The following is a 144,179-nucleotide window of genomic DNA, read 5'->3' as shown; positions in this document are numbered from 1 at the left end:
TTTGTTTGGAGGGAGGGTTGGACGCAGAGACCTGGATAAGAGTGTTGATTAAATATAATGTACTGCTTCTTTCTCTATAATTGGATTTCAAAACTGGATTACATAGCAGGAGTGGGCCCTCTCACCGTCCATTTCAGTGATCACAACATGGGAATCAACAAATTAACACAAGTGTGGTAACAGTGGTATAAGCGGGTTTAAGTTCAAAGTTAAAATGTATATCAACTCCTGCTACCCAAATGCCATGTTGTATTCGGTATCCCGTCCTTAGAAAACCTTTCTCCCCAAATATTAACTTGGGGTGTCACAAAACAATTAAAATGACATATCACTTACACTGAAAAAATGGGGGCGGGTAACAAAACCACGTGTTTCAATTATTTGTACCCCTGCATTTAATACCCATTGTACCCCCTCCCTCTAACAAACACACAATTCCGGCTATTAACATTATATTTGCAAAATGGGCTATACATGGAAATTCTTTCTGATTGTCTTTGTTTTTGTGGCATTTCATGTGAAACAGACAAAGTCTGTTGAAAGTGACATGGCGTAAGGCATGAGGAATTCTGCGTGAGTGAAGTTAAGTCAGTTCCATTCTCTGACTTATGAAAGTCAGCACACCTTTATCTTGTTAGTGTGATCTCTTGTCTTTCTCATGTTTTTCTTTTTTTTTCCCAGATACACAGGGGAGGTATTCAATTCCTTGTGCTAAATAAAGGTAGGGGATTTTGTCACAGTGGCAAATCAACAACCAAGCCTATTTAACATTACATTACATAACACAGGATACAACAATGCACCTGGGATCCGTAACGGCCCTCCAACATGGTACAACATGCACTGTCAGCAGCCTGAATGCTCAACCAAAGAACCAAAGCAACAAAAAAAACATCACCAACAGAGCAGCCAAAGATATTATACCTCAGTGAAACAGAAAGCTATGAATTAGTGCTTTAAGGGTTCCAGACACTCAACGTGATCAATGTGAAAACATAAAATATAAATGGAAAATTCCATTTCAGTAGCATTTTGTTTATCAGAATTTCTAGAGATGCCAATAATTGTGGCAAATTAGATTTTGGTGAGAAATAATTATTATTCATATATTAAACAGTTAAATGTAGTATAACATACTTCAGGAGTTTCTGCATATATCTGATACTGACTTTAGGTAATTATAACTTGGTCTGGGAAAGCAAAGTAGGCTATTGTAAAAGTTATTGGGAAAAATAGTATTTGTATTCCCCTGTGAAAATATTAATATAAATGCCTTTAGAAGATACCTAGACTAGTGAATAATATGCCACATGGGCTCTGAAAATGTTAGGAAAATGTACTAATTTCAAAATGACCAATTGTTTCTGAGCTCTCACCTTCTTCTTTGTCTTGACATCTGTCTCAGACTCGGACTCCTGCTCCGAGTCTGATTCTGATTCGCTGCTTTCTGATTCACTCTCCTCGTCAGACTTTGATCTATTCCCCATTTTAGGCTTCTGCTGCATCTTCACTTCATTGCCACTTTCCTCACTGCAGAAAAAAATGCCTTAGATAACAATGTTTACCAATATATTATATCAAGTAAAACACTGATATTGAACACTAAACAAATACCTGGCAGCGCTCTCTGAAGCAGAGGTCTTCATTTTTCTTTGTACAATCTTCTTTCTCCCTTTTTTCTCCTCTTCCTCTTCTTCATCAGAATCAGAATCATCCTCGCTGTCCTCAGTCTCAGATCCTGAGCCACTGTCCTCACTGCTGCTGCTGCTTTCTGAACCACTGACAGAATCTGATCCTATAGCCAGCAGAAGACAGAGGGGGGTAAATAAAGAGCAACAGTCTGGACAATGGGTTACTAATCATATTACATTATTTATCACTTAGCAGATGCTCTTATCCAGAGTGACATACAGTGAGCAAATGTGAAGTTCTCTTTCAGTCGAGTTATCTTTCAGTCGAGTTATTTCGACGTCAACCAATGGGAAATCACTCTCGGATAATGTTATTGACCTCAATCAATCTCCAAACCCATCTTAGGGATTTTCCCCCGGGTCTTTACCTATATGTAGTTGCACTGCGAGAGGCTGGTTTTCTTTCATTCTTCAGCAACTAGCGGAGATGCACGGCCTACGCTCAAAAAGCCTCAAACCCACAGAGGTTGTCAGCCTAAATTACTTCTGTGCTTTAAAAGCCTGTGTTGCAGTCTTGAAATCATAAGCCTGCCATTCTTGGCCGTAGATGTAAACATTTCCATGGTTCTGCAGTATTCCATAATATTCCTCTGGCATGAGAATGGTGTCCCTCTTGTGAATCTGTTGCTCTATCCTACCAAATACTATCAACTGTAAGAAAACTGTGCCTGTGTGTACGAAACACATATTCAACATTGACATTATCAAATGTATCCTTTATTAAGGCAAATAGCATGGGCAGAACATTTATGTTCTAGCGGTTGCCGGAAACAGTGGTCGAGAGCTGAGGCAGTCACTATCCTTTCTATTTTCATGTTCCATCCATCTGTAAAGACAGACATCAGCCTGGGTTTGCTTACAGCTCTTACCCTGGAGGACAACAACACTAAATATATACATACCAGGCTTGAGCAAAATTCAGAATTGAATTGAGAATGACTCCTAAATTTCAATTCAATTCTTAAATTCAAGCAAAAGTTTGAAGTCTCTTTGGAGTGAGCGCTGGAAATTACTGGTACTTTTCCTGTGCCTAAATGTCGCCTTTGCTTAACATTAACGGCTTGCGTTTCTTCCCCACAGTAGAAATCAAGCACAGGCTTGTCTATTAATTTCTTTCGCTAATATTATTCGCTAATATTATTTAAAACACCAGAACTGTCAAACATGTTGGCTAGTCACTGAGCACTACTGTTTACGTTTTGTTTGGAATGTTCGGGCTGTCAACGTGATTGGTCGAGCGGATGTATCGCGTTCTGCTGAAAATTAAGACAGGCGTTTGTCACGGTTTGGAAAGAAAGGGAATATATTGAACAGAGAAACAAGGCGGATATCACGTTTTGCCCAAAACTGATTATGGAACTTTGAATAGTGATCAAATGCAAAACAAATTATGGTGGTAACTCGTTTTAAAATGGCGCTTAAAGTGTTTTGGAACCAAACGCTTCATATATTTTGCATTTTCATGTACTGGTAATTCCTATAATTTCATATACTGGTAATATCTCTTTTTCTGTATTTAATTCAGCTTGAACAATATAATCCAGAAAGTCCATTCAAACTTTGTTGCGTAGGTCCCCAAAAGGAGTGAGCAATGTATTTTGTATTTTTGTAAACTTTATACTTTTTGAGATATTAACAAAAAACAAGCTTATATTATTCCCATAGACTTGCATGGGCAATTATGACATCACAATAGGCTGTTAACTGAGTTGCACCGGTTCCAATTGCCATCTGCTCAACTTGCCAGCATAGCAACCTGTCAACCAGCATAGCAACCATGTATTTAGCATAGTAACCACCATATCTATCCTAGCAACCATCTCAATTACCCTAGCAACAATCTAGCAACCACCACCATAACGTCAACCTAGCAACCATCATAGCAACCAACATGATTATCCTAGCAACCAGCATAGCAACCCGGTTTACTTTGCATAGCAACCACCATATGTACCCTAGCAGCATCCTAGCAACCACCTTAATTACACTAGCAAACAATTTAGCAACCACCACTATAATGTCAACCTAGTAACCAACATGATTACCTTAGCAACCATCATAGTAATCATCAACAGCTTTATTTAGCATAGCAACCCCGATGTCTACCTTAGCAACACCTTTGTAACTGTCTCTGCATCATCTGTTTTAACTTTCTATGATATTTTACATCATATATTTTCATGCACTGGTAATTCCTTGGAATTGCATTTCTAGTTTGATTTATTGTCCCTACTCATTTAATCTCACACATGTTCGCAGTCCTCCTGTTCACACAGCTGGTAAGGATCTTGATGTAATTCTGCTATATAACTGTACTACAGAAAATCTCAAGGTTAATCTGTTACATTTATGTGATTGTTACTCCTGGATAGTCCCGCTGTTCCTCCTCCTACAGTTATGTTCAAGCGTAATCTCAGAAGCCTCTCAAGCAACCATTTTGCCACCTTCGTAGCATCCATTTTTCCTACTCTGTAGCATCATTAACCTCTAGTGACTGCTAAACTCAGAGGGCCCTATTTTGGTGATCTAAAACACATGGTCACTGGCAAATAGCTTAAATACATTTAGGGGTTTGTCAAGTCCACATTCGGGGTGGTTTTGTTATCAAACATTGGGCGCTTGGTGCAAAAAGGCGGTTCTTATGTTTCTTAATCAGTCATGGGTGTGTTTTGGGCATAACATCCTTTAAACCAATGAAAATGACATCTGTCAACAGCAAGTAGTGGGACTTCAAACAGCGTATCGGTTTTTTGATAGTCAGCGGCGCATTTGAAGGAATCTACTTGCACGCGAGACCATATGGAACAGGTATTCCACTAAACCATGCTTTACTAAAACCTAGCAGAATATAGCCTACACGCATCTGCACTCTGCATTATTTGAACTCATTGGCAAAGTGAAACTATCTTCACCGTGGTGTCATAGTCAACAACAAAACAGTTATACACAGTTAATTACTTTCACTATTGTCTGACAAGGGGTTACCATCGAAAAACATACAGTAGCCTGAAAAAAGCAACACTTACCCCAATAATGTTCAAATGACTGAATAAACCTAAGGACATTTATCCTGCAGATACACTTTTAGATAATGCGCCAGACCACACCTTAGGTCAAAAATTTGAGTGTAAGATAGGAATAGACTTTGTGTTGTGATAAGAATATGCTACTGTATGCGCTGCGTTTCTGATGGTCAAAATAGGGCCCAGAGACTGTTTGCTCTTCACTGGCATCTTGTCTGAATACAGCATGTCCTCTTTCCACAAGACTAAAAGACTGCTCTATTGGTAAAAACAGGGCATATGTCTGCCCTTTGCACACTCAAACTCAGAGCACTGCTGACCACTGTCTGCTGATTCTGTTGGGCCAGATTCTCCCTCAGAGTCCGAGTAGAAGGGCTTCTCCACTTTCTTGTCTTTCCTCTTGTCGCGGCTGCTACACTTGGTCCATTCAGGAACCTACAAGAGATTAGATAAAAAAGGGTCTGTTTTGCTAAAGATCATTCCAAATTCATTGAACTCCACAATCTGACCATAACTGGCATTCTTAAATCAACTTTCACCCATGAGTCTGAGAAGTAATTCCACTAATTAAAAAAGGATACAGTGACCTCCTCATAACTTCAATATAGGTAACACAGATAATATTGCAGATTGATATAGTAGTAAACACAATATACTCAAACTTCAAAACAAAAAAAGAGACAGAATTTAAGGACATGCACTGCTTTAGGGGAAAACAGGAATCAAGTGGGAAACTAAGCCAAGAGTGGTTTTATCAGATGGGCATGGTATAATACTGACATAAGATCTAAGGGAGCTAAGAGTGGATACACAACACTGGGGCTTAAAGGCATGGGCTGTTTGTCACTAACTGACTCACACTGGTTAAGGTTGTGACTCTTTCAAGCAGCTTAATAACCTGGCAGACAAGACAGAAAAGAAACGCAGTGAAGAAAGGTGAGATGAATAGTGGAATCAAGGAAAAAAGACAGAAATAGACAAGAATTCTAGTCGGCCTATAAACACTCTACAATACATCTCTCTGATTAGCATTACAGAGCAATTACCTACAAATGGTTTTGACCATTAATATTCTTATTGAATTATCTATTCCAAACACATGCATTCATTTTATAAAACATATTTTAAGCCCAAAGGGTCAATGTCATTGTTTATGATATTATCATAATGTAAAGGGATCCTGCAGACACATGGGAGAAAGTTGTAAATGACAAATCTGTTTCAACACGTCAACACAGCTGACTCTGGAGACATCCTGGTCCTAAGCTAGCACAAATGTGACAAGGGTTTGACCTGTCTTCAGAATTAGCTAAAAGAGATAGCAGAGCACCCGATGTATAACCTATGGCTGTCAAAGTCTCATGAGAAAAAGCTATCGATATGCCAAGTAAGCACAAATTAGTAGCCTGACCCTTGATAGCCATGAGCTGTTTTAAAGCTCCATGTCTTTCCTCCAGCCACAGCTCCACCTTCTGTTTGTTTAGCTCTTAGCATTAGCTCTTCATCTCTGATGAACAATGTCTTATTTTGGTGGTAATATAGGGATGTTATATTAACTATAACTGCATTAAAGGTTGTGTTGTATATGTTACATGTAAATAGTGTAAAGTGTCAATTTACTGTCTAATGTATTACTATATCATACATATTGTCCGACAAATATGTAAATAATAGTTTGTGCTCAGTTTGTGCTTAATAGCCCTGCTTTTTAATTGCTGTTTTTTGCTGAAAAAAGCGTGACCGCGTTTAACATGAACATGCGGCAGCTCAGACAGACACAGACATTTTTTCTTTAAGCCCAAGGGTTTGGGGGTGTCACTCCCGGGAAAAATTATAAAATATTGTTATGTAAACGTTATGTAAAGTTCTGCGCACTTTCAGTCAGAGAAAAAGGGCCTGTACTATGCCTAAACACGAGTCATTTGTTTGTCTCCAAAACATTGCTCACCCGTTATCCAGACATGCATTAAAACATTTAACTCAGCCATTTTGAGAATGATGACTTTCTCTTCAACATTGTCGTAGCATAGCCTAACCGTTAAAACAAGGCAGATATGAAGAGGCATTGCAACAATGTTTACGGATACATTGTAACGTTGGTTGCAAGATTATGCAGACTGCTACGATTGACTGACTCACACACGCACAAACACATTATTGAAATCATACGCCAGACGCTTTAGGCTACAGTCTTTCTACATGGGTTTACACACTTTAATAGTGGTTGGTGTAAACCGGGACATTTTAGCGTCCCGACAGGCTTTTGTCGGGACTCGGGACACGCATCTCAAAATCGGGACTGTCCCAGTTAAACCGGGATGTCTGGTCACCCTATATTAGCAGCAAGCAGAGAGCACATTAAAGAGCATTGCTTCTGATTGCTATCAAAGTATGTATTGGATGAATGAACACCTGAAATTAAAATGATAGTGATTTAACAGTATCTTAAATGATCTGCAATATCTTAAATTAGGAACACTGTGTAATAAACACATTTGTGTACTGTCATATTTTAAGAGTGCCAGTAAAAATGGAGCTCAGTCTCTGCGATTTAGAGTTTGGCTAAAAGGGTAGCTGGATAGAGCAGAGCAAAGAGAACACACTGCACTCCCAGTGGCACCTCTCTCCAGTCTCCTAGCAAGCCGACCCGCCCCTCACTGGTGGTTATGACTTCCTCTAGCTGTGGACCCAGGCACAGAGAGAAAGGCGGTCAGAGAGAAGCTGGACACAGGAGGACAATGTGGAGGACTGTAAATACACCTGTCACCTCAAAAGTAAACGGCTATGAATAATACACACAACATCAACCACAGACAAACATGAAACATTAACAAAAAATGAGCCAGTGATCAAATCAAATTGTTAGTGCAATTTGATTTGATTCAGATGTTTGACAGGATCAAACAAAGCAATGACACATGAATGATGGGCATAAACCTGTCCTTTTTTGTTCTTTTAACCTAGATTTTCTAAAATGTTGTTATTTGGTAACATTGATCAAGAGGGGCTTCTAGTTCACAAGTCACATCATAGGTGTGTGGATTTGTGAGTGCTGCTCTGCAGAGGATAGACTGCACAGGGTTATGAAATTGTATGTTATGAAATCAAGTTCAAAACCAAATCAAACTCAGTGTATCATCATTTGTTAGCCCTGGGCTAATTTGAGTCAATATTGTGGGCATGTTTTGCAGGTTGCCTAAACAGTATTGCTGTGACAAAGTCAAACTAAGGACATTAGGCCTCTAGCTGATCTGAAACAGGTGTTATACGCAGGCTCCCTCTGAGGTCTGTCCAGCTACAGAAGCAGCACCCTCAGGCCTTCACCAAGAGGCCTTTTGTGTCTGTTACTCTTCCCACTTCACGCACAGAATCCTTCACCTCCACGTTGCGCACAGATGGGTCTGGTGCCACTTCAGGCCAGTCCGGTAACTCCTGGTATCCACCTGCTTTGGCGTTCAGCAGATGGGACAGAGAGCCTAGCTGGAAGTGGTCCCGGTCTACCGACAAAAAGGTTTCAAACAATGAACAACGTATGAACTCCTATACATCCTCACTGATGTCAACTGAAGCGACATCAACAGTCAGCCTTTACAATACTGTCAATAAATTCATGGTATGTTCTTGATCATCAATGGACCTTTCTCACAGCAGCCATTTTTGACATGAAATATACGGGAGCCCAAGGTGTTACTAATTAAATGAATTAAGGTTCTGATTCTGCTGCACTTAAACTGAACAGAGACTTTATTAACATATTTAGTAACACCTCTCATAGCCCTACTATAGACTCCTGCAGTTTGCATACAAAAAGGACCCAAAGCTGCTATCTTTGCCCATATAATGATATCAGGGTGTTAATTGAACTACCTATGGCAAGTTGCATTGCATGTTAGCTCTGGGGTAGTAAAAATCAAAGTGTGCCATCTTATTCAGGGATGTAGTGGAGGATAAACGCAAGTAAACACAGTTTATCCACCTAGTTTATTCACCTATCCACCAAAAAATCCGATACCGCATGGCGCTGTCGTTCTTGAATTTCCCCTTGGGGATCAACAAACTATCTATCTATCTATCTGTCTGTCTACCTCACCGAGATCACAGAATTCATAGTTTACCCACCTCTTATTTTACCACTACATCACTGGTCTTATTGTACTGAAGATCACAATATCCACTTGAAGGCAGAGGACAAAAGTGTGTGGACCAAAACCTCTGCATTTCTGATTTCTTTGTCCCCGTGAGAGTTAATTAAAAATCCCCATGTTATTTTCACATGAGAAAAATCTCAAGATACCTGATATATGGGTAAAGATGTTAGTGTGTTTGTAGGCGAACTTCAGAGGTCTATTAAATGTAAAAATGGCTGCTGTGGTGTGTTCTTATCAACAATGTCTTGTCATCCTCTTTACCTTTAAATGGAGACTCCAAGACAGGAGCAGGTTTCAAGGCAAGGAACAGCTTCTTAGCATACTTGTTAAGGGCACCACCCTTATCCATGGGCACAATGAGTTGGCGGATGAATCGAGCCCGGTCACGAATGTCATAATTTTGGTCATACTTTGCCAGGTTGAGCACATATTGCGTAAGCAATTTTGTCTACAGGTAGCGGGAAACAAAAACATTGGTCAACTTTAGATGCAACATTTGATAATAATGATGATGCTATTTACAAAACATTTTAACAATAAAAATTAGGGCTGTCAATCGATTAAAAAAAGTCATCGAATTAATTACATACTCTGTGATTAATTAATCTAAATGAATCGCATATATAATTTTTGCTGTGAAAGTATTTGAAATATTTAAATTTAAATGAATCATTGAATAATCAGCATTAGTGACATCTAATGTTCAAAAACTCTTTTATTATTATTTTCACTGTTCAAATAATGGCCATAATAATCTATGATATGACCTAATATGCTGAGGAAATAAATTCAAAAGTGCTTCGGGAAGAAGTTTTTTTTTCACATACAAGGCATTTCAGGCCACAAATATAACCTAGGGGACACAATGAAAATAAATGTCAACACTATTTCTTTGCATTGATGTGCGACTTTAGAGTTGACGAACTCCGGCGATATGCAAATTCCTTGCTGCAGTCATTGTAGAGGACTTTATTTTAATCAACACTTTATTTTTGTCAACACCATCAGGCCATTTTTTAAAAGTAAATGTTCCAATCAATGATCTAGGCAGCACATTTTCTTCTCTCTCCTTCATTTTACAGTCTAATGGTTACTGACTAGAACGGCTCGGGGTCAGTTTTTTTTTTCAAATTAATTAATCGAAATGAATCAGTTATTTTGACAGCCCAAATAAAAATGAATTGATCTTAAGATTGTATGTTTATTATATTATCACACATTATTATTATTATTACAGTGCATGAAAATGCACTGTACTTTTCTTCCTAGGCTTCTTATTTTTATCTATTATTATTACAGTGCATGAAAATGCACTGTTCTGTTATCCAAAATCATCTTCTTATTATTATTATTCTCCTAACCAAAATTTCTGTGTCTAATAAACCGTTTAACATAGAAACTTCGTTCAAACTTTGTAACGTAGGTCTTGAATAGGACACTTGAGCAATGTATTTTTCACTTTTGTAAACGTTTTTGAGATATTAACAAAAAACAAGCTTAGTTTTCCCCATAGACTTTGCATTGCCACTATGACATCACAATGGGCTAATTTAATTGATTTGCACCTGTATCAACGGCCAGCTGCTCAACTAGGCCCCATCAAAGCGCCAGTTAAACAGATTGCACCTGTATCAACTGCTTTCTGCTTAACTAGACCAACTCTCTCTGTGTCTCTCCATTCTACAAGGATATAAGACACATTCCATCCAACTTTATATCCATTCATCCTCTTCAAACCATTCACTCATCCACCCATTAAACTATCTATCAACATCCATTAAACAATCTGCCTATCAACATCCAACTTTTAAACTATACTATATGTATACGCTGTCTCAGGCTTTAAGCATACAAGCTGGCTCTCTTAAGACTACAGATCGTGTTCAACTGTTTCCTCTGCCCACAACTGTTTCAAAATAAAAGTCCTTACTACAATAATTCACTGTTAAACAATTTAACAATTTAAACTACTCAACTATTTAACTGTTCAGCCATTTCAACTGTCAGTTATCATCAACTATGCCTCCAGTCAACTTAAACCACTTCTTACCTAGCAACCAACATAGCAACCATTGAAATAAAGCATCTATGTCAGTTTCCATAGCAACCAACATGATTATACTAGCAAACCACTATAGTAACTCCTTTATTTCTGACATTAGCCACCATGGATACCCTAGCAACAACCTAGCAATGACCTCAAGTACCGTAGCAACAGCCTAGCAACCACCTCAAATATGCTAGCAACAGCCTAGCAACCATGTCAAATACCCTAGCAACAGCCTAGCCCACAGTTACAACCTAGCAACCAACATAGTAACCAACATGATTAACTTAGCAACCAGCATAGCAATCACCATAACTACCCTAGCAACAGCACAACAACCACTTTCAGTTAAAACCTAGCAACCAACATAGCAACCAACTTGATTAACCTAGCAACCAGCATAGCAACCACCTCAAGTACCAACAGCAACAGTCTAACAACCAACATAGCAACCAACATGATTAATCTAGCAACCAGCATAGCAACCACCTCAAGTACCAAAAGCAACAGCCTAGCAACCATGTCAAATACCCTAGCAACAGCCTAGCAACCACTTCCACAGTTACAACCTGGCAACAAATATAGCAACCAACGAGATAACCTAGCAACCAGCATAGCAACCACCACAACTAACCTAGCAACAGCCTAGCAACCACATCAAGTACCCTAGCAACAACCTATCAACCACTTCCACAATGACAACCTAGCAACCAACATAGCAACCAACATGATTAACCTAGCAAACAGCATAGCAACCACCATAACTACCCTAGCAACAGCCAATCAACCACCTCAAGTACCCTAGCAACAGCCTAGCAACGTAACCATAGTTAAACATTGGTAAATATAGTTAGCATTGTTAGCATAACTGCTAATAAAGATTAGCTAAGTAACATGGTTAGCACAGTTAGCATGGTTAACATAGTTAACATTGTTAGCATAACTGCTAGAAAAGACTAAGTTAGCTAAGTATTATGGTTAGCATAGTTAATATTGCTAACATGACTGCTAGCAAACATTAGCTAATTTATGTTTTACACTATATTTTACACTATATGTTTTGCATTTTCATGCACTGGTAATTCCTTGGAATTGCATTTCTAGTTATTACAGTGCATGAAAATGCACTGTTCTGTTATCTGAAGTCTTCTTCTTCTTCTTCTTCTTCTTCTTCTTCTTCCCACCAAATTTCTGCGTCTAATTCAGCTTTAACCGTTTAACGTAGAAACTTTGTTCAAACTTTGTAAAATAGGTCCTGAAAAGGACACTTGAGGAATGTATTTTTCACTTTTGTAAACTTTATACTTTTTGAGATATTAATAAAAAAACATAATAACGACACAACTGTTTCAAAATAAATTCAAAATAATTCACTATTAAATAATTTAATTACTTAAACTACTCAACTATTTAACTGTTCAGCCATTTCAACTGTCAGTTGTTATCAACTATGACTCCTTCCAACTGTTTCCAAATAAAAGTTTGTTTTGCATTTTATGTTAATATACAGTATGTTTATATTTTCATGCACTGGTAATTTCCTTGAAATAACATTTTCTAGTTATTATTATTATTATTATTATTATTATAATAATTATTATTATTATCATTAACATCTGTATGAATATATTTCATAAAATAACAGGAATGTGAATATCTCACTTGTTTTGAGTTCGTAAGGTAGAGTTTGGCTGCCAGATTGATTATCTGTAGCTTGACAATGTCTTCCTCATTAGTGAATGTCTTAGCCATCTTCCTTAGGACATCAGGAGCAATCTTGGGCACATGCTCACAGTACTCTCCAATTAGCCACAGAATGCTAGCGCGTGCCATTGGGACCTAGAGAGAGGAAAACATCTGCTGCAGCAGTCTGATGGGAAGCACAGGTCTATGACAAAACAGGTTGGACAACCTTACCTGAATGTTGTCTGTGAGTTTAGCCATATGCTTAATAATCTCACTATGCTGCTCCGGTTGCATCTGTAAGAGTTTCTTTATCACCACCACTGATTCAGCCACTACCAGCTCTGAAATGTCACACATCAGATGTTAGGGCTTTTTTTGTGATTTCAACATGTGGTGGCATCATAGATTTAATACCCATTTACTACAACAGGTGCACTAACCATCGCGGTTGGAGAGTAACTGGACTAATCCATTCAAACATGTATCCCGGACCTCGCCGATATTTGTGGCACAGCGACCAATGGCTTGGATTGTGGCAGCAACAAAATCTTTGTCCATACTTTTAATGTACGTCTATATCCCAAACAGAAAAACATATTTAAAGCGAGTAGATTTTTTTGTGTGCATGAATTTAATATCTTCAATTAGTGTGAAGTCATGTATTTACCTGAAATTCTCTAAGGATTGTTGAAATATTGGTCTCATTTGCCAAATTAGTTAAAACCTCAAGCTGTGAAGACAATGAAATATCTTTTAGTGGGTGAATATGCTACACTATGGTGCAGGACTAATACTACAATGAAAAGGACTGTAGACTACTATTGGTGTACCTTAAGGACTTTGATCTGTGTTGGGTCTGTGGAGCGTATATAGAAGCTCTTCAGGTATGGTTCAAACATCCCCTACAGGAACAATCAGACCAATAAAAAAACATCAGAGATCATCAAATCCTGCTAGGTCAAGTGGTTGTGGATTCAATTCATTAACCACATATCCTGGAGGTTAAATTCGAAGACAATGGGATGTCACAACTTCACCTTCAGATATCTCAATGCATCTTAATTACAGCTCTGTCACATTTTCATAGGAGAGCATGGTTAGAGAGGTTTGAAATGTATACTGTGGCTAATTTCAAAACAACATTTTGAGAGACTCTGACTGCTGCCCAATAAAGCCTGGACAAATTTGAACCTGCTCTTTTAAAATGTGCTGTACATGATTGATGAAATTTGGCTACACTTATACAGAGGACATTTTTTGGCAATTTTGATGAGGCTGCAACTCTGTAAGTTCTCAGTCAAAATAGTACAATCTGTATAAAATTAACAATATTCTTGAATGTCTCTGTGGATCTTACAGAAAGGGGCACTTAATGTCTATGCTACGGTACGCTTATAGTTGGTCCTGAAAGTGTATCTGTCCTTTTAGCTGTCATCAGACTATGTGGAACTAGTGAATTCTTACCCTTCTTTTGATGGTCATGGTGGCCACATTTTGCAAGACAACATACTGGACTTCACTGTAAAGAAATAGATAGTACCAGATACAATTAAACATATATAACCCATTTTAAGATTGGCCACCATATTGTTTCCGCATACATGTCTGTGTACCTCAAAATAGGCTATTATGTTGGATAACTGTTTTATATGTTGCTACTAATAACTAAAATTAGGCATACCTTAACAATTGGAAAAAGAAACTACACCACTTCAACACATTAAATAAAAAACAAATAACGATGGACAGAAAACTGAGCAGGCTACTAGGCTACTAGGAGGAGCATGAAGGTCCCATCAAAACCGTGATAAGAGCAATTTACTAGGGAGAGTTACACTCCAAAGAGGATCAGCTCCCTTGAGACAGAGCAACATTGTGGTGAACCCTGTCTGCTACAATAATGATATTTCAAGAAAGTTTAATTTTAGGCCTTGAGAAAGAAAGAGCTTACCCTGATTGTTAAACAACCCACATACTGTGTACCCTGAAGTGAACAGGTGGTAATTTCTCATAATTACTAGCAATAGCTATGTTGACAGTTCAGTTACATGTGCAAGAACAGAGTGATTGACACACCAGTTTACAAATTACAAATATTATGTGCACATCACTTCAAGTCCATGTGCAGAGGTACACCTGTTTCCCTAGGAAGTATCTATTTCACAATACCATTTTATGCATAGAAAACTGCTTAGCATAACTTAAGTGTGTTGATACATCTGGTTCCTGGACCTTCAGCAGTTTGCCTACAAAGCCAAAAGTTCTTTATATGCGGCTGTATAACTAACCTGTGGCTTCTCATAAGCCGAACAAGAGCTTTTGCGATAACACCAACCTCTGCTTTTGGGGCAAGGTGGAAGTAGAGCTGGGCAACTGCCATTACAACCTGAGCAAAATAAAAGAGAAGGGGAAAAGGAACACATTATTGTGTCGTGACATATTATGTATTTGTATATTCATTATGTTTCTTACAGTGGTAGCAATTGTTACAAACAACCTACAGCTGCATTCCGACTTTGTAGGAGAGGTTTAGTGTTTCTCAGTAAAAGTCTGTGGTCAGGATCCATGACATAGGGTTTTCTTTTGGCCACTGTGGACGCTTCAGTATTCTCCTCCTTTGCTTCTTCATCCTCCTCAGAACCATAGAAAGCCTTCTCCCCCCCTTCCTCCAGAAGAGACTCCTATGGCAATATTATAAAACAATAACACATACAAACACACACACACACACACACACACACACACACACACACACACACACACACACACACACACACACACACAGGCACACCCATACACACACACTTAACACAATAGAAAAGTCCACAACAGAAAAGCACTTTCTCAAGACTTTGCCCGATGACTTTCAGCAATTAAAGGAATGTCCAGAGCAAAAGCAATCTAGGGTCTATTTCTAGAAGCTAACAGGTTCAAACAGTTGCTTGAGACCATACAGTAATTACATTAATTGGTGCAGTTTTGAGCAAGACAGTCGTCTTACAATGCAAGTGCAAGGGGCACAGTCACACATCAAAAACGAACTCTATTTTTCAACACTGACAATGTTCAAAATAGAATGACACTTCTGTGGTAGTGTGGTGAGGTTGTCTATAGACAAATCAAAGTATTGTAAATGTTCTAAGTGTTTCAACGTTCTAAGTGTTTTATTTTTAAAGGCCAGTTATTTCACGGATCCAGGATACTATGCATCCTGATAAAGTTCCTATGGCCTTTGGAATTAAAATAGCCCCACATCTTCACATACCCTTTACTATACCTAGAGATTGGCATGGGGTACTTTCCATAAGATCATCTCTCAATGCAAATCAAACAGCTAACAGGCTAACTGAAATAAAACCATGCCAATCTCTAGGTATGGTGAAGGGTATGTGATGATGTGGGGTTATTTTAATTCCAAAGGCCAAGGGAACTTTGTCAGGATGTACCGTATAGTACCCTGGATCCATGAAATAACTAGCCTTTAAAAATAAAAATCTGCCTGCCTCTATCGGAATTTAACATAGGGGTGTGAATACTTATGCCCCCTGTATTTTAAGGGAGAACATTTATTTATTTACGATACATTATTCATTCACAAAGAAAATTGGTGTCCTTAAAGGTTGGATATTTCCTAATTTTTTTACTTAAGGCATTAAGGTCAATTTCCAAAAGATGATGTTTTATTCCTCTTTTTAGTCAACTTTAGCATGGGTTCATAAACTTATGAACTCAATTGTATATATATATATTTATATATATATATTGTTAAATGTTGGGACTGATGGCCACTGAAATCTGTGGGTTATTTGATGGTTCACTATTAAGTTTCATGTAGTTAAAAGAGTGTCAAGATTTCCATCCGCTTATTGCGAGACAACGCATCCACTTTCATTCATTCATTCATGGAACGTGTGCTGTGCTGTAATGGAAACCTTATTGCGTATAGCCAAATAGGTCTACGATAGCCTAAATTTTACTTTTTTTTATTATTATTATGCATGATTTACTTTTTTATAAAATTTGTAGGCTGGAATGCCTCACAGCAGCAATTGTGTTTAAAGGCTACTGCTTCAGCCTCTAGCAAGCTCAGAAGGGGGCGGCAAGCAACTGGTAGCTTGAGAGCGACGTGTTGGAGACCCATGGTGTAGGACGACTTTTCATTGGCAACAATATTAAACCAACCGACAATATAAAATATTAAGAAGAGCTCTTTTATGAGTTAAATCGAAACAGTGTAGGCAATTATTACGGCCTTTATTTGTCTGAATTTGAGGCCCCGCTATAATCCCAGCCATAATTTGAGGATTTAGGCATGCATATGTGTTTCAGGCATAGTGCAAGCACTAATCTCAGACTGAAGTGCGCAGAACTTGTGCATTTGAGAACACTCTCTCGGGGCTGTAGACGGTAATGTTTCATGTAGGGTTCATGTTAGTTAATATGAATTAACATTTAAAAAACATGTACAATTATATATTTTTTTTATATAAGTTGCACCTGACTATAAGTCGCAGGACCAGCCAAACTATTAAAAAAAAGTGTGACTTATAGTCCGGAAAATACGGTATATAGGTTTTATAGAATAAAATGATGCTTGTTATGAATAATTTCAAATGATTTGAAACCAAAGTAATGGACTCGGACACAGAAATCTGCATGTCACGTCATTGACCCATGTCTGTCCCACTTTAGTACTAGTAGTACAGGCACAAATCGCTCAGCTGCATATCATTTGAATATATTTGGCTTTTTCTGGTGATGACAGCATGTCAGGATCGGTCATAATGACAAAAACAAGATTTTCTCTACCAGTATCAACATACTTACATTAATGTTGGGGTTAAGGAATTGAGTCCTAGCGTATCGGGTAAGCATGTTGATGATGACCACCTGACCCCATTCCTCCACATCAATCAGTAGGTTGCACAATTTACGGTAGTTTTTATGGATTAAGTCAATGCGCTCCGGACAAACCTCCTCAAAGGCCATGACAACACTTCCAGCAACAAGCTGTAAAGACAGATGTTAAACACATTTTAAGTCTTACATTTAAAAAGCTATATTCGTTATTTGTTTTTTGACCACTATATAACCATAATGCAGTGTTGATTAAATGTTGTCTGAAATGTTTCCATAAAACAAGCTCAGTTTCTGAGCAATGCATTCTTTCCATACATCTACCACCTATTTTATTATGCCCTAAATTGTTGAAATGTGGCTTACCGTAGTTTTATCAGCAAGAAGCTTCTCTATAACCTCTATCAATTGGTCCTTCTGTTCAGGGTCCAAACTAATAAGATACCCAGAAAGCATTAAACACATTACATAAAACAAAACAAACAATGCTCCATCCATGACACCCTGAGGAAATGCTATTAGTACCTGTACAGTTTTGGGATGGCATGAGCAGCAGTTTTACGGACATAAGGAGACATATCCGATGCAGCTTCTTTGATGGCAAGCATCATGATTGGCACTATAATAGTGACTCTGATACTGGAGAGTACCCGTAGCGCACTTGCTCGAATCAGCTGGTTAGGGTCCTAAGAAAACAAAGATACAAACTCAAATTACTACAAAAACCTTCAGACATACTTTTTAAACTCTCTTCCCTTATTTGTGACAGCAGCTCAAAGATAATAAGAGGATGGCAAATCAATGAGTTAGTACCACCACTGTCTATAAAACCTTTCAATCTGTTCTTAAAGGGTTTCCGGTTGACACATTTCAAAACCAACACAGACACTTTGAAATGGAAATGAATCAGACCTCAGGGTAATGCTCTACAAAATGTTGACTTTAAAACTTGTTTTTTTATCCTCCAAGTTAGCATTAGCTCAGTGTTGTTTTCTGTGCTTTTTCATTTGTTTATGCAGTTAAAAGGGTCTATATATAAAGTGCAATCGAATACAAAATGGAATATGTGTAGTGAATGCTTAAAAACATAAGAGAATACTTAACACAACATTATGTTCACTCATTTTTTTACATTACTTTTACTTAATATGTATAACTCATTCTTCAATACATGTGTCATGTCCACAGGTCAAAGCTTTAAACTACCTGGTGTATGAGTTATCAGTTGTTTAAAGACTTGTGTACATTGCACAAAATGATTCTCAAAAATGGTAAATTACTTGATAACAAGGCAAGTATGTAAAAAAAAGAACCTGTAGGTGGACTGGTTGTTTTAAAGAATGGAATCAGTGATTCAAATATGATTTGACCAATGACCAATGTAGTATTATCATTCAGTCAGAGACTAACACTAACACTAACAATGCAAAACTAAGAGTGCATCATAATTCAGCAAAATGCTGCTCCATATTCTTTTTTTCATATCTGTCCATAGGTAATCCATAGGTAACCTTTAACCCGCGCTGGAACGTGGAGATGGAGAGCAGAGCTAGATCCTGCTGTTCCTCAGCGTAACGCACAAGGTAAACATACACAAGCTTCTTCACCTGTAAACACAGAAGAAAGTATTGCATTTGAACATTAAGGCTGATTATTGATTGTTGAGTATTTAACAACCTCAAGTCAAAACTTACTTCAATGTTTTTACAAGCCACATTCTTCACCACGGCTGGAAACAATTCTGAGGCATTCTTTCCCCTGGCGATCATCTGTTTTGGGAGCAAAGATAGCACAGGACTTGACCACCTACAATATCTTCTAATATCTGTAATATTCAAGTGATGTGGCACTTGTCAGTTGTTATAACAGTCTCATGGATTTTTTGGAGGTCACATGACTTAACATTATTTCATATCATTATGACTTTCAGTCTGGAGACTGTTCACTCTCACCTCTATCAGAAAAATGGCTATGTACAGATGCTGTTCATCACCTACAACACCTCTGTTTTTAACACCATAGTGCCATCCACGCTCATCATGAAGCTCCGACACCTGAATTGACAGACTACAGGTGGTGCAGTTGGGTAATATCACCTCCTCCACTCTAACATTCAGTGCTGGTGCCCCCCAGGAATGTGTGCTAAGCCTCCGCTGTGCACACTGTTCACTCAAGACCGCAAGGCCCCACATATCTCCATCAAGTTTGCTGATGACACCACCATAACCAGCTGCATCATGGTTGGAGAAGAGTCTGCCTACAGAGCAGAGGTGTCAACCCTGACATCAAGGTGCCAGGACTACAACCTGCTGCTCAGCGTTAGTACAACCCCAAATCAGAAAAAGTTGGAACATTGTGTAAAATGCAAATGAAAAGGAATATGATAAAATACAAGTCTTGTAAACCCATATTTAGCAGCAAAAGGACATAGATAACATATCAGATATTGAAAATGAAAATTTCATTCCATGATTTCCAAAAATAATTGCAAATCGGTCTAACCACAGGACCGTTTTCCATGTTACCTCAGTCCATTTTAAACCAGCTCAGGCCCAGACAAGAAGGTGTTTTTTTCTGTATCACGTCTAAATACAATTTTGGTTGTTGCATGGTAAAGTTTACACTAGCATTTCTGAATTGAGTATCAAACTGTGCGCATAGACAGTGGTTATCAGAGGATTTCCTGAGCCCATACAATGATTTTCTTTACAGAATCAGGTCTGGTTTTAATGCAGTGCCATCTGAGGTCCAAAAGACCACAGCCATCCAATATTGTTTTTCAGCTCTATCCCTAGTTTGCAAAGATTTCTTTGGATTCTCTGAATATTTGATATTATGTACTGTAGATGATGAACTCCCCAAATACTTCACAATGTCATGTTAAGAACCAGGGGCGGTGATAGTGTAGTGGTTAAGGAGCTGGGCTAGTGTGCAGTAGCCTGAAAGTTGTCGGTTCAATTCCCGGCTTCCACCGTTGTGCCCTTGAGCAAGGCACTTAACCCCAAGTTGCTCGGGGGACAATGTGATCCCTTGTAATATAGCTGACATATGTAAGTCACTTTGGTCAAGAAGTGTCTGCTAAATGTAATGTAATGTAATGTAAAAAAAAGCATTACAATGACATTTTGGTAACACTTTACTTGACGGGTGAGTTCATAACACATTTATAGCAGCTGTCATAAACTGCACATAAAGAATTCATGACTGTTTCATGAGACATGACTCAACATTCATACCAAACCTTTCATGAAATGTGCCAGAAATGACAGAACGACGACAACTTCAAAATAAAAGTCCAACATCGTATTTGTTAACCTGGATACCATTAATTTAATCTCTGCAGCCTTTGTAAATATTTCATGAATATCTTATGAAGTCTACATTGAATGTCAAGTATTTGTAATCACTGAGTTTAACACTGGGAGGTGAACTAAGCCTACATTCAGCTGATGCATATTTGTGTAACCTGGAACTGTTGGACATGATTTGCTTGACCATGTTCTGTCGTTTGTTCACTGGAGTAGCCCATTGACTCAGATGTGACGTGATCAGGTAAGAGGTTTGGAACGAAAACGGCAATGCTGTTTTGCGATTGTTAGACTTTTATTTTGACAAGTTGCCGTTGTTCTGTCTTCCACATTCTTGAAAGGTTTGGTATGAATGTTGAGTCATGTCTCATGAAACAGTAATGAATGCTTTATGTGCAGTTTATGACAGCTGCTATGAATGTGTTATGAACTCACCCGTCAAGTAAAGTGTTACCGACATTTTTTTATAATTTGTCCACACAGGTTTACACAGAGTGATGAATACCCCTACATCTTTATTTCTAAGAGACTCTGCCTCTCTGGGATTCTCTTTTTCATACCCAATCATGTTGCCAGTTACCCTAATTAGTTGTGAAACATTCCTTTTTTTGTTTTCTTTATCATTACACAACTTTTCCAGCATTTTGTTACCCCCATCCCAACTTTTTTTGAAACATGTTACTGGTATCAAATTCAAAATTAACGTATATTTTCCATGAAATAGAATATTATTTGTAATTTTCAACATTTGATATGTTGCAACCTGATGTATACAGCAGGGATTGATGTGACAATGAACTTGAAGTTTACTTTAAAACAGTTAATTTTAATGTTAATGTAATGCTTATTGGTGTAATTGTAAGTCGCTTTAGACAAAACAGGATCTGGCAGGGCTTAATTTGGGCCAGAGCAATCTGGAGCACGCTCCGGGACCTCCCAGATTTGGATCGGCACTGCTTTGATACTCCACCACCACTGTAAACACACATGCTACATTTTCTGACATTATCTAGTCAATCACTCTATTGAGTGGTTTGGGACTGAGTTTCAGTTTCGGAATTTGCCACTATATAAGGCTGTGCACTTCAGTCCAGAAAACAAAACACCAAAAAATATCAAAATTCCGGTCTTAGTTCAGTCCAAAACCCATTAAAACCCAGGGATTAAAGTGAAAAAAAATCGTTTGACTGAACTTTTTTCAGGCCATAAGTCATACGTTGTTCATATCTACCTATAGAGATAGCACCCCTTTTGCGGTCGCGACCTATTGGTTTTTAATGTACAAAAAGATGCAAACAGCAAAGTAAAGGGAGTATTCGCCTTATTCACACGGCGGCCATTGTTTAAACCAAAACAAGGCTACAGGGTACACTTCCTATATAATTAATGCCACCTACAGGTGAATGCATAGAACATAACAATCCTATGGTTTGTGTACCCTGTAGCCTCGTTTTAGCCTCCAATGGCCGCCATGTGAATAAGGCAAATTGAGAGTGTTCTTGATTGACATATGAGTTTTCCTGATGAACAAAAATATATTTTAGTACCATCCCTGACCATTGCTGATTAGCCATTGCTGTTCTTTTCTACTGCAGCAATATTGTAGAAAGGCTTTAAATTACACTCTTATTTAATTACTTCAGGCCAAAAGTGTTTAAAGAGGAGATTTTTTTCTTGTTAATATGCAATTCAACACCAAGTAAAATCTATAAAATCAAGTTTGCAAGACTTCCCATTTCCTCATCAAAGTAACGAATCAGAACATTCTAGATATTGTTCATATTTCCATTTGTTGCCTCATCTACATTTAATGAAAACATGGTAATTTTGAGTTTTACAGACAACTCAGTTTTCCAATGAGCAGCAATACTGTGTGTGCTCATGCAGGAGGTCTGCACATTTGATAACGACAATCTGGAGAGGGCGCTTTTGTCTTCAGCAACAGATTGTATAAGGTTGACAAGAGGTTGCGATATGGTAAGGGACAAGTCGTCTTGCGCTATGAAAGAACATGCGTAGCCTACTTTCTAAACGTAAAAACAGTCAGCCATATAAACGTAGCCTACCTCTGTCGTGGTGGCTAGTTGCACCAGGTAGGGAAGATGTCCTGAAGTGCACAAACGTTAACCTTATGGCGGTCTTCTGATTGGTGGCGTGCTAAAACGTTTTCCTATTGCATCCATAAACAATTTTCTTGCAGCGAACCGCGCAAAAGCAAACCCCTGGCACTTTAATTTCTTTACACCATGGCTTGTTAGTTCTCCCCCGTTTCCAATAGCCGCCCTTTTGACACCTGCCTTCCTTTAGCAACAACGCATCCATGACAGCTAGTGGCCTTGCCAAATAGACGCACACAAATCATGACGCTAATATGCGAGGTTCTGGTAGGCCTACACTGTATTCCCCAACAGTGTTCTAAACTCAATAAAATTGCAGAGCTGTACTCAAAGCTGCCATATTGTTCAGGCACCACAAAAGTTGTAAGGTCACTCAACTAGTTTTCCAGTTATTGATTATTTTGACAAGATTAGCTCTTAGTATATGAGTAGAACTGACCCCCAAACTCATTTCTTTCAAGAGTGGATTGAAATGACGTCTGACGTAATAAAGACGTGCAACTTCACTGGTTAGGTTCATATCAACATGGCAAATAACCTCATAACCTACACAAACCAACATAAACCAATAAAAAAAATCGGAAATCCCAATGAATGGTGAATGAACTAGTCTACGATCGATTGTGGCAGTTGTAAATTGATACACTTTGACATCGTAGGCCTAAGACTAATTGTTTGCAAGGATTGCTGCGCACCCGGATGTAGACAGGGAAGCTGCAAGCAATAGAGCTGCACAGTCCCGCCCACAGCCGATGCCGGATGTCATTACATAATACAGCTAACATTAGCCTACATGCTGCAACACAGGTATTAAATATATTATGTTTTAGTGAGTGTCCAAAGGGGTGAAAGCCACTTTAAATCGGGTCACATTATTGACTGTTGTGTGTCCGAGAGTCAGTTTGTGGGTTTTGTAAGGGCCAGCATGAGGGACAAGACCTACAAAGTTGTGGTGAGTTAAGCAGGGAGGTTGGTAACGTTAATAAATGCTGCTAGCAGTGCTAGTTAACATTAGCTAGGCTACTGTAGCCTTCATACTGTATGATTCATATCAATCATTAACCTAGGAATACTTCTTCGTAATTTAATGAACATTTTGTGTAATAATTCACGGCAAATTAATAAACTGAATATGGTGGTCCAAGAGCAGACCATGCACCAGTCCATGCATCAGCCCGACTGAGCAGTGATGACAGCATAGGATGAGTCAGGTAATGTTACGAAGCACTGCCGTTAACGTTAACCGCTTTCACACACACACAATATAAAATACACGATTTTCCACCACTGGAGAGGATTTTCTCTGAGGGCAATGAGGGGTTCGCCCAAAAAACGCACTTATCTCCGCGTCGGCACCTGATGTGACTGGCTCGGTATTGCTGCAGTAGAGATCATCCCAGCCGCTCCATATTCCTGAACAGTGTCGTTTAGTGCGAGGTGTCGGGCCATGTTCCTCAGGCTGTTCAGTTGCTGTAGGCCTAGCAGATGCGTCTTGATCTGATTCACGCAAACGGGATACAGCCTCCTGCACAAGCAATTTTGAATGGCACTGTTCTGTGTCACTCACCCAAAATTTCGCCTTGTATCTGGGATCCAGACTTGTTGCCACAACTAAGTGGCTATTCTGCTCGCTTCCCTCAAACCTATCCTGCAGAGATTTCAGTAAGCGGGTTCTCATCTGCTTGATTCCATGACCGTCTGTTTCGTTGTGGATATAGCGCTTCAACATCATCACAGCTGGCAGGACAGTGGATATACACGCATTTTCTGCGCTTATTTCTCGAGTCAACTCCTCGAATGGTCTGAGCACCTTGAGAACATCCTCCATCAGAGTCCACCTCTGTGCATGAATATGTTGCATCCCATCTGTCTCGGACACGTAGATGTTTATGGCACGTTTTTGTTCTATTAAACAATCGAACATAAGATATGTCGAATTCCATCGAGTTGTCACGTCCTGAATTAAATGGTGATTTGGCAGCCCCAACTCCTGCTGTAGAGCAGAAAGCCTTGATTTAGCACTTGAGGAGTGCCTAAAGTGACCAACAGTTTTCCTGGCCAGTGCGATCATGTCAGAGACACTTTGTTGTGACAAAAGACTGTCGTGGATGCACAATTGGAGCGTGTGTGCAAAACAGCCAGCACTTGGAATCCCTGCCTCAGACATGGCTTTCCGCATTCTTTAATGCGGTGTGCCTACCATTGAATGCTTCACATCGAAGAATAGCATGTGTGCGTTGAAAATCATCATCAATCCAATGTGAGGTCATACTGATGTAGGACTGTGTAGTGTACTCACAAGTCCATATGTCACATGTAAATGCAAAAGCCTGTGCTTCGGTAACGTGTGCTTGTATGCGGGAAGTGATGGACTCGTGCATTTCAGGGATGATTTTTTCAGCAAAAAAGGGTCTGGAGGGGATTTTGTGATGGTCGTGAAAGCTGGTGATGGTCGTCTGGTTAACACACGTTTTTAGCTGTGACTGTCCTTCCTTTGCCGTACCTGAAGTTGCTGCATTTTGGCTGCTGTCTGTAGATTCCTTCATGCATAACTCGTATTCTTTCGAATGTTTCATACGCAAATGTTCTAACAGCGGCGATGTTGTGTACTGTTTAGGGTCCTTACCACCACAAGACAAATCGGCATTGCAAATTGAACATGTAGCTCGACTAGAATCACCTTCTTTGGACTGAAAGTACTGCCAAACAACACTTTTTCTGCTCACGAGTTCCATTTTCACTTTCTCACTCACACAGCCTGTACTGCATTCGAACGGGCCACCTACGTAAACACCTTCCTATAATCAACGGCGGCGTCATGACGTCGACCAGCGTAGCGCGCATAGTGTAAGCGTAGGGTTCGGTTCGGTGGGGAAAAATTATAAGGTTCGGCAGAAACCGAACCCCATCAAAAAATCCATTATATTCGGCCGAATCCGAAACCGAATCCTGGATTCGGTGCATCCCTAATGCAGAGACCAAATTTCCCTCATGGGATCAAAAGAGTATATATACTTATATACTTATACTGGAAATGACAGTATAAATACTGGAAATGACAGACTTTTGGAATAAAATGTCAAAAATATATATTATTATTGAAATCTTTACAGCCACTATTAGGGCAAGTTTATAGAAAGAGTAGACAATTAAACCATGCAAAAAGATTTTTACTGAAAGATGTTACATTTTCTGAAAAATACCAGGTCAAAGAGTACCATAGTTGAAGAATAACCCTGCAGCAATAGCATATGTCTTATATTAACGTCAATTCCAGTTTTGCTGACTCTGATAGACCTGCCTATACAGAGAGAGATGAAGAGACTGCCTGACTGACTTTTGTGCAAAAAAGTGAAATAATACTGTTTATAATATTTTTCTTTCTAGGAAGACGTCAATGTCAACAGCAGAAGGAAAATTACTCTGCAGGCCCTTCCCATCTTCCTGTGGGAAGATGGATTTCTTTAAGACCTGGAATGTAAGTTTTTGATTAAATTGTGTGTCCTCTTTCACTCTTTCTTCTTTTTTTACTTTGTCTTCTCTATATATCTCTATTTCTATTCAGCACTCTCTGATACTACCTTTCAGCCAAAAGACAACAACCACAACCATCTTCCTAGCCACCAGAATAGCAATTAAATCATACTACAGTAATTCACCAAGAATGACATATTTGGGAATTTTACCTGAACTTTTCATTCACTGGTATTTCATATTATATTAAATACACATGTAGTGTTTTTCATTGACTACTCTACTCATTAACTAATTACTGTCATGTTCTTCAGGCAGAAGAAATTGACCTGCCAGACTTCTCGGATGCAGCTGTAGCTATTCTCACTGTCTCGGGTGATACAGACTCCCTTGTGAAGTTTGGTCCTGCTATCCATTTTATAGTTCTTGACGGAGATATTGTTGTGTGATATAGCAGAGTTGACAGAGACGTTAATTTTGCTATTTGGCTTAATTTGTGCACTTCATCTCGATTATCCAAAGCAATTGTCCTACACATTTAAGTTCATTCAAAAAATTATAATGGGTTTGGAAGACCTGAAGTGGTTACCTCCTAGACTGCTGCTTAGCCTTAAAAATAAATTGCTGATGATGGATGAGTAAGCAGTCTGTTTTCCAAATCTCATGGTTGGTACTGCCAGCATGTTAATACTCAAGCAAGCAATGGAGCTTTTCGCTTTTATTTATGTTGGCCTATTATTTTGTTATTTGAGTATTATTACCTTTATTTGATTTTCTGTATTAACCACATTGCTGGGGATGTTGTTGTTAGAATTCTAATGGAATTCTTAAATAAATGGAATCTGCATTGAAATTGTCTTTTGAGTAGTTTTTTATTTGAATCATACAAATAAAATATTTTTGATTTTGAGGTAAATAGTAAACCTAAACAGTCAAAAAATGTGTTTCAATAGAGTGAAGTCAACTTAAAAATATAAGAGACTGAAGTGACAGTGTTAAGGTTTGAGAAACTGAATGAGTATTGGTGATAACATGAATATATTATTAGGAGTGATAACTTAAAAACATCAACTCCATTTCCAGTGTCAATTTTGTTAAAATGTTTGTTTGTTCATTTTCTCAAAGATTTGGAGTCTTAAGAGCTTGTCTGACTAATGTAACGATAACTTAAAACATCTATTTCTCACATTATTCTTTTTAATTTTATCCTTGTCCTTAAAGATTTTGAGCATTAAAAAAAGTCTCATTTTAAGTAGAAATTACTTAAAATATTTTTTAACATAGCTACATATTTTGAGGTAATCAGTTTCATCAAATATTTTGAGTTCATTGAACCTGTTGGGGTTTACAGTGTACTGGTTATGGTTTTGTGCTATAAATTAATAATATTTTATAGCAAAGTTTTAAGTTGACTATTTTAATTGCATGGTTATTTTTTGTCAACATACACTCACAACCTACTGTCGTTAAAAGTGAGGCCTAAGAAAAATAGGCTACAAGCCTGTCTGTGCGTCACAAACACGACTGACCCCCTTACTCAACAGTTTGCGATGATGACAATATTATTATTATTTTATGTTAACACGCTCAGTCAAAACATTCCGTCACAAACACGACTGACCCCCTTACTCAACAGTTTGCGATGATGACAATATTATTATTATTTTATGTTAACACGCTCAGTCAAAACATTCCGTCGCAAATGTGAAATGTGAAAAACATTGTTGTACATGTCATAACAGATGGGATAATAAATTGCATAGGTTAGGCTACAGTTTATATTGCGTCGCTTTACACATAATGTTAGTTGTATTGATTAAAAACTGTAACAATAATAGTAGCCTACATCGGGTGGCATAGCAGGCTATCTGTTCAAGTCATAGGTGACACCCAAAATGAATGACCTCCCCTGACAAGAGTTCGCGATAGTAAGAAATACATTGATGCACAGAAAGAACAGCCTACGCTTCTCCGAATTCGCACATAGAGCTCACAATATCATATCCAAAAAAGTTAAACGGATTGGCCAACCTCATCAACTGTCTCGATTGTGTCACTATAATCCAACTTTTAGACCGTTATAGTCCTCCATACGTGTTCTTTTTTTTTTAAGCAAACGCCCGAGACAAGCGTGTAGACAACAAAGCGAAACTCATGGCTGACGTAGGCTATCTTCTTGAGCGGTCACTGATTGAGACACAGAAAGTTCTCAAGAACACTAGGTTTTTAAACATTTACCATCACACACATTAATTCATCGGACCTAATATTTGTAGTTGCCTTAAAAAAGGAAAAGCAAAGGTGATAGTCCCCCCCCCCTCCTATTTTTTTTCTCATCGTATCTGCATCGATCTCAAATATGACATTTCTAAAATCAAATTGACGGAAATCCGTCATACGACGGACACCTTTAATCCTTGAAAACCGCAATCAACAATCCATAGCAAATGTAAATCGGTCTCTTCAAAAAACTCCTGCAAGGCAAAAAACTAGATGTACCGCAGAGCGGTACAAAATATGACCGCCGCCCAGTCCAGCACATTTTTTCCACAAAAATAAATCACGCTGAAAGGCCTATATGATTGTCTCACTAAATTGCATTATCCACACTCAATTCTCACTGGTATCTGCTAGACAACAAGTACCAAAACATGATTAGTTCATAGATTTCACATGTAAAATTCATTTTATACAACCCCACCCCCATCTTGCCTGTTCATAATTCTGAGAAATTCTTGAATGCATGCGTACATATGTCTACTGTGTGAGTATGTGTCATATGTATGATTACTGTGAATGTATGTGTGTGCGTGTGTATCTGTTTATGCACATGTGTGCACATGGAATGGGTTAACATGACCCCTGGAGGCAAACATACGCAAAAAATTGGTCATCCTAGGCCCTACGGTTCTCAAGATATTCACAGAAAACTGTGTCTGCCCTACCCTCCTTTCTGGGGGTCCAGCCCAGCGGGGGGGCTACAGATCAAAACGAAAAACGATGGTTCCATGCTATCCATGTGGGGTTGCATGCCCACCAAGTTTCGTGTACCCCGGTCTTACAGTGTCCCGGGAATCCTTGACGGAAATTTGGACATGCGAAAAAAAAACTAAACCTATATGAAAAAAAGACTAAACCTATATGACCGCCGCTTCGCTGTGCAGCGGTCATAAATAGCCACACACAAACAAAAAGAGTCATAAACAGACCGACATATGAGTTAAAATAATATCTGATCCAGCAGACTGAGACAGGAAATGCTAGAAAAAATAATTTGTCAACCTGAAACACTTAATAACAGTGAACACAGCTACTATTACAGTACTACTACTAATGATAATGATGATAATAAGAATAATGATAATTTAGTCAGAGTAAACATGTCATTCTTATTTTCTTGCCATTTAAGAGATTACATTACCAAAATTGAGACGGCCTTCCAGAATTTGCCATATTAGTCTGAATAACTTTAATTTACTCTTCAGTTTGAACATTCTTTTCCTGTTACTTCAGGACCGATACATCGGTAGAGCGGTAGGTATGTTATTTGTATATTACATATTTATTTTATTTATTTGTACTGTTTTACTTTTCACTTAAATCATATTTCAAGTTCAAGGCAATTTACAATTAAAAAGACCCTTTTATCTTTAGTGTTAAGTATGGTCGATCAAAAGTCAATGAGTTCTCGTGTCAACCACATTGACCAAATATAATATTTGCCATAACTGAGCAGTCCCTAATTAGCAGAAAAATAAAGTGTGAATATTCACAGTAAAAATATTGATTAGGAAAATATGTTTAAGTATCTTTGCTACTGTGTTCTAATTATGAAAATGTTGAGGACGTTCAGGGGATGAATACCTTTGCAAGATATACTGAAGAAATAGAAAAAGGAGGAAGGACCAACAACTTGATGAAGATGAAAAATCTAGTACAGAGATTGGAGTGGCACTGGGCTTCTGGAACATCTCATACTGTTTATGTTAACTAGACTACAGGAATGGTACCTGTGTGTTACTGAAATAACACTGTATGTCATGCTGCTATAATAAGCCACATTGCAACATTTATCTCTGAAAAAATATTACAAGAATTGTAAGGAGGCACCATTCAGTACAACCATTCACATACCACGCCTTCCTGCTTTAGTGTTTTAAGCTATGCCATTGTGTCATGTATTACAAAACAGTCATGGGGACTGGAGAGAAAGCAGTTACCAAGATTATGGCTGAATGTTACATTCTTCACCCTTATACCGAATGCAGAATAATGACGCCCATTCAGTTTCTTGCCAAATTTACCCACTTCTGCAACATTCCACATTCATTAGACTTATACAGCCAACCATTTTTATTCTCAAACTAGTCCTACTGGGTCAGTATCCCTCAGGCAGTAGCCTATATTTCAGAATTGTTTTAAATATATTTTGGGAGGCTTTTAGTAGACAGGTAGACAGGACCGTTGAGAGTGACAAGAAATGAATGGAAGAAAGAGACAGGCTTGGAATCAGGAGATGATTGCCGATCGTAGTTCAACCAAGGTCACTTAGTCAACCATGGGCACTTAGACCTGTATGTGATCCCCCAACATACTGTACATTTTTTAATTATTTCCTTGACACTTAGCATCATCTAATACTAGATCATTAATTTCCAATGATAACACAGGACAATATGTTAGATTCATTGTGTTAGGGACCTACAGTATGTAACTAAGTATCAATGTACTGTTAATACATAATACAGTACATAAGGGCACATTACAACCTCCACAAGCAGCATCCACTTTCGTGAGCACTTCACAGGGACTGTCAAGTGGGTACCGTAACTAGTTCATTTTGTGATCCACCCTCCGCTTTAACCGCAATGCTCTCAATTCTGATTTGAACACAACTTGTGCAGTTCTCTAAACATATGCCATTGTTCAGGCCCCAGCTGTGGCGCAATTGGCTGGGGCACCTGCACCGTACGCCGGCGACCCAGGTTCAATTCCCGCCCCGTGGTCCTTTCCGGATCCCACCCCTGCTCTCTCTCCCATTCGCTTCCTGTCTCTCGACACCATCCTATCATTAAAGGCATAAAAAGCCCAAAAAATATACTTTAAAAAAAAACATATGCCCTTGTTCACACTTTAGTTGAGGCCACAAACATGACAAACTCATGAGTAATTAACCTGACATACATTTAATCATGATGATCATGCTTAAGAAATCATAAATCATAATGATGGACCCACCGTACCTAATGCTTTAGTTGATGTGTTGTTCATGCATGAGGTCATTAATGAGAGACTATGAACTCATGTAAATTCCTGATGATTCATTAGATATAAAGGAATGAAGTAATGCATAAATCATTAATTAATTCATGCATGAATTCATGATAATTCATATACCCTTAACGTAAAGTGTTACCGATCTTTGCTTAGTTGATTACCTTGGCTTCACTTTGCAACACTATGCTGTGCTGCGCGTACAACAGGGCTACCAGAACTCTGTTTGTTACATCCAGAACAAAGAACTATTCTTTCGCAAGCCAGCCTCAAGTTTTTACCTGCTCTTAACTACACTGGAATCTACTCTGTCAGAGGTGTCTCCATTTGGAATTAAGGAGACAATTTTAATAGCATTCTTCAATGCCGACCGATTTGAGTGCCGCTTGGGACAAATATGCCAGGGCCGATTTTTGGTCCTAGTCCGCCCCTGGTCTTGCTGGAAAGTCAATCCTCTCCCAAGTCATAGTTCTCTTGCAGACTGAATCAGATTGTCTTCCACGATTTGCATATATTTTGCTGAATTCATTTTACTTTTACCAAGTCTTCCAGGGCCTGTTGTTGAGAAGTATCCCTACAGCATGATGCTACCACCACCATGCTTTATATTAGGGATGGTGGACCCTATTTTCCGACCTGGCACCTGGCGGAAAGTAGTTTATTATCATATTTTTTTCTTATCTTGCAAGTTTCTTTTTTTTTAGCAACGCACCAAGGGGTGTGGCAATTAACGACTTAAGGAGGGGTCTGGCGCATTGTCTAAAAATCGCTATCGTACACTACCTAAAATGCATTACGCCACTGACCAAGAGAAACCTGGTCAGAAGTCCATGGTGAGTTGTTTATATGTGAATTTAAGAGTGCATTATCAACAGTGATATGGGCGGGTGCACAACATGCAAAACATTACAAATTACACGATTACAATGGGAAACATAATTAGAATAAAGATATTACGAAATACATCTCACAATGAGTAGTTATTCACTATCATTTGCAAATTGGTAATGATTCAGAGTCAAATATGAAGCACAGCTAAAGACGCACTGTCACAAGATATACTGTAAGCAACTCCTCTGCAGGATAAACGTTTTTTATTCAGTCATTCAAACAGTATTGGGGTAAGTGTTGCTTTTTCCAGACTATGTTTTCGATGGTAACCAATTGTCAGTCAATAGTGAAAGTAATTAACTCTGTATAACTGTTTTGTCGTTGACTGACACCACCATGAAGTTAGTTTCACTTTGCCAATAAGTTCAAATAATAGACGAGTGCAAATGCATGTAGTAGGCTATACTCTGACATTTAATAAGAGCTTTGCCACTCACCTATGGAGCTTTGACTGGTGAAGAACTCGGCCAAAAGTTGTTGTATGCATAGTTTCTACCATCTCAGCTGTTGAAGCTTTTAACTTCTTCAGAGTGGTCATACTGTAGGTGCATTGATGGCCTCCCCCACCATTATTCTTCTTGAACGGTCACTCAGTTTGTAGTGACAGCCTGCTCTAGGCAGATTTGCCATATTCCTTACATTCCTTAATGATGGATTTCACTGAACTCCAGGGGATGTTCAGTGACTTGAAACACCTTTGTATCCATCCTTCACTTATGCGTTTCCATAACCTTTTGGAGTGTTCTTTTGTCTTAGAATTATAGGCAGGAATACTGATTGACCAGTGACTGGACCTTCCAGACACAGGTGTCTTTAAATTTTATAATATATATATATGAATTTCATGCATAGCGCAGACCTGCCAACCTTGACATTTTATGAGTACAACTTTGATGATAGAGAGGGCCGTAAATATTTTCTTGTAGCTGTCAGACGGCCAGATGTGACCACGCACGTCCACCACTGGAATAAGAAGGACATCAGGAATCAGGAGAATTAAATATATGTATACAGTAGAGGCGATTGCTCTAAGACTACAGGGGAAGCTCAGCAATCGCATCAATAATACTGTATTACATTAGCCTACTATTCCAACTAGAACATGCTAAAAATGTGTTCAACTTCATGGCTAGTTCGTTCAGGTTTTGCCAGTCATTTATCGGGATTTCGCACCCGTAATACATTGCTGTGACGACACGATCCATCAAAAAACCATAGACGCTCAGCTTCACTGGACTTTCAAATGGCACTTACAGAGTGGGCTGATCTCAGTGCAGAAAAGCTAGATGTTTATTAGACAAGTGCCACAAAATCAACATTTCCAAGGAAGCCCGGCGTCTCTGAGAGTGAATGGAACAGTGGGATGGCCCGGCCGCCGAGCTTCTGTATGATGATTGGAGGAACCGTCATAGAGGTTGGACTCTTTTTGATTGACAGCATATGTCGCGATCTGAGAGGAAGTTTCAAGTAAGTTCAGGGGATGCGTTAACTTTAGTCTTGGAAGGAGATAAAACCGTAATGTGAAGTTACAGAGTTTGTGACTGTGGCTTTTGTTTCAGTATTGTATTTAGGCTAAGTTAGATAGCTCGCTATATAACGGTGTAGCCTGGCTAAAAGCCCACCAGGGGAGATTAAAAATAAAACAGCAAGGCAGATGAATGTACAGAATAGTCACAGAAAAATAACTCTAGTAGGCTAGCCTATTTAAACTCCCCCCAAGCTGCCATGTCTCAGAACTCTATACTGTTTGGTCTATTCTGGGTTTTGGAATCATTTTTGCCCTCAGAGAACATTATAGCACCTTAAAAATATTAATTTAATAATTGACCATTTTTATCAGAGCTTCCCCTATTCCAAAGAGCAGCAACCACCACTGGTATACAGTATGTCTGTAATGTGTATTAATTCTAAGTGAGGAGGCGCGCACATCCGAAAACTGGCAGGTGCCGAATTCCAAATGTTTAGAACGTAAAAACAAAATTGAATCCACACACTGAGCTCCACGTTGACTATTTAATCACCAAGAAGTAACGTTTCAGGCTACTGCCCTTCTTCAGACTGTCTGTACAATCCAACACTATCATGTGTTTCTCTATGGCAAAGCATGTTCATAATCCGGTTTTGAGATCCTAGCAAATACCTGCATGGCATCCAATTCAAGGCTCACATTGCATCCCAATTTGTTCGACAAAGAAACACCTTTTTTGCCTTACTTAGTTCATGGCAATGCAGTAAAAAGTTGTTGTAGAGAATCATCATGAGTGCACATACAGGCTAACACGCAAACTCAGGTCAAGTCAGGTCAGATCAGTTCATGTCACAGATATGGAGAGCAGAAAGGTAATTTTTCATCACTAAATAAAAAAAATGTTATTTATTTCTGTAAGGCGCACACCACATATGTCTGTAAATTGCTCAGCCCCAAAGTCCCCCTATACCATGGTTCTTATATTGCCAGATTCAGGACAGTCTGGCCTACACATACATGAAAGTCATGTCCAGCTGGCAGCTTGCTGTGGTGAGATACATTTCAAAATGTAAGAATTGTATAATATGATTTGTCTTTGTATTATTTAAAAATCAAAATCAAATCAATGTAAGTACTAATATATGAAATGGTGGCAGATCTGGGTAGCCTAGACTGTGCTGAAAAAATATAGCATGACCAGGATAAATGCTTATACTTACAATGACCAGGATAAATGCTTATAACTAAAGGTAGTGAGAATGGCCAAATATAGAGTAGGGCTCATAGGGCTAAAAAAAATGGCATTTATTTCCGTAAGGCACACACCACATATTTTTCACATTTGCTCAGCCCCAAAGAATCCCTCCACCATGGCAATGATGTGGCCAGATTCAGAAGAGTCTGCCTTAAACACAAGGCAAGTCGAGCTGCCAGCTTGCAGCGGTGAGAGACATGTCAAAATATAATACCGTACTTTCCGGACTATAAGTCGCACCGGAGTATAAGTCGCACCAGTCAAAAAATGTGTCATAAAGAGGAAAAAAACATATATATAAATATATATATGTTGCACCTGAGTCGCAGGACCAGCCAAACTATGAAAAAAAAGTGTGACTTATAGTCCGGAAAATACGGTAATTTATATACATATATATATAATTTAATACGCTTTTTGTATTTTTATTATTTAAAAATCTAAATTAAATCAATGCAAGTATTAATACATGAAATTGTGGCAGATTTGGGTAGCCTAGACTCTGCAATATAAAAAAAAACAATATATAGCATGTGTGTATGGCATTTACAATGACCAGGATAAATGCTTCTAACTAAAGATAGTGAAAATGTCCTTAAAACAGTCTAGGGTTCTAAGGGTTAATGCAATATTTACATTGTCCCTTTATTAGCAACCATTCATCCAATGTTCCAAAGGCATATTCTGTTAACTAATCGGATATCATTTTAAAAGGCTAACTGAGAAAACATTGGAGAACCCTTTTGCAATTATGTAAGCACATAATGTAATCTGAAAACTGCTGCCCTGATTAAAAAAAACCCCAATGGAACTGATCTCAGCTGATATTCTGTCTATAATGGAGTGGAATGGACATTTCTGAGTGACACCAAACTTTTGAACGGTAGTGTACATTTTAAACTCCTACAACAAAATTCCCTGATATTCCATGACTTAATGATACAATTGATACAATTCCCTAATGTTCCGTGTATGGAATAGACTTTATAAAAATGCTATGATATTCCTAAAAAAAATCCATGACCTGAGAACCCTGCTTTACTTTAAGGTCGGCTATGACAGCAGCTCTAGTCTACTTTTAGTTATCTTTGTGTAGTCTAGTGTAGTCTACTTTTAGTTATCTTTGTGCATGGCGTTGTAGTGACGACTTAAGTTGAAATCTTTCAAGGCTGATCTAGTTTCTAAGCATAGCCTACTAAACACATAAGTTGACTTTGAATTATGTGATAAGATCAGCTGTTTCCCATTTTGTCTGAAAGGACTGTTTTCTTCATAAATTCGAGGAAATGTGACGGTTCTCCTACTATTTGCAACACACGACACTGAATACATGAACGAGTGAGATGACGAGTGAGTGAGTTGAACGAGATTGACGAGTGGTTAACACCGTCGGGTATTATTTCAATGCTGTTTGCACTGGCTGAGAACTATAGGGATGCAGGCGAATAGCAGTGATGACAGCAAGCGGCCAAAGAGGGATCGGTTATCCAGCCAGCCTGGCTTGCTTGAGGCACTGAATTGAATTGAACGCGCAAAGCATTTGGCTAGGAGGGGCAGGTGGGCGGAGGGTTCAAATGCAGCGCTATGAAAGCTTTTTACTCCACTTACATGCAGATTGTTGAAACAGACAAGTTTTGATGTCCTCTGGAGGCTGGTTCCAGAGTCGGACTGCACCAAGATTTCTGACATCTTTTGCTCTAAGTCCCTTTGTTCAAAGAATAGTTGCAATCCTACATCTTTCCTTCTTTTTTATCAAAAACGATTACCTCAGTTTTGTCTTTGTTCGATTGCAGGAAATTCTAAGACAGCCAACTGTTAACTTCATAAATACAACTACAAAGAGCTTCAAGGGGGGCATACTCATTGGGTGTGAGAGCTAGATATAGCTGTGTGTCATCGGCGTAACTATGATAGGCATGGGCGGATTATGAACTTTCGGGCCCCTGGGCTCAGATGTATTAAGGGCCCCCCACTAATTGTCGTATATGTGGGAGGGGGGGTTTGGGGGTCCTCCCCCAGAAATGTTTTAATTTGTTTGATGTGATTTCCTGTATGCTGGTGCATTTTGGGGATGGCCAATACTAAATTCAATCAGATTCATAGCCTACATCCTGATTTGTTGATATTGAGGCAATGATTCCATGCAAAGGCTTGGGCTTCAGGGCCCCCTGACCCCTTGGGCCCCTCGGCCTGGGCCCGGTAGGCCCGTGCAGTAATCCATCCCTGATGATAGGATGTGTAGTGACTATAGAAAGAAAGGTCTACAAACCACTTCAAGTCCCACAACTGTGTTGTCATTGGTAGTTTTACTCCACTAACTTCCACTCAATCAGAACACCTGTCCTGGTGAAGAACCAACATTCTTGGTCCCTCTGCTGGGTCATTGGTAGTTTTACTCCACAACTGTAACTTCCACTCAATCAGAACACCTGTCCTGGGGAAGAACCAACATTCGGGCCCTCTGGTGAGTGACCGCTTTTTTACCCATTTTGTGTGCTTCTTTGTTTATTAGAAAAGGTAAAACACTGAAATGTGGTGTTTACTGTATAATGGTCAACTAACTGCCACTAGAAGTCACTAGAATATGCTTACCAATGTAAGGATGACACAATCTCATGCAATCAGTGTTTGTCCATGATGGCAAGAACAATTTGACATCTCAAATGAATTACCTACTTCTCTCCATTTAGGTTTATATAAATCCTAGTCATAAATTACAACTAAAGCCTCTTTTCTCTTCCAATCTGATTGATCATGGTACCAAGGAAGCTGCACTGTCAGACATTGAGCTCAATCCTAAAAGTCAGTAGTTGTTGTCATGTCTTTAGTGCTGCTAAGGGATTATGCGAGTCAAGGTTGTTAGACACACTTCTGTTTACAGATGTCTTAGTGATACATTCAACCCTTCATGTGCCACATTTTAGGAGGTCATAACTGCCTCCTATGTGAAAACAGCTCTACGTGACATAAACATATAAGTCTGACTATTAAGTAACATTAAACGTAAAATCCAGGAATTAACTACTAACACACTTTTGTCACATTCAGCAAATTTGTCACCACGGTCCAAAAGTTATCTGTTCAGGGTGTTCAGCATTCAAAAAGTCAAGGTCATACACAGTCCTGGTCCTATCTATTCAGTGTGTGGGGTGGTGGTTAAGGAGCTGGACTACTGTGCAGTAGCCAGAAAAGTTGTGGGTTCAATTCCACCATTGTGCTACCCTGGAAATCCAGAGTTCTCGCGTGAGCACAATGGAATTGTCTCTGCGAGACACTCTGGCAAAGAGCAATGATGCACGTTACTTTTACCCCAACATTCCGGGAAACCAGCTAAACTGATGAAGACAGCGCTGCAACGTTGGAGGACAGACAGTACACATTGGTCGTAGTGTTATCCGATCGCGTCGAAGTCCGAAATAATTCAGAGTAAACATGGTCTAGTGTTATCCAAATGCATGCAGTGAGATTTTTAAATGCATGCTTGTTGCCGCCCCTCGAGTTGGGCCATTACATTGTTCTTTGCCAGACCCTTAATCTTTCTAGATTATCAGGGTCTGGATTTTCCAAGCAACCATTGTGCCCTTGAGAAAGGCACTTAACCCCAAGTTGCTCCAGGGACAACGTAATCCTTTGTAATATAGTTGACATAATGTAAGTCACTTTGGACAACAGTGTCTGCTAAATATACGTAAATGTTCAAGACTCAAGAGGTCGGACACAGTCTTGGTGGTGCAAATGGGAAACTTGGATTGAGCCATAAACAATTTCTGCCAAACACATTGCTTCAAAAGTACCAAGTGCAGGATGAGGGGTTTAGTTTGATTTGCTGCTGAGCTCAAGTGACAACACCTTTTAGCCAGAATCACAAATTTTGCCTCTCACAGCATTCAACATTTTCGAGAATTGACTTTTGAGTTAGCAAGATAAAATGGCAAAATTACTCACAGCAACAATCCTCTTCATAGCTTCCAGTTTTAAGGAGTCTTTGTTGCTGTCCAACATTTCTTTTAAGTCATCATGTCTGTAGGAAAAAAGTGGTAAAGTAGTTACAAACCGGACAAGTAATGTTTTCATACATGTCATGCTGCTTAAAAGTAAAAAAAGAAAACATAGATATGTAGTAAGGGTTTCCCCTGTCTCCCACACAGAATGTATAACCTTATTAACAAAACAAAAAAAGAGAGATGAGAGATTTTGAAGATTTCAGTCTAGTCCATCTTTGCATGGTGCCATACAACACTCCAGCTCCACAATCTGTTTCAGTTTGGATTGTGTCACACAGAGCCAAATAATCTCTTAACATTTTTGTCAAAATGCATGCAATTCAGTCGATGCTCTAGTCTAGATGATATAATGAGATCAAGATGTATCCACCTTCAACAGGTACAAACAGTATGTTTATCCCTCTCAGTGGTCTCCAAGATGTATGGGGATGAACAAGACTTGCTACTTAATATGGCACCAAGCCATGGGGTGCTTTGTCAAAAATGGGATGTAAAAAATGCACTGCACAGTGCACAATCAGCTCCCTTAAAATTTTTTGATGCAAAGACGATAATAGCACACACTGTTACAAGACCAAACTCAGTTTTTCCTGTCTACATGTCAACACTAAAAACTGTTTCTAAAAATCTTCATCCTGGAAGAGATTTAGCAAATAGTCAAAACAGATAAAAATGTCATTAATTATTTTATTTATTCATTTATTTTTGTGGTTTAAGTTCATTCAGGCAGTGAGTCTACAATTCATAATGGTAAGCCAACACCAACACAAGGTATAAGGTTATATGTATACGTATCCTCTTTTTCCAAGGTCTTTTAGTGAGTTGAGATCTTGTGTAACAGATAATTAAAGAAATTAATAATTCAACATCACATCACACAGAACTGGTTGAATGTCTGTGTGTTAGTAGTCAGGTTACTGGCATACATTTTTAAAACATGTAACAGAAGCAACTTTGCTTTTGTACCCGAAAATAAAGATCTGAATAAATTGTAAGAACATGTTCAAATTTGCCCTAAGTTATTTTAGATTTCATTACCTCATCACCTTATTCGGTACTTATGTGAATAAATTTAGCACAATTTAAGCATCAAGTTCATATGACTAGAATCTACTATACCTCTTCGGAGTTTCGCAGAAGTATTCCCACATATTTCTTTCTAGGATTTATGTTGTTCATTCACAATCATGAATCCAAAGACAAACACCAACTCTTACATTACATACAACATGCATGTAAAGTGATTTCTTGTTTGGATGCTTGTTTAAGTTCTACATTTGATTGCCTAATTTAGTCATACCGCAGAGGCTGCGCTTGGACACCAACAACACCCTCCTCCAAATGGGCTTTCTCCTCTGTCTCCCCTCCAGCACGCAGGTGCCTGAGTTCGTCTGGTTGGACGGCGTTGTACCATGTTTGCCCACCATCTGGTGCGAGCACTGGGCTCTTTGCTTCTTCTGGGGCTTGGCCCTGCGTCTGGCTGTGTACAGTTTTCACCATGTTAACTGCACTCACAGGCAGCTGTAACAACCTCTGCATGGAATTCATCCTAAACTAAAAAAATTATCTCTTGCACTCCAGGTCAACACTGAGTAACGCTGTGATATCCAGAACTGTAATACAGTGTATCCAAAACTGTTGAGCTGAGTGAGATTCTGTGGTGGTGGAACCTGCTGAGAATGACGCTTGGGGAAGTCCGCTGCAGGCTTCTCTGGTGTTTGTGACTGCCGCTTTGTCTGCTTGCTGTCTTGAATGACACGAGATGGCTTAGCTCCCTCCCTTCGCCACGTTAGCACTACCCCTCCCCTTCCCTCCTTCTCTACGGGCCACCTTCCTGGGTTTGGCTCCAATGTCTATCGCCTAGTGCTTTCAGTGCCTTTCCATTTGTGATTTCTGGTGCTCACACACATTCTATTCAATACGAATAGAACCAGACACAACTGCTGTGTGTTGTATATGTGGCAGGTAAAATAAGAAGTGTCTGTATCAAATAGGCAGGGTTTTTGGTAACTTAATCACTTTAATGTTACCTCTTTCCAAGGTAGGTACCACTCACTTTCATCTGATTTGTTTTCTCTGATATTATGTGCTACGCTGCAAACAGCATCACTGTACAAAACAACATCACTTCTTTATTTATTAAAATAATTTAAGTAGATTGTGTGAAAAGGCTCATGCTCTACCAGCTGTTTTGTTGAGCTTAGAATCCTTCTGCTGTGCAGAGCACTGGTGTGCCCCTCCCCCTAATCTTCTCACCATCATGCCTAAAGTGGTGAAATCACACACTAGCGCAACATACATTCATACTGTAGGTAGCCAGTCCTATTTCTCATTCACACAATATTGACAAAGATGTCTGTTCTCTTGTTTTTCTGTTTTGAAAAATCATTTTGTATGGAATATTGTTTAAATGTATACTGCAACTCAATATTCTCAATGGACAAGGAAAACAAAACAAAGAGCAAATAAATAGTATCTCTATAATCTCACAGAGACCTGCCATCGGTATGGGTGTTTCTGCAACTACTACAGTAATTTCCTGTGTATTAGCCGCATTGTGTATAAGCCGCAGGACATTGCTTTATGCAAGTTAAAAGAAACAAAACCATATTAATATCATATTAACTGCCCCTGTGTATAAACCTCGTAGCTCAATGTAGGCTATAAGCCGTGGCTAATAGTTGGGAAATAACAGTACATTTTGAGGTCCCAGAAATATTGTATTTTGTTTTAAAATATATCATATTCTTGATAAATACACTGTACATTTTACATCACCAGAAAATATTATGTAAGAAACTTTTTTTTAAATTTATTTAAACATTTAATGGCTCCAAAAACCACTTTTGTTCATGTCCCTCAACTGAGGTCTCAGTATTGACAGTCTTAGGGTACGTGCAGACTAGGCCTATTTTTCGCAGCTGCCAGCGTCCGTTTTACATTATAATCCTATGGAGTAGACAGTGTTTTGAAAAAAAGTCTGCGGGTGTCTTTTTCTGCAGCTCAGAGCTGTTTTTAAAGTTGAGAAATGTTCAACTTCTAGCGGAAAAATGCCCTACGTCACACTATTTTTTGACAGCTGACCAATCACAAGAGGATACTTTGCATATCACAAAAATACGCTTCCAGCTGCTTTTAGGGGAAAAAAACGATTTTTTAAAAATTTAAAAACGGTCTGCACAACTTCTCTTGTCAGAAAAAGAAGCCTCGTCTGAACATACCTTAACAAGCTAGTTCAATTGCAAAATCACATAATTTTAAATTAAATTGTTTTATAGAAATACTACTCTAGACTCTAGATGTTAGAGGCTTTGTAACAAAATCAGCTTTTGTTAGATCTTGGTTAATGTGGACGGATACTGAAAGGAGTTAAAACAGTTATTCAAGGCTGCTGAAAAGGCAAGCCAATGGCTATGGCTGAGGTGCTCACATACTACTTGGGGTCATGAAGTAACCCGAATTAACTTGTGAAATCTTGTTGTTGTGTTTTAATAGTTGGGCGTGTCTGTATCAAGTGTTTATGTGTTGGTTGGGTATATTGCTGATTGGGTCATAAACGGCCACAGCAGAAGAGGAATAACAGAAGAGGAATAGCAGAAGAATTTGTTGGTATTTGCTGGTATTTGTTGGTGCCCACCTCAAAGGCTTGCATTTTGCCTGGGTATGTTGCTGATTGTATCATAAACAGTGGTTGCTTACCATTGTTGGTAGAAAATCTATTATCATTGCAAACACCACTGTTGAGCCTTCTGGAGGTGTCACTGGCCTAATTCAAAGAAACACTGATGAAGGAAAGTGCTGTCTTGATAACTCTAGTGAAATATTAATGAAGTTTGTTTTGCTAGTTATGTTTTTGCCCACAAAGGTTGCTTTGTTGGTGATTTTGTTTTTGATGGTAAATAGACTTGAGTTTTAGTTGGCAGCTGTGGAAATCCCCTACCTATATCACAAGGAATTTAAAATCTGTTACAGTATGTGTATATCTGAAAAATGGACCATATTGAAATATTTTTCTTCACTCACTCATTTTCACTTACTCATTAAAACCTAAATGCACCTGTCTCTCACTTTAAAGTCCTTACTGCTATTCTGAACAAAATTCTATAGCAAAAGTATTTTATAACGTGAAACAACTAGTTTCTAAGGCAACAGATATTAACATGTGAACACATGGGGAAAGTGACTCAGAATTCAGAAAAAACAAGATAAAGATCATGGGCCCTATTTTGACGATCTAAAACACATGGCCTGAAGTGTATGATTTAAGTTGCATGCCCAAGTCCACTTTTGCTAGTTTGATGGCGGAATAAATTATGAAACACCAGGGGCATGGCTTAGAATGGTTGAACTTACATTTCTTAATTAATCATGGGTGTGTTTTGGGTGTAACATCCATTAAACCAATGAGAGTGCCATTTCCCATTACTTTTAAGAGCAAGGAGCAATAGTATCACAGCGCATTGGTATGACAAGTGAACGCATCTTTTTTGCTGACACACCTGTGGGTGTGCAAGTTCATTTTCTATTAAGAAACAAATACTAACATACCTGCAGGTCTTACGATATTCACAGCAACAGGTATTGGTTTGTCAGTGGAAAACATCAATGGTTCTTGAACCTTGTTTGCTGACCCCCCAAAACAATATTGCCCAAGTCTCTTGACCCCTTTCTCTCCTACCGGCAAAAATCTGTTTCACTCTGGAAAATGTTGCAAGATGGTTGGTGGCGGAGGTAGAAAATGTCTTCTCTCATAGCTAGGCTATGTTAACATCAAAGCCAATTAATATCAATGGCAGCCTTTGACAATCTGACTTATTATTCCCCAATGGATAACTAGCACTCATCCAATGTATAACGGGCACTCATGTGGCAAAAGAAGGCTGCATAGTATTCTATCACCGGTAAGCTCACACACAGCATCTTCAAGGTCATCATTGCATTATATGTAGCCTACACACACACACACAACAGGGGCCTACTGGTGACTACAAAATATCTGAAAAATCTATTTTCTGTCTTACCCAGCTATAGCCTACTGCTCTCATGTAAGGTCACAGTTTGTATCCTCTCGCCATAGCCTTGATAATCTTTCATTTTTCTCTGCACCACAAAGACCAGATATTAAACCAGACATAGAGGCTAGGCTACATGTCGACATTAAGAGATAATCCAACTATCAAACACGAGGTCGTTTTAAAATTATGTCTATTTGCAGAAGGGATAGCTGAGCTCCCTCTGTTGGTGCGACCTGCAAACGAGGGGCTATGATCCATCGTGCTGCTGCATCACTCTATCCTAAATCACGGGTGTTTTCATTTGTTTGTTTTTCTGTGCCACTGGCGACATGATACATATTACACAGAATATAACGAATAAGCCATTATTTTAACTGCACTTAATAACAGTCTTAAAACAACCGTCTTTGGACAGTCCTGAGTTAAATCTGTCTTCTGCCGTTTTGAAAGGCTATCGGCTGCTCTTAAAGGCGCTGTCCACCCAGCAGTACTGAAAGATTTCTTCTGAGTCTGAGTAAGTAACTAGGCTATTAGCATCAAACTTAGCCTAGGCTATATGATCTCTTACTCGGAGTGTCTTATTGGTAGCCTAATCGAACCTGTTTTGGTAGCCTATCTTAAGCCTGTCTGTCTGAAAGCTATATCGGCTATTTCCAAGCCAAAACAGCAGGCCTATGGCTTTTAGCGCCGTGTAAGCTAAATCGACTCCGTCAACAAAATCGCGTAAGCAATCCAGTGCAATTCACATTCCATACAAGTGGCAGAATCGAGTATGTTTATAGTTTTATTTCCCATGAAACCAGAGGCTACAATTAACGAATAAGCTTAGCTTTGTTATGTTATGGCGTATAGCATCCTTGTGGCTTCTACTACTACTCCTCATAAAATAATAGCCTGACAGTATGTTTGCGTTTACCTCTTGTAATCAGATGAGAAAATCCCACCGCTTGCAGGATCATGTCCATACTCCGGCTCTCCGACATTAGAGGAGCCACCTTTGTCATCACTAAATGCAGAACTGGCGGACATCACAGCACCTCTCTTTGACAACGACCGAGATTTAGAGCCGAGACCGGAGCTGAGACTGTGTTCCGCTTGGAGTGTAATTTCTGTGACTATCGCCTGACGATTTCCGTTGTTCTCGGTGACGTTGTAGGCCTACCGTTTTAATTTAGTTGTGTTTTGCGCTTCGGCACAAAAACTGCCACCCAGCTGTTAGTCTATCAGCCCAAGAGAATGTTTAGAATAAACGTAGCCTATCGTAGGCCTACCACTCCCCTTGCGTAAAGCCCATACATCGGAGTGGAAAGCCTATCCCATGAATAGACTAGACCAAATTCAGATTATCTCCGTTATCCTGCAGATTCTGCAAGGCATTATAAATCAAACCTAGATTTCATGCTGGTGGATCAGCTGGTGTCATTGTAAAACTATTCTATTGTAAAACTCTTAATTTGACAAAGGCTTAATTTTGTTGACTTAAGTGCTTATGGTGGGTGATTAGCGTCCGTTGGGACATTCTAGAGATGCGGCGCCATTTGTGATGGAAAAGGATAAAAAAAATGTAAATGAATTAAAATGTTAAGCTTTTTTTATTTGATGCGACAAAGAAATCTATGTAGCCTACTTGATAGAAAATACTTCCCCCCATCTTAACATGAACAGTGTTCAGCATTCAACCCAGTCCACATAAAAAAATTAAATTAGCCTATTCAATAGAAGGTGAAAGAGAAACTGACCACTTGTCATCCCATGCTGTTCTGAAAACGTTGATGCCAGCTCCCTCATAAATGGTTATGGTATTTAGCCAGCACTTTTGTCCAAAGCGACATACAAATAACAACAATACAAAGTTAAATTTAACAGTAAACAATTTAAAAAGTTGGTCAATAAATAATGTCAAAAGGATCAAACTACCATTTTGTTGGGAGGGGGAAATTGTTGTATTACGGGTTTGATTGAAACACAGGGACAGGGTTAAAAACCTACATTTCACTTCCCAAGAAATGTATTATGTATGACAAGGGGGGTCATCTTCATTGAATTTAGAAAAGAAAAGAAAAACACATTTATTTAACACTAGGTAGGCCTACTCAAAATGAGTCATGCTATTTATATAATGGTCAATGGGGACAGGCGAAGTTCTTAATAATGTTAGGAACAACAAACATATGTTGAAATAAATCTCTGTTTAAATTCTCTTCTCAATTGCATATAAAAAAAAAACATGTCAAATTTGAAATGTTACAATTTAAGTGTAGTTGGATCAATGTTCTGAAAAGTTATAACAGTAGAACAACTTGCGACACTGACACTACTTAAATGGCACAAAATCTGTAGAATGACCCCGTTATGTCGAAAGGGGTAAGTGAACATCCAGAAATGTTAATTTCTAAAGAAACACAACAATGTATGAAAGGCTCCATTACCTTGTATCTCACATTATGGCCCTGTAGCAGCAGTTTTTGTAAAAATAGACAATCAATGATGTCATGACCATGCATTGAGAAATTATTGTATAGTCAGGAGAAACTCGCAGTAAATCGGGAGAAGTATGTGGGGGACGTGGAGGCATACAGCCAAGGGAGAAGCCCATAGAGAGTCCATGACAATATTTCAGCAATGTTTTGATGGATTGGCAGTAGCCTACTTCGGAATGTGGCAAGTGAATTCATATGAAGTGGCTTAATTTCACAGGTTATTGAATACCATGGTAGTGATGATATTCACATGCCCATAATGCATATTTGGCATAGCGCCGCCACCTGGCAACAGAAAGAATGGCAAATACACTGATGTCTCATGATCAATTTTAACATACTCCTCCTGACAGTACTCCTGAAGTTTTGTCAGATTCATGTGAAATTAGGCAAACATGATGCCAATATGTTGCTGATGTTAAATTGTGAAGGGATTTTGGATATGTTTTGTATATATTGGATATGTTGAAATAGCTAAATAATGCATTTTTGTGATTTTAATATCTCGCCACATAAACAGGAAATAATTCAGAAAGTCACAGTGCATTGAATAAATGGTCTGAAACTTCTCGGGTTAATAGATATTATGATTATGATGATATCCAGACACCCAATGGACCTGCTTGGCATAGTGTCACCACCTGGCCAAGCAAGAAACTTAACTGATTGATCTGAAACTTTACAAAATATTGGATATCATGATTGTGATGATATTCACATGTGTAATTCACATGCCTAGCATAGCGCCACCATCTGGCCAAGCAGGAAATGTGCCAGAAATTTTCTATGCTCTGATGGATTGATCTGAAGCTTTACAAAATATTGAATATCATGATTTTCATGATAATGTGTAATTCACATGCCTAGCATAGTGCTACCATCTGGCCAAGCAGGAAATGTGCCAGAAATGTTCTATGCTTTGACTGATTGATCTGAAATTTTACCCAATATTGGCTATCATTATGATGATATTCATTAGTCCTATTAACATGCCTGGCATAGCACCACCAATAGGCAAGAGAAGGAGTGTTTTTTTCCACTTCTGTTGGATATCACAATCAGATTCATCAGATTAATCAGATTAGGTGTATATGACATTCATACACCCAATATGCCTGTCTGGCATAGCGCCACTAGCTGGCAAAAGTCAGAATAGTTTTTGGAATTTATTAACAAAATATTAGTTAAAATCTGATGATATCCACATGCCCAAACTGCCAACCTGGTCTAGTGCCTGCAGCTGACCAAACAGGAAATGTGCCAGGCATTGACAACACCTTGGTTAATTGGTTGGAAACTTATATTATTATGATGGTGTTATTCACATGCCTAATAAATGTGTGTGGTATAGCGCCACCAACTGGCAATAGAAGGATATTTTTTTTATTTTTTTGAATATATTGATATCAGATTCATTAGATTAATTCAGTTTAGGTGCATGTCAACTTAGTAGTGTCCTGACTTCCCACATCTACACTGGAACACACACACACACACATACACACACACACACACACACATACACACAAATACACACACACAGATATACACACACACTTACAGAATTTGATACACAAAAAGGCATTGTTATTAACATGACCAGTCAAAAAACACATTAGTCTCACTACACACCACAACCACGCTCTCTCTCTCTCTCTCCTGCTCTCTCTCCCTGTCTCACATACACACACACACACACAATAACACTGACCTGCCTGTACATTGCAAACATAGGAAAGATCTGCGCACACACATGCATGCACATGCACGCATTTACACGCACACACGTACACAGGCTGAATTTACACAGAATTTACATACCTCGCCATATAAACAGGAAATGTGTGATAAATTTGTCATGCATTAACTGACATGGGTCAAACCTCACAGATTGCTCATTATTATGGTAATGATGATTTCACATGGCCACAATGCTTATCTGGCATAGTGTCACCATCTGGCAACAGATACAATGGCTATTACACTGATAGATAGATAGATAGATAGATAGATAGATAGATAGATAGATAGATGGATAGATAGATAGATACTTTATTGATCCCCAAGGGGAAATTCAAGACTGGTGGCACATGATTTTGTGCTTGTGTCAAAATTAGAGAACACGAAAACACGTCAAGATGTTGTTGATGTTGAATAGTTAAGTTAAGATTGTTGCCCATTCCATGACTTTGCCCCCAAAATGATCAAATTCCCTGACTTGTCTGGAATAGACTTTCTAAAAAGTGTTTAACCCAACAAATGGGTTGAAATTTAACCAATGTGTTGGGTTATTTTGACACAACTGTTCAGTTAAATTTACGTCATCTTTGGGTTATATTTGTAACCAAATCCAAAAAAGAATCCACTGGTTCATTTTTCTCTGCTTGTACAAACTTCAATAACTCAAAGTTTTTATTTACTTACTTAAAAGTCCAACCTTCTGTCAACAGCTTAAGGCTTGATATATTGACAATCTATATTAAAAATGGGCAACAATAGCCATGCAATGAAATAAAACAGTTCAACATAATTATTTATTTGACAGTTTATTTTTGAACAGATAGCCTAGTCTAAAAATCATGTGGTGTACTTCCATGAAGGCAGGCAGATTCCACAGTCCGTTTTGGGGGTCAGCCCTGTCAATCAAAGAAAAAGAAGAGTGTATTAAGTTAGGGTCAGATCAGATTCCAAAAATAATTCAGTGGAAATGCATAGATTCAGTTGCTTCCAGTAGCAGCAACTGGAATCCATGCATTTCCACGGAATTATTTTTGGAATCTGATCCCTTATCATACTTGTTCATTCGTACTTGTCGCTCGACTTATCGTGACTAAATTCAAGATGACGTCGAACGGTAAAATTCCTTAAGGTACTGTCTGTATAAATCGTCTTGTATATAAACTACCAGTGCTTTTTCAAAGTTCTCAATGTCTCGTTATAAATGTCGGTTAGGAACCGGTTCCAAACGTTCCGATCCATCGGAATCGTACACATCCACACGTTAACGATTCCACTAACGATTCCAATACAAAGCTTTGTTTTAGAAATGTTTACTTTTTTAGAAATTTTAAAACATTCAACTTCTGTACTGATATTGCACACTTGATATTCATTCTCTAAAATCACATTAAATTAGACATTCAAAGCCAACAACTCTCAAAGCCATACTATAAGTGTTCAGCAAATGGTACAGGAATCGATATGGGAATCGATAAGGAATCGCACCGATAAGCACACTCGACAATGGCATCGATATCGATAATTTCTTAACGATGCCCATCCCCGGGACTCTACCAATGAAGTATGGAGCTACTTTGAGCCTCGTAAATTGTGTAAAACAGTGATTTATTTGCATGGCTAGGCCGATGCCCGAGGCACCCCCAACGAAAAACTGTTGGTAGCATTGGCTAACTAGCGCCAGATTTCTGAGTGCAGGGGACAAGCCGAGGTGAGCTATGAGACATTCTGTATGTTCACACTCATGTTTCAACACACTTTGGGTCAATATCACACCGGAATTCTCCTTTAATTCACGTTCTAAAGAACACAGGACAATGGGCAATTCAACTAAGCAGTGGAATAAGTAAGGGTTATCACCCGGAGAGAAGAAATACTCTTTTCTGATTGGCTGGTGGGGTGGCTATTAATTCTGAATAACAGGACACCGTTCCATATCAATGCTTATGAATGGTAATTATAACAACCATAGTAGGACGACGGTTGCAGCCCTCTAGAATCTTTGGTTGCAGGCTTCGCAACAATGGAATCAACTGTAAACAAGCTAACTGTCCATGCTAAAGTTGTACAACAAGCTGAACTAGTGAGGTCCTTTTTAAACGGAACCGCGTGTTTCCTTTGCTTTACAGTGGCAACCGGGTGATAAGCGGGATAACGGCCTTCGAGGTGTGTCCAGTTATACGGAATTAATGGACTCAGGCGGAGGCAACTCCCCTCTGTTGCGCATCGGGGAGTTTTTTGCCCCTCGCCCTCGTCCATTAATTCCGTATAACAGGACACCTCGGCGGCCGTTATCCCTTACAGTACATAATGCCCGACGAGGTGTCCATTATCAGAAATAAATGGACGACACGGTGGCGTGGTTGCTTCTGCGAAGTCCATTTATTTCTGATAATGGACGCATCGAAGGGCATTATCCCGTTTATACAATGGTCACTTACGAAATAAATAAATATGAAATCAATTATTAATACTAAATGAGTTTAGAGCTAAAATCGTTCGTTTTTTCAGCTGTTTACAGTTGATTCCATTGTTGCGAAGCCTGCCTCCAGGCTCAACCGTCATCCTACTATCGTTGTTATAGTTACAATTCATAAGCATTGATATGGAACGGCGATTAAACTTTTTTTTACCAGATCTACTTCATAGGTGTAGTATATCACTTTTTAAACGACACCCTTTTCAACCTAGACCATGGTATAATAACTGTTATTTAACTTTAAAGAACTTCCCTGAGGAAAAGTTTGCTTATCATTTGTATCCCTTCTGTTGCTAAGGAGGCAAAATGGTGATTCTCTTTTAAGGATCATTTAAGTATTACTTTTGTCACAATTATTTCTCCTAATTTTGCCTTAGGAGAAATAAAACAAGCAAAAGATGAGACACATACCAATAAGACAAGTAGGAGTCACATAAGAGATATTAGTTTGAGAAGCAGGAGAAGTACAGGAGATCTCTTATATGTTTGAGTGTAGTCTCACTTACAACTTGTTTCTCCTTAGGAGAAATAATAGAGCAGATGGAGTCACATAAAAGATATTAGTTTGAGAAGCAGGAGAAATACGGGAGATCTCTTATATGTTTGAGTGTAGTCTCATTTACAACTTGTTTCTCCTTAGGAGAAATAATAGAGCAAATGAGGAGACATTGCAATGAGAAACTGTTGAGAAGTAGGAGTTACAATTGAGATATCAGTTTGAGGGTCAAAAAATAGGGCACTCCATAGCATTTCAAACTTTTATTTTATAAAACAAAGCAAAACAGATGTACTTTAAAAATGGACTTTAAGCAATGGGAGCTTGCACAGTTGCACTTTAAAATGGACTTCAAGCAATGGAAGCATGTTAATGCCTTGATATGTTCTTTTTAAAAATTGTGTATTCTTATTTTTTATTTTTTTGTGTGTGTGAGTGTGTATGTGAGTATTATTTTTAAAAGCTGCACAAGCAAATTGCATTGTACGGACCAACTGCACAATGACAATTTAAGTCTATCTATAAATCATACAACATGGAGAAATGAACTAATAAACAATAACATAAACAAACTGAACTTGTGCCAAAGCGTGCCATACTGTGTACAATGGTGGATGAAAGCGTGGGCTGGTCAATCTGCGTCTTTTATCCTGGTGGTGGAACCAACCAAAGGGAGGAGGGAGAGAAGAGCAGAAAATAGAACATTGTTAGTTTGTGAGCCACTCAAAAATACAAAGTCATTTGTTTGACCGTCTGCTTTCATAACTGTGGGAATTTTGATACAGCACAAAGATCAGACACACCTTATTAATCACTTAAACACAGAATGGGGGATGAGATAGCTACCGCTCACATTTGCTATATGTTGCCCAATTGAAAAACTGATTGTATTGATATGTTGTCAAGCTTAAACAAGTTTGTTGAATTCCCTCACCTCATCTAGTGAGTAAACTGTATTGTCAGGCTAGGATTAACCCCTATCCAGCTTACCACTAGGCAAAACCTTGTTTTGGTTGGACTAAGCCTATTCAGTGTAAAAAAAAAAGGGCATCTGAAAATAGTTTAGTTCAGAGTCCTGATGTCAAAAATGATGTCATTCTACTGTCTGCTATTCCAATGGATGCATGCCCATTATTAATCCTTGGCGATTTTAATATTCATTTGGATAGCATTTTTAGCAAAACTGCTAAAAACAATTAGCTAAGTTAGCTAAGTAACATGGTTAGCATAGTTAGCATGCTAGTTAGCATAGTTAGCATAACTGTTAAAAATGATAAGCTAAGTAACATGGTTAGCATGTTAACATGCTAGTTAGCATTTTTAGCAAAACTGCTAAAAATGATTAGCTAAGTTAGCTAAGTAACATGGTTAGCATGCTAGCATGTTAGCATGCTAGTTAGCATAACTACTAAATATGAAAACATTAGCTAAGTTAACTAAGTTAAGTAACTTGGTTAACATTAGTATCTTTGATAACATAGTTAGCATAACTGCTAGCAAACATTAGAGCCGTTCCAACTGTCAGTTATCGTCAATTATCTACCTAAATAATTTAACCATTTAAATTATTCATCTATTTAACCGTTCAATCATTCCAACTATATTAAACCTTATCTACCAAGCAAATCATTTAACTATATAAACTATCCACCTATTTAACTGTTCAGTCATTCCAACTATATTAAACCTCATCTACCTAGCAATCAATATAGTTTGTTTTTACTCTGTATGATATTTTACATCATATTTTTTGCATTTTCATGCACTGTATTTCCTTCAGGAAATGCTTTTCTAGTTATTCTTCTTCTTCTAACGCTTTTTGTGCGTTTAAAACAGCTTCAACTGTTTAACGTAGAAACTTCATTCAAACTGCGTTGCGTAGGTCTTACTTATGTAACTTCAGCTATGTATTTTTCAACTTTGTAACTTTTATACTTTTTAAACTATTAATTAAAAACTACTAAAATTTCCCCATTGACTTAACATTAGATTATTACATCACAATAGCAATTAGAATCCTATGCCAGGTGTTCAGGCCACCTGGATCACCATATATGGCTCTGGCCAGGCCACCTGGATCAACTGTGAGTTTCTCAGGCTTTATGACATCATAGCAATTAGAATATTGTGCCAGGTGGCCAGGCCACCTGGATAAACTGTCAGTTTCTCAGGCTTTAAGCATACAGTCTCATTCTATGCTATAAGCCTGAGAAACTGTTCAGTCATTCCAACTATATTAAACCTCATCTATCTAGCAAATAGTTTAACCTTTTAAAATATCCACCTAATTAACTGTTCAGTCATTCCAACTATATTAAACCTCATCTACCTAGTTCAGTCATTCCAACTATATTAAACCTCATCTACCTAGCAAATAATTTAACCTTTTAAACCATCCACCTATTTAACTGTTCAGTCATTCCAACTATATTAAACCTCATCTACCTAGTTCAGTCATTCCAACTATATTAAACATCATCTATCTTGCAAATAATTTAACCTTTTAAACTATCCACCTATTTAACTGTTCAGTCATTCCAACTATATTAAACCTCATCTATATAGCAAATAGTTTAACCTTTTAAACTATCCACCTATTTAACTGTTCAGTCATTCCAACTATATTAAACCTCATCTACCTAGTTCAGTCATTCCAACTACATTAAACCTCACCTACCTAGCAAATAATTAAATCTTTTAAACTATCCACCTATTTAACTGTTCAGTCATTCCAACTATATTAAACCTCATCTACCTAGTTCAGTCATTCCAACTATATTAAACATCATCTACATAGCAAATAATTTAACCTTTTAAACCATCCACCTATTTAACTGTTAAGTCATTCCAACTATATTAAACCTCATCTACCTAGTTCAGTCATTCCAACTATATTAAAACTCATCTACCTAGCAAATAATTTAACCATTTAAACTATCCACCTATTTAACTGTTCAGTCATTCCAACTATATTAAACCTCATCTACCTAGCAAATAATTTAACCTTTTAAACCATCCACCTATTTAACTGTTCAGTCATTTCAACTATATATATACTATTCCTCCAGCTCCACCATCTCGCCGAGTGCCAGGCAGCCGAGTCACTACCCCTCAACCTGGAGAAAACTGTTAAGGTAAAGACTGATCTCTGAAATAATATTGAATACAGTGGCCCCATCTATATTAACACAGCAGTAGTCACTCCATTTCAGATCAACAGATTGCATCTGCATTACCATCTGAGATTTTCTGCATACTTTATCCATTACTTTCAAAATCTCAGCCAAATATTTTGTCAGTTAAAACATCTGCATTCATGCAATATTGCCTGAAAAGTTCATTCATTATTATCAGATTGTATTGAAACACATTGATTTCAATGTCAATCCATTCATGGAGTTGATATAGATAGTGCATACCAAAATATTGAAACATACAAATTCATGTCCAGCATGACCAGAGATTTGTTTTTGTTTGCCATTGTTTGGCCCTGTAGCTCTCAGCCTACCATGGTTAACAGATCACAACCATTTATCTCCCTTAGCACCTCACCATGGGGCAGGACCGCAACACTCTTCACCACCTCAACTCCCTGCACCTGCACCTGCATTTAACATACGGAGAGTTACTCAAGGTAGGGACTGATCTCTGAAATATTACACTGTAAAAAATAACAGCTTGATTCAACTTAACATTTAAGTTACTCTGCTGCCTCAAAATGATAAGTACAATTGACTTAGATTTGCAAATTATTTCAACTCATTGTTTAAGTTGAGTTAAGTTGATACAACTTAAATATATTTGTTGTCTTAAATTTATACAGTAGTACAATTGAATTAGATTTGTAAGTCATTTCAACTCATTGCTTTAAGTTGTGTTAAGTTGATCCAACTTAATTATATATGTTGTCTCAACTTGACAAATTAAGTGTAAAAAAAATATGACTCATGAAATGCATTGTGCTGACTAATATTAATAAGCAAACTTAACACATGCATGTAAGTTCAATTAAGCTTTTTACATAACTTCTCAAGTTGATATTATATAAACATATGAATTCTTTTAACTTATTACTTTAGTTATAGTCAAGAATAAATAAACCACTTATAAAGTAAAACCATTTATTCAGTTACACAATCATTACATATAACACAGGACAGCATACAACATATTTAAGTAAAACACATGTTTAAAAGTAACAACACATGTATAAAATGCATCTTTCTGAGCTTCTGAGTGTAAAATGCATGCTTCTGAGGTGAGGTGTAGTGTACATACACAGTGTTCCTAAGGAGCATATTTTTCAAACCATTAACGTGGTAATTTTTAAACAATTAACTTTCGGAGAAGCGGAGAAACACACGTTGCCCTAATGACATGTCCCAGCTGAAGCACCAACACAGGTAAGTGTGTACATGCACGTAGCAGGCCTTCACATCACACACCCTGCCTGATTCAACAGCAGGCAACGAGAGGGAGGGAGTAAGTGAGAGAGAGTGAGCGAGCGAGCGTGTGTGCATGAGTGAGAGAGAATGTGTGTGTGTGTGAGTGAGTGAGAGAATGTTTGAGTGTGTGAGCAAGTGTGAGTGAGTTAGTGTGAGTGAGTGAGCGTGCATGCATGCATGAGTGAGAGAATGTGTGAGTGTGAGATAGTGTGTGTGTGAGTGAGCGAGTGTGCGAGAGAGTTTGAGTGAGTGAGCGAGCGTGGGTGCATCAGTGAGAGAGAATGTGTGTGTGAGAGTGAGTGAGTGAGAGTGTGTGTGTGCAAGCGTGCGTGTGTGAGAGAGACAAACAGAGAGGAAAGACTGGTTCAAAGGTCAGCTGGCAGTGTAGGTCCGCTCCTCTCTGCTGACCAGAAAATGCATAAATTTCACCTTGACAGCCTCTGACCTGGACACTAGTAGTAAAAACAAGTAATGCTAACAGTTTGTAACGTGTGTGTGCAGACCAACTCAACCTACCACACTAAACCAGACTAAACGTCCTCGAATGAACGAATCCTCAGATTTAGGGTTATTATGACCGCTGATGGCAGCAAGTGTGCAAACTCTAACCTTAACAATAACCCTGTACTGGGCAAGTTTACAAAACAGATAAAAGCAACCTTTCCCTCAGCGATCCTCTATAGCAAAACCAGCGTTTCCATATAAAAGAATAAAACAAAGTGTATAGCTATGGTGTACATAGCATCATTTTAAAATGAGGTGCACATACTTTATATAGTGTTCATGAGAAGCTTGTTTCTTAAACCATTAACCTCCTCTGGATGGATGTTGAGGATGACCCTCTGTATGAATTCGAAAGAATACTTCATGGCTTTCGGGTATTCTAGTTCACACAATATGACACCCATCAGCATGGCCATGGCAGATAGCACATCATCAAAATTGTGCATGACCGGTGTTTCCTCCACGACAATATGGAATGGAATCCATTCTGATGAGCACCTTCACATCCAATAAGCAGGCCGACGTCCATCCCCTGCATGGCAGCCGCCATTGTACCGTGATGTACCTTGAAAAGTTAGAACTTATTATATATACTTATTATATATACTTATAATATTATTATCTATCACAATATTATAAGACAAAATAACTCCTTTGATGAATTTGCTAGCAAAGGCCTCTCCAAAAATGATCCAACTTGTACTTGTTGATAGTAGTATTTCCAGTAGAAAATCCACTGAACATACAGTTGCACCTGAAATTACTCCCCTTCTTGAAATTTGCACACTTTAAACCAGAAAGGATTAAAGCGGAGCGAGAGGCGCAAACATTCGACAATTTCCGCGTTCGATTATTGCAAGGGGGAGGGGGGAAAATCCCCCTTCATGCAGACCAGAGTAAACCTTCGCTGCACTAATGTCAATGGAGATTTGTGAAATTTTACCAATAAATTGGTCATTATGTCTTTCTGGATTTGTTGAGGTTTTTTTGGGAAATTTTGTCATAATCTGTAAGTGTTTGGGATCATTTCAAGCCTGAAAGTGTAATTTTTAGCGTCGATTTGTAATAAAATAACTTGATATCAGACCATGCTGCTGCCATTTACTGTCCGGTTGTTAGCATGCTAGTTAGCCTCTTAGCTAAGGTAACATTTTAAACGGAGAAGTGTAATTTCTTTGAAATGACAACTAGCTGAATAACATTACTGACATTAGTTAAAGTGGATAGTTTATACTCAAGTGAATTTGCAACAGTATATTAAGTTTAAGCTTAAGTCCTTCAACTACTAGTCACTTGTTGGCGCATAGCTGTATTGCCATAGCTACTCCCATCCACTTGTATAGCATTTTAAGCTAGCGTTAGCTAGCTAGCTAGCTCAGTTCACATGGCTAATTAAATTATTCATATCATGTCCTTAAGAATGATTCATTGGTATCATACATGATTATGGACAATAGTACTGTGAACACAATTATGTTTATCTGTTCTTATTGCTTATTAAGAGAGAAAGTTTATTTAGTGACGTAGGGTGACACTCCCACTTATGCAGACCGGAACTGTCCCGTTTTGCTCCCATAGTAACGAATTGCGTTGCTCTATCTTGCTAATAATCAAGGATCTTTGTTTAAACAGTTGTTAAAGAGGTGTAACGATTTTGACCTTGACTGTAATTGTTTTTAAAAATGATATTATCTTACATCACACATCCTGATGATATTACACGGCTCTTCAGAGATGTAGTGTGGCAGTCCCAGTAGCCTATGGCTGCAGTCCTCATCCTCATGTTCGAGTCCTGTGAGACAAGAAAAGGTGCAGTGAGACAAAAATATTACAGGACACATAAGAAATAGACACATGTTCACCATCACCTCCCCTCCCCCTTACTTCTTTTTCAAGGCTGTCCAAAAAGTCGCTGATGTCATGATGAGCAGCACCCGTTCTCATTTTCTATCTACAACTGGAATTTTGTGTCGTCCTGCACGTACCTCCAATGAGATATTTCCTCTACTTTTAAAATCAGTTTCATTTCACATGGCACATATTTTGGCTAAAAAAAAATAAAATAAATAAATAAAAAAAAAAACGCGCCAGACCCCAGCAGCATACTAGGAAAAGTCTTTAACATTAACGTTAGCAAAAACTGCTAGCAGCTAGCTTCTAACGTTAGCTTTATCGTGGGTTTGCCTTAGGGGTTTGCGAGGTCATCACAGTTGCTATCAGGATTCAAGTGTCACGATAAAAAGAAATCTCAGATAGCAAGTTTGTCATCTGACGTCCACTTTTACACTTTCTAGGACACTTTGAATTTAACTTACCTCATGAAATTACCTCAAAAGGATTTCCAATAGCAGATTTGATGATCTAAGTTAACGTTAGCATTCTAACTGTCAACGCTAAGTTATAATTCTGTTAGTCATTTTTATTTCCCACAAGGTCAAATGTAGATAAATCTATTATTTGCCAGACTCTTTTTAATGATTGGAGACATTTCGTTTGACTGCAAAATAGGTTGACAAGAAGGTAATTAACAGTCTAGGACTGGTAACGTTATCTTTAAACAATTTAAATATTCTGTTACACCGTTAAATAACAAGCGTCACTACCTGCATTCAACCGTTGTAACAGAGAGGGTTAAAGCGGAGCGAGAGGCGCAAACGTTCGACAATTTCCGTGTTCGATTATTGCAAGGGGGAGGGGGAAAAATCCCCCTTTATGCAGACCAGAGTAAACCCTCGCTGCACTAATGTCAATGGAGACATTATGTCTTTCTGTATTTGTTGAAGTTTTTTTGGAAAATTTTGTCATAATCTGTAAGTGTTTGGGATCATTTCAAGCCTAAAAGTGTAATTTTTTAGTGTTGGATTTGTAATAAAATAACTTAATAGCAGACCATGCTGCTGCCAGTTACTGTCGGTTGTTAGCATGCTAGCTAGCCTCTTAGCTAAGGTAACATTTTAAACGGAGAAGTGTAATTTCTTTGAAATGACAACTAGCTGAATAACATTACTGACATTAGTTAAAGTGGATAGTTTATACTCAAGTGAATTTGCAACAGTATATTAAGTTTAAGCGAAGTCCTTCAACTACTAGTCACTTGTTAGCGCATAGCTGTATTGCCATAGCTACTCCCATCCACTTGTATAGCATTTTAAGCTAGCGTTAGCTAGCTAGCTAGCTCGGTTCACATGACTAATTAAATTATTCATATCATGTCCTAAAGAATAATTCATTGGTATCATACATGATTATAGACAATAATACTGTGAACACAATTATGTTTATCTGTTCTTATTGCTTATTAAGAGAGAAAGTTTATTTAGTGACGTAAGGTGACACTCCCACTTATGCAGACCGGAACTGTCCCGTTTTGCTCCCATAGTAACGAATTACGTTGCTCTATCTTGCTAGTAATCAAGGATCTTTGGTTGTAACGTGGTGGATTTGAATTCAGCTTGAAGTCCATTGCTCTTCTCGCTCTCCGAGTATTCATCCGCCGTGTGTTGTATAGTTTGACGTTGTTAGACCTACCCTACCCCGTTGACCTTGTTGGAGATACATCACATTTTAAACGAGTACAGTACACTGTTACATATGGATTATATGTGAAATGCTATGCCAGACTGGACCATCATATTTCTGTTGTTAGTCATTTTTAATGTGGCGCCGGCGCATTAACACAGTAGAACCATTTGACAGTAAAATATCGGAATGTCACCCATTTAAGTGTAGCCTATGTCACTTAATTATTCATTTCTTTACAAGAACCAAACCAGATTTTGTTCAAATCTACACACCTATGGCTACTGAAAAATGTACAGTTAATTTATTAAAGTTATTTGGAAGTGGGCCTATTAAAAATTTTTTTTTTTGTTTTAGAATTTTCAAACGAAAGAGGCGGGTGATTTTAGGATAGGACGGCCTACTAGGCCTAGGCCTACTTTAACTTGTGAATTTAAGTTTAGGGCTTTAACTTGTGAATTTAGGGCTCTCTCTAAACATATGCCTTTATTTTGAATGAACTTGAAAAACAAGTTGAAAGACTGACAAGACTGACAACTCATGATACTTAGTTGAAATACCATTACTTATGAATATACTTTGAAATAGATTAAATAAATACTTTATTTTGACTTATTGATCATATAATTTTTTACAGTGTAGTGAATAGAAAGGCCCCATGTGTATTATCAGTCATGGTTAACAGATTTAATAAAATATTTTACAATTTAATACAATTTAATACTACCATTTAATAAAAAAATGTTCCCCCTCTCGCACACCGCCCACCTCACTATGGGCCAGGAACGGCAGTCCCTCCTCAACTCTCTCCACCCCCACACCAGCCCTCAACGTGCAGCGAACAGAGGAGCTTTGTAAGTCATGTTTCTTTTTAAATTTAATCTCCTTAATACCTATCTCATATATTGTATTGTGTAAGCATACTTGGCTTTGGATGCTACATACCATAAACATAAACATATCTGTCTGTTTGATTACAGGTGCTGTGAGGAAAAACATGGTGACACGGTCTGCCACGGACACTGAGGTCACCAAACACGCAATCAGGTGTTTCAATCGGCGGTGGATCGGGCAACGAGGAGATGTGTTCCGCCTCCATCCACACAAATGGAGTAATAGGAGAAATAAGCATTAAACAATCTTTTTATTGAACTTCTTGTCATTCACCAGTTATTCATTTTCTGATATTTTAGCTGTGCATAGCGCAGTATTTCATTGAAGTTGTAGCCTATTAGATAAAATATTTCATGTCTGCACTGACCTAGGCCTATAAAGCACTAAATTAAGTTTTGACCACAAAATGAATGTAAAGTAGCCTAGGCAATGTAGGCTACTTAACAAAAACAGAATAGCTTATAACCTGTAACTTTCCATAAATGTCCATTTTATATTTCCAATGAGTAGTGATCACGTTTGTACAGTAAATTGATGTCTTGACTTAAACCTTTTCTGTTAGGTTTATTGACAGTATTGTTAAGTTAAAAATACGAGGCAATGCAGATTAATCGTAGGCCTATATTGCTGTAGTAGCCTAGGCTAGGCCTAGTGATAGTTTTACTTTTATCCTATAGTCGCCTAGTTTTATCCTACAGCAACAACAGAAGGAATTTTGAAAATGAGATAAACGGGTCCAAAACGGACCCGGACCAGATGAGCCTTTGAGTCCGTTGCGGATGTATGTATCAATTTGCGGATCCCAAACGGACCCGCCGCGGAGGTAAGGTTTTAATCGCGGATGCGGAGTGGATGCAGTGCGGAGCCACGGGCTGCCCGCGATCCGATCCTTAAAGAGCGGATCCGTTCCTGAGAGCATCTGGACTCCGATACGGGTCCGTTTTGCGGGTCCGTTCCGGAAGCCGTCATACCTCCGTGGCGGATCCGCCGCAGAGTCCTTTTGCTGTGTGGCCATTCAAAACATACAGACTAAAGCTGTATAAGGCAAAGTAAGCTAGCAACGTTAAATTGTCTAACGTTAGCTTTATATACAAGCGGCACAGCCAGTGATCTAACTTACAAGTAGCTAACATTAACTAGCTAGCTAACTTTATGTGCTGCTTCGTCAGGTTGTTCAATGATATATTGAGTCTAAAAATATGCAAGAACGTTAGCAAATTACCAAAATGTTAATGTACTTTCTCTGAGTTTTCGTGGTGGCAAGTTCTGCACAATCCTTCATACCCACACACCGTTTCACTTGGTTTCACTGGGCGCCAAATCTAGACTGCATTTTCTGGTAGGAGTCTTCTGCACGCGAGTTTGTCACGTCCGACCATCATAGACCTCTGGGGTCTAACTTAATTTCTCTAACTTGCTAACAAGTCGCAAGTTAGCTCTGGGGTAGCAAAAATCAAATTGTGCCGCCTTCACGTACCATTGATTATAATATCCACTCGAAGGTTGAAGACAAAAAGTGCGTTCAGGAAAACGTCTGCGTCTCCGATTTCGTCATCTCCCTGCGCGAGAATTTAACAGGTGATCTCCTTATATGGGCATAGATGGTAGCTTTTTTGTAGGCGAACTGTCAGAGCATCGTCATGTGTGGTGGTCACATCACATGGTTAGGCCTACTGTTTGCAAATGTGAACTTGAAAATATGTGCAATTAAAACAAATAAGCCAATGAAAATCATTTGAGAATTGTTGTACAACAGCTAGAGCTCTTACAGATCAGACTAATTTATAAAACAAATAGGTCTGGATGAGCATTACATTAGTTCACTTAGATAGCTCTCTGATGGATAAGCCTGAGTAAAATATGAGATATAAATTGAGCAAGTCTGAGTATTGTATAAGCCTTTGCTGAGATCTCTTTTGTAAATCAAAAAAAGGACTAAACTGAGTTGACTAGAATGAGAACGGTTCAAGCTTGTGAAGAGATCTCTTTTACAGAACTGATGGAGCCTAATCTGAGATTTAGCCTACCAAAAAGATCTGAAATGAGAATTGCATGAGTTTACAGAGAGAGCTCTATGGTGGATCAGCCTGAGTAAAATATGAGATGTATAAATTAGACAACACTGAGCATTATTTAAAATATTGATGAGATCTCATTTGTATATAAGGGAGTCTACACTGAGATAACTTAACTCTTTTGCTCCAGAGACAAACCTGAGAAGCGGGAGACAAAAGCAATAATCTCATTTTTATGTCACTGTGATCTCATTATTGTCTAGGAGAAACAATTGAGAAAGAGAGGAGCTCTCATTTTAACATTTTCTTTCCTCTGGGTTTATATCAAGAAATCAGTGAATGATGTTGACACATTGAAAACCCACCAGGAGACAAAATAGTAGCGCAACACACTCAGAAACCATGACCACCTAATATTATGGAGTTGTTTTAAACATAATACCGGTAATACAAAACACCAGATGAGCTGGATAACACTAACATTAGCAGGCTGACAAGCAATTAGTGGCAGTGCTAATGTTAGCTAGCTAATGTTAACACATTATTCAAGCAACACTAAGGATTCTTTTGTACCTTAAAATAATGTTTCCAAAATCGTTTCAGTGGTTCATCAACTCGACACTTCTGCATTCGCTTTGTGGCCCTCTATAAAGGCTATGACCGCACTATGCAAGTTTGCCAGATCGGATAGCGGATCTGTAGTTCCAATGAGACATAAGAAACTACAAATTTGACTTGCTTTAAGGCAAGCGTTACAATAGCCAATAGGTGGAGCAAGGCTCTGGGTGGAGCGTACTCAGCAGGTACATATAAAGGACTAAATTAGTAAATTACTAAAGTAGACTAAATTATTTACGACAGCGGTAATGGACAATTCCGCTTCCAACCTGTAGGGGGCCGAAGAGGAAAAGTGCTTGGTGTTGCTTTAAGTTAGTGAATCCAAGTTGTGTGTAATGTTACCATCAAAACCCACCCAGTAAGTTGCATGGCTATAATATGAAGCTACCCTGAATGCATTAATAAGATGTTGTTTGCCATGATTATATTATGTGAAGAGACTACTTTGACTGTATTAGCTAACATTAGCTGACAAACACACCACCATGAAGCTAACATTAATTTTAGTTCATTGTAAAAGTTCGTTTTGTTACTGTTCATATGCAGTGAACACAGAACTTTGTTTTTATGAGTCTGTCTTTGTGTAAATTTAACATTAAAGGGACACCAGGCAAGCCTGATGCTTTTTCTCTACGAAACTCCCCCTCGCTCGGTCTGAAGCTCTTTTGCTTTTCTTTGCATCTTGCATCAAGGGTTTTCACTGCTTCTTCGCCGGCTCTGCCATTATACACACGTTTGCAACAATCGCTAGCGTCTCGAAGATGCAGGATGTAAACTGATCCTGCTTCGGTCAGCGGGTATGATACACTGAACTTGCAAACAGGATATTCTTCCTACAGGCTGTAGGGGCAGGCTGTAATGAGTCATTTAACCATATACCGACTTACGAAGATGAGTAATTAACACAAAAACGTTGCCTGGTGTCCCTTTAACATGAGCAGTATTGTAACTTAATGTTAGCTATATATATACAGTATATATATATATTTATAAAATATGAATAGACCATAACTGTCTAATATCTAATGGCTGGAATGGGGAGGATATGGGTGGTTTTGGTGTGAGCCTGTGAGGGAGAGCTTTTGTCTGTCAGTCTGTGTGTATGTTTGTAATGTGTTTTTCTTGAGGCCCCCTTGAAAACGAGATGTCACATCTCAAGGGAGTTTTCTCTTAATAAATTTGAAAATTTAAAAAAAAAAAAAAATTGCAAAATGATCTCAGTTTAATTCCACTTAATTTAAGCAGAAATTGTGGTGCTACATTTAGAAGTACAGTTAGGCTAACCAGTCAGTTTATCTTTATGTGTTATGTGTTTAAGTTAATACAAAAAAATTTGACAGCCTATTTTATAACCACTCAGTAGAAACCAGACTCTACCACCAACATCTTTGGAAGCACAATTTCGTTGCTTCAGCTCTGCCATGAAAAATGAGTTTGTCTTATACAAGTTTACACCGAATAGGGTAGCCTAAATGTTTCCCAGACAATGTAGTGAAATAAAGGACCAATGGCCTGTCTCTTCTCAGATTTAGTTGGGCAAATGTGTCATGTTTGTCAGATCCATTGGGTAAAACTGAACTTGCATATGGGCGACCAGAAGAAAACTGTACTGTGAGCTCCACAAATGCTCTGGAAAATGTAGCTTCTGTAAAAGCTACTGCACTACATGGTCAAAAAACAGCTAAGCTAATGAAAAGCTATCTGCTTCAGAAAATAGCTACTACCACCAAGCTACTGAAAAATGTAGTTAAGCTAGTAGTTTCGCTAAAAGTAGTATGCTACTGCCCATCACTGACTAGCAGGGCATTCCAAATAAAACTGTTTCAGCGATTGAGTTCTCTGTGTAGTTCCCTGTAAATTTTACACTCTGTGCAGTGGGTAGGGAGTTGGAAATTCAGCGTATGGACCCTTGTAATCAGAATGTGTTCTATGCTAGACTTGTACTTCCTAGTATAATATAATAAAGAAAGAGACGAGAGACGGGCACCGTACGTTCACACCACGTTCATAACTTCTTTATCTCCCTTTTGTATCCCCTCCAAATCACATTACACAGTATCAGTATCATCGTGGAATAGCAGGAACAGCACATAATATGACTGAATATACAACAGAATGCACCCAGTGAATGCTTTGTTGGATTCCAAAATGTCACAGATCGCGGACCGCAGGTGCTCGGGCCCGCCATTGCCGCTTGCTGCTATATTTTCAAAATATAATCTCAAAATAAATTTGATATCTCTTGTTATCTTGAGACACATCTTAAAATAGGAGCCAGGCCCTCGGCTTCTGTAAGTATGCATGCAGCCTAGGTTTAGTTGACATCATTTTTCTAAAAGCAAAAACAATGACAGCCAAAAAAAAACAACATAAATTAGAAAACGTAATTCTGAGGAATTACCAGTGCATGAAATTGCAAGTCATATTAATGGCAACTGACAGTTGGAATGGCTGAACAGTTAAGTAGTTGAGTAGTTTAAATGGTTAAATTATTTAATAGTGTCGATTTAATAGGGATTAGGGATTTAATAGATCGACTTTTATTTTGAAACAGTTGTGGGCAGCGGAAACAGTTGAACAGGATCTGTAGTCTTAAGAGAGCCAGATTGTATGCTTAAAGCCTGAGACAGAGTAGATAGTTTAAAAGTTGAATGTAGATAGTGTAATGGATGTTGATAGGCAGATTGTTTAATGGATGTTAATAGATAGTTTAATGGGTGGATGAGGGAATGGTTTGAAGAAGATGGAGGGGTAGAAAGTTGGATGGAATGTGCCTTATACTGTATCCTTGTAGAATGGAGAGACACAGAGAGAGTTGGCCTAGTTGAGCAGGAAGCAGTTGATACAGGTGCAATCAGTTTAACCAGAGACTTTCTAATGTGGAGACACGGCACTCAAAAAATACTCCATAGAAATGCATGGGGCTAGTTTGTCACGCCAATATGGCCGTTGTCTACACATATCCCACCCCTTCCTCGGCAAAACGTCGACATGTGAATACATTGAGCCAATCATGTGGTGTGATGTGAATACATTGAGCCAATCATATGGTGTGTTGTGAAGACATCGTGCCAATCATGTGTTGTGATCTCGCCGCTGGAGCAAGATTGGTGTTGTGAAGCCTTGCGCACGCGCAGTTCGACCCAAAGACTGTGCCCGATGAGTGCCCATAAAACGTTGGTAATGGCCGCCGAGTGGAGGGACTTGCCTAAAAGGACTTTGGTTTAACTGGGTCTTTGAGGGGGCCTAGTTGAGCAGCTGGCAGATGCAAATCAGTTTAATTAGCCCATTATGATGTCATAGTGCCAATGCAAAGTCTAAGCTTGATTTTTCTTAATATCTCAAAAAGTATAGGCCTAAAGTTTACAGAAACGAAAAGTACATTGCACAGACGTCATTTTCAAGACCTACAAAGTTTAAACGAAGTTTGTACGTTAAACGGTTGAAGCTGAATTAGACGCAGACATTTTGGTTAGAAGAATAATAGTAAGAAGAAGACTTCGGATAGCAGTACATTTTCATGCACTGTAAAAACCTGCCAGTTACCATATTGCACCAAGTCAGGTGGCCTTTGAGAAATGCAGTGTTACGATTGGAGTACACAGGGAGGTGGTCTTTTGCTCGCACAAGTGGAGTGCAGTCGTGATCTTTTCAGAAGTCATCATGGCGCTCGATTCGCCAGTTAAAGGTAAGAAGCTCATGGTAATCGAAACATATTTTAAACACAAAAAACATTCATGTCGACTTCTGTTTTGAGTCCTGGTATCACTAGCAGCTAAACGTTTATAATCAACCGGTTTGTCAGGCAGTTCCGACAAGGAGAAAAGGAGGAGAAACTAGTCCGCTGTTTACGTTAGCTGCTAGCACATAGCTAACATCAATGTTACTTTTGGTGTAACGTTATGGATGGATTGACGTTGATGTGAAATAACCAGCAATTGGTATGTTATATAGTTAACTCAGTGAGGATGTGTAAGATAATGGCGTTAACCAAAGAAGAAGGACAATGACATCGGGTTAGCTTAACGGAGACCCCCATGGAAATTAGGGAGGTGATTGCACTGTTTATCAGTCTTGAAGCTACGTTAACTTAGCTAGTGCTATCCGATGTGACTTGAGAATGGGTTTGTTTACAAAGGATGATGGGTGTAGCAGTGGCTAACGTTAACTAATGGAACGTGGGGAAAGCATTAAATACGTTAACGTAACGTTAGTATTTGCCATAGGTTGATAACGTTTAACGTTAACTAGCAGCTTTCAAACGAACCGATACCTAACTTATCAGCTAGCAAGCCAGTGACTGCAACATAACGTTAGCGTTAGTACTATCTGGCATTGACTGGACTTGTCCGAATCGTGTCGATTTGTGAAGACACTAGGCTAGGGCATAACGAGGCCCTAATGTTAACGTTAAGTTAGACACTACCTGGCTTTAGAAAATGGATATACTATGTCAGCGAGCAAAGATGATTAATAACGTTAGCAAATATGACAACAGTTTTAGCAGCGGTTGCGTTAACGTCAGAGTACAGATCCGCTGTGAACTGCAAGCACGTTCACGGCACCTGACGTGTTGGGGATCACATCATATTTTAAAGCAATAGTATGCAACAGTTTGACCCTTTTTGAAGTATTATGGTTTTAATGACCAACTATGTTTGGTTAAAATCGCCCTCAAATTAATTCATTTTAATGTAATAGGTCTATGTGGTCTTCTGAAGGACACGTAGGAATCAAGGGGTATAAGCGAGGTGAAGTTGGCTGGACGTTTGATATTCAGTTGATATTCGATTTTAACTTCCCCTTCAATCGAGATCGACAACGGGTTGAATAAAGTTGACATTATTACAGTATCAAGCGAAAACAACTAAATTATTATCGCTAGCCATTGCTAACCGACATAGTCTAAAGCTTCACAGCACTTCACTGCCTGTTCTGTCGCTATGGTCTGTGTAAGGGACCGTCGACAAATTAGCGTGTTGGTAGATCGAAGGTAGACAGTAGGCTACGGATGCAAAACGTTGGCTATTTCTTGAAAAATATTCCAAAAATCAATTAAATGAGTTTTTCTCATGTAATCCCATTCTGATTGCTGTAGTAGTTGCCAATGGTACCCAGATAACACATTCATTTTGGACCAAAACTGGCTTCGCATTTTGGCAGCGTTTTGGAGGGATGTATATGGCCCAAATTAGGCAAGTCAGAATCAAAACAAAAGGAGGCCAAAACTCACCCAAAACCAATTGTGGCATTCCAAAATATGGCCATAACCATCCCAAAAAAAACCCCAGATTTTTTCTCACAGCATCTGAAATTGACAACATAAACACAATTACTAAATCTACTCTTTAAATAGCCTTGGGAATTGTTTGTGAAATTTAATTCAGATGTGGTCATTGAGTGTAGGGTAAAAATCAGGCTCTAGGCCTACAGTGATTGAAACTTACCCATTACTATTGCCTTAAGGTGCAGCTCCACTGAATGCCTTATGCACTGAAAACAGAAGAGAAGAAAGGGAAATAAGTGGATGTGTTCATTGATATTTCTGTCTGTGTTTTAAAAAAGTTTGGCCCCTGCAGAGCATTTAGGTTAACATGTTAACTAGCTATTTAGCTAGCTATATTAGGGCAAAATGAGGCTTTATTGTTAAAACTTACCCATTTATACCACTTGCTGCAGATTTCTAGCATCTGAAATTGACAACATACCGGTACACACAAAGATAGAATAAACACAATTACTAAATCTACTCTTTAAATAGCCTAGGAAATTGTTTAGTGAAGTTTAATTCAGATGCGGGACATTAGGTGTAGGGTAATGAGGCTGTATTAGGCCTACAGTGATTGAAACTTACCCCATTAAGGTGCAGCTCCACTGAATGCCTTATGCACTGAAAACAGAAGAGGGAAAAAAGGGAAATAAGTGGATGTGTTCATTGATATGTCTATCTGTGTTTTAAAAAAGTTTACCACCTGCAGAGCATTTAGGTTAACATGTTAACTAGCTACTAAGCTAGCTATATTAGGGCAAAATGAGGCTTTATTGCCATGATAAAAACGTACCCATTTATACTGCTTGCTGCAGCTCCACTGAATGTCTTATGCACTGAAAACAGAACAGAAAAAAGGGAAATAATTGGTGTGCAATATTGGATGTGTTCAGTGATTTAAGTTTGCCTGTGTTTCACAAGTTTGCCTTTAGATTAACAAGCTAACGTTAAATAGCTACTTTGCCAGTAGGCTACGTTACAAATACTGTAATAAAAAGACGTGTTGTCGATAAATAACGTTTGCATAGTGGGCTGTTACAAAGCTATTCACCAAAACGAAGCTATAGTCATATCTGTTATAGAGCTATGTAGAATCACGACTATATTTGTATACAATTCAGACGTTTATTTGAAGACAGGAAAATGTTCTTACCGCCTGTGATAGTGCTGGAGTTAGTGAAGTACTAGACGTCTCTTCTAGAGAAAATTCCCGGTCTTTGATCAGTCTTCTGGGAAACCACAAGGACGCCAAAACGCACCTGCATGTCAGTAAACCGTCCCGCTATTTGCCCATTCATCTGGTTGACCAGACATATGCCATAACTAGTTATCTACCGCTGGCGCCTTTTTATCTATTATGGTAAACCACAATCTTGCCACAGTTCAGCCGAAAGCATTTACTTTGCCGCTTCTATGCCAAAACAAACCCCAAAATACCAAACGTATTCCAGACTTCAGCCAAAACGTGTGCTATCTGGGTAGGCTGCTACCTACTACAGGTGAAATGTTGCTGATATCTGGCATTATAGCGAAACAGTATGCATTTAAATGTTTAAAATATTCACCAAAAATCAGCGAAAGGACATTTTCCCATTCTGATTGCTGTAGTAGTTGCCAATGGTAGGCTGCTACCTACTACAGGTAACATTTGGCTGATATCTGCCATTATAGTGAAACAGTATGCATTTAAATGGTTAAAATATTCACCAAAAATCAGCGAAAAGACATTTTCTCATTCTGATTGCTTGTAGTAGTTGCCAATGGTAGGCCGCTACTTACTACAGGTGCATTTTTGCTGATAAAAGAATCACCAGAAAGTCAATGAAACGACTTTTTCTCATTCTGATAGCTGAAGTCCTTCACAAACTCTCACTGCTACTAACTACAGGTCAGAGGGGTATTCCAGAAAGCAGGTTTACTGGCTTAACTGGGTATGTTAACACAGAGTTAACGGTAAACCTGGGATTTCATTTCCAGAACGCTCAAATATGATCAGGCTATGTAAGTAACTATGGTAACATAGGCTCTGAACTGAACTGGGTATAACCCAGAGTAAACGGTAAACCTGGGATTTCAGTTCCAGAAAGCTCAAAAATGATCAGGCTATGTAAGTAACTATGGTAACATAGGCTCTGAACTTAACCTGGTAGGGGGTAGGTTTTGTTCAGGTTATGTTCGATTATTTCAGTGCATGTTCAATCAGCTTGTCAACTTGTCACACAATGGCGTTTCATTTTGACGAAGGTCCGATTGACAAAGAAGCACAAAATCATGTAATATTCATCCGTGCAATTCACCGTGAGAGGGCGATAAGACCACAACATCACATGATGGCCTATCCATTCTTTTCCAAACAAGTTTTTCAAGAGCGCTAGAGTTTTTCAGCTGAATCCTAAATATAGGCTACTTGAAAAGCAGCATGGTGGATTAGAATAGAATAAAATAAATCTTTAATGTAGGCTAGCTAGCCTAGCCTACACCATAGTGGACATTTGTGTTTGGCTCACCAGACAGATGGACAAACAACATCTCAGACACATTGAAGATATAATTAAAACAAGTACAGTACAAAAAAGGGGAAACATAGCCTATAGAAAATTGATAAATAAGTTTAAAATATAGCTGTACAGCTCAGCCGGGTATGCATGTTGTAACTAAGTTTGGTTAAGAATGCTGATGGCATTTGGGATAAAATATTTTTTTAATAGGCTACACACGCTCCCGACTGGGAGTTTTGTAGTGTTGAGACGCAGAAGCATATCGGCAAGCTGTCGGTCGGTGCGTAAAGTTTGCCTTTGGCGCTTAAAGCAGTCCCTCCCGCGCAACTTCATTCGTTTTCCTGGACACAAACCCACGAGGATCATTAATGTGTAGTTTCACCAACTGGCAGGTCAGCATCACTTATTACATTTTCCAAATGTGCACTGAAATGTGTCCAATAGGCTACCCATGCCTTCCGACATTCACCCTTCCGATGATGGAGCGCAAAAGTTTAACTTGGCCCACAGCTGCAGAACCCGTGTTAAAATAGAAAATTACATTTGGGATTCTCAAAGAATTCTATGGCCCACTCAATCTGTGACGAGGTAGGCTAGTTTAAGAAAGCATCATTCAAAACATTCAATACAATACGTGATGTCCAGTGAATTATTTAATTGTGCTTTTGACATTAAATAGGCTATCCTAAACGTACGCATTTACACGGTCAGTTAGGCTATTCTCTGCCAAGCAAGGTCTCGGACGCAGGCGCTTAAGTATTGCTCTTTTTTTTGTTATTACAGTTCTCTCCTTGTAAGCCTCGACTACTCCGCCTCTGAAAAATACGGTGCTCTTCGTTTCGCCCTTTTCACTCATTGTTTCGACTCTCAATAGATGATGCCTTTATAAGTTCGCCGTGAACGCGCACAACTCTAGGTTATCTAACACAGGGTTGATTGAACTAACTGGTAACCGGTGTTTTGGAACCGACAGCTCGGGTTTAGTCGCCACAGGTTCAGACAACCCAGAGGTTAAGTTTTATCTCAGTGTTTGTTAAACCTCCTTTCTGGAATACCCCTCAGGTGTTCCTGAAATTATCATCAAATATGGAACCAGAAAAACATTCACCAAAGATATGAAGATGAAGTAATTTATTTAAAAACAATATTCGCCAAAAAGAAAGCAAATTACTTCTTTCAATCCAAAAGCATTTCCCATTTTGTATTAAAAAAATAAAAAACATAGAATTTGATTACATCAGAAATAGTGGGGACTCACATGTGAAATTGAAAATAAAGAGGGGGCAACTAGCTTCTCTCATCCTTTGACCTTACCATGCTACAAATGCTAAATTGAAATAAATGCAACAAAAACTTGTAATTTAAACTATTTACAGTATTTACAGCTCAAATGCAACACATTTCACAACACCAAGTGCTGTCTTCATCTGGCACACAGTCGAGTGTCAGTCCAAGACAAGATGTGTGGAACCATCTCTGGCACTTTTCACATTGGATCTGCACAAATATCAGAAGTAGATACATGTTGGTCTCTATTATGATGGTCTAAATTGAGGCACATAGCATATTCCTATCACAACGTCAAGTGTATTCCTGTTGTGCACTCGAGTTTTTCGCCATGTCAACACTGTCAACAAGGAGGCGGACATCCCCAGTCGCACAACGAACAATTGCACTACCCTATCCCACCCATATTGTTCTATTTATTTACAAATGTATATAGTGCAACTATACTTATACATAGCTATGTCCTACTGCTCTTCATGCTATTCTTACTGCTCTGTTATTATTCTTCATATGTTAAGTGGGTCATTCCACGTCAGTTCAACCAGGGCCCACGCACTTAGGTCTCAAAAAATTCTGAAAAAAATACCAGGTGTACCTATGTTACCCAGGAGACACACTGTAAAATTACTCTTATGTAAGATCAATACTTTACAAGACACAGCCAGTTTTACGGGGGGGGGGTACCACGAGTAATGAAAATGGCCCAATTCGAGGGGCTAGAGAATATCACACAGTTCGGTATGAATGCGGTACAGCTGAAAAAGAGAAGTAAAAAGATGTAACACTAGCCCTGACCTCACTTAGGTCCTATCAATAAAGTAGGCTAGTTATCTTAGACAGTAAACTAATATGGCGCGGGAATCGTGCCAAAAACCTTCCGACCGTCCATCTGATCAACCAACCGATCGACCAACCAAACGTCATACCAACCGCCTTACTGACATGTATCAGAATAATTGCCTTTTTATTAGCAGCCTAGAATGCTATACCTACATGAACTTACACTTATCCAACATGTGCCCAGAATTGGTGCAATATATACATATATGTGCTTATTCTGTTGGAACATGATGGATACATGTAGGCTTGTGTTGTACAGTTTTCATGTTCCAATGTTGAAACTTCATTAAATGAGCATTCATTAGCCTATTTGTGTCATTATTAGTGACGAGCTATTGCTATTGTTGCTTAAAACTGTTATGCGTAATTACCATCTGCAAAACAGGACCATAACCAATTATCTGCGATATATCAGAAGTGTCATAGGCTGGCCTCATCACATTTTCTCTTTTTTACATCAATACATTATATAATATATGGAAGCATATGAGCCCACTTCAGATCATCTCCAATGTGATTATGTATCCTAGCCTATAGGCTAAGTTTAACAACGTTTTCTGGACAAATGTATCCTTCGGACTGCAGTTTCTGACAGTGTCTGGCAATGCTGACTGCTCGGGGGACCTGCTTATCCAACTGTGGGTCGCCAGTCGAACTGACAGGCTTATCATACATTCACATTTATTTCAGTTTGGCTATAGGCTATGATTAAAGTTCCTAAAAGTTCCTATGGTTCGCAATATGCTATCGAGACTAGTTAACCACAATTTGTAGCCCTATTGGTCATGTTAAGTGTTGCTTGCAACATAGGCTAATGTGAAACTAAAATCTAAGATAGTAGACTACAATTTTGTTGTTGCATAATAAAGCAATGAACGTACTAGTAGGTGTTTGACATGACGTTTGATGGATCCACCGGTTGGTAGCAAGGGAGGTTTTTGGCATCATTCCCGCGCTAGCTAGTGGGGCAGAGAGATGGGGAGGGATTGAGCTATTGACCACAAGTTGGATTCGAACAAGGGTCCCTGTGGGCACTTGGACCAATTTGTGGTAGGGATGTTGCAGCCGCTTGTGTCCCCCATCTCCCCCATTATCAAGACATCCTATTATCAAAAAGTATGAGTATGATATGAAACAATTTAAGTAAAGACAAATAAGCACTTTTCAGCCTGTGAGCATTCTGCCCTTGACTTAAGTCTGTACTTTACGTGCTATGGAGCACGTAACTTCTCATACTGTATTCGAAACTGTCAGTGTGTTAGTCTACAGCTTCGTTAGCATAGATAAATTTATATTATGAAATAGGGGCGCATGATTTAGGATATGTCACGATTCGATTCAATATTGATTTTTAGTCTCAAGATTCTATTAAAAAATTATTTGCATTACATTAATTTTCCCAAATCATTGCAGTGGACATACAATTTAAAAGAAAATAAAAAATTAACATTTTTTATAGCTTACAAATTAAATATAGCTTAATACTACTCAATGTTATCTTTGAATTAGATTTATCAGGGTACACGCAGGGTCTTTAAAGTTTTGAAAAAACAAAATAAATGTAATATTGTCATATAAAAACCTTAAAAGTATTGAATTTTGTTTTCAAAGTCTTGAATTTTATTCACAAGGTAATTTTTTCCTTTGGTAGAATTATTGGATACATCAATTAATTTCCATAGAGACCACGGTTCTCATCCCTCAGTCATTCACACGATTCAAGTTCATGTGTACTAGCACAGTGTGTCTGAAATGTCAGCTCGAATAGTGAGCTGACCAGGAAGTATGTCTAGGGTTGTCACAGGGATAGATACAACTTTGAGAATTCAAAACGAGTAGGCTTAAATTAGCATAGCAATGTAGCAGCATGTTTTTGGGGGCTAAGTATAAGTAAGTTATATAAGTAAAAGTCTTTTGATCCCTTGAGGGAAATTTGGTCTCTGCATTTATCCCAATCCGTGAATTAGTGAAACACACTCAGCACACAGTGAGGTGAAGCACACACTAATCCCGGCGCAGTGAGCTGTCTGCACACAACAGCGGTGCTCGGGGAGCAGTGAGGGGTTAGGTGCCTTGCTCAAGGGGGCACTTCAGCCGTGTCTACTGGTCGGGGTTCGAACCGGCAACCCTCCGGTTACAAGTCCGAAGCGCTAACCATTAGGCCATGGCTGCCCAAAGTGAACTCATATCTCAGCAAGTCTTTCACGTATCAACACCAAACTTCGTACACATAGGAACAGAACCCAATTAGGAAGTGGTTCAAAAACATTGGTGACCTTAAACCTACAGTATAGTTACGTATTTTATGACTAAAGCATGAAAGTTTCACCATATAATCTTCACCCCCTAAGGTTTAATTTCAGACGTGGAGGCACTTCAGATCTGACGTCTCGGGCTAGATATTTGCTGTATAATATACACATCTTTGAGGAGTAAAATATTTTTACAAGTCATTCCAGAATTCTACTGTCAAGATCTAGAATGTACATTAACTGCCATTCAAACTGGTTGCTTGAGTTCATTATGACCGTATCAAATGGAACCTGTAATTGGCAACATTCTAATAATATGATAAAGAGCAATTTAATAAAGAACTCCTTTTAATAAACACACACAAGCATTTGTCTCAACAATGTTTTCCTTTTTTAATGTCATGTCTCGATGGCTCTGTCCAGGCTAACAGTCTCCTAAGCAAGAGCAAAGATCAGTGCACTTGAGGGCAGCCTTTTTGCACCTGCAACCCATAGTACACCCTTTTTTGCAGCCACAATAGTTGTTTATAACAGCCGTGGGAGGCCTCTGGAAGAGTGATCTAGAGTGGCTGCCATCCTGTCTCATCCTTCACCCATACTTTGGCCTATAGGGCACTGACTGGATCTGCTCCCTGATATCTTAATTCAATGATCAAGATGATATCCTCAACCACCCCACTGTAAAAAATTATTTGTCCTTGGTGTTATCTTAACTTCTATTCTTTTGTCAAGTTGACTATGATTCACCACTATTGTTCAAATAACTTAAAAATCTGTGTTATTGTCCCGCAAACTAGTGGCACAGTTGATACGCAGTTATAGTTTATGGGTAAATGCTTCTTTCCTGTTTATAATGGGTTTTATTTCTCATTACTGTTTATTGTGGCTTTTTGGATTTGTATGAAGTAGAACAACTGATAAGCAAAATTACTGTGAGAGAGATTTTCAGAGTATTGTCAGGATTACCATTAAGAAGATGACCATTTCTGTATAGAATATTATAGACATATCTTCCTTCCGGGTTTAATGCAAAATTGATTACTTTCTCAATTAGCTTTGACCTCGTCTTTCTCTCGCGCTCTCCCACGCATACGCACACAAACACACACACACACACACACACTCCTGTTATAAAACGAATCATTGTCTATCAAATTCAATCAGATCGGTTTCAAACAATAAGACCTAAATGAACATGGAATTGCCCGTAGGTGAGAATTCAGGATGTTGGAACTATTTTCTGATAGGGGATGTGGTTTTAAAAAAGGGTGAGAGGGCACCCTGGACAGCGCTGTCCCACACAGTAGTGCACACTCAAATATTTGATTTGAAATATTAGCCTAAATAATATGTGAAATGTACGGATATTAAGGAAACTTCAAAGTAAGATTCAGGCTTAGATAGTATTATGAGATGAGGCTGTAACCTGGCCTGGGCATTCAAGGCTATTGCTAACATATTACTTGTTCTGATTTGGTTCTCTGAAACATGTAAACTTGAAATACTCAGAAAAGGTATAGCCTACTGTTTATTCCACTCATGATATGTCTTGTAATACATAAGAAACATCTAGATGGACGGAAAAGGTGAAATAAGTGAGTCAGTTGTTAAAATCAATCTCCAGTGTAGCCTATTCCTCAAGATTTAAAATACACTAAGAATTACCCAACTGACAACTGACTGTATCCTATCCCCTTCCACCATCTTCAAAATGTTCAAAAGTCTGTGGGTAATAGTGGGCCTGACCAATTAGAAATCTGTTTTGTGGTCTATGTGTCCACCCAGAAAAGTTCAGGATTTAAGTGCATGTGTGAACAGCTGAGTGCAGTTTTGATACATTTCCTCATGTTCATATCTTCCACCCTTCCAGGAAATCCTTTTAACCACTTGATTGACACCCTCCCATGTGGAAAATATGATGGTCAGAAGTATTTCAATCCAGTTAAACTAAATGATCCAAGATATGGTAAGTGGCTTGAAGAACAGTGGCAGCTTTAATGTCATCATAGTGTTTTTGGTAACATCGTCGTCGTCATCATCATCATCATTAGGGCTTCAAGCAGCGCGGCTGCGGGAACCCTATTGTTTTTGTTCTGATTATAATTCTTATTTCCTTCGCTAAAATTGGTTGTGCTGCAAAATCATAAGGCCCAGGAAAGTGAAGCTTCACACTATGGTCCCAGAGATCCTCACTACTCAGGCCCCCAAACCTACATATTGGCTCATATCTCAAGTACAGTGTGGCCTAGACTCAAACATCTTGCATCATTGTAATCTTTGGATTCATCTGCATCTTTGAGTCATTGGTCTCCTGCTCTAAAAATGACAACTTTTATCACAAATTACAGATAATTCAACCAGGCAAAAAAATAGAAATTCAAAATGATCTGTTTTCTTGATTTGATCATGTGCACCAACATGTTACCTATATAATTATACATTTTGTTTTTGTTTGATATGATGTTTTTAATGTTGATTGTAGAAATGAATCACACAAAAAAGCCATTCAGTGCAACAACTGATTATTTGAAAGGAAAAAAAAAATTCATTCATTATATGAGTTTAGCAAAACTCCAGCAAAAGATTCAAAGACCATAAAAACCTTCTTTTGTGGAAAAAAGTTTCCACAAAAGTTTTAAAGTTTTCAAAAAGGAATTTATACACATTTTGTTTGAACCAATTATGATTCTTCATGTATATTTGAGAGAAAAAAGCATACTGAATCATTCACTTAGCAGTTTTATGTCAATATTACAGTTGTACTGTATGACGCTTCTCTGTTGCACTGAACGACACTGTCCTGAAAACAGCAATTTTAAGACATTAATACATTAACACAAAGCTTTTTAATATTATTATCCTTTTTCGTCATCTTGTATGTTGTTGTATGTTAATAAACTACACTACTATAACAGTATGTTTAGACATGCTATGGAAGGACTATGCTGTAGTGTACCATGCTTAGTAGTAGTTATTATTATAGTAATAATATAATGCAAATATTTTGATAATATAATTTGAAATCATATTATTTAATTTATTTTCTGTTTTTCATGAAACATGAACATAACATCATGTAAGATATTTGCAGCAACACTTTCCAATAGAAATAAGTATAAATAAGGTTTAAAGATATTGAAAATCCGTATAAATAAGGTTTAAAGATATTGAAAATCCGCAGCTAAATCCATTGTAGCCATGGAGGAAAACTGTTGACACGTTAGAATAGGCCTAGATTTTTAGTTAGCAACAGAACACATAAGTTCATGTGACCTTCCTTCATTAGATAATAGCATCTATGGAGGAAAATTAAAAAAAACCTGATATTCATTGTCACTAGTGATTAGAGATGCACCGATTGCAATTTTCTGGGCCGATTTCTGATTTTTCACGAGGCTTGGCTCAGTGTGAGTCCAGCCCTTTCTCTGAGCTATTACCAACTAACTGTACCTACTTCTACTCCCCGAGAACAACTGGGAGAAGAGTTGTAGCAACTATTTTCAGAAATAGTTGTAGGCAATAACCACTGACGCTTTATTCCAGTTTCGAACAGAATATGTTATTGTTTAACCGGGCTCACCCAATACAACAAGGTCTTCATTAATGAATTTACAGATTTTCTGGCTGAAATAATGCCAAATTATGACAATTTTAGGCTAGTGAAAAATAGTTGCGTGTAGTAGATAAGGATGTGGATGCAATTCATTGTGTTTTCTGTGTCATTAGATAAAATAAATGTTACAAAAATGAACAAGTCGAATAAAATCTTTCTGGGATCATAGAAGAGATGAAGTGGCAAGGCACTAGACCGGTTTACTGTGGCATCCCTAATAACATGTCAAATACTTTGTGTTGATACCCAACTTGGTCAATATTGACCACTTTTTGTATAAGCAATGGCCAATTTCATCTCTCTTATGTCTTAAAATCTGTATCTTTCCACCACTGGGTACCAGTCAGAAAGTGGTCTAACAGGTACAGTGGGAATGACTTAATTTCTTGTTAACTCTGGGACCAGGGCTACAAGAAAATACCACTTAAGTCTAGTAGTGTGTGTGTGTGTGTGTGGGGGAGGGGCATAGCCCATAGACTATAATATATTATGCATAATGGTTAGTTTGCCACTGTGTTACTGTACTCTTTTTATTAAACTTGTTTAAGTCACTGTGGACCACAAATGAAGCAAATACTTTAAATACTATAAAGACTATATCAGAGAACCAGAACCAACCACCGATATAAAAAAGTTCTCTGCACATTATTGTGTGTCCTACTTTTTGAACTCTTAACTGTTCTTTCTCTAACAGAGGGGTTGCCCTTATCAATCCGTGTCCTTTTGGAGGCAGCTATAAGAAATTGTGATGGGTTTTATATTAAGGAGGAGGATGTCCTTAACATACTAGATTGGCAACATCAACAGAATGTAGCAGAAGTGCCCTTTGCCCCAGCCCGGGTCCTTTTCCAGGACTTTACGTGAGTTTTTTTAAAAAATATATATATTTATTCATTTTCATAGGTCTTTTTATTGACTTTATCATCACATTGCAAACAACGCATCATTTCTGGCACTCTTCTACTCTATAATAATAATTATTTTTTATTATTATTATTAGGGGCATTCCTGCCATGGTGGATCTGGCAGCAATGAGGGATGTTGTCACTAAGCATGGCGTGGACCCAAACCTTGTCAACCCCAAATGTCCAACAGACCTGCTCATAGACCATTCCCTTCCAGTTGACTTCAATAAATGGTAAAACTCCAATCTCTCATCCCAAGTCCCGTCTTTGACAGTTAAATTGTAAGGATGAACAGAGTATTTTACCTTGTTCTCTGATACATTTGGTATGCTACTTTGATTGTAAAATTATCAATTTGACAATCCTATATTGTGTGCTGTAAGTATGTAGAGGATGTGTGTTGGAGAAGATCCTGAAGACAATGTGCTGTGTATGTAGGGAGGGGAAGCAGTGTGCAGCAAGTATGTAGAGGTGTAAGAGCAAAGTCAGTATAGTGTGAGTTCAGAGTTCGGATGGCCTGGGGATAAAAACTTCTCCTGAGTCTCTCAGTTCTGGCTTTGTGACTACATAGGCGTCTTCTTGATTTCAGCGGTAGGAATAATCCATTGTTAGGATGAGAAGAGTCCTTCAGAATCTTTTGGGCTCTTAGGAGTACTCTTCTGGAATAGATATCTTGTAGAGCAGGGAGTTGAGTTCTTATAGTACGTTCAGCTGAGCGCACTACTCTCTGCAGAGTACTACAATCTTTAACTGTGGAGTTCCCATACCAGGTGATGATGCTACCAGTTAGAACACTCTCAACCGCTGAAGTGTAGAAGGCCTTCATGATGGATGTAGAAACTTTGAATTTCCTTAGCTGACGAAGGAAGTAGAGTCGTTGTCTGGACTTCTTCAGAACATATTGAGTGTTAACAGTCCATGTTAAGTCTTCAGTAATGTGGACACCAAGGTATTTAAAACTTGTGACTCTCTACAGGTTGCCCGCTGATCATTAGTGGGGTGTAACTGTAGTTCTGCTGCTTCATTCTGTAATCCACTACCATTTCCTTGGTTTTATTGATATTCAGTGTCAAGCTGTTAGATTGACACCACTGTGCCACCTCATCAACCTGATCCAAGTAGAGCTGTTCATTGTTGTTACTAATCAGGCCCAAGATCACTGTGTCATCTGCAAACTTGATGATGGAGGTATGACTACTGTTGGCTTTACAGTTATGTGTGTAGATGTTGTACAGCAGTGGACTCAAAACACAGCCTTGGGGAGCACCAGTGCTGATGATTAATGAGTCAGATGTCAGACCCCCCACTCTAACCACTTGTGAACGGTTGGTGAGGAAGTCAAATATCCAGTGACACAGGGTGGTGTTCAGTCCTAAGGCTTTCATCTTTGTGACCAAGGTGAGAGGTACTATCGTGTTGAATGCTGAACTAAAGTCAATGAACAGCATCCTCACATAATTCCCATTCCCCTCCTCCAGGTGAGTTAAGGTGGTGTGCATGAGGTTTGAGATGGCATCCTCTGTAGACCTGTTGGCTCTGTAAGCAAATTGGAGGGGGTAGAAGGAGGCAGGGAGGGATGAGCAGATAATGTTTTTCACAAGCTTCTCAAAACACTTCATCACTGTAGACGTCAGGGCTACTGGGCGGTAGTCATTCAGACATGATGGACTTTTGTTTTTCGGTACTGGAACAATAACAGACTGCTTGAGGCAAGTAGGAACTCTCTTGAGCCAATGATGTGTTAAAGATATAAGTGAACACAGGAGCTAACTGAGCAGCGCAGGATTTCAAAACCCTGTTAGAAATTCCATATTTAATTAACCCTCCTAAAGGCATTGCTCACATCCACCTCAGAGACACAGAAAGGTGCATCCTCATTTGCTTCACATGCTGCAGCTAGTGCAAGATAGTCTATGTTTTTCATGTCAAAGCGAGCATAAAAAGCATTAAGTTCATCAGGGAGGGCTTTACTCACATTCATCATAGGAGGGGACTTTCTTTCAAAGCCAGTGATGGTTAGGAGTCCTTTCCACACTCGTGCTGCATCACCCTCCAAGAAATCAGCTTCAACTTTGTCTCTATAGCCGCTTAGCATCTTTAATAGCTCTAATGTAAACTATAAGATGCTGCTTTGTAATCCGCCATATCCCCTGAAATAAGCCCAGCATTAGAAGTCATGGTGCGTGTCTTTAATGCCGTTCTCACTTCTCTATCCACCCATGGCTTCTGGTTAAGGAAGCTTCGGATCTTTACAGTTGGGATGATGGAATCCGTTAGCATATTGATGTAACTCAATGATACTTCCGTAAACTCATTTACAGTGGGTCCCCGTTAAGTTTGGACGGGTTCCTTCATGAATCACGCACCCCATTTTCTCAGCAGAAATGGCACAAACTGCAGTTGACACAAACAACCACAAGGTGTCACTTGGGTGCCACTACTATTTTGATGCGACTGACTTACTGCTTCCATGCGCTTAACGGGGCACGGGAACTTAAATTGATCACGGTAGTTTAAGCTTACACTTGACAAAACATTCTAATATGAAAATGTAGATGCAATTGTTGTAAAATGGTGCAGCTCCTTTAAGAAAGCACCGTGTGCAGGGATGGAGAGAGAGAAAGCGAGAGGGGATAGGCCTATGTGTGTTAGAACTTAGCGTGTGGAAAAAGTACGTGCTGTTGACTGGAGCGAGTCATATTCAAAATAATGCAAAAAAAAGCAATTATCCTCATTCATTGCAACCAAAGCATGCCTGCTTGTCCCGGCGCTCAAACGAAAAATATATCAAAGCACCTTTTGGCGTTTGAATGTAGCACCTAAAAAATGTTTAAACAGCTGAACAAATGATTTAGCTAATTGATTATATAACATGTACACCAGCAATTGTTGAACATTTACCTGTACAAGTAACAGCATGTTGTAGGCCTACAGTAGGCCTAACAGCATGTTGTAGGCCTACTGTAGAAATTTCACTTAAATTGCAACCGCAACATGCCTGCTTGCCAACGTTCAAACGACAACGAAAAAGATAATAAAAAAAAACAAAAGAGGGTTGAGTCTGAATGACACTGAGTTTTTAGACACTGAGTTTTTGTAGTTTGTAGAAATATTTTCGTATAAAAAAATGGTCATTCTTCAATCTCCTTCACTGACGCCTATGGAAAAGGCTTAACGTCCCCAAAACAACGATCAATGATCATCAAATTTTCTCTCACATTGCTCCTCATAATCATCTATAAAAAGTGTTTTTTTTCTTTTCTTTTTTGAGCACAATCGAATCCCAGGACATAACGACTGGACCTTATAATAGGCTCGAGATATAATTCCAAAGGGGGCAGATAGGGGCCACTGCACTTAAAACTTAAAAAGATGAAGCTTTCCGAACTTTGAAATTGCGATCAGTGACTGGCATCGGGTGAACGAAGCTTGAACGAAGTTGAACAGGCTATTAAAAACTATTTGCACACCTCCATGTCACAGGAGAGACTGGGCTCTCCCTTCTATGAAAAAGACGTTAGGCTACCTGCAAACTGGCCTATGATTTCATTGCTGAGTTTGCGGCAAAAGCAAGAAAATGTTTTTTTTTCCTGAGTCAGGATATGGCGAGTCAGTGTCATTTATTTGTCCAATGTTAGCCTATAGATACAGACCAGTACATCTTATCAATAGTTTGAATGTCGTGTGTGTTTCTGCTCATTGACAAATAGGCCTACCGTTCAGCACAATGATTCATGCCCAATTAATTCCCCCTGTTAAAGTGTTCGCCTTTGTTACACTATTTGGTTTCGTGATGTAGCCTATGATAAACACCATATGGCCAAATATGTGACTCAGCTAATGTTATTTCCCCTCTTAAAGGCAAGCTGGTGTAGCTTATTAGACTAGGCTACTATTAAAATACACCGACGGTAGCCTTGGCTATGTGTAAAGTAAGCTATCGCATGATTTCATGCACGTAAGTGAAAAGGGCCTTGCATCTGTCAAGTTCGCACAGGGCCTCGCATCCCCTTGCGACGGCCCTGCAGCTCCTCCTAAGACAGCGAGGAAAAAGTTAAAATACGCACTAAACCCGGGAAAAGTTGACAGGTTTGTTACGGTCCCGGTGATTATTTGTGAAATTGTGAAACGACAGCCTTTAAGGCATTTCAAGGAAGGAGTCGTAGCATGCAAGCTCCCAAATTGACCCAGTAGCCTAAGGCATCAATAAATTGTTGGGACTGGGGAGGGTCATGCGTTTTTTCTCAATCACTTTGGAGGGTCATAGAAAAAATTCTTGCTGGCGAGGGAGGGTCATGTCTTTTTTGACTAACGCTCCCAAAACTCCTCCGGTAGCCCCTTAATTAAATAAATAACGAACAGTCCCTAATTGATTAATAGCCTAGGCCTACACCAGCAATTGTTGAACATTGACCTGTACAGGACATTGACAGTAGCCCAGCCTAACAAGCAAATGTTGCAAAATACATCAAAAGACGCAATTAATCAGAAATAAATAATGTAATCTGCATCGCTTTATTTAACAAACTGCAAGCAACAAGAGCATTGAGTTCGCTGTAAGGCCAAACCCAAGAGCAAAGCCTATCTGTTAAGGCAGTCGATAGGCTATATTCACCCCTTGCAGACACGTGACGGCTCCATGCTGGACGGCAAAAAGATGGGAGACGGACGGCAAATTACATTATGTCATAATGATTATGATGAACTGAACACCATTACTATAACATCTTAGTTCAATGTATTGCTGTTTGGGGTCTGATAGTCAAAGAAGATGCCAGTGGTGTTGTTGAAATGGGTCAGATGAAATGGGTCATGATCGCAAATGTAAAGTTATTAAAACTGGTGGTAACAGCAAGGGGAGATAACGTTACGTTAGGCTACTGTAATTAACATTATGGTAAATGAACACCCAAGTATTTCTGGACTAAAATATTGCAAAGCGATTTGGTTACTTTATTTGTCTTGCTTTTATCAGTTGTAACATAGTCAAAACGTTAAGAATGTCATATCAGAACATGAAATAATAACAAGCTGCCACACTTAGAAGCTAGCTATTCTAGCTAACGTTTATCGTAGCTCATAGTGCTAGGGCTAATGTAACTCGTCAGTTTGTACGTTGCCCAGCGAATAAATGTACTTCTTACATGTCTTAAGTTAAAGAATTGAAAGAAATAGGAAATTAAAAAAAAACTTGAACGGTATTATCTGTTTACATTCAGATCTTGCCAAAGACTTTGCCTAAGTGCTATATGCCGTCCTGTTCAGAGTCTATGGTTGCTATAGCAACCGCTGCTGTGCTTCATACACTGAGGAGATAAGCATGCAATTGTGGTTGAAATACTCCCGAAACACAAAGAAAACAAACCAAAATAGATCTATGCAAGAACATGGGATGTTGTTGTATTCCAAACAATAAGCCAACAGTCGTGGAAGGGCATTATTACGGTTAAATCTCACTATAATCTCCTAGCTGTGCGATATGTCCCTTTACAACCCATTGATTTGATTCGTGTTCTTGCCGTCCACTAGGCTATTTTGCATGTGGCGCGAACAAAACGTGACGTCACTTGCAAGGGGTGAATAACGAGCTGTGTGCCTAGAAAGACGATAGATGACGGCTCTGGTCATCCCATACCCTCCCCCCACTTCCTGTAGCCTACCATTATGAAGGCCTGTAGCTAAAAAGCGACTTCGTTGCCGTTTTGTGACATTAAGCTTTTCAGGTTAAGCCCCCTCCCCATCCCCTTCTTTCACAAGCAGTGGGGGAGCTGGGCACAAAGTAACACTTTTGGTAGACAAAGGAGGGTTCTCCGCGCTTCTGTCGTTTGGCCACAATCCGTTGCAACCAGGCCAGGACAGATATTTTTGACTAACATTTCGATGTGTCGATGTTTTTGACTAACGAACATCGAAACGTTAGTCAAAGTTTAATAATGTTCTGCACCTTTTACTAAAGAATAAAGAAAATTAAGAAGACATCTGAGCTGCACCGGGCGTCTCTCCTTCTCTCTAACACTTTTGGCTTTGGCTAAATATTTCTAAAATCATTTGAGTTTCACTAGTCACATGTTTTAACAATCAACACTTGTTATTGAACTAATAACAGATATGTGTCGAAAATTGACTTTATTTTCCATAACGGAGAAATAACATATGCAGAGTCTAACCAAGGTCAATCTTGCCAAAAAGCCCTCAAACCTGAAAAAACACATGAGGCAAAAGTGCAAAACATCACAAAACTAACTAAACTAACACGCCGCATATTTTTGTATTGCAATCATTGTAGCCTACAGTTGTAACAGTTGCGTAACAGTCGTTTTTTACCCCCGGATGCGCTCATTATAAAGAACGCTTTTAGCGGTCCCAAAACAGCTATCAATTAATCACCAAACGTCTTATAAACAAGTATTGCCAGGAGCAACACCTTGCAAAAATGATAACAATAGGCCTAGGCCTTTATATGGCTCTGCTCCTGCCTAGATTCGAACTCAGAACTACCTGAAAGTTGCAGACCTGTTCTGGAAATCGTGCATTAACCCACTCGACCGTCAGACAACGCTATCTGCTTCGAGTAGGCCTATTGGGTAGGACTGTAGCCTACACTGGTTGCTGTGGCACAGTCTTGAGTGACCGAATTCTTTTTTTTCTTTGTCATATGAATGCTGTCATTTTGTTAACATTACTGTTAAGGAGATGCTGTAGGCAAAGTCTATATTTCAACCTCGTTAAGCGTAAAAAAAAATCAGAACTATTCACAAGGTTTCTGGGCAGCATATGTATGTTCTGTTAGCAAGCGAACTTCTCATGACTACCGACAAAGTAGCCTACTGCCAGCTGATCTAAGCTCTCATTTTAAAACATTACTGAGAGACAGACACTGTACAATCAAGAAATCTTGCCACTGAATCCAAAACTATGTTTAACATTATGTACAAGGCTTAGGCTACAGTGGACTAGCATGTTGCAGGGGCTGCTAAAAACACAGAGAAACGCACTGAAAACTTGGCCAATCACAGCCCTTGCTGTCGAATGCGCCGTCTGGTTCGACCGTGGAACTCCACAGCGGACTATGCTGCCCCCAAGCGGCTGCAGTTGTACTTATATTTCACCATTCACCATGATCGTGAATGAAGTGTCAATTTTTAACTGGGACCCACTGTATGTCAGCAGAGTTCGCCTTGAACATCTCCCAGTCAACGTTGCTAAGGGCGTCCTGTAGCCTAGCTTCCGATTGGTCAGTCCAGCGCTTGACCTCCTTCGTCACTGGGGGGTCCGTCTGACTTCTCTGTTTGTACATAGGCAGTAGGAAAACAGCGGCATGATCTGATTTTCCGAAAGCTGGTAGAGACTTAGCTTTGTAACTGTTCTTGAACTGTGTGTAGCAGTGATCCAGTGTGTTGTCACCACGTGTAGGGAAGTGAATGTGTTGAATAAATTCAGGCATGGACCGGTTTAGATGTACTTGATTGAAATCACTGGCCACAATAAGCGCAGCTTCAGGGTGCGTGTGTTGTTGTCTATTTAACACTTCTTGCAATTCTGAAACCGCAGCATCTGTGTTGGCTTGTGGAGGAATGTAGACAGCGTTGAATATTACCGAAGTAAACTCACGGGGCAGGTAGAAGGGTCGACAGACGATCGCTAGATGTTCTAGATGAGGCGAGCAGGACTTTGACAGAACGGTGATATTTCTGGGATCACACCACTTGCTGTTCGTCATGATGCAAACACCGCCACCTTTCGATTTTCCAGATTCCTCAGTCCTGTCAGAGCGAGCAGCAGAGAAAAACTCCAACGGAGTGATGGCACAGTCCGGTACAAGTTCAGTTAGCCATGTCTCAGTAAAGCCAAAGTCCTTTTAGGCAAGTCCATCCACTCGGCGGCCACCAACGTTTTATGGGCACAGTCTTTGGGTCGAACTGCGCGTGCGCAAGGCTTCACGACACCAATCTTGCGCCAGCGGCGAGATCACAACACATGATTGGCACGATGTCTTCACAACACACCAGATGATTGGCTCAATGTATTCACATGTCGACGTTTTGCCGAGGAAGGGGTGGGATATGTGTAGACAACGGCCATATTGGCGTGACAAACTAGCCCCATGCATTTCTATGGAGTATTTTTTGAGTGCTGTGTGCATTAGAAAGTCTCTGGTAAAGCATAGAATGTTACAGTCCCTGATGTCTCTTTGAAACTGTATCCTCACTCTTAGTTCATCCATCTTGTTCACAAGAGACTGGACATTGGCTAGGAGAATGCTAGGCAGTGGAGGCCTATGAGCTCTTTTCCTCAATCTGTTATGGGGCCCCGGCTCGTTTTCCTCTGTGTTTTTTCCTTCTGCGCCGAGATGCGTCTCCATGCGTCTCCATGGCCAGGTAGAATCGTCGATTAAAACATCCCGAAACAAAAAAGGCAATTCATTTCCGATGTTTCTGAGTGTAACGCCATCATACGTAATCAGTGCAGTGGAAAAGTGCAAAAAATTAGGGGTTAATAAAAGGTAAAAGAGTAAATATAAGCACAAATTAAGCGGGGCAACCAAAAAGGCGTCCGAACGCGGCGGCGCCATGGCAAAAATAAATGCAGCCCATCGGAAAAAGAATGAGACTATTTGGGACAACGTGGCCAAGTTATGGACAGGCAGCTTAAAACAGACCCATGGGGGCATCAAAACTAAACTGAAAGTAACTCCTCACTGCCCCCATGGGTCTGCTTTAAGCTGCCTGTCCATAACTTGGCCTATGTTGTCCCAAATTGTCTCATTCAAAAGTATTGCTACCATGATACTCAATATATTGTCCAACGGTGAGTTATTTTTCCCCATTGCACCAACACTGGATTTCAGGGTTCCCCCAACCCAAATCCCACTTTAACCACTGCTGGCAACCAATGTAGAGTAGCCAGAATTGGAGTGATGTGTTTCCTATATTTAGTCTAGTTTCTGGGTTCTGAACAGTTGGGCAAAAGATTGTATATTTAGACATGTAAATAATGTATTGCAATAGTTCAGTCTTGAAGAGATAAAGGCATGCTTAATTCGCTCTGTCTTTTGATGTTAACATCAATCTGATTTTTGAAATGTTCCCAAGTTGATAATAACAGGCCTGGTTAAATGTTTTCTGTTTTGTCCGAAGTGCTATTCAGAATGCCCCAAACCCCGGTGGCGGAGAAGGTCATGGAGTTCGTGTCCACTCATCTCACACTAGACCTGTGCAGGAAGGAAATCTATGTAGTGGGCAGCGTAGCTGCAGCAGAGGGACCTGCAGTGACTCACCTCTCAGCTCTGCCAGACTTGCTTCGGTCCAGATAGAGAACACGCCTCTGCTTTGTCCATTCCACCTCCAGCCTGTTTCTGAGTAAGTAGAAGAACCACAGAACCTCATATCCTGTAGGGGAGAGGTTTTGCATCATGATGCATCATCAAAATGGTGGTTTAAGTTTATTTAGGGTGTGTCTGGTCCACTTTTGCTAGTTTGACGGCGTAATAAGTGATCAGACACCAGACACATGGTTCAAAGTGTTATTGTTTCATGGTTAATCATGGTTGTGTTTTGGCCAAGACATCCATTATACAAATGAGAGTGCCATTTCCTATTCCCTTAAAGAGCAAGGAGTGCTTTTATGATAAGTGACTTACATTTACTTATTACAGAAATTACTATTTGAATATAGAAAAAACAGCAGCAATATAAGCCTCTGATAGGTAAACCGAGGTATTAATCCCATCAACTTTGTTTCTATGCTCTGCCCATGCCCCAAACAGTCAGTGAGTGCAAACTAACAAAGTGGGTTTCGAACTGTACCATCTCATACAGTGCCTGCCTTTACATCTTGAGCGAGACCTAGGCTTCCAGATGGACATGGCACACCTATTGCTGAGATCTTCTCCTTTAGATGGGATATGTAATCACTGCAGCCTTGCTAGTCACGAGCCGAGCAGAAAGACACCGACATACAGTAACATGAGGGATAGATGTATTTCTTCACAAAGAAATATCAAATCTCTAAACATACCCTTAACTTAAAACAGCTGGTAGGCCTTCTGTTAGGCTTATGTCATTTTAATCTGTAAAAATGCAGATAAAAAAAAAAAATGCTAATGAAATCATACTTACTGCATGTTTGTAATATGGAAGGGATAATGTTTAGACCCTGATGCGCCTGAAAGGACTTAATTTCCGATAATGACCGGCGTTCTATACATTATCCCGCTTATTACACGGCTACTTGCCAAAACAAAACAATAAACTCCACACCATATGACTCTACATTTATTTGTTACCGTTTCATGGTGGCTTTTGCAGAAACAAATAGTTTGCAATACACACTGAACTTGAATCAAACCTCCTTTAGAGCACAGCTGATCAACCGTCTTCCAATGAAGTTCCATTGCAAGAAGTAACCAAACTACTTGCGGAGTGACATGAAAGACGTGAATAAGAAGCACAAAACCCGTTGCCATTGACAGTGGTAATTATATGTTTGCAGCGGTAATTACATAAAATATTTTACCATATAACATTGGGAAATCCCATTCAAGTCAAAGGAGCGTTCTACTAGCATTGTGAAGAGCCATGTAATGAGCATGTTTAGTGAATAATATTAATACTTAAAATTAGATCTATGAAATGAAAAAATTATATTGTATCATTTATTTGTTTACATATTTTATTTCAAATATCTTAATAGTTCTTACATTTCATCTTGTTACAATTCCATCAAGCTCTGCAGAAACCTGGTAATAACCCATTGATTTGAATCAGGTGTGAAGGGGAAAACATGAATGGGCCTATGTATTGAGTTAACAGGCCATAATTATCTCATCAGTGAAACTACTACTGCGGTCTAGGGATGTCACGGTAAACTGGTTTTACTATTAACCACGGTGTGAAACGTCACGGTTAATAAATCGTGAAGGCTCTCCTACACCGCCTTTCTGTTGACACTCATACAAACATACATCCGGTACCACAGATTAGCGCAACTCGCACGGAACCAAAACAAACACTTTCAAGCTGCAGCCGTCATGCCAAAAACAGCGATACATGGCTGCTAGTTTAAGTGATGCTGAGGCTGCCCAGCAACAAATAATCATAGGTCATTGTTGAGTTGATTTACTCACTTGCATCTGTCAAGTTTGTCTAACCCAGTGTTTTTCAACCACTTTATAACCACATGCTCTCATTGATTGTATGATTGCACTATTTGTGGTATGCAGGCATTGTACCACGGGGGCCCCATATCCAGTATTCACAGAATCATCACAAATCCAGTTCATAACAACAATTAAATTAGATATAGTCACCACAAATGAAACAGAGGGCGCTTGTTTTATTGAGCAGGTCTTGCATAGAAGCCATAATAAGGCCATATCTCTGTATTATTTGAAATTTTAGGCTATGGTATGTTTATTTTTTCTTCACACAGGATGTTAGTGTGCCGTGGGACATTTTAAGTGTCAAAAGTGTGCCGTGGCACAAAAAAGTTTGAAAAACACTGGTCTAACCTACCTAGGCTATGACATTTAGTTCATTTGGGCCTACTGTTGGGTTTAATGACATTTCAGAAATGGGCTACGCAACCTATTGGCAAACTTTTACATCTGGAGTTACTTGCTAACTATCTCGCTAACTCACGTCATGTCATTTGAGTAGTGCTCACCAAAATCATAAAGGAACATTGCGAGACACTTATCTCTTCTATGATCCCAGAAAGATTTTCTTTGACTTGTTTTTTTGAACATTTATTTTATCTAATGACACAGAAAACACAATTACTTGCATCCACAAATCCTTACGTACTATGTGCAACTTTTTTCACTAGCCTGACGTATTTCTTAAAGTGACAGGCACTCAATTAGACCTAGACACCACAAATGTGCACTCAATTAGACCTACACATCACATTAATGATATGCCTAAGTGTAATAGATTAAAAATCAATATGATGTATTCAAAATACTAAATATTTTTACCTACTAGTAATTATGCACATCATAAAATTATATAAATCCTTAACAAAATATATAATCTTTATAAGAATTCCAAAATATATGAAATAGAAACCTGACATTTAGCCATAATCTTCTGTGTGTGTGTGTGTGTGTGTGTGTAGGATGGAGCAGAATTTAGGATGTTCTCTAGATGTTCTATCTAGATGTACAATTTCTATCTAGCCTATTCCATGTTTCTATTTTCTACCTCCAAAACAATATTACTGGTTAAAAAATGCTATTTGGGAAGCGTTTAGCTTACTGCCCATAGCCTCTCCACTGTTTGCGATTTGGGGCTATAGCACATACCAGGCCAAGCTCTGTAGTGGTTGATCAACGAAAAGTACTGTCTCCACGGCTTATTTGATGTGTGTTTATTTATTTATTTTATATTTGTTTGGGCTTTTTATGCCTTTAATTATAGGACAGTGGAGAGTGACAGGAAGTGAATGGGAGAGAGAGCAGGGGTGGGATCCGGAAAGGACCACGGGGCGGGAATCGAACCCGGGTTGCCGGCGTACGGTTCATGTGCCCCGGCCAGTTGCGCCACAGCTGGGGCCTATTTGATGTGTTTTAATGCAGAAAAAAACACCCTTGGGTCAATTTTCGCTGGAATTACACTTTAATGATAGGACAGTGGAGAATGACTCGAAGCGAATGGGAGAGAGAGCAGGGGTGGGATCCGGAAGGACCACGAAGTGGGAATCGAACCCGGGTTGCCGGTGTACTGTGTAGGTGCCCCAGCAAGTTGCGCCACAGCTGGGGCCAGTCTTTGATTTTTTTTTTTTTTAAAAATCAGCAATAACTGATTAAGCAACAGAGCTATTATTTGAGACCAAGTACATCCTCCTGGGTTATAAAACAGATGAAGTGACAGCAAAATAATAACTTCATATAGCTCGACTTACGTTTTTGTGGCAAAGCATGTATAATCCAAGGCTATCTTGTGTTTCTCTATGGCAAAGCATGTTCATAATCCGGTTTTGAGATCCTAGCAAATTCCTGCATGGCATCTAGTTCAAGGCTCATATTGCATCCCAATTTGTTCGACAAAGAAACATCTTTTTTGCCTTTACTTTGTTCATGGCAATGCACTAAAAAGTTGTTGTAGAGCATCATCATGAGTGCACACACAGGCTAACACCAAACTCGGGTCAAGTCAGGTCAGATCAATTTGTGTCACAGATATGTCGTTTACAGAAAGGTAATTTTTCATCACTAAATAAAAAAAAAAATAATTATTTCTGTAAGGCGCACACCACATATGTCTGTAAATTGCTCAGCCCCATAGTCCCCCTCCACCATGGTTCTTATATTGCCAGATTCAGGACAGTCTGGCCTACACATACATGAAAATGTAAGAATTGTATAATATGATTTTTGTCTTTTGTATTGTTTAAAAATAAAAATCAAATCAATGTAAGTACTAATATATGAAATGGTGGCAGATCTGGGTAGCTTAGACTGTGCTGAAAAAAAATAGCATGTGTAAATGACACTTACAATGACCAGGATAAATGCTTATAACTAAAGGTAGTGAGAATGGCCAAACAAAGAGTAGGGCTCATAGGGCTAAATAAAAAATCGCATTTATTACCATAAGGCACACATTTTTCATATTTGCTCAGCCCCAGAAAATCCCTACACCATAGCAATGATATTGCCAGATTCAGGACAGTCTGCCCTGCGCACACATGAAAGGCAAGTCGAGTGTCAGCTTGCAGTGGTGAGATGCATGTCAAAATATAAGAATCTTTATAATACGCTTTTTGTATTTGTATTATTTAATCAATGCAAGTATTAATACATGAATTTGTGGCAGATTTGGGTAGCCTAGACTCTAGACAAGAATATATAGCATATGTTATATGTATATATATATATATATATATGTGTATGGCATTTACAATGACCAGGATAAATGCTTCTAACTAAAGGTAGTGAAAATGCCCTTAAAACAGTCTAGGGTTCTAAGGGTTAAGTTAGTTAAGCTGCTGACTTGAGAATTTGATTCATTTTAATTTATTTTTTCTCCTACGTACACAAGCAGACATATTTTTATTTTTCAGTGTTGTACAGTCAGGCTCTACTAATCCTTCACTAAGGATTGACATAAATAGGTGGTGACAAATTTGTAACTGTAATTCACTAAAATAGTGAATTTAGGTCTTCTATGTTTTTACTTGGGATTATCCCAATGTTCCTTTTTTTTGTCAAATGAATTGGTAATTTGATGAAAAACACTGAAATTGAATAACCTGAATCAGGGTTTCTCCTGTTTCATTACTGTCGTCGTCTTTTAAGATTTTAAAATCAGTTTGCCTTTTTGTCTGCTCAGAGAAGTCACATTTGTTTTCACATTCATTCTCAAGTCTCCAGTCCGTTTTATGTTAATTCGGTTGCTCTGCAGAAATTTGTAGGCCACTGCGCTAAAGCCAATTTCCTGAAACCCCTGCCTAATCCCAAAACTTCATCTGTAGGCCAGAAACAACTCTCAAGAACCAAGAGATGGAGCTCATCCGAAATAAGGAGAGGTTGCAGTTCTTAAAGGTAATGTTACACTTCTATCCACATTTAAACTTCTGTCTACATTTCTTCCATTTCTCAGTCTTAGTAGTCAAAGACAAAACGTGGTGATTTTTTGCGTCCAGTTTAAAAGTCATATTTAGGAAATTAGTTATGCTACTGCTACCAACACTGAAATTACTAAATTCTTTGGTGTTTTGTTATTAAGTTCATTACAAGATTTTATTTTAAAGAATTAAGTTTAAAAAGGGTTACAGTTTCAAATCTCAAAATCTATATCACCCATAGAAATATAGCAAAAAATGATCAATTTGACATAAGTACAGTTGAAACCAGAAGTTTACATACCCTGTACACATGCTAAAGTTGACTAAAAGAGGAATAGAAAATCATCTTTTGGAAATTGATCTTAATGCCTTAACTAACAAAATGAGGAAAAATCCAACCTTTACGGACACCACAGGGCTCTACAGTGCGCCCATTTCACTCGCACATGCGAGTAAAAATGATGGCGTGCGAGTGCAAAACAATATTTAGGCGCACTGGTGCGAATGACTTCTAACCATGTCAATGTTTGTCTATAAAATACACCGCAACATCGAGAAACGTTACTGATGCAAACCATAGAATCACGTCACGAATGCAGCATACAAACTACACCTCCCATCAACGTTAGCAGTTCAAGGTAGACTCGGGCTAGTAGTCGCTTCTGTCAAACCAAAGGCAGCAGAAAAAGCGGAAAGTTAGACTAGCCAGCCAAGATGCAAAGATTGAAGAAATTAGTTCTTCTATCCACCGAATTCATTGGATATAGGAGGAACAGGATGAGATTCTGAGAATGCAGTGAGAGAAGGAAAGGTAACCTAACATCCCTTTTAGCCCAGTTGATGTATTGGCGGCAATATGCAAAATATAGCTGTAGCGAACCGGCACAAAAGTATCCTCCCGTAATACTCCCATTTTATTCAAAGGTAGAACGCTACTGACAACTGCAGGCTTTCACACATGCTTGTTTGTTTACACCGAATACAAGCTGAAGTGCAAAACGAAAGTAGGCCTAACGTTTGCCTACTGCCCCCATCAATGCAGATATTTCAAATAAAAACTAGAAGTATAAAACATATATCCTTGATTAGCATATGTTGGGTTTTGTGGAAGAGAAAATGGACTGTTTTAGTAGTAGTATTAGGCAGTATGCTGTCAGATAGGTCACCATGGGCATATTTGGATTAGCTATAGATGGATTCACAAATAAATAAATTAGCCTACATTTGGCAGGATACTTAATAAACAGGCTAAATGCAAATATGGCAATGTATTATATTATTTTACATTAACAAAATGTAGGAAAATAGAACAGACTGAAAATAAAGTAGGCATTGATCTTTAAAATCCTGTTTCCTGTAGCCTAAATGTTGTCAGTCATTCTTAATATTCGCAATTGGTGCACTGGCATGTTTAACTGTTAGCTGAAGTATAATGTTAGATTATGTGTAAGTTAAGTACAGAACTGACTGTGCGCCCAAATTTTTGTCTGTGCTCCTAAATTTTTTAATTTGGGCGCACAAGTGCTCCTGAAAAAAAATGTTAGTGTAGAGCCCTGCACCAGTTTTCTTTGTGATTGAATAATGTATCCTAAATAAATAAGTATACATACCCCTATGTTAAATTCCCATAGAGGCAGGCATATTTTTATTTTTAAAGGCCAGTTATTTCATGGATCCAGGATAATATGCATCCTGATAAAGTTCCCTTGGCCTTTGGAATTAAAATAGCCCCACATCATCACAAATCCTTCACCATAACATCATCTCTCAATGTAAAACAAACCAGCTATTGGGCAAACTAAAATAAAACTCAATTATTTGCATTTGATATTAAAGGCCCCCTAAATAATTTTTTTTTTCCCAAAATAATTTTCATGGCACATAAATTCTGAATAGGGCGAACTGCTCCTCTGCCGCACTCTGAGCGGGTCACGTCGCTTCTAATATAGACTAAGCAAGTCGCTGTGCCGGGTCCGTAATCAGCAGTCTAGCCGGTGGGTTAGCTAATGTTATGCCTACTGGCTTGGACAGCTAGCATGTTAATTAGCCTTATTTTGATTCAAGTGCTTTCAAAAAGGATGACTGCCAAACCACAGCAAATGTCTGATTGTGAATGTGTAACTTCTATGGCAACAAGTTCTGAAGATATAATGTTCACTAGTATGCACACATGTCACAGCATAAGTCGTTTTGGGTACTATCACTGAGTGGCAAAACGACAAATTGAGTGACCGCTTTCCATTTGAATCTCCAGCAAAATTCGAAATGATAAAGAGCTGTTATGCTATAGACAGTAGAGTACAAATATATAGGTTATTTATAGGAATTCTGAGCTCTCTTTGCTTTTCATGCAGTCCCTACAGTATATATCGTATCCGAGTTATGTTAAATAGTTTGTAACAAAGATTATTAACAAAGATTAGTAACAAAGATTTTATTAACAAGTTCTCAACTGTAGGGAGACCATGAGGGCAAATCTTCTTTAGTGCTGCTTTAAACAGATATTTCTGCGTTCACACTGGTTATCTCCTCTCTCCATTCTGTATGACTTTTCTTCTCTAGTGGTGCTCCCAAGCTTTCAGAAATGTGCATGTCATCCCTCCTGATGTTGGTACAGCTCACCAGGTGAAATTGGAGTATACATCCCAGGTGATTCAAGAGAGAGATGGACTCATTTTTTCCTGACAGTGTTGTTGGGACTGACTCTCACACTACCATGATAAATGGCCTTGGCATTCTGGGCTGGGGTGAGAAACATTTGAGTTATTAAACCTATTTATTGGATCTGTGTATTTCCCCTGGGAGTTTGTGGTATTGAGCTAAGTTATTAAGCATATTTATTGGACATGTTTATTCCTCTTAGGAGTTGGTGGTATCGAGTCAGAAGCAGTAATGCTTGGCCAGCCTGTCACGTTGACTCTTCCAAAGGTAGTGGGATGTAAGCTGACTGGAACCATCAACACACTGGCAACATCAATTGACATCGTCTTGGCGATTACAAAGGTATTTACTTTTGAGTTAAGTGGCTATAGTTAGCTGCTTGGGACACAGAACTGCTTTAAATGAGTGTATGTGGAACACTACTTACAAGTTAGAAGTGAAAGAATTGTAAATATGGGTAACACTTTAATTTAGAGAACACTTGTTAACCATTAATACATAACTAACGTTATATAAGGGGTATTGTATAGAACGCTGGTCATTATCGGAAAATAAGTCCTGACAGGGCGAACAGGACCCCGAAGTGCCAGTGGCTTTGTGTGGTATGTCTCAAAGCTGTCAGTGGAGCACAGTGCAGGGTGGTCTGGACAGGACTTGCAGCAGAAAAACGTCTGCTTCCTTTCTCTCAGTGCGTCATCTGGACTGTGCTTCCGCATGGAACAGACTTTGCAGTCCGGACGCGATTTCTCGTGTTGCCCGAGAAAGTGTCGTCCAGTGAGACGCACGGGGACTGTAGCCCCACCACAAGCTCGCGGAAACCAGCTGAGGGCATTATATCTTTGTGCAAAATGTAGGTGTTCACAAGTGCGACCTCTCATGATGTGATGGAACAACCGATGGTACCACTTCATTGAACGGTGTTGGTAGCTGTAATGGGAGCATAGCTGGTCTCCGCTATCTACCCCTCCCATGAAGCGGAACCATAGTGTAGTCCTCCACACTCTTTGGCTTGTGCAAAGTTCTGTAGCCATCAGGGCCTTTGCTTCACACTCATTTAGTGATAATGAGATTATCGTGCACTGTGGAGAGGACGGTGACTGTGCCAGCATCTTGAAAAGACGTAGTTAAAAGAGGACGTTTTTCAAAAAACGGGGCATACCTTTCCTGTTCACACGAACAGTTCCACACACGCCAGTGTTTACTGGTGGAGCTCTTGGAAAACGGGCGAGTTGTAGTAGGTGTCAGTGAAGAGTGTGTGTCCCTTCCCCAAAAGCTTGGCGTATAATTACTGGCCGCATCTGACAGGACAACATTCTTCAGACCAAAACAATGTCTTTTACACAGGCGAAATTTGGTGTCAAACCCAATGAACTCTGACATAATCAGAAGTTTGAGGCTTTCTAGTCAGACCCATGCTAGTCTGTATGGCTAAAAACGCCTCAATCTCAGACCGATCAGTGTGTTTGTAGTCCCGCAAACGAAAGTGACTTGCTAGCTCGGTGGAAGCTAACACCTTAACATAGCTAGTTTGTCTCGGCCACTATGAGACCAATTACACAATTGCTAAAAAAGGCTTTAAAACAAAAAGTATGGATCACTACAATCCCACACTCTCTGCGGACCAGGTCATGGGTTGGTCTGTACAAAAGGGATCCTCCCATCAGATCGCTTCCTCTCCCCCTCAGTGGCCACCGTCTTGCCTGTCACATCTAGCCACTCCCGCAAAGTGTCTCCCTCACCACAGCCAGTGAAGTCGCCGGCCGCTCCTCCTTCATCTCCCTCCTCGTCCTCCCCTGGCCCACACACGACCCCCTCCAACTCCTCCTCTCCAAATCCGAAGAACTCCTCATTGCTCTCACACTCCCAGTAAAAATGAAAACTCTCCTCCATGGTTATAAATTGACGGTACTGCAATCGCAAACTCTCAATCGCAAACTCTCAATCGCAAAAGTTTAAGAATGATGTAATTAGGGACACGCAACTCAAAACCGGGACCTCTGGTCACTCTATTCTGTGTGGTAGTTGAATAATCTGCCTTTCCATATTAAATGTCCATACTGGCTAAGAAAGGCATGTGAACAGTCTCTAAAATAAGGGTAGCTTCCTTAGTAAAGTATCTTTTTTACACTCTCGTTCTCTCTGAGGTAGTCTGCCGAGCATTTGCTCTGCTGCCAACTATATATCGCCCAAAATGCTTGATTGCATTGCTTTCTCCACATTTTAGCTACATTTTCATGTACCACATCAGCATTTTTGTTCAGTGAATCTTTTGTAAATTGCTTTACAATTACCGTCGGGCCCTCATTGGCAGCCTTCGTTATCGCCTGGCTTGCCTCAGCTTGCCACCATTCACTCCATCTTCATTAACATTCCTGGTAGAATTCTCAATATATTTGGCCTCTATGTGTCCAGTTAAATAGTCTGTCTGTGCTTGGTCTTGGATTTTGTGAAATAAATTTGTAAATAAATGCTACTTATAGTCCGGGGCAATTTATATATGGTTATTTCCTCTTCAAGATGCATTTTTTGACTAATGCGACTTATACTCCGGAGTGACTTATAGTCTTGATGTAAGGTTAATGGCATATAGTATGGGTCAAAATAGTGAGTTTATAGACTCCTAATACACTGTCTGAATATCTTACATATATATCTTACAAGGCTATAAAGCTTCCTATGAGCGTGAGGAGCTTGTAGGCGAAAAGTTTCAGTTTAAATGCAGTGATCAGTGTTTTTGTTAGAGAATGTTTACAATGTCAAAATGCACCAACAGGATGTTACATAAAGATGATACTTTTCAGGTCCTCTCCATTAAGATCCAACTTGAATGTTATTATGCTACTCCATTTAATTGAGAACGCGTCTGAGCGTGCACGAGAGGGAGAGAGAGAGTGGCAGGTTCCAGCTGGCTTGTCATTGTTGATAATTGATATCTCCTCAGTGTTTCCCAGAGAATCGAATTCCATTTGTGGTGGTTGGTTTGCAGAATTAACTTGAATGCAACCGTTTTTAACAAATTAGCACAGCGTGGTTATGATGCTAACCAGATTTAAGCACAATTTAGTACAACCTGGAAAATCATTGTGTGGTGGTCAATGCTGATATTGTGGTGGGCCGCCACAAATAAGTCAATGTATGGGAAACACTGCTCCTTTTTAGTATAAGAAACATATAAACAAAATCATGAAGGCAACAAAGACGAGGTTAGAGGAGATTGCGGAGTATCCGGTTGAATGATCTCATCCAAGAAAATGGTGTAAAAAGATTTACATTTAAAGTGAACATTGATGAACTGCTATCTCCATGTTAATTCCCTTGAACTGTATGCCCTTTAGTTTGATCTTAAGGCAGGTTATCAGTGTAATTATACTTACAGTAAGTGTATATACCTTTTCAGCACCTTCGCCAGGCAGGCATCTCTGGAAAATTTGTGGAGTTCTTTGGTCCTGGGGTCTCTCAGCTCTCTGCCTCTGACAGGACGACTATTGCCAACATGTGCCCTGAATACAATGCCACCATTAGTTTTTTCCCTGTTGATGATGTCACACTGAAGCACTTTAAACATACAAGTAAGGAATATTTTGACCACGTGGGCATTTTAATTAAATCTAAAACTGTGTGTGTTGAGTTTTGTATTACTAAGATGATGTTTTCTTTATTTTCTCAGACTTTTCTGAAGAAAAAATCAGAGTAATGAAAGCATATCTTAAAGCATTGAAGTTATTCAAAAGTAATCAAGACCAGTCTGAAGACCCACAGTATTCGGAGGTGAAGAGGTGTCTCACTGAAGAGTCTTTTTCAGATTCAGTTACAATGTGACTAATGTTAACAGATGTTTTTTCCTGTTTGCTGTAAGGTTATTGAAATCAACCTCGGCTCAATTGTTCCTCATGTGAGTGGGCCTAAACGGCCACAAGATAGAGTTGCAGTCAGCTGCATGAAGGAGGATTTCCTTACCTGTCTTAAAGAAAAGGTGAGGATGGGAATCCCTAACAAATACATTTGATCTGGCTGTTTACAGCATTAACACTGGAAAAGTATAAGACAATTAGGATCTGTTGTTTACAGAGCAAGAATTTCATACCTCAAGAGCAAGCGCAGTCAATGGAGGCAATAAAAGACTCCCTTGTTGAAAGAAAGTTTAACTGATCCACAAAATTTATTGAGATCACAGCCCCTCCCAGGAGCCCTTCCCCACAGTTCTAGTAACAGCTGATGAACTGTCATGCAGCAGGTTCGCATAAGACTGGGCACAGCACAGACCCTTCATGAACATTTTAGATGGGCAGTCGTGATATGTTTTTAGTTGCCCTGGATTTCCCTGTATGTAAAATAGGAGTAGCTGCAACGCAAGCACCAAGAATTCACGCTGCACAACTTCATAGAATGAAGTGGCCTACTCCACTGCTTGCAAAGTTGCGATCAAACTTTTCACAGGTTAAGTTTATATTGAAGTTGTCGTGGGGAAGAGCTCTTTTCCAAAAACGCTTAATGCATAAGCCCATAATTTTCTAGTGATGACAGGGTGATGTGTGCCTTCCATCAAGAAGTAGAGGAAGTAGCCATCCACAACATCAATGCTAGTAAATATCAACATTTGTATTACATTAATTGTATTCATGAATTTGAAAGTTATGTTGTAGATGTTTGGATGTTAGAAACGTTTAGTGTGTCTTAAGGCCAGGGCTTTGAACCGATTTTTTTTTTTTTTTCAATCGGTTCGTTCCGAACAGAAACGGAATTATAACGTTTCCGGTTATGAGTTCCACCAATAAATTGACGTTCCCGAACTGTTTAGAACAAAAAAAATACTGTTCCCGGAACGGTTAATTTCGTTCCTGTCAGCTGTTTAATGCTATAGGATTATGTCACATCTTTCTCATTCAGCTTAAACCAAATGTAATAATATTACAACCATTATTACATAATAATAATTATATTATTAATAATAATAATAATTAAATAGGCCTACAATTATTTCAAATGTGTAGTTTATTGTTAAAAGAGAAAATTTTCACACAAACGTAACGACATTATTAAGACACGTGGTTATGCCACTTGGGCAACAACTGTCGGGTGGAAAGGCCATCCAGTAGGCCTGAGGTTCGCTAGTCCATCATTAACGTGGAGTCAACAAATATAGCTATTGATATTGTGTTTGGAATGAGCGTTTTAATTAACGATGGATCGTAATTTACCTCTTATTTAAGATGTGGAGTGGAGACTTTGTAATCCACCGCTCTCTCTCCATTCAGTCAGCGAATGTCTGATGTGATGTCACACAGGAAGTAAACCTCGGCCGTCATGGTAACGTGCGCAGGAAAATATTTTTTTATTTATTTTTTTTTTTAGTTAATTAGGCAACGAAAACTTTGAGGAACGAAATAAAACCGGTATTAACCGGTTACCATTATTTTTAAATAAGTGTTCCTGTTCCAGAACATAAAAAATAATAACGTTTCCGGTTTCGTTTCTGTTCCCTGTAAAATACAAAAAGTTCCCGGTTTTCGTTTTCGTTCCTTGAACCGGTTCAAAGCCCTGCTTAAGGCTGATTTGTGCTTTAGCATAGCTTTGGCAGAACCCTTTGTGTTGGCGCGAGGGGTCCAAGCCCTATGTCATCGCCTGATGTGCGCCTCCATATAACTGTACCTTTGCGTTAACGCAACGCAGACCATAAGGACTGTGATTGGTCAACTCGCCCTGTGTGTTGATAGTCAGAGGCTTCAAGGAACCTACTGTGGGTAGTATCAACATGTTAGTTCGCTAACATAAGCTTTGAGGATTAACTCAAACATATGTTGGTTACAATGATGTGGTTATCCAATTGTAAAGTGTCTATTGTCATTGTCAATTTGAGGTCATTTGCGTCGATTAGCAAGCAAACTTTTCTGCTTACAATAACTGGATTATTGGAATATAAAGTGTCTATTTCTTGATAACTTTTACAAAATCTGCATGAAGTCGACAAAGAAGCACAAATCAGCCTTAAGGAATACTCTTAAACTAGGGTCCCTTGTTCATATTATAAAATGTATATTCAGAACATCACCTTTGCCCTTCAATCATACCAAATTCTTCAGTCAGTTGAAACGACACAACTTCTCAAGAAATGATGATTAATACCTTGGCATCTTTAGTTCTGAGAGACTCATGGTGTCAGTGAACCTAAGTAGATGTAACTCCATAGGGCTGCACAATTAATTGATCTTTAATCAAAATCAATATTTGAACTAATGCAATTAGTTAATCGCAAAGGTTGCAATTAATGAGGCTTGCAACTCTGCCCAAATGGTTAATCTTGTCACATCTATGCTTTTTATATTAATCTTTTTACATCCTTAGTGTTTAGCAGAGAGAGTTTAGCAGAGAGAGCACTAGGCATGCTCATCAATCAGAAGTGCCCCAACTTTGATTTTTTAAATTATATTGCAAGTCAAAGCTTTATCACAATATCTGTCAGGAATATTTTTTCCCAAATCGTGCAGCCCTATTATTTGGTGTACTTTGCATAACAACATTTCCAGCCTTTTGTTGCCTCTTCTCTTTTTTTAAAATAAGTTGCTGCCATCAAATTCATATATTTTGGTCCACATAAGCTATTAATACAGCTACAAATGGACCTGGACCATTAACATGAGGAGAGACAATTAATAATGGCAATACTATAATGAGTGGTTGTGGTTAACATAGCAGTATATATGACATACTGTCTGGAATGTGAAATGGCTATTCATGTGGAAATTGTTCTTTCTTACATCAGATTATGTAAGTTTCATATGCATAGACCTGTTAGAATTGTTATCTAGACATGTAATATAACTAATACTTTTGAAGAGGTGGCAGAGATGCTGTGCTATACCAAAAAAAAAATACTTCTGCTATGCTGAGCTGTGATTTAGAGTATGCCTTATTAGTTGCAATATAAACTTGTGCTTGATCTTTTGTTATGTCCAATAAAAATAACTTCTATCTACATTTAATGAAGCATTACCGATTTTGTCTGGAAACTGCCCAGTGCCAACTGCCGGTGACACTGCCCCCCCCAAAATGTCATGAACTGTTGTGAATTTACATTAGGTATTTAAATTAATAGTACCCACTGTAAAACATTGCTTTGCATGCACTGTAATAGAGTCCCGAAGTGTGACGTAGCGTTTCCATGATGGCAGAATTACTGGATCTAAACAGACTTTCGAAGTGACTTAAATAGCATTGAATGTAGACATGTGGCATCATTTCTAGCTAATAAATTGTTAAAATGTAGGCTATAGGCTATAGCCATTTAAACGTGTTTTACCTGCTAGGCAGCAGCTTACCCACATAACATGGATTCCCTGGCAGGTGTAATATAAAGAAACAAAATTCCAGTGGATATTTCACGTCTTCTCAAAAACTGGCGGCTGTTAAGAGTGACGTTTTTTGCTTGAAAAATAAAGTCAAAATACTTCCGTGAATTTAAGGATGTTAACCGCATGCTGGGAGGTTACATGTAGATCTCTTTTACGGAGGAAACCCATGCTAAAATAAAACTCTGTAGTCACGAATTTGATCGTGTTGGTATGAATATATGTTGTAGTATGTGATTCCTACAGTGTAAAAAAAATATACTAACATCTTAGAAACGTTGGAAAATTATTGAAATAGATTAAGAAAGCCGCCGCTAATGGTGATTTCAATGGTTAGATTGGTTTGTTTAGATGCAGTGAAATTGCTGCCTTGGCAACACTACGTCATGGCTTCGGTACTCTATAATAACGAAGAACAATCAATATTTAGTAAGAATTCACAATCAGTTTTGTTCTAACGGGAAAAAAACACAAGAAAGTTTGATTTGGATTATAGATAGTGAACTTTGACCAGTATTACTTCAACCCAAGGAAATGATGCAAAAGGTTGCAAAATGATGCAAAATTCAGTTGCTTTGAACTGTGGTGTCATTGTGACTGTTTGAACTTTCAGATGGGATTCAGAGGCTTCCACATACCACAAGAGAAACGGGAGCAACTGGTACCATTTCTACATGCTGGCAGAGAGTATGAACTGGCCCATGGATCTGTCGTCATAGCTGCAGTTATCAGCTGTACAAACAACTGCAACCCTTCCGTAATGCTAACTGCAGGTAAGGCAAGGCATTCGCAACATATGGCGGCACAATTAATCGTAATAAAATCACAATCTCGATTCACACCTGTGCCATCTAATTTTACCACGGTTTTGCCGCATTCTTATAAAGACATTAACTACATTGACACAAGTGTTCATTCCAAGCCTACTTTCTTCCTTTTAAAAAATGACAACACAGGGTTATCTCACGTGACCGAGCAGAACAAATACCATGGTACTGAGGAACTCAGGACAGGACAAATGACGGGAGAAAAGATGTGCTAGGACGAATAAAATCGATAAAATATAAGTACAGACAGTTTAGAAAGCTTAATTCAAATTGGCAGTGGTCTCTTTAATTTTGAATACGACTGTCAAGTCATTCGACTGTCACTCAGCAACTGTAGGATGACATCAGAACTGTAGGATGTGCAGTGGTCTCTTCGTTTTTTTCCAGAGCTGTATCTTATATTTGGAACTAAGTGTCTCACTCACACACACACATACACACACACACACACATACACACACACACACATGTTAACATGTACATTATCTGTAACAGGAGTACTTTATAGAACTAGTTTCAATTTATTCTGTTTATTATTGACATTTTTTCTACCTTAAGATGATGATACACGGGGCAACTTTTTGGGCAGTGTTTCTGAACGATACTTTACCCATGAGATTCGGCAACATAATTTCTTTCTGAACGATTTGGATACTTTGGGCAACGTTTTGAGATCATCCAATCGGAGTGCTAGCAATAAATGACATGTTTATCTGTGAGCTTCTGAAAATTTCAACAAAGATGGCAGCGTAGTCACGACAGTGACGCGAGGAAAAAGAGGCTTCTTATTTCTTTTTACTCCGCTGAGTGTTTATGTTGAAACCCAAACTGGGCATTTTACGTCATGATATGCTTAGTTAAACAACTAACATCTATTTTTATGTACTGAGGTCATTGTTTTTTCCATTGTTTTTTCAACTGTTAGCTACCATTGCTCCATTGAGATTGTTAGCAAATGCTAAATCCCATTCAAAGTTATTACAAGCCAGTTGCAAGTTGTCTGTTGCTTCCATTAGTTGCCCTTTGTCTCACCTGGTTGCCCGTTGCCGGCATCATCGCCCACAAAATGTCCCTGTGTATCATCAGCTTTACAGTCAGCCATGACATTTTAATTAGGGAGGGAAAATGAAATATCTCATAGCTACCTAGTGAGAGGCCTGACCATGGTGAGTGGCAGTGGCACAGAGCTTGTGTATTCTAGCGCAGTAACGTGTTTTGACCCTAGACTGTAAAAGAAACCCAGGATAGCTAAATTGTGCACATGTTCCCACAAGGATCACATGATTGCATGAGGATTCATGGGTAGCCTAAGTGTTATTTTATAGAAAGCATATTTTTATGTTAGGTTACATAAACATATCGGAAAATTGCTTCAGATGAAATAATTTGGGGGACCCCCTGCAGTACCTCTGCGGACCTCCTAGGGGTCGTGGACCCCTGGTTGAATATCCCTGTATTAACACACACGTTGCAGAAACAAATGCAATTCCATTGACTGTGGTTAAGTCAGTATTGCTGGCAAACTAACAAGCTAGCAAGGCGACTAGTGGTTTAGCAAACATCATTACTGAAAAGCAGGTGGTCTGATCCGCCCAATTTCTAAAAGTGTTGTTGTGGTGTTGTGGTGTTCGATACATGTAGCTTCCCTCTTAACTCATTGCAGGACACAGAGGAAGTTGAGACAATAAATTCCGAGAACTTCTGAGAGCTTCCAGTTTTGGTCACTTTAACAACATAACAACTATCATGCCTTCCATTCAAATGTCAGGTCATCTTGTTCGGAAAATGCGCAGAAAAAATACTGAATATGGAATTAAACCCTCAACTTTTCTGGCTACTGCTGGCTAGCCCAGTCCCTTAGCCACTATACTACCACCGCACCATATTCAGTTATTATTCAGTTATTTGCATTGCCGACACATTGCTATTTGAGGGTGCATAATCAAGGGCATATTATATTGGGCATATTATACATTATATACAAAAGCAGGGATAATTTTGGATGTCTCTTCATCATTCATTAAATCAAAATGCTGTCAGTAGTCTTTAAATATCGATTTTAGGCATAAGATAACATTTTATATTATTCAAGCTATAATATAAACAAATCTCGCTGTAAAAGCCTTCAGAATATAGATAGGAATAAATCTTGGTTTTCCGCCTGTAGAGGAGGTGGTTGTTGCCTACCTCGCCAGCCACACAGGGTCAGCAGGAAACCAACCCTCTATTGCTCCCTGAGAAGGCTTATGCAGGGCTTAATGTTTTCAGGCGCGGGCCGTGCCATTTACAATTTTAACACTTTTGCAATGGCAGCTGTTACTCATGACGCCCCAGTGTGGTAGCTCTGTCTACCCCAGTTTTGCCTCAGTTGACCCCACATGCATTTCTTGCCTTTGCCTGTAGTCCATAATGCTCTGGCAAGCACACACCTTTGCACACCTTGCTACTAACTCAGCAATTGGCAAACATGCACAATCATAGGTACTCCAAATGATTTCATTCACCCCTACCTTCCACAATAATTCTACCCACAGTAGTGCCTCCTCATTGCGCTCCTGAGACAGGAAATAATGAAACACACCGCAATGAAACATGCCATCTACCCAATTCCTGCACAAAACAGACAGAGTGTTTTACAGCAGGTACTTTATAGTGGCAGAATATGGCGGCATCAAAGAATGCCAGCAGGAGTCTCTATGCCCCTCATGCTCCAGTATCCGAATCCTTTCTACCAACTTACTGTTGACCTCACACTTTAGAAGCAGTCATTGAGCTGCCTGCCTTCTGTCCAAAAGTCAGGACCAGTTGTGAGTCAGGACCTCACACTTTATGCCTAGAGAGAACTGTTTGCCTGTTTCAGGGTCAAGTAGAGGGCCATGCACTGTCAACGTACACTGACTTGTGGAGGCTATCGCTTCAGCATAAAAGACATCAGGCTACAGGCCCCTATCACTTATAGGCTGTGTTGCAGCATCTTGGAAGAGCGTGCAAGCTGGGCTTTGTGCAATACCTTTGCCCACATTTATAGCCTGTATTGGTAGCCTGATCTGTGCTTTCAACTTCACACATGTGACTGGAGCCCAGCATGTGTGTGTCATGTCTTGTCTTAGTCTCTAATGTCAAGTGTGCTCAACTCACCCTGACCACTGTGTATTGTCGGCTTCACTTCAGCACCTGCCTAGTATGTTGCTGCAGTTCTACGTCAAACGTGCCTAAGACAGCCTAGACACTAAGAGCTCACCAGGACCCTGCCTGCTCTGTGTTGTTGGCTCATGGCAAGTAAGCTAGACTCAAGAAACATGTCAGTATTCAACCCCTGCAAGGTTTTCAGCTTGTGTTCATGACTATAAGTCGCTCTCGAGTATAACCGTGGGTTTCCACACAGCGAAACACCTCACGAATTTCGGCCAGCAAAATTTCGCCTCGGGGGCGTGACTTGCCAAACAGCTAACCTTTTGACTGCAGTGTCTAGCCAGTGGTGGCAAGCGAGCTAATTAGGCTAATCAGCTAGTTCAAAAGTTTAAGTTACTTAATGAAGATATCCAGGGGTCTTTATGCCTCGACTAAGTTGATGTTGCCTATAAACAACAAATCATGTTCATAGAAACAACAAGGTCAATAAGACATAATATATTTCATACCTGTGTTGCAGCATGTAGCCTAGCTGTCTAGCTAGGCTTAAATTGAAATCCAATGTCGGAACATGCTAGCAGTTGGACTGTTGGCTAGCTGAAAAGTTTGAGTGTTTAAACTAACATATAAAATGGTCTATTTAGCGGTGTATGTGCCCTGACTAAGTTCGTATGGCATATAAACCACAATTTGTGTTGATACAAGTACCAATGTTCGTGTTCGAAACATTTTAATCACATACAAATTTTTGTGTTACAGCTAAGGTAGTCTCCGCCATCTTGGTCAGACTTTTTTATAACTCCCGCCTCCAAACACGAACACGCGGACCTGATTGGTTCTCGAATGGTCCTGTTTAACTCAAGGGGAGGTGAAAAATGAGTAATTCCCCAAATGGTGGAATATCCCTTTAAGACTACAGATCCTGTTCAACTATATCCTCTGCCCACAACTGTTTCAAATTAAATGTCCTCACTACAATAATTCACTATTAAATAATTAACTATTTAAACTACTCAACTATTTAACTGTTCAGCCATTTCAACTGTCAGTTGTCATCAACTATGACTCCCGCCAACTGTTTCCTCTGCCCACAACTGTTTCCAAATAAAAGTTTGTTTTGTATTTTATGTTAATATATGTTTAGCATTTTCATGCACTGGTAATTTCCTCGAAATGACATTTTCTAGTTGATATCACCGTCACTTATGTTCTGTGTGTGTGTGTGTGTGTCTTTGGGTGTCTTTGGTTGGCAGGTTTATTGGCAAAAAAAGCTGTGGAGGCAGGTCTTGTAGTAAAACCTTATATCAGAACTAACCTGGCCCCTGGGAATGGTATGGTGACCCACTACCTGAACGTCAGTGGCGTGCTGCCATACCTTAGTCAGCTTGGGTGAGGATTACACACTCTGTGATATTGAATTGCTGATATTATATTGATAGATATTATAACCTCTTCCGTTTGCCTCTTTTACCCTAGATTTGAAGTGATTGGATATGGATGTGCCACATGTGTAGGGAACACCGCACCATTACCAGACACTGTTGTCGATGCCATTAACAAGGTACATTGCATTCATCTCAGACTGCTGTCACCATATTCTTTTCTATAGTGTCTGAGGTTTAAATATTATGATTGAGAATTGAAGTCATTTCATGCATTTCTTTGTAGGGTGATTTGGTTGCATGTGGAGTGCTGTCAGGAAACAGGAATTTTGAGGGCCGTCTATGTGACTGTGTGCGAGCCAACTACCTCGCCTCACCTCCTCTGGTTGTGGCTTATGCAATTGCTGGCACAATCAGTATTGACTTTGAGAAAGAACCTCTAGGTAAGAAAGACTTTTTGCACATAAATATTGTGAGGGATCGAACAGTGGACACGTAGACTCTGGATTGCGGGTTCAACAATATCGGATTTATTCCAGGTTTAAACAAAGTTTCTGTGCCCAAAAAACTTAACAGAAGATTTCACCCTCCAACATGAACCACCAAATGAAAAAAAGAAACTTATTTACAAACTGATCAAACCAATAACTATTAAAAGGGGTCCCATCAAAATCAATTTACTCTTACAAAAAATAAAAAACATTGGAAAATATAACTAATTACTTCTAAACAAAATAAACAAACTAAACATTCCCTCCAATCCCCCGTGGCAAAGACGCAGATGAACGCAGCCAAATGTTGTTAAGCTGCCGGAATGTTCTGCTCCATCTTGCCATGGTAAATGAAATAAACAACGTTAACAAGCTTAAACAAACGTAAACGTACCAGAACACAATTGAAAAGCTGCGTGCCGTGCACTCAACTTGACAATTATGTGCTGTTAAATTAAGCAATAATGTCTGAAATCAAATCTATGCGTGATTACTGAAATGTTATGTATCAGTGCTAAGTGCATATGTATATGAATGCGTCATGAATGCATGTATGTGCACATGTAAGAAATGTGTAATGTGAAATGTGTTCCTGGATGGATGCACTGCATGCTTTTCCAATCATCCGAGCCCAAAGCCTTAAACCAGCAAAACAAAAGGGTTCACAAACGTTATTCTTTTTTCTAAATGCGTACCATGGTGACAAAGAGAAAGAAGTAAGCTATAATTTGGAATGTAAGCTGACTGTTGTCAAATTTGCCAAGCAAAATACGGGAGAAACTATATGTTTCATTCTCTCATGCTTTTTCATTCGTCCTGACCAGGAGGGAGAATGAAACATTATGCACGTCCCACTTTTGCACGAATAATTCCTGAACGGTCTTGGTCAGGGCTGAAAATGCAACTGCAGCTTGCACCTGTGTCTTTGACAGAGGACATATTGCTAGTGACAAAATATTAGCTTTCAGTGTGGTACGATCTCTTAATAAATTACGTTTGATTAAAACGTGTTTCATCTGCCCCAGCTATCCCCGCTATTTTGATCTTATCTCACTCAATGAACAACATCAACACTAAATGAATGATGATCCGTAATTGAAGCTTATCATCGGATAGCCTAGTCATATGGGTAGACATTCAGTGTGTTTGAAATAATGAATTTGATCATATTTTCCATCTTTGCAGAGGAAAGGTTTTGTGTGAAGGGAATTAAAGGTCTGTCTCATATAGACACCTGTCTCAAATACTAGCCAGTACAGTTTGGCGATTTGGAAAAATAAAAGCCTGGGCTATTATTTGAAGTTTACACGGTACACTGCAGCTAGAAGGTAGGGAAGCACCAGAGGGGGAGGAGGGCATTTTTGATTACATTTAATTGAGACGTAGTTAAATTAATCTGACAATGTAAAACACTACACATATTTTACATGAAAAAGATTGTCATGTGTTGATTCCCAAGAGTCCAAGCTTTCAAATGATGTATAATGAGTATGTTACATAACAATCTGATCTATAAAAATGAAATAGAATGTTGGGGGATTGTGGGGGAGGGGGTCATCACAGACGATATGGTTTTAACATCATTCAGCCTGTCAGATTGAGAGACAAACTTGTGCGGATGGGGGTTAATGCTCATTGCTCACCTGGTATCCTGGATCACAGACTACGTGACGGAGAGACCACAGTTTGCTGGCTGAAGGACTACCTTTCAGAAACTGTGCACTGATCAGCAGCACTGGAACACCTCAGGGGACTGTGCTTTCACTGTTCCTGTTCACTCTGTACACGTCTGACTTTAGCTACAACTCTGCAATTGTGGGATGTATTAGGGATGGACAGGAAGACGAATACATGAACCTGGTGGATGACTTTGTGCAATCGTGCAGGCTCAACCATCTGCAGTTGAACGCAACAAAGACCAAGGATATGGTGGTGGATTTCAAGAGATCTAAGCCTCCAATGCTGCCAGTCTCCATTGAAGGGGTCAATGTGGAGGTGGTCAGCACATACTGTATAAGTACCTGGGGATACATGGACAGTAAACTAGACTGGTCAGCCAACATAGATGCTTTTGGAAAGGACGGTCAGCTTTACTTCCTGAGGAGGAGTAAAGCTTTACTTCCTGAGTATTGGTTTCTATCCTCATCTGAATGTTTTTAATAGTTGATTACTTTGATACCAGTATATTTCACTCTATTGCTTTTATAGACCTAATTGTTAATGCTGGTTTTCTTTTGAAAACTGATGATTTTATGTCTGTGTTTGTTTTATTTTGCATTTGTAAAGCATGTTGTAACTTGGTTTTAGAAAAGTGCTGTATAACGTATTGTTATTATTGTTATTATTAGGGCCATATTTATGATGGCTCTTTTACAATATGGGAACACAGGCGAGTCCCACTGCTCTGTCGGGCACGCTGCTTTTGTTTTATGATTTTCATAAGTTTATGTAATGTTTTGTTCTATTTTTGTATTTACTCATTTAATTAAACATTCACCTTGTATTGACAGAATTTTAGTTAGTTTTTGTCTTAGTCTTAACATTTTTAATCATCAGTTGGCTGGTACATGTCTGTAACATGTTTCTCCATTGGGCTAAAGTACTAAGCGAACCGATAGCTTTTTGAGAGATCCATCTTTCTATAAACTGATGCGCTAGCTGCACCTCCAGTGTCTGGACTTATTGCTGTAGCTTAATGTTACTCTGCGAGAAATTCGCTACAAGTCACAAGTCCACTGAGGTTCTGAGTTCTGTCTGGATTGAGACTGGAACTCTGGTAAAACATTACCATGAGAGGTCCACCGAGCTACTGATGTGCAATTTTACAGCTTCTGTGCTCAAAGAGTCATGACTTCAGACTGATCTGTGCAGAGCCCTGCAGATGGAGAGCAAGACTACCAGATGTGTTGTTCACGCCAAGAGTGTCACCATCATTGTCCATGGACTGTCGCCTGGTTAAACTTAGCCATATATTTCTGTGTGTAACGCTTTCAGTTGTGCGTTGTGCATGAAAAATGCACTATAGAAATAAATACTTACTGACAAAGTTAAGGATAGACTTTGATATAGGTCACTGACTTCCAAAAGAAACTGCCACTTAAGGTTTGGAGCTGAAAATGATTGACCCCAAACAACCTGGCCACAAACAGTTTTAAAGAAATAGTTCTGTCTAAGAACAACTTTTGGAATGATAATGAGTAAAAACTTTTGTTGAGTACCAAATAGTGCTGGGCGGTATGACCCAAAATGTATATCACGGTATTTTTCAAAATTCTTACGGTTTCACGGTATATGACGGTAGTTTTTTTTTTCATGCATAAATAGATGTTCACAGCATTTTCTACAGGTTGAGAGAGGAATTGCTACATTGACTAAGGATGCTCTATTTTACTGTCATGTTGTAGAATAACTCCAACATGCAGTTTTGCATGGCCCCACAAAATGATGCTGTTTACAAAGAGCCACTCATGATTCTAATGAAGAATCTAATCAGAATGCAAAGACAATTGCAGTCGAAATATAGAACTTGTACTGTGCACATTTCACATCTTGTATAAAACCAATACAAAAAGTATTGCAACTTGCAATAATTATACTTTTTTGAAAATTATACAATTTAAAATAAAACCTCTGCTAATTTGCTTACTCTGCCTATCAGAAACATGCCTTATTGTTATTGTGTGGTTTACATGACGTTAGTGGTAGGCTAACGTTAACTTCATGTGGATGTCTTGTTAGCCTGTCATGAGCTTCGGTTCGGTTCTCTAGGCAAAACATTAACAAAAAAGTTCGTTTTGGTGCACTGATGACCGTCAGGATCATTTCTAACTAGTCAGCTAGTATTGCTCAGTTCATGTCTATAACATGCTTTACTTGCTACCTGGATAATTTCAGCGAAGTTCAGCGAATTTCAGCGAATATTCTTAATTCTTATAATATTTTAAGGTGAGATGAATGATAAGATTTAGATCATTAAACTTCACTGTGTTTAGTGGGTTGCTAACTAACGACATCACGTACTAGCCAGCTAGTTACAGCTGTTGAACAATCTCAATAGAATTTTCGTGACGGTAAATCCCTTTCAATGCAGTATCCCTTAACGTTTTTCCTTAACTAAAGAAACAATTTAAGGTATTCTGTGCAACACCTAAGGAGAAATTGAGCCTTAAGGGTCATACTTCAGGGGAAAAACTGAAGTTTTGTGAAGGTGTTTTGTGTTTACCCTCACTATGCCTGGCAGTGGCACCATGCCTGCGTGTGAAAAAAGTCCCCGTCTGAAACACTGTCGCGCGGCGCAGCATTCCAAACGTTGTGCAATCAAATACACCGGTATGGCGGTATATTAAAAATTCATATCATAACGAAAATATACACCGGTACACGGTGTGAACCGGTATACCACCCAGCACTAGTACCAAAATTACATTAACCTGAGTAGTTTTGTGTAAGACCAGAATGTGCAAGGAAATAGTATATAGCAAAGCCTTGGGAGAGTGTGTCAAAGTATATTGCTACTTTAAACCACTGACTAAGCTCAAAATATAATTCTACTTCTGTGTTACTATGCGAAAGGTCCTTGCAGACAAACAGTGTTTTTAACTTTGTAAGTATACAGAAAGGGTATAAGAAGGACTGTTTGTGCAGTCCTTAGACCCTAGGTTGCACTAGGTTGCTCTGAACTTGTTTTACCTAGCAGTTAATGGGCTAAAGGCTTTTATCGTAGGCATTGCAGACAACATGTCCAATTGCACTGGAGTGGTTCCATGAACTGAAATTATGTTTGTTGAATGTTTAATGTTTTGTTTCCGTTACAGGGGTGAACTCTGAGGGGAAAGAAGTCTTTCTGACTGATGTATGGCCTTCACGGGTAGAGGTCCAGAACATTGAAGAGGAAACCGTAATCTCTAGCATGTTTAAGGATATCAGGACTAGAATGGAGGTGAGTTTCAGGTGGATTTAGGGCGGGGCGATATGGCAAAAAAAATATAATATCCCGATATTTTTAGTCTATTTCATGATATACGATATATATATATATGTCGATATTTTGAATTTTTCTCAAAAGGACTTCATGAATTCTCACTTTCACCCTGTGATGTCAGTATAATGCAGTAGGCTAGGATAAATCATACCAGTCCAGTCCCTGCCAATTATATCCGCATTAAAACATTCTTGGTTATTCACATGTGATTTTTATTTTAAATTTGCATGCAAAAGCAGGGCTGAAAGTAGTTTTGAATTCTTGCCAGTAGCCTACTATGAAGGTTTCTCAAAGGGAAAAGTGTGCATGCAAAACTTTCAACACACCTAAATAGGGTACAACAATGATTTATTTTGGCCTATTTGCAGAGCATTCATCATGGCCTGTTATTTGGCTTTATCATTCTCTCTTCTTCTTTCCCTGCCTTCTTTGAAAGGCCCCTCTGCCTATCCACTCTTCAGGATAAACTGTTAACTAACTTCTCTTTTTGCATGGCTTCATGGCTTTAGTTAACTTTCCAAATAAATTTAGTTTGTTTCAATCTGTCACTGATGTGTCTCCATATGAATGATGGTGGCTTACATCGGATAGAAGGTAAGGTACGGTGTGGTGCGTGTTTCCCTAATTAGTTGTTTGGTTGTTGGTTGATAAATAAGACACGGTTGCGTTTTCGTTTTGAGACAGTCAGATGCACTCATAGACATTAACCTAATCTGCCTCAATGCGCAGATCTCAAGTTTAATTTAAAAATCAATCTGGAGGGAAGCTAGACTAACATTTAGCATGAGAAAAGCATTTGTGGAGAGTGAGATGTGCGCATTTGCGCTGTCGTTTTGAAACAGTCAGACGTGCACATAGACAGACAGTAGGCCTAGTCCTTCTGCCTAATGCACGGATATCATTGTAAGTTTAATTTGAAAATCCCTTGCTATTTTGTTTCGTTTTTCGTTTTGTGTAACCAAATCAGAACTGCTTCCATCTATTAACCTCAGCTCACTTTATGCTGTGCCTGTGTGCTTTTTGTAACTTGGCAATGGAACCTGTTTACACCCCTGCTGCTCTTAAACTTTTTCGCTGCCACACCCCCCTGGACCCGACGCTGTATAAACTCTGCTGCTCGCTTGGAATTACTCGTCGTTCACGTTATGCTCATCGCTTCAAAAGAGGACCGACTCTCATCTATGGACACGATGCTCAAATCCCAACTTTAAACACACCCGACCGTCGACGACCACAGCCAAGAAACAGGGGAATTAACTTTGACAACCTTAGTCACCCTCCTAGGCTGCCTCCTCCTGCCTCGTCGTCACATCAGAACTTTAACATTGGCAACCTAAATGCGCGCTCAATCACAAACAAAACGGCCTTAATAAACGATCTGATCATTGACAAAAAATTTGACCTGTTTTGTCTCTCAGAGACCTGGCAACAACCCGGTGACTGCATTAATTTAAACCTGCTGACCCCCTCTGGCTACTGCTACTTATCCAAACCCAGATCTGTAGGGAGAGGGGGCGGGTTGGCTGTAGTGTACCGCTCAGATCTGACTATTAAAGAACTTAGGCCATTTGAAGGGACATCCTTTGAATATATTGCTGTGAAGGTTGTCTCTACCCTACCACTTTTACTATTGCTAATCTACCGCCTCCCAAAACCATCTGCACATTTTCTGTCTGAATTCAATGAATTTCTCACTGTTCTTTCATCCCTTTCTTCTGCTATGATTATGTTAGGGGATTTTAACATTCATGTGGATACTAATTGTTCTTACACCTCAGAGTTTAACTCTGTATTGGACTGTTTCAGTTTGACACAGCATGTTGACTTTCCCACTCACACTCATGGTCACACGCTCTGCTCTTCTGGTCTGAATGACATCTCTGTCTCTGGTTCCATCTCTGGTGTCTCTGACCATAAGCTGAATGCCGTTTTCATATGATCACTCCTCCCTCCTCAGAGAAAACAACTATCACAGGTCGTAACATCAGATCAATTGACCACAGCATGCTTGCTGCCTCTATACAGGCCTCGCCGCTGTTTGACCTGGATGAGCTCTCGTCCGCGGATAACCTGGTTGCTATGTACAATGACACCCTGACCAGCCTGCTTGATAGCTTAGCCCCTGTCAGGACTAGGCTTGTACCAGCAAACCGTACATGCCCCTGGTTCACCCTTGAGCTGAAGCAACTAAAGGCCGCTGGCCGCCGTCTTGAACAGCTATACAAGAAAACTGGCCTTACAATTCACTCGGATGCTCTACACCGAACATATATATAGACATATAGGGATGCACTCAATGCTGCCCGCTCAAACTACTACTCATCACTCATAACCTCCTCCATGTCCAGGCCAAAAACCCTATTCAGGACTCTGGACAAACTCCTAAAACCCCATGTCACTGCCTGTCCTAAGACCCCTGAGCAGTGCCAGGCCTTCTTACACTTCTTTGATGATAAAATTAGCCAAATCTACCACTCCTTCAACCCCAATACTATCTCTCTCCTTAGTAGTCCATAGTTCTTCTCCTCCTTCTCTGGGCCCTCAGCTCTCTCATTTCACCGCTACTGACTCCCTCACCATCACTGACATCATTACTAAGTCCAACTCCTCATCGTGTCGGCTTGACCCTGCCCCCACCCCTCTACTTAAAGCCTGCTCCACATCCCTATCTGAACCCATTACATTGATTGTTAACACCTGCCTCAACTCTGGTGTGGTGCCTGCTGCCCTCAAGACTGCTGCAGTTACACCCATTTTCAAAAAACCTGACTCCGACCTTACATCACCTATCTCCAACCTCCCCTTCCTGGCCAAGGTACTGGAAAGAGTGGTGGCCACACAACTACACACCTTTCTTAACCACCACGACCTGTATGAGCCCTTTCAATCTGGCTTCCGCTCATGTCACAGTACAGAGACTGCCCTTCTACGCATAGTTAACAACCTCCTCCTGTCTGCTGACTCTGGTTCACTTAACATTCTCATCTTCCTTGACCTTAGTGCTGCTTTCGATACCATCAACCACAATGTTCTAATCTCCCGTCTGTCTGCTATTGGTGTTTCTGGCACAGCTCTCAATTGGTGTCAGTCATACCTCACCAACAGAAAGCAGTTTGTAACACTTGTTCCACATCAGTCCTCCAAGTCGTGGTGTCCCCCAGGGTTCTGTACTTGGGCCCCTCCTCTTTCTCATATACATCCTCCCTCTTGGCCAGATTATTCGCAGCCACGGTCTCAACTTCCACTGCTATGCAGATGACATCCAACTCTATCTTACCACTCCCTCTCCCTCTGACCCCCCACCACGCTCTCTCACTGACTGCCTCTGACTTAAAATTATGGATGCAAAACAATTTTCTCAAGCTCAACACAGACAAAACCAAAATTCTGCTGATTGGCCCTAAAAGCATCCTCTCCAAATCTCCCCGTCTCACTCTCAACATTGATGGCTCATCTGTCCACTCCACCCCTGTTGTTAAAAACCTTGGCATTCAGCTTGACTCCACCCTTAACCCTCAGCTTGACTCCACCCTTAGCTTTGATCCTCATATCCACATCCTGTGCATAGTGATGCACAGACTTTGGTTCACTCTTTCATTGTCCCGTTTAGATTACTGCAACTCACTTTTCCTTGGTCTCCCCACTGAAACCCTTCAAAGACTACAATATATTCAAAACTCTGCAGCCAGGCTCCTCACCCATACCAGACGATCAGCACACATCACCCCCATTCTCCATCAACTCCATTGGCTACCAGTTCCGTCCCGGATCAAATACAAAGGACTACTACTCACCTTCAAAGCCCTCCACAACCTTGCCCCCCCCTTACATCTGCGACCTCCTGACCCCTTACACTCCTTCCCGCTCACTCAGATCCTCTGACCAAAACCTCTTGGCTATCCCCCGCTCCAGACTCTCCACCCTGGGTGGCAGGTCCTTCCGTGCCTTGGCCCCCAAACTCTGGAACTTCCTCCCCCAACCTCTTCGTGCCTGTCCTTCTCTTCCTTTCTTCAAAGCACATCTCAAGACCTTTCTGTTTAATGATCACTTCTCCTCCACACCCAACACATAGCTCCATACAGATAACTTGTCTTTGTTGCATTGTTTTGTTTGTTATTGTGTTTCCCTGCCTTTGTCTTTGTTGTATTGTTTTGTTTGTTTGTTATTGTGTTTCCCTGCCTTCCTAATATGTAAAGCGACCTTGGGTTTGAGAAAGGCGCTATATAAAATAAACATAGTAGTATTATTATTATTATTATTATTATTATTATTATTATTATTATTATTAACCTAGCTCATTGTTGAACAACACTAGCCTATCCCATAGATAGAACATTAGCTACCCATAGATAGAAATGCTACTGCCGCTGTTGAACTGAAAGTTTACTTCTCGTCTACAGCCAGATGTCACCCCCTCATCTGAATAGATTGTTCAGGATTGGTTTGTGAGTGTGTGATGTGCGTTGTTACTGAAAGGGAGGGGAAGAGAGATGGGGACACGAAACGGCAAAGTAAGTGTTGCTGCTTAAAAAAATTATGACTGCAAAATAGTCGATATTTGCGATATAACACTTTAATGTATCTCACGTACAGCAAACTGTTATATATCCAGTATATGAATTCGGTATATCGCCCAGCCGTAGGTGGATTATCAGTTAGGAATAGCAGAGGGTTTGCGATTGTGGGAGTTTGCACTGATCCTGTAGCTTGTTGTGCAGTCATGATCTAAGATGATTCTGAATTCTTCATAGATTATTTTACTGTATTATTTTAGTAAAATATGATCGTTATTATTAATTAGACTCCATCCAAGCGGAATGATTATTGCCCATTTGCAGTTATGCACATGCAGATGCGATGTGTGTAAACGAAGTAATTTGTTAATGTCAGTTCTGGAATAGTTCCTTCTTCTTTCAAACAGGCAAGGCTTACGCCTATGTTAAAGAAACATACACTTAATCCAACTGATATGAAGAACTACAGACCTGTCTCCCTTCTTCCTTTCTTATCAAAGGTTTTGGAGAAAGTGGTCTTCAAGCAAGTCTGACTTCTTACAGTGATGGTCAAAGGTGTTGGCACCCATGCTAAAGTTGACTAAAAAGAGGAATCTTTTGGAACATGATCTTAATGCCTTTTAAGTAAAAAAATAAGGAAATATCGGACCTTTAAGGACCCCAATTTTCTTTGTGAATGAATAATTTATCATAAATAAATAAATGTTCTTCCTTAAAATACAGGGGTCATAAGTATTGACACTCCTATGTTAAATTTCCATAGAGGAAGGGAGGTTTTTATTTTTAAAGGCCAGTTATTTCATGGATCCAGGATACTATGCATCCTGATAAAGCCTTTGGAATTAAAATAGCCCCACATCATCACATACCCTTCACCATACCTAGAGATTGGCATGGTGTTATTTCAGTTAGCCTATTAGCTGGTTTGATCCTCATTGAGCTCAATGCAAGTCACATGGTTTTATTGGAAACGGCACAAGCCTTAAACCGGGGCTTCATCAGGCACGCCCCTTTTTGCTCAACACAAGTCTCGAAGCCTCGCTTTAAATGTCATCACTAGAGACAACGGAAGACAGAGGGACGAGCTGGAGCTCCAGGGACTCTGGGAAGTTTAGAGTTTGTTTGGAAGTAAATTGAAGTTTATAATGTTAATCTTGCTTGCTGTGAGGCAAGGGGATAAAGTATGGTCCAGAGTTATGCAAGGTTGCCTTGTTTGGATTGGGTGCCTAGAAAGCCTGTGAATCGGTTGCCTAGTTTAATGTTGAGTTTAGATGTTCACTAGAATATGCATACTGAAGATCCCTGTATTTTTATGTCTGGACTTCTGCTGTGCTTCCTCCTCTTTTGTGGACAATAAATGACTATATTTTTGTACGGAACTGTCGTCTCCTGCCACATTCTTCCCTCAACACCATTTTATCCAGTGGAGCATGTCCCAAAACGTGGGGTGGCTGCAACGGTCCCAGTAGACTTACCAACTTTTTAAAACTGTTCACTGTTAATTTAACTATTGTATTGTTTTATTTGTAAGTCGGTTTGGACAAAAGCGTCTGCCAAATCCCATAACCATGTCAATTATGGAAATGGACACTGGAGTATAGTGTTCAGTCGTCCACCCATCCATGTATCCATCTTTCCACATTTATCCAGCGATCCATCTGCTATCCATCTATTAACCCTTAAATGCCTGACCGTTCTAATTTTGTCAAAATTTTAATGATGACCAATTGTCTTATATCTCAGTCTAATGACTGATTTTATTCCTGAAATCTTCCCCCGTAGTTCTGAAACATAAGCTATGATTTGAGATGATTGGTTAAGAAGTTTATTGCACAATTTTTGTTTTTTTGAATATTAGAAGATGAGACATGACAAAATAGTGTTCAGTCAGTACTGATATTGCTATACAAAAACATTATTCTTGTCTCTTTTCCAGAAAGGTAGCACATTTTGGGACAGTATAGAATGTTCAGATGCTGATCAGTTCCCTTGGGATTCGAAATCAACTTATGTCCACTGCCCTCCATTCTTCAACAAATTAGTAAGTATTATTCTATTTTATTCTATTCCAGGGTATCTGCACATTTTCCAAGTGCAAATTTAAAGGCTTTTAAGCAGGGCTCCAAACCGGTTCAAGAAACGAAAACCGAAAACGAACGGAATTTTACGGAATTTTACGAGGAGCGGAAACGGAAACGAAAACAAAATGGTCTTTAACTGTTCCGGAACAGAAACGTTATTCTGAAATCCACAAAACCGGTTAATAACGTTTTTTTAAGTTCTCTATATAACAGCCTAATAATTTGATTTCTGCAGTTTAAAAAAAAAAAAAAAAAAAAAACGAATAAATGGACCTTTGGTCCAAATGTGTATATTTTGTCTTGCTGTTGTAATGTAACCTACAAAAATAGACTTGATAGGCCCGCCAAACACTGCCGGAACTTTAAGAACGAACGATATTTTGCGTTCCGAACCGGTTCAGGACCGATATGTTGGTGGCGGAACGCATGCAAGAACGAAAACGTTAAACATAGGCCTACCTGAACCATTCGGAACGGAACGTTTGAAAAATTATTTCGTTTTCTAGCCCTGCTTCTAAGACCTTTTCAAGACCTCTAAATGGAAAAATTAAGACTATACCACGGCAAAACGATACATACGACAACTTAAAACTGTTTTATGCAATAGTTTTTTTTTCCTACTAATTTTAACCCCCACCCCATTTTGGATGTCTACAGAAGTTACCACATATATTTTGGCGAAAGAAAAATAATTGTGTGTGAATTACCTTCACAGCTATAAATGCCCAATTTTAGGGTCTGGGCTGCTTGCTTTTGAAGCTGGCTGTACATATCTGGTTGTGCTTACTGGCTGAGGCTGACTGTTCTTCACCTGTGTCTGTAGTAGCCTATGCTACTTGCCAAAGACATGTGCACTGGACTGGATTCCCTTCAAAGTTAGACTAAGCTATTTAAATATTTTAATAGGCCTACTTTATATAATTTACTATGTGCATCTATTGTCCCATATGCAGCACAGCAAATTAAAGTTAATCCACGACTTTACATTTTGCATACCTATGCATACCTGTATCTAAACCAACCAAAGCTTGACTGAAACATTGTAAAACCATTGACTTGTTTTAAATTAATTAAGAGACAGCTCCTCCTCGGATCCTGCTGAAAACCGCTGGTTTCATCTCAAGCACGCACGTATTATGAACGCACATTTTTTTTTTTTATGTAGCCAGTCGCCGACATTAAAAAAAAAGTGCAGCTATATTTCACAACTTTTGCGAAGTAGGCCTACTGGGAAAGGCTGGCAAGCAAGCTGTTGACAGATATTACAGGTATTATAACTTAGACAGATATTTTCTTCCCTAGGCTAGGCCAGCAACACACGCTGGAAAGATGCAAACAGATCAACTTAACATGTACAGTATTTCCTCCTGATTGCGAAAACGTTTGTTTTCTTTTTCTGTCAGTCCGTGGTTCCTTCCTTCGCAGCAAATTATCAGACGGGTGACAGAAGCACTGCGCATAATTTGACCAGCATTCTCCGCGTCCATAGTTTGTGAAACCATGATACCCAGCGCAACTCCAAAAAAGGACAAATGAGCGTCCGTCTTATGGCTGCGCCGGACAGGGCTTTTAAAATCCATAGGCTATGTCCTAAATTCCAACGTATGGCCACCCTATCGCTAACTGGCTTACCAACTCTTTCTCCCGCTCATTCTACCACTCACGTAGGCTACCTGCGTATCTCTCAGGCCTCGGCTACACCACGAAAACGTCAGGCATATTTGTACATATTATTACCGTTTTCACACTTTTAACCACACCCGTGAAAAACATCTTCACTCTGCAACCACTACACTTCCTCCCGTTGCCTTATAGTCACGTATACAGTACAATTGCGTTTTAAATGAAAAACCGGATGGAGACATTTCACTCGCTCTCTTGCTCTCGCTGGCGGTCCCATACGCAAATTTAATACCTCCCTTTCAAAAATTCAAGACATCCCAGACAATTTAAGACTTTTTAAGTATCCGCGGGAACCCTGTATTCTAGTCGTATATATCAAATTGTGAAATGTTTCTATATCACATATTGATTTCATTGGGTCATTTATGATAATATGGTTTGGATCAAATGTTTAGAAAATATTATCCAAAAATCTTTTGGGCACCTTGATTAAAAAAAGGTAAGTAAACAAGACAATGAAATCATAGATCTCTTAACTTCTTCTGAAAGTGTTTTTATCTCCCCTTCAACAACCTCGCATCACACATAAGAGAAGGTTTGATAATGACAAAATGGGATTATAGTTATATAATATAATATATAATATAATGAGGATTATACTATTATAACATACAGTAGTTGAAATAATAATAAATTAATTTATTAAATACAGTTAACAGAGACTAAGGTTTAGGAATAAAGGTAAAAAGTGTAGTGAAAGTCGGTGTGATGTCGAATAAACAGAAATGTGGTGTTAGTCAGTCTCGGGGGAAAGTGGTAAAGAAACAAAATCAGTCTGGAGATCACGTTAACGTTAGGCCTTTGTAGACTGCAGTCTGGAGATCACTGGAAGCACAGTCTGAAGTCGTGGGCGATCTTGTAGATCCGCAACTCGGTGGACTTTTAACAGCGACCCTTTGTTGCTCTGTGAGATTGCAGCTCTTCAGCGTTAACGTTAGTCTGCAGTTGGCATGGCAGCTCGCAGGTCCGCAAGCTCCCAATGGACAAACGTCAACGACATCAGCTGACTTAGAAGCAGTAAAAAGGACTAAGAATAACACGAAAACTATCAAAAATAACGGAAATAAACAGGGAAAACATTTAACTAGACAAATCAATACAAAAAATAAACATGAGGCGTTGGTTAGGATCTCCCGATTCTTTTTCGCCTGCTCATTGTGCAGTTCAGTAGCTTCTCATCAAGTTGGAGATTGACTCTGCTCTCCAATCATCATCATCGACACCGTGGCCTGAATATGGCTCGCTGTGTTCTGATGTTTAAGTGTGGCTGTGGTTAGCCAACAAGGCTGTGCTATATGCTATTTAATTGTAAATGCTTATTCTTGTTGTAATTAAAACTGCACCAATTGATGTTGTTTTGAAAATGTGTACTAATTATCATTCAAAAAACAGACCCTAGAGCTTCCTTTAATTGCATTATTTGACATGAGAAAGATGCCAATTTGTTCCAAGTTTGTTCAAGTCTAATTTCATACTAAATGAGTGAATATTTTTCCTGCCCAGATAAGAGACACCCCATCTCCCCAGTCAATAGAGAATGCATATGCACTGCTGTTCTTAGGAGACAATGTGACAACAGATCACATCTCCCCAGCTGGAAGTATTGCTCGGATTAGTGCTGCTGCAAAGTATTTGCAAAGCAAACGGTGAGTGGATCCTGTTTTGAACACTTTTATGAATATGTAATTATATATTATTAATAAAATATAACATGAAACTCTTAAAAAACAATAAGAACAAAAGTGTAAGATGCAGATGTATTTCAGAGTGATGTAGATAACAGCATTGTGACAAGAGGCATGACCAGGGATTTAATTTGTTCTGGAGTGAAAACGCTATTTTTCAATTTTAGATAGTTTATAACAGTATTTATTGTTCCGATTAACCTATATTTTAATATTTTTCACCTGCCCACTGCCCAATGTGCTTTGATTTAAAGGAGAATTCCGGTGTGATATTGACCTAAAGTGTATTGAAACATGATACCGAGTGTGAACGTATGTCTCATAGCCCATCTCGGCTTGTCCCCTGCACTCCAAAATCTGGCTAGTTAGCCCGATGCTACCAACAGCTTTTTCAATAGTGGTGCTTCGGCATCGGGCTAGCCATGCAAATAAATCACTGTTTTACACCCATTTACGAGGCTCAATGTATCTCCACACTTCATTGGTAGACTTCCGAGGGCCCTGACATTTAAAACGAGACATTGAGAACTTTGAAAAAGCACTGGTAGTTTACTTACAAGACGATTTATACAGACAGTATCTTCACGAAGTTTAGCGTTTGCAGCCATCTTGAATTTAGTCACGATAAGTCGAGCAACGAGTAAGAATGAACAGGTATGATAAGGGATCAGATTCTAAAAATAATTTAGTGGAAATGCATGGATTCCAGTTGCTGCTACTGGAAGAAACTGGAATCCATGCATTTCCACTGAATTATTTACACTTTAGGTCAATATCACACCGGAATTCTCCTTTAAAGGAATACTTCACTGATTTGCATTAACCATTAGAAACCCAATATTTTCAATGCATTGCTGCAACATTTCCAAAAGTAACCGCAATTGTTTGCCAGAAACCTAATTTGCATGTAAAAATCTAATCTTCGCCAGAAACCTGGCATTTCTGTAAAAATACATCTTTGGCTTTTTCTCGGTCAATAAGGCACTGACTTCAAAAATTCATTTCAGCTTTAAGGCTGTTGGGCAAAAAAAAGCCTATAGTATTGTGCCACCAGCCATAAATCAATTTGTAAAGGCAAAGTAATTTTTAAAGGAATGCTATTAACCATTCTTCTATAACATTCTAACCAGTTACCATTTAGCGGCCTTGGAACACTGGAACAGGAAAAAAAAAATGTATTGCTCAGAACGAACTGAAATGAAAAGCATTCTGTTTTCAGTCCATGGGTACAACTACACATAATTTTGAGAAATCACTACCATGTTATTGTACATTGCAGCCTCACACCACGGGAATTCAACTCCTATGGGGCTCGTAGAGGAAATGATGCGGTGATGACTCGTGGTACGTTTGCAAGCATGAAGCTACAGAACCGTTTCATTGGCAAACCTGGTCCCAAGACTCTGCACATTCCAACTGGACAGACGGTAAGTTGTTGGGGCAGCACAGTGTTACAATTGCAATTAACAGTTCTGTAAAGGGGAATAGTGTAACGATATAGAGCTGTTGTAAATTTTGGGGATTGTGGATTATTTTGAGTAGCTTTGCCTACCACTGAAGAATCTCACAGATTGCTGTGAGAAACTATGGGCCTTAATTGAAATGGCGGACAAAGTTCATGAACTAAAACATGTGGCTTGTAGGAGCACTTAACTGTTTGCAATGTTTACGGTTAAGATCTAGGCCATGGTGATAAATTAGCAAATTGGTTTCGCCTAGTTATTAAGTTGGTTTCAGACAGACTTAATACTGCACTTTGCTCATCATTCAAAATAGTGACTTTTATATGGTTGGCTGCTTATACATGTTAGAGAGATATGCAGATACCCCATTTTCTATTGCTTTATTTCAGTGCATGAAAATGCACTGTTCTGTTATCCTAAGTCTTCTTTTTATTACAGTGCATAAAAATGCACTGTACTGGTCTACCTAGGCTTCTTATTATTATTCCGCTTACCACTTTTTCTGCGTGCAATTCAGCTTGACCCGTTTAACTTAGAAACTTCATTCAAACTTTGTAACGTACTGTAGGTCTTTTAAAGGACCAGGCCACCTGCAGCAACTGTCTGTCTCAGGCTTTAAGGCGAGACACTACAGGTGAATAGGGTAAAATTTTTAACAAGCAGATACCACTATGAAACTTCCCCAGTTGATTACTTACATTAATATGAGAAAAAATGTATTACAAGTTTGCTGTAATTTAATGTTTACATATGCAAATTAGGCATTATCTCATTAAATATGCGCTAATTTGCATACATTTTAAGGCACGAAACCTGAGCATTGGATACAGCCAGGTTCAAAATTATGTATTCATTGTGTTCAGATATTAGATGGGGAAACATTTACAGAGGGATTTATGAATATCTACTTTTGTTATCCTGTAAATCAGAAAATTATGTCACTAGCCCTAAAAAACGATTTTTTTCCATGTTTTTAGGCATAAAATGTCATGTAAGTCAGGCTAGGAATAATATATCAACAAACCCCTCTGTAGAAATCTTCGACATATAGTTAGGCATAAGTCTAGAAAGTTTGGTGTATGTACGTGCTTCTGAAGTGGAGTTTTTGAGCTCCGAGTGTGAGAGGAAACTCATTTTGAGAAAACAGCCTTGAAAGACAGCCAATGAGATTCCGTTCTCAGCGTAGACTCGCCTTTGAACTTTCGCGATTGGTTGCTGATACAAAGGAAGTGTCCATATAAGTGGATTTAATAGCAATTTAGCAAGACGTCTTCTATACAATGCTTCTATGTGGCAACAACAATCCTTCAACAATCGTGAATATTTTGTTAAATGCACATGCAGAGGAGGGGCAGCAGGCTACGAGAGAGAGCGGGGCGGGGTAAGGAAAGGCTGCGTGCGTAAAAAGCGCAGCTCAATGGCAACGCAAGGATTTTATCTTATTTTTAATTTAAATTAAATTAAACATAGAATATTAATCTGTGGCGGTCGATTTTGATTTCATGGCGCCCCGCCACAGATTAGTCAATGTATGGGAAACACTGAGTCTGGTCAAGTTCCATGTCAGGTAGAAAGCATACACTTTGCCTATCCTTCTAATACAGACACAGACAGAGACACCAACTCCAATACCATATAAATGTGTCCATATTCCCTCAAAACTCACTAGAAGACATCATTTGAGGGGTCATTTTTTAACATACCTCCAAACCCCCCTAGAAATGCTTTTTGACACTGTATAATTGAAGTACAGACTACACAGACTGTATAGTGATTACACAGAGAAAGAAATTCACATATTAAGACCCACACCATCCAAAACGCCAGCTACATCTCCGATTTGCCTTCCACCTCGTGTAATGTAGTGTAGAGAACAAAACATATTCAATGAAATCCGTAGAATTTTAAGTTTTGAATAATGTCCATGGCCCCCCTCCTGGAACCTCATGCCACCCCTTCGCCACCCCAGGAAAAAATCTCTAGAACCGCCACTGGGAGGACAGATAAAGGCTGAAATACAGACTAGCTGATGGCAACTTGCACATGTGTTAGGTTTACGAAAGGGAAAATAAATAATTTTATCTAGAAAAGTCTTAAACAATTTCATTAAATAACCAGGAACAACAACTTCAGGTAAATAACATAAACATATGTTTACAAACAAGCAGTAACTATTAGAACTACAAGAATGACAAGTATAACAAAGATCAACAAAATACTTTAACATGGTGAACAAAACATCAATTCATATTAACATTCACACACGTATATATAAACAATTAAAACATTAGAAGAAATTCAATACATTTAACAACCATTCAGCATATAATCCGATACAATATATAATTATCGATATCATTTGCCCTACACATAAGGTGATACACTAACGTCACATTCATACCAGATCCGTTGTGTGTGCGTTGTCACAGCTGTGGCATGGGTGGGTGTGTGTGTGTGTGTGTGTGTCCAACTAAGCCTAGCAGACAATGGGGTGTAAATGGTATTGGGTCATTCCACGTCAAAAAATTCTGAAAAAATTACCAGGTGTACCTACCCAGGAGACACACTGTAAAATTACTTTTATGTAAGATCAATACTTTCCAAGATACAGCCAGTTTTACAGGGGGAGGGGGGTGTCGATTTTCACAAGTTCACAAGCCCAAAGCACAAGAACTAAACCATGTAGGAGGCTCAAATTGTGCATGCTGGTATATAAATAGGAATAGTATGTAGCAAAATTGTTACGTTTGGTCTGGATGATCCTGCATGGTCATAGCTGTCCCTCAAAGTTGATAAAAATTTTATTGGAGTTTTTGGCTGGGCTCTGTTTAGGCCTTCAGAAGACATTTGTACTCAACATAGGCTCTTGATTTATTTCCCTTACTGAGATAAGTAGAAACACTCTTACAAAAAGCAATGAACAGAAAAGAAATCCCTTCAGGGTCTGAACAGCAGACCTCACAAGTCTGAAAAATCTTTTTGGTTCTCATTTTCAGAGCACCCAAACACCTCGTGGGAATATACAAAGATTTTTTAAATATTTTTTCTTTATTCTCCATAATCCCTTCTTTTTACAAACACCAATTTGACTTGTCTTATGCAAATCTTTCTTTTTTTATTTTCCACCCTGAACATGGGCAAAATACACCATTGAGATCAATATGTTTTGTAGGCTTGGGTGTATGAGCTCCCATCATAGTTATCCACCCAAAAACCTTATAATCTTAGCAGCCAACCTGATAGACACATTTATAACAAATCTTCAGTCATGCATTCATGAAAACGGCAGTCAATGAATAAAATCCTTACGTTAGACCATCGGTGATCAACATAGTCTTCACGTCGGTAATGTAACATTAACATTGTCATTCATGTCAGATAAGTAAGCTAAGCAACTTGTCTACAAACAACTGTAAATTGTGCTACATATGTCGACGGAATGACTTATTTGACAATAAAATACTGATTAAGTTGGCAGTCATAAAGCACGGGAGTGAACTTTATCGCGACTACTCGTCAAGGACAAAGACAGCCTTTTCTGGTCCTAACGTTACATAACTTTCAGCTAGTTTCTGTATCATCACATGATAAGCAAGCAACATTGTTCAAAATAGAACAAATCGTTAAAGTGTCAGTCCTAGTAGGTCTGTAATATTGGTTGACATATAGTAACCCCTCAAAAATAATGAGTTTACTAAAGACACACACGCATTATGTTACGGCCATGCATACACTGTGTAATTACCAGCAAAAATAACTTTTAAAAATGACTTTGAAGTAATAACATGGATAACAAGTAATAAATATAGCCGCAAGCGGCAATGGCGGGCCCGAGCACCTGCGGGCCGCAACCCGTGACATTTCAGAATCCAACAAAGCACCGACGTGGTGCATTTGTAAAATGTACATATTTGATGTGTGTGCTATTTGTTTTTGCATGTTATTTTCTGGCACATTTACTTGCTTGGCCAGGTGGGGGCGCAATGCAAAGCAGGCCCATTGTGTGTCATCATAATCATAATATATATTAACCTGAGAAATTTCAGATTATTAATTTTAAGCAAAGAACAATTCTGATACACTTTTTTTGCCAGATGGTGGTGCTATATTAGGCATGTGAATTACACATGTGAATATCATCACAATAATTATATCCAATATTTTCACACATTTTCCTGCTTGGCCAGGTGGTGGCACTATGCCTGGCAGGCCCATAGGGTCTCTGGATATCATCATAATTATAATATCTATTAACCTGAGAAGTTTCAGAACATACATTCAAAGCATAGAGCATTTCTGGCATATTTCCTGTTTGGCCAGATGGTGGCACTATGCTAGGCATGTGAATTATATGTGTGAATATCATCACAATAATGATATCCAATATTTTATAAAGTTTCAGATCAATCACTTAAGGCATTGTCCATTTCTGGCACATTTCCTACTTGGCCAGGTGGTGGCGCTATGCCAGGCAGGCCCATTGGGTGTCTGGATATCATCATAATCATAATTTCTATTAACCTGATTAGTTTCAGACCATTCATTCAATGCACTGTGACTTTATGACTCATTTCCTGTTTATATGGTGAGATATTAAAATCATGACATATTACACCATATCAAAAATCCCTTCGCAATTTAACATCAGCAACATCTTGGCATAATGTTAGCCAAATTTCACATGAATCTGACAAACCGTCTAGGAGGAGTATGTTAAAATTGATCATGTGACATCAGTGTAATTGCCATTCTTTCTGTTGCCAGGTGGTGGCGCTATGCCAAATATGCATTATGGGCATGTGAATATCATCACTACCATGGTATTCAAAGACCTGTGAAATTTAAAACATTTCAAGCCATGCATGGTGAATTAAGACACATTTATTGTTTATGTGGAAGGGTATTAAAATTCATAGTTTCACCATTTCGTCAAATTACAACATCAAAAAAGCTTCACAATTTAGAATCAGAACCATATTGGCATCACGTATACCAACTTTCACATGAATCGGATCAACTGTCTAGGAGGAGTATGTTAAAATAGATCATGTCCACAATGCACAAAATACCAATTACCTCACTATGGGCACTATGGAGTTCCTGGGCCAAGCCCAGTGCCAAGGCTTTTCTCCTGTGTATTCATGGTACCTCTTCACGTGTGTGCCAAATTTCATTCGTTTTCACCGATGGGAAGAACCTATTTTGGCATCACAATTCATCACATTTTAGTCTGCACAAAATCCCAAATACCTCACTTCCTGTTGGGCGTGGCTAATGCATTGTACATACGAAAGTTGTTCATCTTGGGGAGATACACACACCTACCTAATTTGATGCCTCTAGCTGAAAGTATGTGCCAACCACTGCCTCAATCACCTAAGGGGGCGCTACTGAGTCCCTGGGCCACGCCCGGGGCCAAGCTCTTTGCTTTCAGGTCTCAGCTCTTTGCTTTGCGTGACACCTGATGTGTGTGCCAAGACTTTCAAGACTTTTCACCCATCTTAACCACCTCAACAAAGGAAAACGCTCTGAGACAAAGTTCAAAGTCAAAGTCAAAGTCAAAGTCAGCTTTATTGTCAATTTCTTCACATGTTCCAGACATACAAAGAGATCGAAATTACGTTTCTCACTATCCCACAAGACATATTTTACCAATTTAAGTCCACAGACAAACATAACATTCAAGTAAACAAAAAAGTAAGTAAATAAGTAAATAAGAGGGCACATATAATAATGAAAAAATAAGAGCAGCAAAATTTGGTTGAAATTGTGCATAGACAGTCAATAAAATACTAGTGCAAAGTCAGGCCAATAAAAGGCTTGGGTAGTTCTGTTTGACCCTAAGTAATAAAAAAGAAAGTGGCATAGTGGTGCAAGTTATGTAAGAGCAGCAGAAGTGTTGTGTTTTCAGGACAACAACACCAAGTTGTAAAGTGTACAAGTGTGCAAGTGTTCAAGTGTGCAAGTGGAGTAGTGCAGGACCATTGTGGGTCCAATGTCCAGGATGTTATGTAGCTGAGGGTGGAGGGGGAGAGGAGGGAGAGTTCAGCATCCTTACAGCTTGGTGTATGAAGCTGTTGGTGAGTCTGGTAGTCTTGGGGCGCAGGCTTCTGTACCTCTTCCCAGAGGGCAGTAGATCAAACAGATTGTGGCTGGGGGTGACTTGCATCACTCACAATTTTGGTGCCGCCGGTGAGGTGGGTGGTGTAAATGTCCTTCAGGAGGGGAGTGAAGCACCAATGATCCTTCCAGCTGTGTTCACTATGCTGCAGGGCTTTCCTGTTGTATTCAGTGCAGCTTCAGCCTACACAGCGATACAGCTGGAGAGGATGCTCTCAATGGTGCCTCGGTAGAATGTGGTCATGATGGCTGGTGGAGCACTTGCTTTCGCCTGAGTTTCGCTTGGGAAGTACAGGCGGCGCTGAGCTCTCTTAAGCCAGTGATGCAGTGTTGGTGGTCCAGGAGAGGTCTTCACTGATGTGCACCCCCAGGAATTTGGTGCTGCTGCTCTCTCCACCACAGCACCGTCGATGGTCAGTGGCAGGTGTTGGGTGTGACCTCTCCAGGAAGTCAACAACAATCTCTTTGGTCTTGCTGGCGTTCAGCAGGAGGTTGTTGTCCCTGCACCCGCGTGGTCAGATGGTCGACCTCCAACCTGTATTGAGTCTCATTAAGCCCTTGGTGATGAGACCCACCAGAGTTGTGTCGTCAGCAAATTTCACTATGTGATTGTTGCTGTAGGTTGCAGTGCAGTCATCGTCAGCAGGGTGAAGAGCAGCCGGACTGAGCACGCGGCCTGGGGGCCCATGTGCTCAGTGTGATGCTGCTTGAGGTATTGTTGCCAACATTACTACTTGGGGCCTCTGACAGAGGAAGTCCAGTAGCCAGTTGCAGAGGTAGGTACTGAGTCCCAGTTTGTCAAGTTTGCAGATGAGTTGTTGTGGTATTATGGTGTTGAATGCAGAACTGAAGTCTATAAACAGCAATCTCACATATGAGTCTCTTTTTTCCAGGTGGGTGAGGGCTGGGTGGAGGGCAGAGCAGATTGCATCCTCTGTAGACCGCTTGGCTCGGTATGCAAACTGGAAGGGGTCCAGGGTGGGGGGAGAATGGCTTTGATATGTGACATGACAAGCCGCTCAAAGCACTTCATGATGATGGATGTCAGTGCCACAGGGCGGTAGTCATTGAAGCAGGATGGAGCAGTTTTCTTCGCACAGGTATGATGGTGGCAGCTTTGAAACATGATGGGACGATGGCTTGCTTCAGGGAAGTGTTAAAGATGTCTGTGAAGACATCCTTAAGCTCCCCCCGCAGTCCTTCAGCCGCCGCGACCTGGGATGTTGTCTGGACCTGTTGCCTTACGGTGTTGATAGCAGCAAGTGTCCTCTTCACGCTGTCGGCAGAGAGGCACAGGGGCTGCTCATGTAGGGGGATGGGTCTTCTGTGGGCAGGTGCTGTTTTGTGCTTCAAAGCTGAGCAAAGAAGCGGTTCAGGTTGTTGAGCAGAGGGATGTTGCTCTCACAGCTCTGTGGCGGGCTTGTAGTCCGTGAGGGCCTGAATGCCCTGCCATAGGCTTTGTCGTTCCCTGCTGTCTTTGAAGTGGGTGGTTATCTTGTGAGTGTATTCCTTTTTGCTTCCTTGATGCCACGGGACAGGTTGGCTCGCTGTTTTCATGCCAGCTTCATCCCCAGCTCTGTAGGCTTTGTCTCTGGCCCTCAGCAGCCTGAGGACATCCCCTGTCAGCCATGGCTTCCAGTTAGCCCGAAAGTGATGATGTCTTTTGTGTGGGTCACATCATCGATGCACTTGGTGATGTAAGAGGTTACAGTGTCTGTATACTCCTCTATGTCTGTCGGTTGTTGTAAGTGGCTGCCTGCTTAAACATTTCCCAGTCTGTTGTGTCAAAGCAGTCTTGAAGAGCATCGAGGCTCCCTCAGGCCACACTTTTACCTGCTTACGAACCGGTTTGTTCGCTTTACCCTTTGTCTGTATGCGGGCATTAGCATAACAGTGGTATGGTCTGAAAGTCCAATGTGGGGGAGGGGGGTGGCTTTGTATGCTCCTTTGTGTGTAATGTAGACCAGGTCCAGGATGTTATCTCCTCTTGTTGGAAAATTAACATGCTGGTGTAGCTTTGGAAGTACAGTTTTGAGATCAGCATGGTTAAAATCTCCAGTGAAGATGGTGAAACCGTCTGGGTGTGCCGTCTGTTGTTCACTGACAGCCCCTCTTCTGCTTCCTCGCACACCGCTTCCGACGCTTTCTTTCCGGGGGAGGAGTAGCAGGCGAGTCCGGTGTTGTTGCAGGCCGGAGTAGTCCGAGTTCCTTTAAGCGTCTCTGTTGCAAAGTCAGAGCGCTGCAAAACTTGCTTTTGCAGATGTCAATTAAAACTGCCTGCTGTACTTGTAGTATGGCGTAGTAAGGCAGAGGCGAACACGTAAAACTTTCGGACAAACACTTTTAAACGAACAAAACACCGTACGGTTGGGACAGAGAGAGGTCGCTGCGTGTGTACGCGCCGCCATCTTGGAAAATGAGAAGTTAGTATAAAGAAATTTAGTATAATATAATTAATATAATATATATAAACAGAAAGTTAATATAATAATAATAATAATAATAATAATCCTTACAAAAACAGGACCTAGGGCCCTTGATTGCTCGGGCCCCTAATAATAATCCTTACAAAACAATAGGGCCTTTCCGGTTACTTCGGGCCCTAATAATAATAATCCTTACAAAAACAATAGGGCCCTTGCGCCCTTCCGATTGCTTGGGCCCTAATAATAATAATAATCCTTACAAAAACAATAGGGCCTTGCGCCCTTAGGTGCTTGGGCCCTAATAATAATAATAATCCTTACAAAAACAATAGGGCCTTGTGCCCTTCGGTGCTCGGGCCCTAATAACGTAAAAAGACTTGTTTTTACCTCAGATGATCCAGTAGTCTCTTTTAGACAACGTCAAGATGAACGATGCATAGTGCTTCCTGCTGTTTTTCCTGTGGAGGGAGACGTCAACTCTTGATTTTACCTTCACGTAGTACAAGAAATTCGCGCCACAAATCCCTTAACCAATCATATCGCCAGAAAGCCTATGATGTGACGTTTTAGAGGAAGTTTTCATTGATAAAATTGGTTGGGCTATGGCGGAGTTATTAGACTGAACGTCATCGGTACTGGGGTACCGAAATTAGAGCGTGCGGACTGCAAAGGGTTAAGCATACAATCTGGCTCTCTTAACCCTTTAGGCACCAGGGTTTAAAAAAACATTGGATTTTTACATCAAAATGGCCATGGCTTGAAAGCGGTCAGAGATAAAGTCCTACTGTGAATGAAAATCATTGAGTATGAACAAAAGTTTATGAAGGGGGTAAATTTACTCATCTAATTTGCATATTATGACGTCACTGGATGGCAACCACCTCGAAATATGCACATTTCAGTAAATACTGGATGTTAAACATATCTGAGCAGTTTTACTTAATTTTTTTTTGTCATTGTGTGGCATCACCACATAAGTTTATGATTTTTTTTATTTTGTATGCATGGTAATTATGAAATGTTTACTAGCATAAAAGGACAATTCTTATGCATTACCTGGATCTCTGTAAGCACCACTGTGACGGTCATTTAAACTGATCAACGTGGACTTTGTTTATGTGGTTGGGCTAGATCAGCTGGCGAGGACGACCTGTCAAACCCGTCAGCTGACTAGGAATGTTTTGTCAGGAGAATGATCGCCAATTTGAAGAGAATAAAATGCGAGGAAGTCGCGCTAACCAGGAGCTTGAAATTTACGCCGGGGAGCCTAACGAGAGACCTGTTACAATTAAGCTTACGGAAGAACGTTTATCGGACATTGCTTTTTTACTTACGACCGGGTCTGTTCAAAGAGAATCCAACCTCGCCGTGGTGGATAAAACATCCGATACCGTGAGAAGGATCCTTTTTTTGTTTTCTATCGCTGGGGTTAATTTTTCTACTTTTTTCCTTTTGGGGCCAACGTTGTGGATTACTTTGTTTCCCTTTTTCCTTGGATTATCAAGACTGTTTCGTTCGTCGTCGTGTGCTTTGATGTGGAGTTTGAGAGACTTTGAGACCGTGCTGGCCATGGCTGGCGTGGCCTCCAAGATAAACATTTAAACCGGCAGCCACGATTTGCTAGATGTTGTGCTATTAATACTGTTTGTTGGTGTATATGTGATATCGTGTGCCTGGGAAATATATGTCACCTTAAGATCTATTGCAATCCCTGTGGCTTCCTGAATTAATTTAAAAGAAGCAAATTCATTAGTTGTAACCCATGATTCCCGTGATATTTTATAAAAACTCACAAGCAGATTGTTACAATTTCATCCACATAACAAATGAACAGGAAAACAGTCACATACAGTATAAACCAACAATAGTAAACTATTACTATAACCACAAACCCTATGCTACTATACAATAAAGTAGCCTGGTCAAATTAGTTCCAATTCCAGGAGACTTTGTAGTTCTTCAGAGCCCTATTTTTACTACCCCTGCTGTCTGTACTTCGTCCGTTACGGACACTTATCATCACTATTACCACTGTACTGGCACTCCAGCTATGTTGGGCAGAGGGTCGAAATAAGCATGGTATGCTTAGTGGACACTGTCGCAAAGACGCACCTCAATTCACAGACGCACCATGACTATCACTGTCAATAGATGATCGATCATATTTTCCAAAAGGCAGATATTCTCCTTCAGAATGAAAATAGGTGAATAACCGACCCAAGACTTAATCACACGAACTTTTTTTCAACATTTGGTTTATTTCTGCTTCAATTTGTGCAAAACTATGGCCCGCATTGCTTCCGTGTTATGGAGGAAAAGCGCTTGTGGTTTTCTCGCGTACTGAATCGAAGCTCTGGATGTTTACCAACTAGTGGTGGAGAGTACAAATGAGATTTGTCACTGTACATTGATCTATTGTCTGTTTTAATCAGTGACGTTGTTTGTCGCAAATTTGGCGGCTTTGGTGCAGATCCTGCTCAACTGTTTTCTCTGCCAACAACTGTTTCAAAAGTCATATAAATGCATAATTAGCATTGTTAGCATAACTGCTAGCAAACATTAGCTAAGTTAGCTAAGTAACATGGTTGGCAATTAATAGCATTGTTAGCATAAATGTTAGAAAACATTAGTTAAGTTAGCTAAGTAACCTGATTAGCATAGTAGGCATTGTTAGCATAACTGCTAGCAAACATTAGCTAAGTTAGCTAAATAACATAGTTAATACAGTTAGCTAGTTAGCATTGTTACATTTGTTAGCATAACTGCTCACAATCGTTAGCACAGTTAACTTGTTTACATTGTTAGCATAGTCATAACACTGTTAGCACGCTGTTAGCATAGCTAGCTAATTAGCAACATTACTTAAATAATTTAACTATTTAAACTTTTTCACTGTTAAAGGGACAGTGTGAAACGTTTTCAGTTGTTTGTTAGCTATATTAACACTTCCCATTCATAAATGTGGCCTCATTCATGTTTAATTACCACCACCACCAATTAGCCTATTTCACAGTGTCCAGGTGTCCGGCCTCGTTGATGTTAATGATGCCTTAATTGGCAGGGTAAAACGTCTTCCTGCTTTTGTCTTTCCTGTGGACTTTTCTTTTGCTGTCTATGGGATGGTGCTTTTCCACAGGAAGTTGATTTACACAGTGGCCCCATCAACATCAACGAGGTCGGACACCTGGACACTGTGAAATAGGCTTATTCGAAGCATACCTATGGGCTTAGAAATCGGCATTTACATATACATAGCGTTTATGAACGCTCCATCTACGTGCGCCATTTTAAAATAACGGTGACCGGCTAGGGACATTTGTGAAATACAGCGCCGTCTTTGACATGCAAAGAAAACCTTTCTTGAATTCATCTGCTGAATTTCCCTACATTCAGCGATGTAAGTTATGAACCCATCTTCTACAAGCTACATGTCTTCCTAACATTCCGACATTGGCATTGTATTTTCCAACGAAACAAATAAAGAAAAAATAACTTTTTTGTGATCTGTCACTGTCTCAGCAAAGCTCTTGTGCACAGCCACCTGTTCAAAGGCTCTAGTCTAGACCCAGAGACAGTTGATAAACTAACCTACCATAGTTTTGCTAGAACTAGCAGACTACCACAAAGTTGCTGAATGTATGTTATTTCAGGTTAGTTTGCAACAAAGTTTAACCAAAGTCCTTAGCTGCTACCTAGCTAGCGAACATCACTAGCCATTCCCATTCACTTTCAGTTTACTGTGCTAACATTAGCTAACTAGCTCGGTTAACAGACAAAATTGAATTATTTATTCCATGTCCGAAAGTGTGTTTCGTTGGCATCACACACAAGCAATGATAAAAGAGAAAAGTTTATGTTTTGACACACCTATTTAGGAGTCCAGAACTAGGGCCATCATCTAGGTAGATTCGCAACGAAATGAGCTGCGACTAGATATGATAACGTTAAATGCTTTGCGATGGCTTGCAACAGCTGACAACAACGTTAATTCACACCGCAACTCCTTCAGCGATGGTTTCGTCACAATGCGGATCTTCGGTGTGAATTGGGTGTTATGTTTTCGATGTGCGACGGCTACTGTAGTTCTATTAGGTTGCAATATAATCCCTAAACACTAGATGGGAGTAGTTCTTACACATGGGACCTTTAAGCCATTCCAACTGTCAGTTGTCATCAACTATGACTCCCGCCAACTGTTTCCTCTGCCCACAACTGTTTCAAAATAAAAGTCCTCACTACAATAATTCACTGTTAAATAATTTAACTATTTGAACTACTCTTACTATTTAACTGTTCAGCCATCCCAACTGTCAGTTATCAACTATGCCTCCAGCCAACTATATTAAACCACCACCTACACCCAACATAGCATTGAAATAAAGCATCTATGTCAGTTTCCATAGTAACCAACATGATTACCCTAGAAACCATCATAGAAACCGCTTTATTTAACATTGCAACTACCATGTCTGCCTAAGCAAAACCATTGTAACTATCTCTACATTATTTGTTTTAACACTATATTTTACATCATATGTTGTTATTAATTTAAATTAAAGGAACCGTATGTAAGAAATGTATTTCAATTAATCATAAAATGGCCCTGATATGTCACTGGACATTAAGAAATCATGTTCATTTCAAATACTTATATCACTGACAACAGTTAGTCCGGCCAGGATATTGTCGTTTAAAAAGTGAAGTTGCAGCCCTCAACTGATGTTGATGTTTTCATGTTGTGTTTTGGCCTGATGCGCCACCCTCCACCTATCTTCTAATCACAAAGTCAGTGTTTCGGCATCCGGGTTGCCAGCTCTGCCAGTCAGGGGGGAGGGTGAGGGGATACACCGCTCTACAGTAATTTGAAAGTGATTGCAGTACCAGTTTTGGCCACAATCTTACATACGGTTTCTTTAATTCATATTTTATTGAAAAATAAATTGAATATATAAAGTATATAGTTTAATTACCAAAATGTTAATGTTTTGTCAGTGCTTCAGAACAGACCAGTACAGTTGCTAAGAACAAACTCTATGATTTTGCATTACAGCTGGATGTGTTTGAGGCATCAGAGCGTTATCAGAGAGATGGGATTCCTCTCATCATTCTGGCAGGACAGAGTTATGGGTCAGGAAGCTCCCGTGACTGGGCAGCTAAGGGACCCTACCTCCTGGTAACAAATCTGTATTGGAGTCAAAAGCATGTTTAAAAAAGAAAACTGTTTAGTGGCATTAATCTATTCTTTTGGCTTTATTGTAGGGAATATGTGCAGTGATAGCTGAAAGTTTTGAGAAGATGCACAAGAATCATCTGGTTGGGATGGGCATTGCCCCTCTCCAGTTTGCGAGAGGAGAAAGTGCAGACACCCTAGAGCTCTCAGGAAAAGAAAGGTTCACCATATCAATACCTGAGGATCTTACACCTCTGCAAGAACTTACAGTCCAGGTAAGTTGTGTGTGAAGTGTTAATGAACTTAATTCATTCAGAAGTCATTGAAATTGAGAATGTGTTTGGAAATTAAGATGTGGATGTTGAAATGTACCCTACACTCACACAGTAGCACACACATACACCGGTATGTATCACTTCTCACAGGAATGATATATGGCCTAAGTCATTCATAGTAAATTTATTAATTAAATATAGCTGCAAGCAGCAATGAGCAGATAGGCCGGAGTAACCATGGCAACGAAATGCTGTTAGCGCAAAGCAAGTTTCACGTCTAGCACGTCAAAAGTAGAGGTCAAAGGTCACAATTTCTTCGGCATTCACCTGATGGGGTCATGAGTCCATGTTTGGTTTTGATACATGCAACGATTGCTGAGAGATGAGCTCACTTCCTGTTTGGCGGCTTCGCCACAAATTTCAATTGGATGTGACGGGCGAACGCTTCTATCAATTGTTACAGAAATAAATGAAGTGACAAGGCATGGTCTGAAGATGGTCTGTGCCAATTTTGGTGAAGATCAGATGAAATTTGTGACCTGTCTTGAAATTGTTGGTGTTTTGATCAAATCAAATATGGCGGCCGAATAAATTATATTGATGTGACAAGTTGCCCTCAGTTGACCTAAGGACCTTTCACAGTATTACCAGACACCACTAGTACAATTTAATTCTAAGCACAGCAGCAGCTACAGGCCAAAAGGCATGTTTGTGAATTACAGCGCCCCCTAGAGGTCAAAGGTCACCAAATTTCTTGTGGGTCCTCCTGATGGGGTCATGAGTCAATGTACCAAGTTTGGTTTTGATACATGCAAGGGTTGCTGAGATATGAGCTCACTTCCTGTTTGCAGGCTTCGCCCCGAAATTTTGATTGGCTTTTACGGGCTTAACGGTAATACTTCGAAGACAAAAGTGATAACTTTTGTGAGGCTTGGTCTGAAGATGATCTGTGTCAAATTTGGTGGGAATCAGAGAAAGTATGTGACCCCTGATACATTTTAAGTGTTTTTGATGAAATCCAAAATGGCGAAAAATCCATCATGGCGGAAAATGACGTCATAGGGTGCAATGAACTCGGCTTGGTCCAAGGATTCCAACAATACCTGACTTTTGAAAATCGGACCAACAGGTCAAAAGTTACGTGCATGAACGCATCGTCCGCCCAACTTTGGCCTGTTGGTGGGCTTAGAGGGTTTGAGTTGCCGACATGAGACTTGGTGACCTGAATCATGGGACCGTCCCCAATCAGTGTGCCAAATTTCCCAAGTTTTTACCATACGGTTCTATGGGCTGCCATAGACTCCCATTGCATATAATAATAATAATAGGAAAACGTAGAAACACAATGAGGTCCTCGCAGCTTCGCTGCTTGGCCCCCAACTAACTGTAGGTTTTAATGTAGTAACAGTTTCATGTGAAACCGAATGGTATGTGGCTGTGGTATACAGTACACATATACAAAGACAATCGGAACTAAGAAAAGAGATGCATTCCCATGTACAGTCCACCCCGTGTGTTAACCTCATAGCTGGAGAAATCTTGCAAAATCTTGGTTAACAGGCAGGACATTTGGGTAAAAGAAATTAACTTGTTAACTTGTTTATTTGCTCCATTTCAGACAAGCACCGGCAAGAGCTTTAGAGTGACAGCTCTATTTGAAAATGAGATGGACATGGTGTTGTACAGACATGGCGGGATCCTTAAGTATGTGGCTCACAACATGCTCCTGGCCAACTGCTGATCAGAGAGCAAAAAGTGTATACCCTTAATTGAGACGATGCACTGCCTCACTTTTCGAACATACACTGCTGACCATCTTGAGATCTGACCAAGGTGCCTCCATTCGGACTTTCTCTGCTTATCATCTTCTGACTGAGTCAACTTTTTCCTCATCTACGTTGATGCTTCTTGGTTATCTGTATGTCTGATGTATTCTGCTGAATGCCTTGAATTTTGGGGGACATTCACTCATTCCACAGGAGCGTACAATATTGATACATCCATGTTGTTTTAAGGCCACAGTTTCATCAACATTTATTTTGTATGAGTTTGTTTTATATGTGTGTAGTTCTTTTGAAGGCATCAGTGGCATCAAACTGCTTTTATCACTACAATCATGGAACTGTGAAGGTCTGTTTTAACATGAAACTGACTCTTACATGTTTATACAATTGCAATGCCAGTGATCTGAATGCAACTATAAATACCATTCATGACCATCCAAAAGCATTTGTCCAAATTGTCTGTTAATGTTACATACTTTCAGTGTTAACCTTAAATGACCTTACCTTAAAATACAGTCAGACAGAAAAAAGCAAATGTGATGTGTGATTCAGGATAGAAGCTACCACTTTTCACAAATGAACAGACGAATAACTGAATTTGGACTTACTGCTGAATGTTTAGGTTTTTGCAATACCATAAGTTAATGTCAAGACTTATGATTATGCATCTCAGATCAGTTTTATTGAGGATATTCTTTACTGGGATTGTGTGTAGTTGTGGTTTACCTTTTACATTTCTCCAGAATAAATATGCAATGTTGCACCTACCCATCAGGCATTTACCATTTACATATAACTGTTAAGAAATCATACTATATGATGACTATAAGAAATCATACAACAACTAATTACATAAGGGATAACTGATATTTACTTGTCCCTTTATAAGAAATGAATGGACAAGGTGAAGGCAAAGAACTCGATAACGCAAAGCAGATAGGAGTTTACTCTTCCAAGTTCATTAATTCCATATAACGGGACACCAGAAGGCAGTTATCCTACTCATACTCCGGTTGCCACTCAGGCATGTCTGCATGCATGTTTAGCACACAAAGGAAATATGTGGTTCAGTTTTTAAGATGACCGCTTGTTTAGTTTGTGCTACTTCCTTTATTCATGGATAATATTGTTCAGTCAACCGTTTTTTTACTATGGCTATTACAGTTTCTGCTTCCAGAGCAGTAAAATGGAAGGGTTATTAAACTTTTTTTGATAGCCCCTTGCCAGTCAGAAAATAGTATTTCTTGTCTCTGATGTATACATTTATATTGTACTTATGTAGGTACACAAAGTTACATGTTATGAATGTAATGTGTTGTATAATTTATAACACTTTATCTAGGTATCACCCAAAGCACTTTTCTTATACACTCCCCCCTCCAAAAGCTTCGGGAAAATGCAAGGAAAAGGAAACAAGTTATCCTGCTGTCGCTGTGCCAGCAGATGAGTCAGAACGAGTGCCAAGACTGCCTCACCTTCAA

General features: G+C 39.4%; 3 protein-coding genes across 9 annotated transcripts in view; 2 read left to right on the top strand and 1 right to left on the bottom strand.

The window, feature by feature from the left end:
- Positions 1–45,601, bottom strand: part of LOC125303549 (AP-3 complex subunit beta-2) — a 63,311-nt gene extending 17,710 nt beyond the window's left edge. Inside the window, exons 1-22 of one of the 7 annotated variants that reach the window (XM_048257348.1) lie at positions 45,175–45,601; positions 39,185–39,260; positions 19,147–19,221; positions 18,964–19,059; positions 17,978–18,138; positions 17,819–17,885; positions 17,423–17,605; positions 15,097–15,276; positions 14,884–14,981; positions 14,060–14,114; positions 13,426–13,497; positions 13,263–13,325; positions 13,036–13,168; positions 12,827–12,936; positions 12,572–12,748; positions 9,124–9,310; positions 8,081–8,211; positions 5,574–5,612; positions 5,035–5,149; positions 1,615–1,795; positions 1,377–1,530; positions 1–31 (exon numbers count right to left, since the gene is read on the bottom strand). The exon at positions 1–31 is cut by the window's left edge and continues 54 nt beyond it. In XM_048257348.1, the coding sequence (XP_048113305.1) occupies positions 1–31; positions 1,377–1,530; positions 1,615–1,795; positions 5,035–5,149; positions 5,574–5,612; positions 8,081–8,211; positions 9,124–9,310; positions 12,572–12,748; positions 12,827–12,936; positions 13,036–13,168; positions 13,263–13,325; positions 13,426–13,497; positions 14,060–14,114; positions 14,884–14,981; positions 15,097–15,276; positions 17,423–17,605; positions 17,819–17,885; positions 17,978–18,138; positions 18,964–19,059; positions 19,147–19,221; positions 39,185–39,260; positions 45,175–45,287 (2,497 nt within the window). In that variant the 5' untranslated portion in view covers positions 45,288–45,601. Of the gene's footprint in view, positions 32–1,376; positions 1,531–1,614; positions 1,796–5,034; positions 5,150–5,573; positions 5,613–8,080; positions 8,212–9,123; positions 9,311–12,571; positions 12,749–12,826; positions 12,937–13,035; positions 13,169–13,262; positions 13,326–13,425; positions 13,498–14,059; positions 14,115–14,883; positions 14,982–15,096; positions 15,277–17,422; positions 17,606–17,818; positions 17,886–17,977; positions 18,139–18,963; positions 19,060–19,146; positions 19,222–39,184; positions 39,261–40,543; positions 40,792–44,264; positions 44,380–45,174 lie in introns of those variants that run through there. The other 6 variants (XM_048257350.1, XM_048257349.1, XM_048257353.1 and 3 more) reach the window with 6 other exon arrangements.
- A 21,349-nt stretch (positions 45,602–66,950) lies between these two features.
- Positions 66,951–143,465, top strand: ireb2 (iron-responsive element binding protein 2). The gene is given in 23 exon segments (XM_048257345.1): positions 66,951–67,133; positions 77,462–77,557; positions 79,899–80,064; positions 80,205–80,342; positions 89,247–89,468; positions 94,585–94,654; positions 97,240–97,338; positions 97,340–97,424; positions 97,541–97,680; positions 100,736–100,907; positions 101,006–101,106; positions 101,195–101,311; positions 105,298–105,457; positions 109,897–110,032; positions 110,120–110,204; positions 110,312–110,468; positions 115,331–115,455; positions 121,948–122,052; positions 125,279–125,421; positions 126,740–126,887; positions 140,520–140,642; positions 140,729–140,914; positions 142,533–143,465. Coding segments are annotated over 23 exon segments (2,922 nt in total). The 5' UTR covers positions 66,951–67,108; the 3' UTR covers positions 142,656–143,465.
- On the top strand, positions 115,546–117,889 carry LOC125303548. Its single transcript, XM_048257346.1, has one exon. The coding sequence runs from the start codon at positions 116,498–116,500 to the stop codon at positions 117,434–117,436; it is 939 nt and encodes a 312-aa protein (XP_048113303.1). The 5' UTR covers positions 115,546–116,497; the 3' UTR covers positions 117,437–117,889.
- Positions 143,466–144,179: the final 714 nt, after the last annotated feature.

Source organism: Alosa alosa, chromosome 11 (genome assembly GCF_017589495.1).
Source record: "Alosa alosa isolate M-15738 ecotype Scorff River chromosome 11, AALO_Geno_1.1, whole genome shotgun sequence".
Lineage (NCBI taxonomy): Eukaryota > Metazoa > Chordata > Actinopteri > Clupeiformes > Clupeidae > Alosa > Alosa alosa.
This window is presented reverse-complemented; position numbering and strand designations above follow the sequence as displayed.

What these genes read in the sequence shown, in the direction of transcription:
- LOC125303548 (XM_048257346.1), top strand. Translation starts at nt 116,498, where the DNA reads ATGCTGTGCCTGTGTGCTTTTTGTAACTTGGCAATGGAACCTGTTTAC.